The 144,179-nt window shown below is 40.9% G+C and overlaps 3 protein-coding genes across 9 annotated transcripts in view; 1 reads left to right on the plus strand and 2 right to left on the minus strand.

The window, feature by feature from the left end:
• Positions 1-7,734, plus strand: part of SLC9C1 (solute carrier family 9 member C1) — a 101,476-nt gene extending 93,742 nt beyond the window's left edge. The window contains exons 23-25 of the mRNA XM_082460239.1: positions 2,643-2,774; positions 2,908-3,093; positions 4,617-7,734. Of these exons, the coding sequence (XP_082316365.1) occupies positions 2,643-2,774; positions 2,908-3,093; positions 4,617-4,763 (465 nt within the window). The 3' untranslated portion in view covers positions 4,764-7,734. The remainder of the gene's footprint in view (positions 1-2,642; positions 2,775-2,907; positions 3,094-4,616) is intronic.
• Positions 7,735-35,499: 27,765 nt separating this feature from the next.
• On the minus strand, positions 35,500-84,870 carry LOC309659923 (TPA-induced transmembrane protein). Of its 6 annotated transcripts, XR_014263039.1 has the most exons (8): positions 82,560-84,870; positions 76,217-76,346; positions 66,642-66,769; positions 60,736-60,806; positions 57,221-57,402; positions 51,624-51,951; positions 48,503-48,603; positions 41,120-46,221 (listed from the first exon to the last, which is right to left on the minus strand). XR_014263039.1 is itself a non-coding variant. In XM_082460216.1 (6 exons), the coding sequence occupies exons 1-6, from the start codon at positions 83,052-83,054 to the stop codon at positions 51,947-51,949; spliced, it is 1,011 nt and encodes a 336-aa protein (XP_082316342.1). In that variant the 5' UTR covers positions 83,055-84,870; the 3' UTR covers positions 41,120-51,946. The 6 variants fall into 6 exon arrangements, 1 of the variants encoding a protein (XP_082316342.1); XR_014263038.1 differs by lacking the exon at positions 41,120-46,221 and adding an exon at positions 35,500-37,498 and having other exon boundaries at positions 48,503-51,951; XR_014263040.1 differs by having other exon boundaries at positions 41,120-48,603.
• Positions 84,871-89,159: 4,289 nt separating this feature from the next.
• On the minus strand, positions 89,160-131,892 carry TMPRSS7 (transmembrane serine protease 7). 2 transcript variants are annotated; one of them, XM_082460179.1, is made up of 18 exons: positions 131,482-131,892; positions 129,034-129,241; positions 126,451-126,581; positions 123,533-123,600; positions 121,856-122,049; positions 120,546-120,584; positions 119,581-119,809; positions 117,799-117,929; positions 115,750-115,862; positions 104,534-104,640; positions 101,572-101,708; positions 99,410-99,517; positions 97,206-97,316; positions 96,304-96,420; positions 94,836-95,007; positions 92,213-92,481; positions 90,513-90,649; positions 89,160-89,729 (listed from the first exon to the last, which is right to left on the minus strand). In XM_082460179.1, the coding sequence occupies exons 1-18, from the start codon at positions 131,527-131,529 to the stop codon at positions 89,559-89,561; spliced, it is 2,490 nt and encodes an 829-aa protein (XP_082316305.1). In that variant the 5' UTR covers positions 131,530-131,892; the 3' UTR covers positions 89,160-89,558. The 2 variants fall into 2 exon arrangements, 1 of the variants encoding a protein (XP_082316305.1); XR_014263037.1 differs by having other exon boundaries at positions 89,593-89,729; positions 90,513-90,623.
• Positions 131,893-144,179: the final 12,287 nt, after the last annotated feature.

The raw sequence follows: 144,179 nt of genomic DNA on the forward strand, positions 1-144,179 counted from the left end.
CAAATAATCCTAAAATTTATATGGAACTACCAAAGACACAAAATTGCCAAAGCAATCTTGAGAAAAAAGAGCAAAGCTGGAGATAGCATGCTCCCTGACTTCAGACTATGCTACAAAACTTCAGTAAGCAAAACAGTATGGTACTGGCACAGGAACAGACACAGATTAATGGAACAGAATAGAGAACCCAGAAATAAACCCATGTACTTATGGTCAACTAATCAACAACAAAGAAGGCAAAAATATGCAATGGAGAAAAGACAGGCTCTTCAGTAAGTGTTGCTGGGAAAACTGGACAGCTACATGTAAAAATGAAATTAGAACTTTTTCTCACACCATGTACAAAATAAACTCAAAATGAATTAAAGACCTAAATGTAAGACTGGATATTGTAAACTCCTAGAAAAGAGCATAGGCAGAACACTCTTTGATATAAATCGTAGCAATATTTTTTTGGATCTGTCTCCTAAGGCAAAGGAAACAAAAACAATCTTACAAGATTTTCCATGGCAAAGGAAACCATTGACAAAACAAAAAGACAACTTATTGATTGGGAGAAAATATTTGTAAATTACATGACTAATAACAGGTTAATATCAAAATATATAAACAGCTCATATAACTCAATATCAAAACAACTCAATTACATAATGCACAGAAGACCTGAACAGATATTTTCCAAAGAAGATATACAGAAGGCCAACAGGCACATGAAAAGATGCTCATCATTGTTAATTATCAGAGAAATGCAAATCAAAACCACAATGCAATATCAGCTCACCTCTGTCAGAATGGCTATCATCAAAAAGTCTACAAATAACAATGGGACTTCCCTGCCAGTCCAGTGTTTAAGACTCCGTGCTTCCACTGTAGGGGCCCCAGGTTTGATCCCTGGTTGGGGAACTAAGATCCCACATACTGCATGGTGCAGTCAAAAAGTGGAAAAAAAAAGTCTGCAAATTACAAATGTTGGTGAGGATGTGGATAAAGGGAGGCCTAGTACACTGTTTGTGGGAATGTAAATTTGTGCCACTATGGAAAACAGTATGGAGGTTCCTAAAAACTAAAAATAGAGCTACCATATAATCCAGGAATTCTGCTCTTGGATAGGTATATGAAGAAAATGAAAACATTAATTCGAAAAGATACATGTACCCCAATGTTCACAGTAGTATTATTTATAACAGCCAAGACATGGAAGCAACCTAAGTGGTAATATATATATATTATATACATATATATGGTAATATTACTAAGCCATAAAAAAAGAATGAAATTCTGACATTTGCAACAACATGGATGGACCTGGAGGGTATTATATTTAGTGAAATAAGTCAGACAGAGAAAGACAAATACTATAAGTTATCACTTATATGTGGAATTTAAAAAAAGAAAACAAACAAATTAATATGACAAAACAGAAATGGACTCACAGATACAGAAAACAAATTAGTGGTTACCAATAGGGAGAGGGAAGGGGGTGGGACAAAATAAGGGCAGAGGATTAAGAAGTACAAACTACTATGTGTAAAATAAATAAGCTACAAAAATATATCGTACAGTACAGAGAATAGAGTCAATACTTTGTAATAACTTTAAATGGAGTATAATATATAATAATACTGGATCACTCTGTTGTACACCTGAAACTAGTATAATATTATAAATCAACTATGCTTCAATTTTAAAAATTGGGCAAAGGATTTGAACAGATACTTCACAAAAGAATATACAAATGGCCCATAAACACATGAAGAAGATAATCAATATCATTAGTTCTCAGAGAAATGCAAATTAAAATCATGATAAGTTATCACTACACACCTACTACATTGGCTAAAAATAAAAAAAACTGAACACAAGGTATTAGCAAGGATGTGAAGCAACTTAAATTCTCATACATGGCTAGTAAAAGGGTAAAATGTTACAACTTCATCTGAAAACAGTTTGACAGTTTCTTATAAGGTTAAATACACACTTACCCTATTACCCAGCAACCCCGCTCATAGATACTTACTAAGAGAAATTAAAACCAACATACACAATGTCTTGTGTATTCATAGCAGCTTATTCCTAATAGCCAATAGTCTGTTCATTGTTAGTATCCGCATTTTATTACTGACCAAAACACTTGCTCCCCTCAAATAATATGTTTTTAGAAATACTTATGTCTTTAGAAAAGGTTAAATGATCTTTGATACTTGGTTTTCTATTTTCTTCAGAATCTATAAGAATAATAAAGAACCTCTCATTGGATCATGTAGTCTTTTAGTGCTTAGTGTATGACAAGATTGTACAAATATTTACTAAATAGATGCATTTTATTGGGTTTCCAGGCAATAACATGAATCTATATAATTTAAATTATTAGCTTTAATGTTACATATATAAATGAGAAAACCTCATTTCATTAAATCATGGGTGCACAGGATGAAATGTTAAACTGATATCCTCTGGGACTTCCCTGGCGGTCCAGTGGTTAAGACTTCGCCTTCCAATGCAGGGAGTGGGGGTTCCATCCCAGGTTGGGAAACTAAGATCCCACATGCCTCACGCCCAAAAAACCAAAACATAAAACAGAAGCAATATTGTAACAAATTCAATAAAAGACTTAAAAAAAATTGATATCCTCTTTTTTCCAGGCATACTTTATTCCCAAACATCACTTGTATGAAGCTTTTGAACAATTCTGTCCTCACATTGAATATAAAATGTGGCTAAAACTTGGACTTTCTATTACTGCCAAAAAAATCAGGGAGCATTTATCTTATGAGGTAAGAGGTGTTTATATAAAATTGTACTTCTCTCTGAGTGAAATTGCCCTAAAGTATTGTTAGAAATTAACTATTTAGGAATTTATATTAAACTTTATAAACAATAGACTATGAAATTGTGTTTTTCTTATAGGATTGGAATTACAAGATGCAGTTAAAACTCTGTAACATTTATGTAAAAGATATACCAAAGAACACCAAAACTGATATCTATGATGAAACTGTAATTTATGTCATCCTCATTCACGGAGCTGTGGAAGATTGTCAGTTACGAAAAGCTTATAAGGCTCCTTTCTTAATTCCTATAACATGCCATCAGGTAAAGAAATATTGATTCATATCTTCAGGTCAATATGCCGTTTGTCCAACAATGTGTTAATATTAGAAAAATTGTCACTTTTCCACCTTCCCATTCTCTCCCTTTCCCCCACCACCTCCGTGTACACACACACACACACACGCACACACACACACACACTCACACACCCCAAATTAATTGATTGCTTTGGCACTGGGTAGCCCAAACACCAAGCTATTCCTATTCACTGTCAATGAATTAGGCCAAGCTATACATTTTGACCACAGTTAGATTTTGGTGCAACTGTAAATAGCAAAAGAGGACGTATTAAGTTCATGTACATATTGCAGAAGGACTGCTCTCTCTGGACAGTAACAGCAGTGCTCTAAAAATGTTCTGTCAGTCCCATGCTGAAGTGAGTACCAGTGGTATTTCCCCAGTTACATTGAAAGTGAATGTAGAAATGAAGGACTTCTCATATTTAAGCTGTTGGGTTACCCTTCCAATTAAAATGAGAAGCTGTGCCATGAGAAGAAAGAAAGAAGTAAGACTGTATTATGTGTGTGTCTCTGTGTGTGTCTGTGTATGTGTGTGTGTGTGTATTGGGGTAGAGTAAGAGAGGCACATGTCAGGAGGAATCAGAGGACGCATAAAATACAGCTAAAGAAAGTAACTTGAAAGAGGGACCTAGAGTCAATTAAATCAGGCATTTTTTTAAAGCAACTATGACAGAAACAGTGCTAGATGCTAAAGTGGTCAAGACGAATGAGACTTTCAGCTTACCCTCAAGAGATCTCTCAACCAAGCGAAAAGAAACATATATAAATAGATGAATAAACATTTACAGCTATGGTAGAAGTGCTTAAAAGGTAGATTTGGGACACAAGAAAAAAACTGAGGTGGGAGTAAGAGGAATCCTAAGCTGAGAAACAGTCACAAGAAAATTTTCTACGTGGATGCCACTAGCACCAATTTGATGCCAAGTGAGAGGAAGTAAAACATTATTCTTAACTATGGTGCTCCCCAACTCTATTCTTGAATACATAATAATAGAGCTTAGTTGGGGGTGCTGATTGGGAATTTAGATGACCAAGTAAGAGATTCTCGAGGCAGACCAAACCTGCCCAACTCTGTCTACTCTCCTAGGCATAAAGCTCTGCTCACTGTGGATTTGGGCACCAATGTTATTCAAAGCATGTTGAAGACAGTCACAAGGTTGGAAGATTTCTTGAAATCCATTGATTTTCAAACTTTCTTCCTGCCACATAGAAAAACCTTCTGGGTGATATTTTAAAGGGTCATTGATGATTAACTCTTGATTATTTTTCTCAATTGTAATAAAAATGAGCAAAATAATTAAAACTCAGTGAAAGTATGTAGAATATTGACTCTCACAAGACTAACATATCCAGGTATTTAAAGATATCTAATATCTATTGATATTGTCAATTTTCAGGCCCAGATATTTAGAGAGGGTCTGAGATAGTAGCCTAACAGAGAAACATTCAACTGTATGATATAGCTTGTAATCTGTCAACTTTCAGATACAAGGCACTGAAGATTTCACAAAGGTAACAATTGTTCAAACTGCGATTGATTCAAATAAATTCAGGTGGAACACTAGAAAGTATATAGCTTCACGTAAACCAGCTCATCCTGCAGCATCAGGTATGTTAGATTTCTTTGAGTAATTGGGAACTTACTTTCCTTTTGTAAAATAGTCGTATATGTATTTGGAAACTTGTAGGCATTCTACCTAGAGTATTGAGGAATCCTTTTAACTGCTATATTTGATATCCACTGTGTGAATTAAAACTGAGAACATCTAAGTTATTAGAAATTTTAATATTTAATCTATAAAAACAAACACATATAATTATAATATGTATTATATATTATACACATTATTTGTGTATAAAAGTAATTAATGAGGGAATTTCTAACTCTTCCCAAAAGTTAAAATATTTTATATAGCAGTAATAATGAAAATATTGCTGCACTGTCTGGACAACAGAGATATAAATCATGTGACTAAATAAATAACCTTATTATTTTTAAAAAATTTTTTTGAATTTTATTTATTTTTTTATACAGCAGATTCTTATTAGTCATCGGTTTTATGCACATCAGTGTATACATGTCAATCCCAATCGCCCAATTCATCACACCACCACCCCCACCCCCCACCGCTTTCCCCCCTTGGTGTCCATACGTTTATTCTCTACATCGGTGTCTATTTCTGCCCTGCAAACCGGTTCATCTGTACCATTTTTCTAGGTTCCACATATATGCGTTAATATACGATATTTGTTTTTCTCTTTCTGACTTACTTCACTCTGTATGACAGTCTCTAGATCCATCCATGTCTCCACAAATGACCCAATTTCGTTCCTTTTTATGGCTGAGTAATATTCCATTGTATATATGTACCACACCTTCTTTATCCATTCGGCTATCGATGGGCATTTAGGTTGCTTCCATGACCTGGCTATTGTAAATAGTGCTGCAAGGAACATTGGGGTGCAGGTGTCTTTTTGAATTATGGTTTTCTCTGGGTATATGCCCAGTAGTGGGATTGATGGATCATATGGTAATTCTATTTTTAGTTTTTTAAGGAACCTCCATACTGTTCTCCATAGTGGCTGTATCAATTTACATTCCCACCAACAATGCAAGAGGGTTCCCTTTTCTCCACACCCTCTCCAGCATTTGTTGTTTGTAGATTTTCTGATGATGCCCATTCTAACTGGTGTGAGGTGATACCTCATTGTAGTTTTGATTTGCATTTCTCTAATAATTAATGATGTTGAGCAGCTTTTCATGTGCTTCTTGGTCATCTGTATGTCTTCATTGGAGAAATGTCTATTTAGGTCTTCTGCCCATTTTTGGATTGGGGTGTTTGTTTCTTTGATATTGAGCTGAATGAGCTGTTTATATATTTTTGAGATTAATCCTTTGTCCATTGATTCGTTTGCAAATATTTTCTCCCATTCTGAGGGTTGTCTTTTCGTCTTGTTTATGGTTTCCTTTGCTGTGCAAAAGCTTTGAAGTTTCATTAGGTCCCATTTGTTTATTTTTGTTTTTATTTCCATTACTCTAGGAGGTGGATCAAAAAAGATCTTGCTGTGATTTATGTCAAAGAGTGTTCTGCCTATGTTTTCCTCTAAGAGTTTTATAGTGTCCGGTCTTACATTTAGGTCTCTAATCCATTTTGAGTTTATTTTTGTGTATGGTGTTAGGGAGTGTTCTAATTTCATTCTTCTACATGTAGCTGTCCAGTTTCCCCAGCACCACTTATTGAAGAGACTGTCTTTTCTCCATTGTATATCCTTGCCTCCTTTGTCATAGACTAGTTGACCATAGGTGCGTGGGTTTATCTCTGGGCTTTCTATCTTGTTCCATTGATCTATGTTTCTGTTTTTGTGCCAGTACCATATTGTCTTGATTACTGTAGCTTTGTAGTATAGTCTGAAGTCAGGGAGTCTGATTCCTCCAGCTCTGTTTTTTTCCCTCAAGACTGCTTTGGCTATTCGGTGTCTTTTGTGCTCCATACAAATTTTAAGATTTTTTGTTCTAGTTCCATAAAAAATGCCATTGGTAATTTGATAGGGATTGCATTGAATCTGTAGATTGCTTTGGGTAGTATAGTCATTTTAACAATGTTGATTCTTCCAATCCAAGAACATGGTATATCTCTCCATCTGTTGGTATCATCTTTAATTTCTTTCTTCAGTGTCTTATACTTTTCTGCATACAGGCCTTTTGTCTCCCTAGGCAGGTTTATTCCTAGGTATTTTATTCTTTTTGTTGCAGTGGTAAATGGGAGTGTTTCCTTAATTTCTCTTTCAAATTTTCATCATTAGTGTATAGGAATGGAAGAGATTTCTGTGCATTAATTTTGTATCCTGCAACTTTACCAAATACATTGATTAGCTCTAGTAGTTTTCTGGTGGAATCTTTAGGATTCTCTATGTATAGATCATATCATCTGCACACAGTGACAGTTTTACTTCTTCTTTTCCAATTTGTATTCCTTTTATTTCTTTTTCTTCTCTGATTGCCGTGGCTAGGATTTCCAAAACTATGTTGAATAATAGTGGTGAGAGTGGACATCCTTGCCTTGTTTCTGATCTTAGAGGAAATGCTTTCAGTTTTTCACCATTGAGAATGATGTTTGCTGTGGGTTTGTCGTATATGGCCTTCTTTATGTTGAGGTAGGTTCCCTCGATGCCCACTTTCTGGAGAGTTTTTATCATAAATGGGTGTTGAATTTTGTCAAAAGCTTTTTCTGCATCTATTGAGATGATCATATGGTTTTTATTCTTTAATTTGTTAATATGGTGTATCACATTGATCGATTTGCATATATCGAAGAATCCTTGCATCCCTGGGATAAATCCCACTTGATCGTGGTGTATGATCCTTTTAATGTGTTGTTGGATTCTGTTTGCTAGTATTTTGTTGAGGATTTTTGCATCTATATTCATCAGTGACATTGGTCTGTAATTTTCTTTCTTTGTAGTATCTTTGTCTGGTTTTGGTATCAGGGTGATGGTGGCCTCATAGAATGAGTTTGGGAGTGTTCCTTCCTCTGCAATTTTTTGGAAGAGTTTGAGAAGGATGGGTGTTAGCTCTTCTCTAAATGTCTGATAGAATTCACCTGTGAAGCCATCTGCTCCTGGACTTTTGTTTTTTGGAGATTTTTAATCACAGTTTCAATTTCATTCCTTGTGATTGGTCTGTTCATATTTTCTATTTCTTCCTGGTTCAGTCTTGGAAGGTTATACCTCTCTAAGAATTTGTCCATTTCTTCCAGGTTGTCCATTTTATTGGCATAGAGTTGCTTGCAGTAGTCTCTTAGGATGCTTTGTATTTCTGCAGTGTCTGTTGTAACTTCTCCTTTTTCATTTCTAATTTTATTGATTTGAGTCCTCTCCCTCTTTTTCTTGATGAATCTGGCTAATGGTTTACAAATTTTGTTTGTCTTCTCAAAGAACCAACTTTTAGTTTTATTGATCTTTGCTATTGTTTTCTTTGTTTCTATTTCATTTATTTCTGCTCTGATCTTTATGATTTCTCTCCTTCTGTTAACTTTGGGTTTTGTTTGTTCTTCTTTCTCTAGTTCCTTTAGGTGTAAGGTTAGATTGTTTATTTGAGATTTTTCTTGTATCTTGAGGTAGGCTTATATAAATATAAACTTCCCTCTTAGAACTGCTTTTGCTGCATCCCATAGGTTTTGGATCATTGTGTTTTCATTGTCATTTGTCTCTAAGTATTTTTTGGTTTCCTCTTTGATGTCTTCAGTGACCTCTTGGTTATTTTGTAACGTATTGTTTAGCCTCCATGTATTTCTGTTTTTTACATTTTTTTCCATGTAATTGATTTCTAATCTCATAGTGATATGGTCAGAAAAGATGCTTGATATGATTTCAATTTTCTTAAATTTACTGAGGCTTGATTTGTGACGCAAGGTATGATCTATCCTGGAGAATGTTCCGTGTGCACTTGAGAAGAGAGTGTAATCTGCTGTTTTTGGATGGAATGTCCTATAAATATCAATTAAATCTATCTGGTCTTTTGTGTCATTTAAAGCTTGTGTTTCCATATTAATTTTCTGTTTGGCTGATCTGTCCATTGGTGTAAGTGAGGTGTTAAAGTCCCCCACTATTATTGTGTCACTGTCGATTTCCTCTTTTATAGCTGTTAGCAGTTGCCTTATGTATTGAGGTGCTCCTATATTGGGTGCATATATATTTATAATTGTTATATCTTCTTCTTGGATTGATCCCTTGATCATTATGTAGTGTCCTTCATTGTCTCTTGTAACATTCTTTATTTTAAATTCTATTTCATCTGATATGTGTATTGCTACTCCAGCTTTCTTTTGATTTCCATTTACATGGAATATCTTTTTCCATCCCCTCACTTTCAGTCTGTATGTGTCCCTAGGCCTGAAGTGGGTCTCTTGTAGACATAATATAGATGGATCTTGTTTTTGTATCCATTCAGGAAGCCTGTGTCTTTTGGTTGGAGCATTTAATCCATTCACGTTTAAGGTAACTATCGATATGTGTGTTCCTATGACCATTTTCTTAATTGTTTTGGGTTTGTTTTGTAGGTCCTTTTCTTCTCTTGTGTTTCCCACTTAGAGAAGTTCCTTTAGCATTTGTTGTAGAGCTGGTTTGGTGGTGCTGAATTCTCTTAGCTTTTGCTTGTCCGTAAAGCTTTTGATTTCTCCATCAAATCTGAATGAGATCCTTGCCGGGTAGAGTAATCTTGGTTGTAGGTTCTTCCCTTTCATCACTTTAAGTATATCATGCCACTCCCTTCTGGCTTGTAGAGTTTCTGCTGAGAAATCAGCTGTTAACCTTATGGGAGTTCCCTTGTATGTTATTTGTTGTTTTTCCCTTGCTGCTTTCAATAACTTTTCTTTGTCTTTGATTTTTTCCAATTTGATTACTATGTGTCTCGGTGTGTTTCTCCTTGGGTTTATCCTGTATGGGACTCGCTGCGCTTCCTGGACCTGGGTAGCTATTTCTTTTCCCATGTTAGGGAAGTTTTCGGCTATAATCTCTTCAAATATTTTCTCTGGTCCTTTCTCTCTCTCTTCTCCTTCTGGGACCCCTATAATGCGAATGTTGTTGCGTTTAATGTTGTCCCAGAGGTCTCTTAGGCTGTCTTCATTTCTTTCCATTCTTTTTTCTTTAGTCTGTTCCGCAGCAGTGAATTCCACCATTCTGTCTTCCAGGTCACTTATCCGTCCTTCTGCCTCCGTTATTCTGCTATTGATTCCTTCTAGTGTAGTTTTCATTTCAGTTATTGTATTGTTCATCTCTATTTGTTTGTTCTTTAATTCTTCTAGATCTTTGTTAAACATTTCTTGCATCTTCTCGATCTTTGCCTCCATTCTTTTTCCGAGGTCCTGGATCATCTTCACTATCATTATTCTGAATTCTTTTTCTGGAAGGTTGCCTATCTCCACTTCATTTAGTTGTTTTTCTGGGGTTTTATCTTGTTCCTTCATCTGGTACATAGCTCTCTGCCTTTTCATCTTGTCTATCTTTCTGTGAATGTGGTTTTTGTTCCACAGGCTGCAGGATTATGGTTCTTCTTGCTTCTGCTGTCTGCGCTCTGGTGGATGAGGCTATCCAAGAGGCTTGTGCAAGTTTCCTGATGGGAGGGACTGGTGGTGGGTAGAGCTGACTGTTGCTCTGGTGGGCAGAGCTCAGTAAAACTTTAATCCACTTGTCTGCTGATGGGTGGGGCTGGGTACCCTCCCTGTTGGTTGTTTGGCTTGAGGCAACCCAACACTGGAGCCTACCTGGGCTCTTTGTTGGGGTTAATGGCAGACTCTGGGAGGGCTCACGCCAAAGAGTACTTCCCAGAACTTCTGCTGCCAGTGTCCTTGTCCCTGCAGTGAGCCACAGCCACCCCTCGCTTCTGCAGGAGACCCTCCAACACTAGCAGGTAGGTCTGGTTCAGTCTCCTCTAAGGTCACTGCTCCTTCCCCTGGGTCCCGATGCACACGCTACTTTGTGTGTGCCCTCCAAGTGTGGAGTTTCTGTTTCCCCTACTCTTGTCGAAGTCCTGCAATGAAATCCCACTAGCCTTCAAAGTCTGATTCTCTAGGAATTCCTCCTCCTGTTGCCAGACCCCCAGGTTGGAAAGCCTGACTTGGGGCTCAGAACCTTCACTCCAGTGGGTGGACTTCTGTTGTATAAGTGTTCTCCAGTCTGTGAGTCACCCACCCAGCAGTTATGGGATTTTATTTTACTGTGATTGTGCCCCTCCTACCGTCTCATTGTGGCTTCTCCTTTGTCTTTGGATGTGGGGTATCTATTTTGGTGAGTTCCAATGTCTTCCTGTGGATGATTGTCCAGCAGCTAGTTGTGATTCTGGTGTTCTCGCAAGAGGGTGTGAGAGCACGTCCTTCTACTCCGTCATCTTGGTTCAGGGCCCCAATAAATAACCTTATTATAAAGCCTATTCTTCATACAAACTTTGCATGAATAAAGTTGAATCAGAACATAAATGATTATTTAATAAATACTATTAAGCCATTGATTAAAATTTGGAAAATGAGTTTGAGGTAGATTTTAAAATTAAATAGTAAATAATTAAATTATGGAATAAATAGTAATATAATTTAATATTTATCATTTCACTGAAAGGGACATAGTTCTAAATTTAGAAATATAGAAATTAATTTTAAAATTCTGTGTCAATAAAAATATTACCAATCAAGAGATCAGCAAAGGACAATTCATGGAAGAAAAGTTATATTGAAAACAACATGTAAAGAAGTTCAACACTACTACCATTTAAAGAAACAGAAGTTAAATATTGGTCTGTTTAATTAGTGAGATTTTTAAAGAATTATAATGCCTAATACTCAAAAAAAAAAATGTTGTGAATCTGATATACATTCTTACCTTGATACCAGTACTAACTGATAAAATAAATTTATCACAGGATTCCAAAAGCCATAAAAGTATTTATATCCTTTGCCTAAATAATATAATTTCTATATATGTCAATTATACCTCAATAAAAAATTAATTAATAGTATAATTTCTACACATTTATTGTAAAGAAAGCAGAAAAGTGAAAAAGGTAATTGAGCATTATTTATAAAACTAAAAAGTAGAAGTTATCAAAATGGCTAATGATAAATGAATGGTTAATTAAATTAACACATTAGTCAACATGATTAAATGCTAAATAACCATTAAACAATTAATTTCCCATGTAGTGACTTGGAAAAGACCAATGATACATGTCAAGTGAAAATACCAATGATACAACATTGTGTTGCTAATATTAAACAAATTTTATCTTTATTATGTTACAATTATATACCTTTGAATCCATGTGGACACACAATACTGTCATCACATGAGTCTCCTCTCATCTTTAGATTAAGCAGAAATGGGACATGGTATCGAAACCTTCACCATCTTCTCTTTCTTCAGCCATCTCCCCTCCCCACTCTCTAAAACATAGCCATACCAAATGGCTAATGGTTCACATAATCTGGGAGACCTCACATTTGCACATTCCTTCTTTTCCTTCTGCCTGGAACTTCTAAACATGCCTCTCCCCACATCTCTCCATTCCATGGAGCTAACTTCTTATTCTTCAAATCTCAGCATCACTGATACATTCCAAATTCACAACACTTCACTCTCCCATGTGCTCCCATAGCCCGCTATGCACACAGTCCTATTTTCCCTTTTTTTTTTTTTTTTGCTGGTCTGTCTGCTCCAAGAGGGCACAGATCATAACTCGTTTGTTTTCTTATGTATCTCCATTGCTTACCAATGGGCCTGGCATGCTCAATACATATTAATATAAAAGTATTTTGGGGATGGTGGGACAATAGATGATTTTGTCTCTCTACTTTCCAAACCGTCTGCACAATTGTTACACAATCTTTATAATAGAGGACTTTTAATCCCTTTTTTGAAAAGTGACCCCACTTGTTACCAATTGAAATTACCACCAATTTCAGATCACAGGTCCTGGGTGTAAGTGACTTGAACGTGGTTGACTTTGAGAGTCGGACTATTTGATACAGTCCTTTGTTTCAGTGCTTGAACTAACGCAGTCTTTTTTGAAGCAGCTGAAAGCAGAACCAATGAAGAACATTCTCAAGAAGAGACAAGTACTCAGGTAAATTGAGAAATAGAGTGAAAGTACAATCAGCCCTCCATATCCTAGAACACGGAACCCGTGGATACTGGGCGCCAACTGTACTATGCCACTTTATATAAGAGGCTTAAGCATCCATGGATTTTGGTCCTCGTGGGAAGAGGGAATGTGGTCCTGGGACCAATCCCCTGCCAATACCTAGGGACGACTCTACCTCACTAGATCTACACCAGCCTACCTGTAGACTGGATTTTAGGGAGTTCCAGGTGGGGTAGAGAGTTTATTTATTTATTTTTTTAATAAGTTTTCTTTTTTTAAATTGAGGCATATTTTTTAAATTTATTTATTTTATTTTTGGCTGTGTTGGGTCTTCGTTGCTGCATGTGGGCTTTTCTCTGGTTGCAGCGAGCGGGGGCTACTCTTCGTTGTGGCATGCAGGCTTCTCATTGTGGTGGCTTATCTTGTTGGGAGCACAGGCTCTAGGCATGTGGGCTTCAGTAGTTGTGGCACACAGGCTCAGTAGTTGTGGCAAATGGGCTCTAGAACACAGGCTCAGTAGTTGTGGCACACGAGCTTATTTGTTCTGTGGCATGTGGGATCTTCCCAGACCAGGGCTCGAACCCATGTCTCCTGCATTGGCAGGCAGATTCTTAACCACTGCGCCACCAGGGAAGCCCAGTTGAGGCATATTTGACATATTAGTTTCGGGGAGAATTTATTTTTAATTCTTGTCTTTTCCAAACTGGTTGTATTTTTCCAGGAGATGTTGATTATCATGACCAGAATCTGAGAAATATCTACTATAAATACATCAGAAAATTGTATATTTGATTGTTAAAAATGTTTTACATCAGTTAAGTCTATTTGCTCTATTAGCAGTAGGCATCTAACTCAAAACACATGCTCCCTTTCCCCCGAAACTCTCCTCATGAGTGTATGTTGAATGAAAGGTGATTATAGGTTCCATGGGGGAGGTTGAAGGTGTTTTTCTCATGTCTGTCTTAAACTCAAATGTGTCCAAGTTCTCAGGTCTTCAAGAGGCCAAAACCCTTCTTTAACACACATGTTCTCATTCTGCATAAAAGCAGGAAGTTCACTTTCTCCCTAAGTATTTTGGAGTCTTCCTGGGGAAGCTTTTCCTCAAACCCTCCCTGGTTGTTGCTTGTTACCTGGAACTCCTGACCCAATAGCTCTGGTTTGTCTCCTGGTTCCATCACATATTAGCCATGTGACCTTGGACAAGTTTCTCAACCTGCCTGAGCATCACTTTTTCCCTGTATATAAAACAAGGATGGGGCTTCTTTGGTGGCGCAGTGGTTGAGAATCTGCCTGCCAATGCAGGGGACACGGGTTCGAGCCCTGGTCTGGGAGGATCCCACATACCGCGGAGCAACTGGGCCCGTGAGCCACAATTGCTGAGCCTGCGCGTCTGGAGCCTGTGCTCCGCAACAGGAGAGGCCGCGATAGTGAGAGGCCCGCGCACCGCGATGAAGAGTGGCCCCCACTTGCCGCAACTGGAGAAAGCCCTCGCACAGAAACGAAGACCCAACGCAGCCAAAAATAAATAAATAAATAAATAAAATTTTAAAAAAAAAGAGTCAGTTTGTATTTGTAACCTAAAATATTTATAAAAAAAAAAAAAAACAAGGATAATAACGATGCCTATTTCATATAGTGCGACTACATGGGGATTAAAGAAATGGGAAGTACGCTGCATAGTATTTGACATATAACAAGCAATACATACACAAAATGTCTATTATTCTTTGTTAACCCCTTCTTAACATTGTAAGCTACTTCTCCAAACCTCTTTTGCTCTCCCCATATTAATTTTCTAAAAAAATATGGATACAGTCACCTCCTCTAATTCTCCCAAACACAGTTGCTGCTGAGGACTAGGAAATAACAAAGGGAAATTACAATTAAAAAACAAAAAAAGAGGAGGAAGGCACTTAAGATAAAATATTAGATGGCTTCGTCTAGCTTACCGATTAAGCCATCTTTCTCCTTAGCCCTGGCAGGCTGCCAAGCCTGTAGGAGTCATCTTAATAGCATATTTGAGGGGATGGAGGCAGGAGCCAGGGAAGCTAGTGCTCTCCTGGTACATTTTGCCCCGAAATGCTGCTTTTTCTTAATTAAGAAAAATGATTGCATGATGGTTGCTAATATGGAGGAAGTAGTGTTAAAGTGAGAGACAGTCCATTAAATGGTAGAAACATCAGCTAGTGAGACATACAGAGATCAACAAATTGTGTTATTTAGTAAATGCTTTTTTCTCCCTGATGTCAGATCTTGGCTATGTTTCTGAGCCAGCTCCCTTCCTACTCCCCTCAAACCATTGCCCTCCTACTACCACCCCAGAATTGTAGCTTTACCTTTATATAATCAAAAAGCCTGACACAACATAAAGTGACTCCTTACAAAATGTTTTGGTCCCCACACAGTGCTGTCACTGGCAGAAGTCCCAGTTCTAGGTGCCCTGATCTATAGACCAGATTTGACACCAGCTCTGCTTTATAAATCTGACCCTTATTAACAGTCTCAGACTTTGACTCCTACCTCCATTTTTAGAATCAACAGCCTACAGAATCAATTGTTAAGACCACGGAGGATAAGAACATCCATGAGGACGCCTATAATAAGCCTAAATGAAAGTCTGGTAAGCTGCCTCAGTTTCTCCAACATGATCAGGATCACACCTGCCCCCGGAGATGTAGAAGGAAGCCAGTTTATTTGCCTTTGTGTGATAGTATGATTATACCACCTTCCACTAGCCAGAATGCTGCTAATGGCACTAGCTCTAAATTCGAATTTGGAAAATTAATTTTAAAATAAGACTCCTTTATCTAGATTTCTGAAAACTTTATAGTCTCGTGGTTCCCTCTCTATATTCTGCTATTTAGTCTCACGTGTAACACTGGTTGCTCCCAATTTGGCAGGTCATTTTTCAGGCAGCCATGCACTGTGGAAGATGTAAACAGGCAATAAGCTATGACTTCATGTCCAAAAGTTTAGTTATGTTCTAGTTAAGGAGACAAAACATACCACACAGAAGGCAATTAAAATAACAATACGAGATACAACGTGGACAGCGTCAGCTGAAGCTAAATGAATTCAAAAGAGAAAAAGTAGTTACTGAGCAGAAACAAAGTCTTTGTAGAGAAATGAAGCGGACACTCAGAATAGAAGACACAAGAGAGCAAGACTTTGGGGGAACAATGGGTAGACCAGCCTGACTGTTGGCCATTCAAAATGTGGTGTCTCTGGGGAAATATGTGTTTATAAGTGCTTTATATGACTCTATGTTACATTAAGAATATCACTGGGTTAAAAATGACCTTCAGATAAATCTTATCTCCATTTAAAATACGTTAGCTCTTGCATACCACTTCCTATGGCAAAGATCATATTTAAAAATAGATTTAAAAGCTAGCAATACACCATCAAAAAGGTGTTTGCAAGAATTATTTGCAACACATGGGAAAAATGTATACAAAATGATGAGGAAAACACTATGATTCCAACAGGCAAACTTATGAACAGCCAGTTCAGGGAAAAAACAATACCCAGAATATAGAGAAAATTAAAAATGCAAAACTAAACAACAATGAAGTATTAACATTTGTTTTTTTAAATGAACAATTTTTATTCAATGGTAGAATTATTTCCTTTGAAATAACTTGAAAATAGAGTGATACTTGTTTTCTCATATTTAGCTGGTAGATAAGTAAAAGTAATTTGTTAACAAAAGTCATAAAAATGCTTACACACTTGGGCTCAGTGTTTTTTGAAAAAATCAATCTGAAAATTGAAATCCAAAGAGAGTAAAAATCAATCCAAAGAGAGTAATCCAAAGTATTCAAGTAGACATATGTACAACATGTCTAGTACACTAATATTTCTAGGGGCAAAAAATTTAAAAGAGCCTAAGTGTTCAACAATGAGAAAGTGTATAATTTCACTACAGAACATCCATACACGGAATATCATAAAACCATGAAAAAGACTGGTTGAGTAGTCCAATGTAAAATATAAAGGCTGAAGGCAAAACTGTACTTATATCTTGTTTAGCATAAAACAAGGCCAGAAAAGATAAATCCAAATGATGTAATTAAGTGGAAAGGTGAGAGTAGGGATGGGCTTATTTACCTCTCTTATTTTATGCAGTTTTATTACTCTTATAATGAAAAATATGACTGTAAAACTATCAAGCATTATTCAAATATAAATTACTTTAAAGTTGTCTTTTCTTTTTTACCACCCTTTACACTCAGCAATCCATAGTGTTAGGAAAGGGAGTGGTAATAGCCAGAGCTGAAACTCAGTGAGTGATAATGACTCCAGTGAGTTATTCCCACAATGGAAAACCCTCTTCCTGATAATGCATAAAATACCCCTGTCTGGTTCAGCAGACGCCAAGGGCTACTTGGATTCGGACTCCCAGTTTAAATCACGCTGCCACCCCTTTATGAGGATGAATGATTCACACTCACTTGCTCAACTTCCTTCTTTGGCCTCATCAATAATGACCAGATGTTTCTGGTGAGAATGAAAATGACACTCCAATACATCCTATCCCAGGTTGTGGGTCAATGTTGAAAGATTCCAAAGTTCTTTTGCCTTTGTTTTCTTTCCTTTCCATTTTTTTAGACATGGTTGACAAGGCTGTTTTGAAGACTGACACATGCATTGATTGGCACTTGCTGTCATGAGATGCCTCCTGTTTTTGAAATGCATTTCCCTACCTCAAGAGGGAGCAACTTCGAGTTGGATCCTGTGTGAATGTTCTTGGTGCCACAAGGAAAGAAGTTTGGACCTTGCAACTGTTCCGTTTAAAATACTTCTTTTGCAAAATTTCCTTGATTTAAAATATCTATTATTTAAAATATGTGAAACACCCCAGAAAATTTTAGAGTGAGTTTTAGTTTTAGAGCCAGAAAATGAGCTTATGCCGCCTCAATAATTTGCATATTACTCTTAGAGCAAAAATAGTTTGCTTCACTTTATGAAAATTAAATGCTATTAAAATGTATTTTAAATGTTGCTCTTGAACCAAATATTGATTTTTGTCACTCATTGCACTTCACTCATTTTGGAAGCACTCAGTGAATTAAAATAGCAAAGAATGGAAATGGATTTAGACTGAACCATGTAACTCAGTCCTAAGCGAAACTGCCAGTGTCCATTTTGTTCATCATTATATTTACAACAGTGACCACAACGCCCAGCACATAATTTTAAAAGGTAATCGTAACAGTGAAGAGATATTGTGTGCTTTCTGTATGCTGGTATATGACAAATGCTGTACAGTTATGAACTTACATAATCTTCACAACAATCATGTAGGGTAGGTACTATTATTTCCAATTTACAAATGAGTAAATTGAAAGAGTGAGTGTGAGTAATTTGCCGAAAACCTCCCAACTAGTAAGAGGCAGAGCAGAGATTTGAAAACAAGCCTGTGATTAGCTATTTTACCATATGGTAAGTCTCCAGTATGGTAAGTCTTAAATAAGTATCTGAAGAATTTATAAAAATTTAAATATATGTCTTTAGGATCATGCTTCCACCCAGGGGTTGGGAGATGTTATTCCAAACTTTTTTCTTGCTACAACTGGTGGGAGGCACAGCTTTCAGAAGCCAAGTGTAGAGACTCCATTCACAAAATGCGCTTGTGGAGAAGACAGTTTGGTTTGTTGCTGTTGGGAAAGTCAAATCAAACTGCTATCACTTCTCTCCAAAACTAAACTCAACCAGTTCTTTTCCAGTGATAGTTACATGACAGCTCTTTTAATGTCTGAAGAGACATTATTTTTTATTACTGAGATGTAGTTGATGTACAATACTATACAAGTTACAGGTGTACAACATAGTGATTCACAATTTTTAAGGTTATACTTCATTTTTAGTTATTATAAAATATTGGATATATTCCCCATATTGTACAATATATCCTTGTAGCATATTTATTTTACACATAACGGTTTGTACCTCTTAATCCCCTATCCCTATATTGCCCCCTCCCCCTCCCCACTGATAACTACTACTTTGTTCTCTATACCTGTGAGTCTGTTTCCTTTTTGTTATATTCATTAGCTTGTTTTATTTTTTAGATTCCACATGTAAGTGATATGTATTTGTCTTTCTCTGTCTGACTTATTTCACTTAGCATAATACCTGAGGGATCTTATTAATGAGTACCTTTCCTCTCCTGAGTTCTGAACCAAGTGAAAATTAAGACAGAGGATTAAGGCACTTAGAAACTAAAACACACACATCCCACTCTCCCCACACAGACACACACACCTTTATTAGTGACTGAGCTGACATGGAATACATGGTTGCCTTTTGACTCCCAGATTTGGATAGATTTACCACTGTAGGCATTTACCATTAAGCTTACTGCATAGCTGAGAACAGTAGAAAATAAGATTTCTAAGGGCAAGTTCGCCCCCAAAAGGAATCAGGAAGAAGGGGCTGGACAAAGAACATCCAGATTCTGCTTCCAAATTCATTAACCTGATAAGCCACTCCACCTCAGCAGAATGAATGAGGAGGTGGTGACAGGCCAGGAGTGTTAAGGCAATGGAGAGTGAAGCCCTCAATCTGGAACCAGAAATCAGGAGGGGGAAGAAGTGCTCTCCACCAGTAACCATCACTGACAGCGAGCTTAGTGTGCACCAGGCACTCTTCTGAGGGTCTTGCCCTCATTTCAGCTTGAGCCATCACTACATGAACTTTAGGTGGTAGGTACTATCATCATCCCATTTTAAAGAGAAAGTAATGGAGCTTAAAGAATCCAAAAAATTGCTCAAAGTCACAGCTAGACGTGATGACACTGGTACTCAAATCACCCAAATACATTCAGAATAATTTACAATGTTTTTAAGTTCTCTAGATTTGGGGGGGTGGTGGGGAGGAGGGGGGTGGAAATCTAAGCCAATGGAGAAGAGAAGGATACAGTCCAAAAAATATTAGTCATTGTCAGTGTCTGACTAGGTCCATGTCCTTGAGGGTAAACATTTCCACGTGGGGAAAGAAGCCTGAATAAGGCACTGAGATATGAAATAATTGCAGCACCTTGCAAGGTGTATACCCACCCTCCTCAGCAGGGTATGGTGATTGTGTGCCCAGGACTCCTCCTTCACCAGAAAGAATGTAATGCCAATTTTGGCCTGAGAAAGGTGCTTAGAGCTCATTTCTGCTTGACTCCTCAGAGGAAGCCCACTTATTTGCTTACAAGGCCCAGAATATTGTCTGCTTTTAATATTTTTAGATAAGGGCTTTACTTGGTCTTTCGACCCTTGGAATTTTATTTTTAACTTAGCTTTTAACTTTTACAGTGTTTAAACCTAGTTTGTATTTTTTTTTCCCTCCAGATACATAACTTAACTTTCTATATTCTATGTTAGTCTTACTAATGAAAAACAGGAAACTTTGCTGATGAAGGAATATTCTTCCCAAGGGTCATTCGTTCTGAAACAATAGTCCAAGAAATGACAGGGAAGAGTGCTATACCATCCACCTGCCTGGGTACATTGTAGGAGCCCTCTCAGTGAGCTGAACAAATTCCCATTTTGTTTCAAATAGTCCCCTTATCATTAAAAATAATCCTCTTGTTTTATTATTGCCCCCAGCAAGTCATATGCTAACATCCCTCCCCCAAAGCTCACTTAGAGAGGTATTGGAGCTGCGTTGCTACCTCCTTTTTGAAACCAAATACTCCTTATATAAACAAACGATCCCTTTTAAAATTGCATCAAAATAAATTAATTAATTAAATACTTAGGAACAAACCTCACCAAGGAGGTGAAAGACTTATATGCTGAGAACTACAAAACATTAATAAAGGAGACTGAAGATGATTCAAAGAAATGGAAAGATATTCCATGCTTCTGGATTAGGAGAATTAATATTGTTAAAATGGCCATACTGCCCAAAACAATCTACAGATTTAATGTGATCCCTATCAGATTACCCATGACATTTTTTACAGAACTAGAACAGATAATCTTAAAATTTATATGGAACCATAAAAGACCCAGAATTGCCAAAGAAATCCTGAGGAAAAAGAACAAAGCAGGAGGCATAACCCTCCCAGACTTCAGACAATACTGCAAAGCTACAGTAACCAAAACTGTGTGGTATTGGCACAAAAACAGACAGATCAATGGAACAGAATAGAGAGCCCAGAAATAAAACCACACACCTATGGACAATTAATCTTTGACAAAGGAAGCAATAATATACAATGGAGAAAAGACAGTCTCTTTAGCAAGTGGTGTTGGGAAAGTTGGATAGCCTCACATAAGTCAATGAAACTAGAACGCACCCTCACACCATACACAAAAATAAACTCAAAAAGGCTTAAAGGCTTAAACATAAGACAAGACACCATAAAACTCCTAGAAGAGAACATAGGCAAAACATTCTCTGACATAAATCATGCCAATGTTTTCTTAGGTCAGTCTCCCAAGGCAATAGAAATAAAACCAAAAATAAACAAATGGGACCTAATCAAGCTTATAAGCTTTTGCACAGCCAAGGAAACCATTAAAAAAATTAAAAGACAACCTACACACTGGAAGAAAATATTTGCAAATGATGCAACCAATAAGGGCTTAATTTCCAAAATATACAAACAGCTCACACAATTCAATAACAAAAAACCACAAACAATCCAATCAAAAAATGGGCAGAAGACCTAAATAGAAATTTCTCCAGAGAAGACATACAGATGGCCAAGAGGTACATGAAAAATGCTCTTCATCGCTAATTATTAGAGAAATGCAAATCAAAACTACAATGAGGTACCACCTCACACTGATCAGAATGGTCATCATTAAAAAGTCTACAAATAATAAATGCTGGCAGCTCTACCCACCACCAGAGCCTCCCATCAAGCCTCTTAGATAGCCTCAACCACCAGAGGGCAGACAGCAGAAGCAAGAAAAACTACAATCCTGCAGCCTGTGGACCAAAACCCACAGTTACAGAAAGATAGACAAGATGAAAAGGCAGAGGGCTATGTACCAGATGAAGGAACAAGAAAAAACCCCAGAAAAACAACTAAACGAAGTGGAGATAGGCAACCTTCCAGAAAAAGAATTCAGAATAATGATAGTGAAGATGATCCAAGACCTCGGAATAAGAATGGAGGCAAAGACTGAGAAGATGCAAGAAATGATTAACAAAGACCTAGAAGAATTAAAGAACAAACAAACAGAGATGACCAATACAATAACTGAAATGAAAACTACACTAGAAGGAATCAATAGCAGAATAACTGAGGCAGAAGAATGGATAAGTGACCTGGAAGAAAGAATGGTGGAATTCACTGCTGCGGAACAGACTAAAGAAAAAAGAATGGAAAGAAATGAAGACAGCCTAAGAGACCTCTGGGACAACATTAAACGCAACAACATTCGCATTATAGGGGTCCCAGAAGGAGAAGAGAGAGAGAAAGGACCAGAGAAAATATTTGAAGAGATTATAGTCAAAAACTTCTCTAACATGGGAAAGAAAATAGCCACCCAAGTCCAGGAAGCGCAGCGAGTCCCATACAGGATAAACCCAAGGAGAAACACACCGAGACACATAGTAATCAAAGTGGCAAAAATTAAAGACAAAGAAAAATTATTGAAAGCAGCAAGGGAAAAACGACAAATAACATACAAGGGAACTCCCATAAGGTTAACAGCTGATTTCTCAGCAGAAACTCTACAAGCCAGAAGGGAGTGGCATAATATACTTAAAGTGATGAAAGGGAAGAACCTACAACCAAGATTACTCTACCCGGCAAGGATCTCATTTAGATTTCATGGAGAAATCAAAAGCTTTATAGACAAGCAAAAGCTAAGAGAATTCAGCACCACCAAACCAGCTCTACAACAAATGCTAAAGGAACTTCTCTAAGTGGGAAACACAAGAGAAGAAAAGGACCTACAAAAACAAACCCAAAACAATTAAGAAAATGGTCATAGGAACATACATATCGATGATTACCTTAAACGTGAATGGATTAAATGCCCCAACCAAAAGACATAGACTGGCTGAATGGATACAAAAACAAGACCCATATATATGCTGTCTACAAGAGACCCACTTTAGACCTAGGGACACATACAGACTGAAAGTGAGGGGATGGAAAAAGATATTCCACGCAAATGGAAATCAAAAGAAAGCTGGAGTAGCTATACTCATATCAGATAAAATAGACTTTAAAATAAAGAATGTTACAAGAGACAAGGAAGGACACTACATAATGATCAAGGGATCAATCCAAGAAGAAGATATAACAATTATAAATATATATGCACCCAACATAGGAGCACCTCAATACATAAGGCAACTGCTAACAGCTATAAAAGAGGAAATCAACAGTAACACAATAATAGTGGGGGACTTTAACACCTCACTTACACCAATGGACAGATCATCCAAAATGAAAATAAATAAGGAAACAGAAGCTTTAAATGACACAATAGACCAGATAGATTTAATTGATATATATAGGACATTCCATCCAAAAACAACAGATTACATGTTCTTCTCAAGTGCGCAGGGAGCATTCTCCAGGATAGATCACATCTGGGTCACAAATCAAGCCTCAGTAAATTTAAGAAAATTGAAATCATATCAAGCATCTGTTGTGACCACAAAGCTATGAGATTAGAAATGAATTACAGGGAAAAAAACGTAAAAAAGACAAACACATGGAGGCTAAACAATACGTTACTAAATAACCAAGAGATCACTGAAGAAATCAAAGAGGAAATCAAAAAATACCTAGAGACAAATGACAATGAAAACACGACGACCCAAAACCTATGGGATGCAGCAAAAGCAGTTCTAAGAGGGAAGTTTATAGCTATACAAGCCTACCTAAAGAAACAAGAAAAATCTCAAGTAAACAGTGTAAACTTACACCTAAAGAAACTAGAGAAAGAAGAACAAACAAAACCCAAAGTTAGCAGAAGGAGAGAAATCATAAAGATCAGAGCAGAAATAAATGAAATAGAAACAAAGAAAACAATAGCAAAGATCAATAAAACTAAAAGTTGGTTCTTTGAGAAGACAAACAAAATTGATAAACCATTAGCCAGACTCATCAAGAAAAAGAGGGAGAGGACTCAAATCAATAAAATCAGAAATGAAAAAGGAGAAGTTACAACAGACACCGCAGAAATACAAAGCATCCTAAGAGACTACTACAAGCAACTTTATGCCAATAAAATGGACAACCTGGAAGAAATGGACAAATTTTTAGAAAGGTATAACCTTCCAAGACTGAACCAGGAAGAAATAGAAAATATGAACAGACCAATCACAAGTAATGAAATTGAAACTGTGATTAAAAATCTTCCAACAAACAAAAGTCCAGGACCAGATGGCTTCACAGGTAAATTCTATCAAACATTTAGAGAAGAGCTAACACCCATCCTTCTCAAACTCTTCCCAAAAATTGCAGAGGAAGGAACACTCCCAAACTCATTCTATGAGGCCACCATCACCCTGATACCAAAACCAGACAAAGATACTACAAAGAAAGAAAATTACAGACCAATATCACTGATGAATATAGATGCAAAAATCCTCAACAAAATACTAGCAAACAGAATCCAACAACACATTAAAAGGATCATACACCACGATCAAGTGGGATTTATCCCAGGGATGCAAGGATTCTTCAATATACGCAAATCAATCAATGTGATACACCATATTAACAAATTGAAGAATAAAAACCATATGATCATCTCAATAGATGCAGAAAAAGCTTTTGACAAAATTCAACACCCATTTATGATAAAAACTCTCCAGAATGTGGGCATAGAGGGAACCTACCTCAACATAATAAAGGCCATATACGACAAACCCACAGCAAACATCATTCTCAATGGTGAAAAACTGAAAGCATTTCCTCTAAGATCAGGAACGAGACAAGGATATCCACTCTCACCACTATTATTCAACATAGTTCTGGAAGTCCTAGCCACGGCAATCAGAGAAGAAAAAGAAATAAAAGGAATACAAATTGGAAAAGAAGAAGTAAAACTGTCACTGTTTGTGGATGACATGATACTATACATAGAGAATCCTAAAACTGCCACCAGAAAACTGCTAGAGCTAATTAATGAATATAGTAAAGTTGCAGGATACAAAATTAATGCACAGAAATCTCTTGCATTCCTATACACTAATGATGAAAAATCTGAAAGAGAAATTATGGAAATACTCGCATTTACCATTGCAACAAAAAGAATAAAATACCTAGGAATAAACCTACCTAGGGAGACAAAAGGCCTGTATGCAGAAAACTATAAGACACTGATGAAAGAAATTAAAGATGATACCAACAGATGGAGAGATATACCATGTTCTTGGATTGGAAGAATCAACATTGTGAAAATGAGTATACTACCCAAAGCAACCTACAGATTCAATGCAATCCCTATCAAATTACCAATGGCATTTTTTACGGAGCTAGAACAAATCATCTTAAAATTTGTATGGAGCACAAAAGACCCCGAATAGCCAAAGCAGTCTTGAGGGAAAAAAACAGAGCTGGAGGAATCAGACTCCCTGACTTCAGACTATACTACAAAGCTACAGTAATCAAGACAATATAGCACTGGCACAAAAACAGAAACATAGATCAATGGAACAAGATAGAAAGCCCAGAGATTAACCCACGCACCTATGGTCAACTAATCTATGACAAAGGAGGCAAAGATATACAATGGAGAAAAGACAGTCTCTTCAATAAGTGGTGCTGGGAAAACTGGACAGCTATATGTAAAAGAATGAAATTAGAATACTCCCTAACACCATACACAAAAATAAACTCAAAATGGATTAGAGACCTAAATATAAGACCGGACACTATAAAACTCTTAGAGGAAAACATAGGAAGAACACTCTTTGACATAAATCACAGCAAGATCTTTTTTGATCCACCTCTTAGAGTAATGGAAATAAAAACAAAAATAAACAAATGGGACCTAATGAAACTTAAAAACTTTTGCGCAGCAAAGGAAACCATAAACAAGACGAAAAGACAACCCTCAGAATAGGAGAAAATATTTGCAAATGAATCAACGGACAAAGGATTAATCTCCAAAATATATAAACAGTTCATGCAGCTCAATATTAAAGAAACAAACACCCCAATCCAAAAATGGGCAGAAGACCTAAATAGACATTTCTCCAAAGAAGACATACAGATAGCCAAGAAGCACATGAAAAGCTGCTCAACATCATTAATTATTAGAGAAATGCAAATCAAAACTACAATGAGGTATCACCTCACACCAGTTAGAATGGGCATCATCAGAAAATCTACAAACAACAAATGCTGGAGAGGGTGTGGAGAAAAGGGAACCCTCTTGCACTGTTGGTGGGAATGTAAATTAATGCAGCCACTATGGAGAACAGTACGGAGGTTCCTTAAAAAACTAAAAGTAGAATTACCATATGACCCAGCAATCCCACTGCTGGGTATATACCCAGAGAAAACCATAATTCAAAAAGACACATGCACCCCAATGTTCATTGCAGCACTATTTACAATAGCCAGGTTATGAAAGCAACCTAAATGCCCATCGACAGACGAATGGATAAAGAAGGTGTGGTACATATATACAATGGAATATTACTCAGCCATAAAAAGGAACGAAATTGAGTCATTTGTTGAGACGTGGGTGGATCTAGAGACTGTCATACAGAGTGAAGTAAGTCAGAAAGAGAAAAACAAATATCGTATATTAATGCATGGGTGTGGAAACTAGAAAAATGGTACAGATGAACCGGTTTGCAGGGCAGAAGTTGAGACACAGATGTAGAGAATGGACATATGGACACCAAGGGGGGAAAACTGCGGTGGGGTGGGGATGGTGGTGTGCTGAATTGGGCGATTGGGATTGACATGTATACACTGATGTGTATAAAATTGATGCCTAATAAGAACCTGCAGTATAAAAAAACAAACAAACAAAACAACTAATACTAAACTTTCACTGGGTTATTTGTATGGAAATATGTTAATATAAATGTTTCAGACATTACATGAAATTTCTAAAAATCTTATATTTGTATTTGTATGGAAATATGTTAATATAAATGTTTCAGACAATAAAAAATAATAATAATAATAAATGCTGGAGGGGCTTCCCTGGTGGCGCAGTGGTTGACAGTTTGCCTGCCGATGCAGGGGATGCGGGTTCGAGCCCTGATCCGGGAAGATCCCACATGCCGCGGAGCAATTGGGCCCGTGTGTCACAACTACTAAGCCAGCGCGTCTGGAACCTGTGCTCCGCAACAAGAGAGGCCGCGACAGTGAGAGGCCCACGCACAGTGATGAAGAGTGGCCCCCGCTCGCCACAACTGGAGAAAGCCCTCGCACAGAAACGAAGACCCAACACAGCCAAAAATAAATAAATAAATAAATAAATAAATAAATAAATAAATAAATAAATAAATAAATATGCTGGAAAGAGTGTGGAGAAAAGAGAACCCTCTTACACTGTTGGTGGGAATGTAAATTGGTGCAGCCACTATGGAAAACAGTATGGAGGCTCCTCATAAAACTAAAAATAGGATTGCCATATGATCCAGCAACTCCACTCTTGGGCATATACCCATACAAAACTGCAATTTGAAAAGATATATTCACCCCTATGTTCATAACAGCACTATTTATAATAACCAAGACATAGAAACAACCTAAATGTCCATCGACAGATGAATGGATAAAGAAGATGTGGTGTATATATACAATGGAATATTACTCAGCCATTAAAAAGAATGAAATAATGCCATTTGCAGCTACATGGATGGACCTAGAGATACTAAGCAAAGTAAATCAGAAAGAGAAAGACAAATACCATGTGATATTACTTATATGTGGAATGTAAAATATGACACAAATGAACATATCTATGAAACAGAAACAGACTCACAGACATAGAAGACAGACTTGTGGTTGCAGGGCAGGGGAGAAGTATTGGGAGTTTGGGATTAGCAGATGCAAACTATTATATATAGGATGGGTAAACAACAAAGTCTTACTATATAGCACAGGGAAATATATTCAATATCCTGTGATAAACCATAATGGAAAAGAATATGAAAAAGAATATATATGTGTATAACTGAGTCACTTTGCTGTACAGAAATTAACACAACACTTTAAATCAACTATATTTCAATACAATTTAAAAAAATAAAACCAAATACTCCTTAATAAGGAATATCAGCAATTAACAGTCATAGTTTTCAAGCACATAACTCTCTGACATTAGGCAGGATTCCTAATCAACTCATATTATGTACCAAAAAGTAAGTAGTTAGAAAATTATACTCAGGAAGACCTTTCAATATTACCCCATCATGCAGCCTTCACCCTCTCTATGAGACTTTTTGCAGGGAAGGCAGAATGGTGATGTCTTAACTAAGCCATTATATTCCTGACTCTATAAGAATTCTTAAATAAACCAGTTCTTTTCCTGTCATAAAATGCTCCAAAATGATTTTCCTTAGCATAAATAGCTCTCCCAGCTCCCATCTCTAATCACAAAAGTCTAAAAAGGACTACCTAGGGCTTGATTTATACCATCTGTTTTTTTTGAGACTGAAAAAGTTCAAAGAATCACTCTTATCCAAAAGACCTCTAACCGGCCTTGGCAGCTGAAGTCAGTCTGAAGTTGAAAGTGCCAACTAAATGTCACTCGCCATCTGGTTCTACAAGGATTGAGTCATTGGCCACTGCAGTCTCTGACTTTCAACACACCCTGAAAGGAGTTCAGGGTAGAGATAAGGAATGAGGCACTCTGTGCTCTGGGAAAATTGGCATATATTTTCAGGAGAAAACTTTATAAACCTAATTTCTTGTATCTTCCTGTACTTAGAAAAATCATTAACAGAGATATCTGTTCTTTGTGACTAGCAGCAACCTTCCACTGAGATGTGTGCTTGACTGCAAGTACCCTTTCTCCAAAAATCACATATGTACTGACCTCCCTCCTTACATCTTCAGAGCAGCTTCTCAGAGCTATCCCCAGGCTATAGTCCTCAATAAATCTCCAAATAAAACTGAACTCACAGCTCTCATGTTGTGCTTTGTTTTTTTTTTGTTTTTTTTTAGTCGACAAAAACCACACAAGAACTGAGAAGCCATAACACACTCCAGACATGTAAATATGTTTCAGCCTTTCTGGGCACATTGGAGTGATACAGACCTAAGTTCAAAGTCAAGGCCATCTTTCCACAAGTACTTATTGAATAGGAAAATGAATAAAGTGCACTCCCTGTTTGCACTTATATCCTAGATTACTATTGGGGTGTCTTGAGCAAGTCCCTTGACTTCTGTGAGCCTAGTGTCCTCATCCATAATATAGAGGAAATGGTATTTATCCCATAGAATTCTTGCATGAACTAATAAGAAATTATACCGAAAACATTTAACGCAGTACGTAGATTATAGAAAGCTCTCAACAAATGATTATTCTAATTATACTATCCTATGATCTTGGAGACATAGCAAAACAGGCTTTGCATTGGTAATTAATTCTCTTACAGTAATGCCTAAGGATAGGAAAGTTAATTTAAAGATTCCAACTCAACCTTCCTCTGATTTCACCATCATCTGCTTACAAACATCCAGGCTTTTATTTAGAATTTAATGCATATAATTTCTCATATGTATTAGGCACTGGAGTAAGCACCAAGAAGGACAGAGAATGTATGATTCGAAGATTTGTTACTTTGGCTTCTTTGTGTGGGTGTGAGTATTTCTGGACTTTCATTTGTGGAGCAGAGGTAGGTTATTTAGTCCAGAGTTGTTTTCACAGCAATAAATGTGCATATTATACGTGTCCTGCTCCTTCCTGCTACCTTACACAATCATAAGAAATTTTCATGATCAGTAGCTAACGCTTCCACAGCTCAGCTTCTCCATCTAATGTCCTGAGTAAAACTCAAAGTTGAAAGTTAGGGAGCCATCCCCAGCCTTTTCTTAAATTATAATGGAAGGTTGATTTCCAACACTCACCCCTATGGTGTTGACTCTCTGAACGCAAAGAAGGCTTTGCTCAACACTGGAACTAATGAAGCCACCCTTGGGGTAGAGTGCAGGCTGTTTGCTCAAGCTACCCTACCCAACGTCTAGGATATCTTAATTTATACTGGTGAGGAGTCAACAATTGCCCTACTCACTGGCTAACTCCCTTGTCCATTTTGTCTTTCCTCCATGATGCTGAAAAACTCTGGTTCCCTGCTTCTGACCTCTAGGTGGTCCAACACGTAGAGAGGCCACTGAGGAGAGGGACTTTAAAGTAAATTTTTAATTTTTTCCTGGAAGTAATAGGGAAGAGAAAGGTTAATTATAACAGTGTGTCAAGACACCTTCATACTCTCTCTCTCTCACACACACACACACACACACACACACACACACATACCACTTTCTTCACACACAAAATGGCAGACCATTGGCTGTTATCTCAGATTTCCTATATATGGTGTAAGGGAACAAAACTTGCCACCCTAGACTATCCCTTTAGCTTGAGAATTATTTGGGGCTGATTTTTTTTAAAAAGCAAAAGGCTCAAGAACTCTTTCTTTTTACCCACCCCCTCCTTAACTGCCTAAAAGAATTTAGACAAAGAGTCCGGTCCAGGAAGAGCACTACCACCAGAGAAACCTACAAAGAATTCGGGCTACGTGTGGTATGGGGAGTTCAGCAGAGCCTGGAGCCCAAAGTCCTGTCTGTGTCCCGTTGTCTCTGCATGGCCCAGCAAACATTTGTTATCCAACATTTACTTCTCCATCTCCATGTGAATTGCCTTCCTCCCTTTTGAAGTCTCAAGCCCCTACCCCCTTCTTCTTCTCTCAGAAGGCATATTAGCCTCAACTGCCTAACTTTCCTTGGGCCTCATATTCTTATGGAGCCCCTGTAAGTATATAATTAAATTTGTTTTTTTTCCTGTTAATCTGTCTCCTGTGGATTTAATTCTTAGACCAGCCAGAAGAACCTAGAAGGGTAGATGAAGTTTAGTTTACTTTTGTTTTGTTTCTCCCCACAACAGAATAGAAAGCTTTAGATAACTTGGAAGAAATTCCTTAAAATTTATTGTAATTATTCAACCTGGGAAAGGAAGTGGTTTTGACACAGGAGAATGGGAGAAACAGATTAGGGCAGCCCCAGATTTCTTAGATCTGTATGCAGTAGACATCCTTAATTTTTATATATGCTTTGTTAAGAATTTTCTTTCTTCACTGTTCAACTAACTTACTGAGCGGAGGGTTTCCTGAATTTCAGATATTCCCAAGATAAGAAAATTTGCTATCTTAATATCTTTCCTAGGATAGATTACCTGAGGGATTAATGAAAAATTGAATGGAGGTACTGTTGGAGAAATATAATTAAAAACACACAATCTCCTGCTGCCCCAGAAAATCTCTCCACAAAAGTAGAAGGAAGAGAAAGTTTTATTATTGAATAAGCATTAAACCAGAATGTAATGAGAATCATAGGCAATCCACTAAGGAGATTACAAAAACAAAGAAATCTTGCCCTTTTATGTAGCCAAACAGATACAATCCATTGTATACACTTTTTCAAGATAAACAATGTCTAGTCCTCAAATAAGAGGACTTGACTGCATTATTTTTCACACATTATTCACCCTAAATGCATTTGGTAATATGTTTGCTGATTGTCCTTAAAAGAGAAATTTTCCTCTTATCCTTTTGCCTGTAGGTAGGTTTGAAATTTGGAGCCAGGGGCCAGCTGAAGTTTGGTTCCTATTCTCCCAGGAAAACTGGGAGATAAGGGCCTTATCTTCCTTGTGATTGCATTTCAAAAAGATGGGCCCCAGGTCCCGGGGAAATGTTCCTGCATTGTTTATTCAATTTTTAAAAGATTTACATGTATCTTAAAGATGGAGAGAAAGAACTTACAAGTTTTCTAAAATAAATGCTCTAAAAAAAGGGAGGGGAAAAAGTCTCTGCCCTTATTTTCAACAGAGAGAATTAGGCTATTATCTTTCATTTGTATTTTCCCTTGCAGGACTAAAATGTTATAAATCATAATATATTTTACTTCATTCATTGAGCCCTCCTAGACTGGCATAACCCTCCTTCGCCTCTCACAAGCCCTACTCACTCCAGAATACTTTGTCCTCCTAGGCAAATGTTGTCCACCTCTCAGCCCATTTGTCATAAAGTGCTCCTGGAAACCCCCCACATAGACAGCCTGACGTCTGGAGAGCAGCAACGGGGGCAAGAGTGACGTGTGATGGGTCCGGTGTTGCACAACTAGTACCCCAGCTTCTCTAACATGGTTTCTTCTAAGCTGCTTCCCCAAGCTGCCCTGCCTGTTTCAGGTATGACCTCTCCATTACTCTAAGACAAGCAGTAAGGTCTTTTGCACTTTGTTTCATTTCATTTCAAGGAGCTCCACGAGGGCAGGCCTGTATCTGCTTCGTTCACCACTAAACCCACAGTGCCCAGCATACAGTAGGTGCTCAGCATATACTTGTTGAAGGAATGAAGGAACAAATGAGTGGCCAAACTTGAACCAACCATCAACTATAAGAATAATTTTAAAAATCTGTCCCCAAGTTAATTTCTTTCATTTTTTAACCTTTCTTTCTATTGAGATAATTTACATATAGTAGAATGCATGCTTTTTGGTATACAGCTCTATGAATTATGAGAAATGCATACAGTCATGTATGTCACCACCACCACAAGATACACAACAATAACAAAAAAGTTCCCTCCTGATCCTTGAAGATCAAACCTTCCCCTACCCCTTCTCTGGCCACCACTGATGTGTTTTCTGTCCCTACAGTTTTGCCTCATCCTGAATGTCACAAAAGGTAGGTATTAAATCTGGATTCTTCCACTCAGCATAATGCATTTGAGAATCATCTATGTTGTTGTATATATTAGTAGTCCATTCCTTTTTATTACTGGGCAGAATCCCACCGTGTGGATGTGACATAGTTTGTTTAGCCATTCACTACTTGAGATTATCTGGGTTATTTCCAGGGGTTTTTTTCTGTTTTGTTTTGGGTTTTTTTGGGCAATTATGAGTAAAGCAGCTATAAACATACACATACACGTTCTTAGAGATCTTAATTTTTTTATTTCTCTTGGGTAAATGTCTAAGAGTGGGGTTGCTAGGTTGTGTGGTAAGGCTATGTTTAACTTTATAAGAAACTGCCATACTCTTTTCCAAAGAGGCTAAACCATATTGCATTCCCATCAGCAGTATGTGAGAATTATAGATGCTCCGCTTCCCTTGTCAGCACTTGGTATTATCAGTTTTTGTTTTTGTTTTCAATGTTATCCATTCTAATAGATGTGCAAAAGTATTGCATTGTAGTTTTGATTTACATTATTACACCCCTAATGACTATGGTGTTGAGCATCTTTTCATGAATTCATTTGCCATCTGTATATTTTCTTTGATGAAATATCTGTTCAAATATTTTGCCTATCTTGTTATTTGATGTTTGTTCTATTCTTAGTAAGTTTTGAGAGTTCTTTAGACACTTTGGATTAAAATCTTTTTACCAGGCCTTTCTCACCTTCTGAGATGGCCCACACTCTTGTCTGTGGAGTGTTTCTCTCTAAATAAATCCACTTATTAAAAAAAAAAAAAAAAGTCTTTTTACCAGATGTATGTTTTGCTAATATTTTCTACTGGTCTATGGCTTGATTTTTAAGCTTTTTTGTTTTAAAACAAAGTCCCCCCCGTCTGATGTTTCTAGGACTACAAAGTGCTTTAATAAGTTTAGGCATCTGAGGTGAAAAACCCCCATGGCCTGTTTACAATTGCAGACGGGGCTTCCCCATTTGTTCAAAACTCTCATTGACTAACGACTTCTGGTTAAGGGCAATAACCCAGTTGGTTCAGCCTCTGACATTTTAGGAAGTTGTGCATGTGTGCACTTCTGAATCTCCTCCCCCCGGGCTCCTCCTCTCCTCTGCAAAGGGATACTCTCCTCTCAGCTCTCTCTGCCCTGGTGGCCGAGCAACGCAGCCCTGTCTCTAAGTCAGAAGCAGCCCTTGTCAGAACACAGGGCAAGCCGAGGGGAAGGCACCAAGAGGACTGAGAGGATGGGGAACTCTCTGCTGAGGGAAAACAGGTGAGCCCAGACTCCCTAATGGGGAGCAGAGGAGATGGGTCTGGGCAATGTAGCCAGAAAGAGAAAAAGAGGTCTACTCTTGGGGAGAAAGCAATTGGGTAAGGGACTGACAAGAATGAAGTGCCTACTACGTGCCAGAGAACACGTTCCATTCCTTATAGGTTGGCCTTCTCCCCCAGAATCACAGTGAGCATCTGGTGGAGGACAGCTGAAAGGCAAGACTTTATCGAGGAAGTTCTGTGCAATAGACTACCCCCTAAGAAATGGAACAACTTTCTGGGGGCCCGGAGGCTATGCTCTTCTAAGGTTAAACACACCACCACCCTTTTAGTCACTATTAAAGTTCGAAATAAACAGCAAGCTTCCTGATAGCATAAGACCTTACCTGGTGCACATTCCCTGCAACAGGTAAGCAGAGGTCATTGAAATTGGTAGAGAACTTGGCTTAACTTTTCAGTTTCCTCATGATAACTGGAAATAATAACACAATACCTATGCTGGAGGGTTCTAGTGTGTGTGATGTTAGCATAGTACCTGATACAGAGTAGGGTTCAATAATTAGAAGATATTCTTTTCTTGGACCATCATCTTCATTAATGTCAAAGCAGCCATTGTAAAAATTAGTACCACCCAAAACAAGGGAATCCCTATGGTACAAAGTGAGGTGGTTTGGAGAAAATGAGGTAGCTGGGAAGTTGGGGGGTGGTCTTTACAGGATTGTGTTTGGTGTCCCAGAGCTCAGTTCATCCCACTGAGAGCTAGAACATAGAATCCAAAAAGCCACCTGCCAAAAGGAGGCTTGGTGAGCCCGAGGAATGTCTCCCGGCCCTCCCTGAGGGTCAGTGTTGTCTGGGACTTCTCCTCAGATCCTCACAGCCCTAAGTCTGAAACTCTAGCATTCTTCTATCAGATTATAAGTCCCTATTTTTATGTCTAGATGTGAGGTCCGCAAAAGTAGAGACTGTTTCTTATTCATCTTTGAATTTCTGTTTCCTAACATTGTTTCTGGCATATAGTAGGCACTCAATAAACACTGAATGAATGATTGGAAACCTAAATAAATACTGTCTTGAAAAGAAAAATAAAACAAAATACAGATATGATGTGACTGAGAAAGTTATGATTGATGTTACATTTGTAATTTTGTATTTTAGAACTTTGATGAGGCAGTGAAGGATTGTGACATTAATACATGTTAGTTGTAAAAGAAATTGGAGAATAAATAAAGTATAAACAAGAAAATAAACTGGGAAGTCACGGTTATAACTACTTATAACATTAGAAGCATTATCTTTATTTTACTGTCTATATTTATCAGAGATGTGTATTTTTTCATCCGTGAAGAGCTAATATGCCTTTTGTCCGCTTTTGTTTTGGATTTCGGTCTACTTTGTTTTATTGATTGTAAAAGCTATTTTTACTTTGAAGAAATTAGCCCTTTCTCATATATATTACCAAAAATATTTTTGTCCAATCTGAGTGTCTTGTGCCATACAGAATTTTTATGTTTTTCTTATATATTTAAACATAATTGAATTAAATCTAGGAAGCTTTTTGGTTTCTACCAATTTATGCTTAAAATTATTTCCCCATCCCAAAATAAGACAAAGCCACAGTATAATTTGCATAGTTGTATTGCTTTACATTTAGCATCATACATTCATTATATGGTGTCAGATAGAAATACATATTTTTCTACATAGTTACTCAGTTGGCCCAGAGTCTTCATTTCTATGCTGACTTAAAATGTCTTCCTTAATATACTCAAAAGTCTTATATTTACTTGGATCTGATTTTCAACTTCACCCTTACCACCTGGTCATCATCCAGTCAGCAGACGCCACCATGTCTCTCCAGATCAAATTTGTTACAAAAAGCAGGGAAATTCCCACCATCAGGCAGAATGGCACCGATTCCCTTCATGAGAGGAGCTCAGAGTTTCAGAGGATGAATCTGCCAGAAGCAAACTCAGCTTCTCCCACTTATTCCCACTTGTCCTCAGACAAGTTGCATAAGTTTTTTAACCTCAATTTCTTCATGGGTAAGACATAGAATCATAATATCTACCTCATGGATTTATTCTGGGATTAAGTGAAATATAACATAGAAAATGTATTTGTTATTTACATTTAGGAAGTAGTATGTATAGTAAGTAATATATATATAATAGTAAGTAGCATTTATAGTGTGTGGGCATATATATATGTGTGTGTATATATATATATATATATAGTAAGCACATAGTAAATTGTGTTTAATTTTTAGTTTCTTTTTCTCTATACCCTAAACTCCCCACCAATAAAAAGATAGTTGTACAGAAACCCAACCCAAACAATGAGCCAATTTATTTTCTTTATTTAATTCTTTCCTTCCCTTTTATCCCATGTTCTCTGCCTTGGTGTTTTCTGTGAAAATTGCAATTTACATGAGACAAGGCCAGTGCCCTTCTCGGGCACTGATATTCTTGCATTTAGCTTATTGCTTTACATTTAGCATCATACATTCATTATATGGTGTCAGATAGAAATACATGTTTTTCTACATAGTTACTCAGTTCAGAAAGATGCCCAGACTTAGCCTCAATGTCTGACTGCAGAGAGACCCTGAGCCTTTCTGCCATTAAAGAGATAACAAGTCCTGTTTATATATCTATACCTTGAGGTCAATAAGGCAGATCTGATGATCTGAGCCAGTTAGAGTTGCTCTGTTCTTAGCCACTCCTTCATTTGTCAAATACTTATTGAAAATATATTTACTATGTGCCAGACACTGTGGCATATCCTGGTAATCTATACCATGATGAACAGACAAAATGGTTCCCAACCTTGTGAAATTCACCTTCTAGTGTAGGATATAGACAAGTGAGCAGAAAATTATAATAGAGTGTAAATAGGAGAAATTCAGAGTGCAGGGGGATCCTATGTAAACATTGCCTAATCGGTGCCTAGAAGAAATTTTTCAAATGTCCACACACTTTTACTTTGATTTCCTAGAGATAACTCTGTGTGTCCTTCATCACAAGAGGTCACATAAATCGCTGAAATTGGAGATAAGCAAGCCTTTTTTCCTTTGCTGGGAACACAGCAGAAAGTTCCTTCTCTGATTAGGAGTTGATAATGTCATATTTCCAAAGGTCCAGTTAATGTCCTAGGAGGATGAAGCCATTCTAGTATGACAGATGTGTCCAAGTCACCTAGAATGAATATTATCTTGGGGGAGAAAAAAAAAGAGTTTTCACAGAAATGACAGAGGGAAGAGAGTCACCCTAACAAAGCTGCAGAAACTAAACTTGTGATTTGTGTCATCTCTTGGGTATTTTAGATGCTGGGACTGCCACATCGCTGACGGGTGTTTCTGCCTTCCATGGTGAGTGGAGAACTGTTTTCAGGGGTTATTTCCCTATAAGTGTAGTTTCAATGTGGTATTTGCTGTAAGTTACCTGTGAATTACCCACTGTCCGTGGCCACAGTGGAAGCTGGGCACTAGCCCAGGCACCATCATCTGAGAGTCAGTCAGGGAAGTGACGCTTCGAGTTTGGTGAGAAACAGGAACAATAGTCTCAAGGGTGGTTACACACTCTTCAAACGGGAAACCCTCAGAAGCAAGGATGAAACTGGCTATCAATGTAGAGAAAGGCACCTTAATCACACTGCAAATCCCAGCGTCTACCTGGGACAGAAGCATGCATTTCCGTCCCTTGCACAGAGAACGTATAGCCAGGGTGACCATATAATTCATTGTCCAAACTGGGAAACTTTTGCGAGTGAAAAGGAGGTTAAAAATAGTTAAGTGTCACTAAATGATTGATAACAACATTAACTAAACTGTCTGTGTAAACCAGGACATATGGCCATTCTCCTTAGAGCAGATGTTGTCCTTGTCTCCTGTGATGATAATTGGCTGCCATTATATTTATACTGTGTTTTTCCGAGGGTCATCAGTACAGTGCAGTCACCTCTGTGCTCATATGGGAGGTGTTTGATTGCTTGCTTGCTTGCTTGTTTGTTTGGATAGCATAGATTGGGATTGAGGTTGGGACTGGATATAACAATGGCTCCTTGATATAAAAGAAATTGAAATTTTGTCAGAAAAAAACTCTCCAAAAAGTTATGTAGAGGGGACTTCCCTGGTGGCACAGTGGTTAAGAATCCACCTGCTGATGCAGGGGACACGGGTTCGAGCCCTGGTCCAGGAAGATCCCACATGCCGCGGAGCAACTAAGCCCGTGAGCCACAACTACTGAGCCTGCGCTCTAGAGCCCGTGCTCCGCAACAAGAGAAGCCATCGCAGTGAGAAGCCCGCACACCGCAACAAAGAGTGGCCCCCACTTGCCGCAACTAAAGCCCGCGCACAGCAACGAAGACCCAACACAGCCAATTAAAAAAAAAAAAAAAAAAAAAAGTTATGTATAACATAACCATAGTTCTCCATCTATAAATCAATTCCATACCAGCCTCAGAAAAAGGAGGAGGAAGGAGAAAAAGGGAGAGAGAGAAAAACACAAAGGAGTAGATTTCTATTCGGTCTTATCTTTAATTTTTCCTTTTTCCTATCCTCTTATTTCTCTGGCTGAAGGAGGTATTATAAGAGGCTTATAACTTTAACAAATGAGTTAAGCATAAGTTTTCATAGTTGAGTGTAACTCCCTTTGAGAGTTTCTGAATATTAAAACAACCGATTTCCTTTCCTTTTCTTTTATAGGAAAAAAATGCACATTTGTAAAGTGAGACAAGACTCCCCAAAGCAAAGTAAGTCATTGCTTTCACATCATTTTTACTTTTGACAGACTTAGGTTTCCAAGCTGCCCCTTCCCTCTGCTCCCAAAGCTCCTTGGGCATATTTCTAGTATAACACTCACACATTTGCTGCAATTTGTTCAATTGTGTGTCTCTTTTTCTCCACTAAATTGGGAGCTCATTGAGGCAAGAACGGGCTTATCCATAGCCTTCTGTCATTTCCCGAGGTCTGCAGGCTGAAGGCGTTAAATGGGAACAATAAAAGCAAAAGGTGGAGGTGTGAGGCACATGTAAGGAACTGCAAGGAGGCCAGTGTGGGCACAGAGAGCACAGAGGAGGGGCAGGGCCTTGGGGTCAAGTTTAGGGTTAGGGTTTTTGTCTTGAGAGCTACAGGAGGCACTGAAAGGCTTTAAACAAGGGCCAAGTATGACCACATTTGCATTAAAGACATCACCCAGTTTGCTGTGCAGAGAACAGATTGTAGGAGGGAGTGGCAAGAGCCGATGCTGGAAGACCACTTAGGAGGCTGATGCAACGGTCTCTGGTGACTGAACAGGGCTAAAGTTAAGGAAAGAAAAGCATTTGAAGGAGAGGGTGGTGAGGAGTGTCACGTGTAAGGGGGGAAGCAAAGGAAGTACAGGCCTGAGGACAGGCCACAACGTTTCTAAAGAAGAAAAACAAATGAGTTTTGCCTTTGCCTTCCTGGGTTTAAAGAGGAGAGCCTGGTTCATTCACTCTGATTCTGAAAAACAAGCCCTACTGGTGTGTAAAAAAAATCATACAGCCCTCCCACCCTTAGCCTTTTCACCCAGGGGAATTGTGGGTGCAGGAAACCCCAATCTCCATCACAGCGAAACAGAAATAGAAATAGACCTCTAATGGTAGAAATAAGGCCTCTAATGCTGAAACTCACAGACCCTTTTCTTTTTTTAAATTTTATTGAAGTTACTGACTTACAACGTTATACTAGTTTCAGGTGCACAACGTAGTGATTTGATATATATACCATATATATCAAATATATATAATATACCAACACCATACAAAATTATTATAGTACTATTCACAATATTCCCTATACTGCATATTATGTTCTCATGACTTATTTATTTTATAACTGGATGTTTGTACCTCTTAATCTCCGTCACCTATTAACTCATACCCCCGCCCCCTCCCCTCTGGTAACCACCAGTTTGTCCTCAGTATCTATGAGTCTGTTTCTATTTTGTTATGTTTGTTCGTTTGTTTTGTTTTTTAGATTCTACATATAAGTGAAATCATACGATATTTTTCTTTCTCTGTCTGACTTATTTCACTCAGCATAATACCCTCTAGATTCATCCATGTTGCTGCAAATGGCAAGATTTCCTTCTCTTTATGGCTGAGTAATATTTCATTGTATATACATATACCACATCTTCTTTATCCATTCATCTACTGAGGGACACTTAGGTTGCTTCCTTGTCTTGGTTGTTGTAAATAATGCTGCAATGAACATTGGGGTGCATGTATCTTTTCAAATTAGTTCTTTTGTTTTCTTCAGATCAATACTCAGAAGTGGAATTGCTGGATCGTATGGTAGTTGTATATTTAATTTTTTGAGGAAACTCCATATTGTTTTCCATAGAGGTTGCAGCAATTTACAATCCCACCAACAGTGCAAAAAATTCCCATTTCTCCGCATCCTTGACAACAGTTGTTATTTGTTGTCTTTTTAATAATATTCAGTATAGTAGTATGGTATTTGTACCATAGTACTACTATAGTAATAGCATACTACAGTAGTATAATATAGTTTGAAATCATCAAGCATGATACCTCCAGCTTTGCTTTTTTATTCTCAAGACTGCTCGGCTATTCTGCATCTTTTGAGGTTTCATACAAACTTTAGGATCATTTATTCAAGTTCTGTGAAAAACAGTATTGGTTTTTCCAATCCATGAGCACAGTATATCTTTCCATTTTTTGTGCGTGGTCTTCAATTTCTTTCATCTATGTCTTACAGTTTTCAGAGTACAAGTCTTTTACCTCCTGGGTTAGATTTATTCTAGGTATTTTATTCTTCTTGATACAATTGTAAATAGGATTGTTTTCTTAATTTCTCTTTCTGATAGTTTGTTACTAATGTATAGAAATGCAACAGATTTCGGTATGTTAATTTTGTATACTGCAACTTTACTGAATTTATTAGTTCTAATAGTTTTTTGGTGGCGTCTTTAGGGTTTTCTATATATAGTATTATATCATCTGCAAAAGAGAGATAGTTTTAATTTTTCCCTTCTAATTTGCATGCCCTTTATCTCTCTTTTTGGTCTGGTTGCTGGGGCTAGACTTCCAATATTACGTTGAATAAAAGTGGTGAGTGTTGGGCATACTTGTCTTGTTTCTGATCTTAAAGGAAAAGATTTCAGCTTCTCATCATTGAGCATGATGTTGCTGTGAGCTTGATGTATATGGCCTTTATGTTGAGGTATATTCCCTCTATATTCAGTTTGTTGAGAGTTTTTATCATAAATAGATGTTAAATTTTGTCAAATGCTTTGTCTGCATCTATTGAGGTGATCATATGATTTTTATCCTTCATTTTGTTAATGTGGTGTATTACATTGATTGATTTGTGGATATCGAATTATCCTTGCATCCCTGGAATAAATTCCACTTGACCACAGTGTATGATCCTTTTGATGTATTGTTGAATTTGGTTTGTTAATATTTTGTTGAGGATTTTTGCATCTAAGTTCATCAGGGATATTGGCCTGTACTTTTTTTTTTTCTGTCTGCTTTTGGTATCAGGGTAATGCAGGCTTTGTAAAATGAGCGTGGAAGCATTCCTTCATCTTCAATATTTTGAAAGAGTTTGAGAAGACTAGGTATTAACTCTTCTTTAAATGTTTGGTAGAATTCACCTGTGAAGCCGTCTCACCCTAAACTTTTGTTTGTTGGGGGTTTTTTGATTACTGATTTTACTGATACTAGTAATTGGTCTGTTCATTTTTTCTATTTCTTTCTGAATCAGTCTTGGAAGATTGGATGTTTCTAGGAATTATCCATCTCTTCTAGATTGTCCAGTTTGTTGGCTTACTTGTAGTTGTCTCTTGTGATTGTTTGTGTATGTGTGTGTGTGTGTGTGTGTGTGTATATGTTAGTTTTAAGCTGATAGTTACTTAAGTTTGAATGCATTCTAAAACCACTACATTTTTACTGCCCCCCACCTATGTTTATGTTATTGTCATCATATTTCACATTTTTATTCTCTGTATCCCTTAACTTCTTATTGTAGTTATAGTTGATTTTACTACTTTGGTCTTCTAACCTTCATACTAGCTTCTCAAGCAGCTGTTCCACTGGCTTTAATATATATTTGCCTTTACCAGTGAGATATTTTCTTTCATATAGTGTCTTATTTTTAGTTATAATCTTTCCTTTTCTGCTTAAAGAAGACCCTTAAACATTTCCTGTAAGGCCAGTCTAGTGGTGATAAACTCCTTTAGTTTTCGCTTGTCTGGGAAATTTTACCTCTCCTTCAATTCTGAATAATAACCTTGCTGGGTAGAGTTTTCTTAGGTTGTTAAGGTTTTTCCTTTCAGCACTTTAAATATATCATGCCACTCCCCTCTGGCCTGCAAAGTTTCTGCTAAAAAATCAGCTGATAGTCTTATAAGAGCTCCCTTGATGTGACTTGCTGTTTTTTTCTTGCTGTCTTTTCTCTCTTTAACTTTTGCCATTTTAATTATATGTCTTGGTGTGGATCTCTTTGGGTTCATCTTGTTGCTTCCTGGACCTGGATGTCTGTTTCCTTCCCCAGATTAGGGAAGTTTTCAGCCATTATTTCTTTAAATACATTTTCTGCCTCTTTCTCTCACTCTTCTCCTTCAGGGACCCCCACAATGTGCATGTTAGTTTGCCTGATGTTTTTTCCAGAGATTCCTTAAACTATCCTCATTTTAAAAAATTCTTTTTCCCTTTTGCTGTTCTGATTGGGTGATTTCCACTCTCCTGTCTTCCGATCACTGATCCTTTCCTCTGTATCATCTAATCTGTTGTTGATTCCCTCTAGTGTATTTTTCATTCCAGTCATGGTATTCTTCATCTCCGATTGGTTTTCTTTCTTACATTTTCTAATTCCCTGTGGAGGTTTTCACTGTGTTCCTCCATTCTTCTCCTGAGTTTGGTCAGCATCCTTATGATCATTATTTTGAACTCTATCAGGTAAATGACTTATCTTCATTTCATTAGGGTTTGTGTCTGGGGGGTGATTTTGTTCTTTCATTTGGAACATTCCTCTGTCTCCTCGTTTTGTTTGATTTCCTGTGTTTGTTTCTATGAATTAGTCAAAGACTCCCAGTCTTGCAGCCATGGCCTTGTGCAGGAGTAGCCTCTGTGTAGACTGTATGTGCTGAGCAGCTTTGGTGGGATGGCTGGAGCTGGGGTAGGAGTCAGGAGTGGGGAGCCAGAGTGCACCCCCCCCCCCGGTGTTGCTTTTGGGGGATGGCTGGAGCTTCTGTGGGCCTGGAGCATGCAGCGGTCATCTTGGCAGCCTGGCTGGAGCACCTGGACTATGGTGGCCTCCAGTGCCTTTGAACCTGAGGAGTGTTCCAGTAGTTCCCTGCCCATTTGGCAGATGCTCTAGGGGTAGTAAATGGATTTCTTCACATAGAGTCTAGGTGCCTTTTAAACCTCTATTTTTATTGCTGTGTCCCCCACCCCGGGGTGGGGGGAGGGAGGCGAATGTACGCATGGGCCCCTCAGTGATACCCCTCCCTCCTGCATGTTGCTGTATCAAGGACGGGGTTCCTGCCCATACCGTCTCTCCTACCCATCTCTATTTGGTCCTTCTGTCATTTATTGTGCAAAACTGTTCAGTCAGCCCTCAGTTCTTCTTCAGAAAGAATTGCTCTGTATGTAGGTGTAGATTTGGTGTGTCCACAGGAGGTGCTGACTGTAGGGTCTTCATACGCCACCATCTTGGATCCCCACAGACCCTTTTCTTGCAGCGATAGTCACGGAAGTCCTAGATAAGCAGGGGAATTTATAGAGATGTGAGAATCTGGAATGTCAGTACTGAGGGAATATAAATCTTTACACGGCAAGGTGGCCTGCATCGGCACAACCACCTCCCACGTAGGGTGATAGATATCATGAGTTTTCTTTGTGAATTCCCATGTTTGCTTATTGAGCTAGTGTGTTTGCCTCTTTGCTGAGCGGCCAGAGCCAGCTGGTTTTAAGTACATTGGCTTTTGAAAAATTGGTCTGCTTATGTTTGTTTCTGCGAGCAGTCTCAAAAATGGGAATGTTCAGTTTAAGAGTTTCCTTCTCTGTAAAGCTTTCCTTGAGCACCAGCTTCCACACTGCCATCGTCCCGTCACCTACAGTAGAAACGACAGCTTTCCTCTGCATTGTGGATCTCTCTTAGACCCCTGACTGCCTCCTATGCTTGCCTGTGAGCCCCCTGAGGGCAGGGACTGTCTGATTCTTCTTTGTCTCTCCAGTTCCTGGTACAGGGTAGACATGCAACAAATTTTAGGTAAGGAAGGACAGAGAAGGAAAGAGTGAGGAAGGGAGGGAAGTGTGATTTCCTATCCAAAGACCCACTGAATGTGTTTTCCTCCACTCAGCGTCTCAGCACAGCTCTGGCTGTTTTTTGGCTAGATAGCCCTGTCACTCCCCAGGAATGTGTTGAAGATCAGGATAGCTGGAGGAGGACTACCCCTTCTGTTCCTTGGCTCTCTGGTTGCTTATCTTTCAGTGCCCCTCTCCTCCCCTCCCAGAAACCTCCCCATGACCTGAAATTCATTAAGTGTATTTTCTTTCTCCAGATGAAGAAACATCACCTGCTCCCATCCAGGTAATGCAAACATTTCTGAGACTTTTTCTGAGATGACAGTAGAAATGCAGACACCTCAGATAGCAGAAGAAGACCTCCAAGACCCCTTCTGACCTTAATATTGAACTCTTTAGACACCAGTGCTTGTGAGCCCAGGGACATATGCAGAGCCTGACAGCAGAAGCAAGAGCCATCTCTGTTGCACAATTTATTGAAAGGAACTAATATTTATTGAGCACTTAGTTTATGCCATGCAGGGGGCTGAGCGCTTCACATGCATCATCTCATGTAACTGTCACAACAACCCTGTAAGATTTGTATTATTATTTTCCTACCCATTTTACAGATGAGAAAACTGAGACATTAAGTGATGTTCCCTCAAAGCCAGACAGCCGAAAAGATGGCAGGGGCATGATTCAAAAACAAGTCTCACTCCCAAATCCATGCTCTTTCTCCTGTACCTTGCTGTTTTGCTTTTTATCTCCTGAGATTTCACTGAATGAGACCTTCTCTTAAGTGGATTCTCTTTTTACTAATGCAGATATCTCTAGAATGGGTGGTTAAATATCATAACCCAAGCACTTTAAGGTGTCTTCAGATTGTTCTCTTATATAAGACTGAGCAGCCTCAGGGTCCTGAGACTTTGGGAATTACATAGTGTGGTCTGGGGTCACTCTGGGACGTGGGTCAGAGAATGCATGCCTGAGTAGGCTGAGTTCTCTGAGCAGCATGAGAACTCTGGCAGCATGGGCTAGTGGTTGGGCTGGGGCAGCCATGTAGGAAAACCAGACACAAGAGATGGAAGGGAAGCGGCCATGGAAGACAGACTTTGCCCAAGGCTGAACCTCTGTTGAGATGAAGTATAAAGGGAATGGCAAGAGGCCAGGTCTTGATGATGGCTGTCCTTTGACCAGCAGGAGAATGTTGACCAGGGCTCCTCGGAGGATCTGTGCTACACCCTCATCAATCACAGCGTCCTCGGGAAAAGGCCATCAGGGAACGCTGCTGAGGAGTGCTATGAGAACGTTCCCCTCAAGGCTGAGAGGCCCAGAGAGTCGCTGGGCGGAAACGGGACTGAGTATTTGCTTCTTCGTGTGCCTTCGGCCCCTAGGCATCCGTCCTCCCCAGAAGATGAATATGAACTTCTCATGCCCAGTAGAATCTTCTCTGACTCCCTGATATAGCCACATCCACTTATGCCCCCTTCTCAGGCTCAATCTTCTCATTTCTAATGAAGTGACTGGATCAGTACTTAATACCAGCAAATAAAAGCCAGGGATGGGGAGCTCTGGTTGAAGCAGGCATGGGGCACAAAGCCCTTTCAGCTTATCTCCCCCTCAACACACACACAACAGCCCTTTCTGTAGGGGTCACTGGAGAATGTAGTTTGCAAGCCTCAGGGCCTCCTAGATCCTTCTCAATGTCCAACATCCAAAGATCAACCAACTATCCCAAACACCCACTCTTTGAGAAGGAAGTGACCATCTTTGGTTCTAAGTGGCTTTAAGAAATGGGCCATTCTACTCAGTGGTGGGAAGAACTCCCTGATCCCCTGCTCCTCTGTTCAGGTTCTTCCTATAAAATGTCCACATGACTGTCCTCTGAAGTCACAGGGAAGCTTCACCCATCGTAGTAAGTGCACCCAAAGGGGAGTCCTCATTCCACACGTGTGTAGACCCAGCTCCTCACTCACAGCCTTCCGGGTGGGCACCTGTGGCGTTCCTCTTACTCCACACCTCTAAGCAGTGTCCTTCGCAGAGCGTCCTTTGACTCATTGGCTCTGGTGGTTGGTTGGTTACATGGGTTGAATTAGTAAGTTCCAGGCCAAGTTTTTATATATTTTTAATCCATATTTTTTAACTTTGTATTTCTCCCTAGAAATCTTAGGAAAATCATAGCATCAGAGAAGGATAGGGTAGATCATTGGAGATCCTTTAATCCCATTATCTTTTCTGGTTCAGAGGATAACTAGCTCAATGCAACATTTCAAGTGAGTGGCAGAACTTTACCTAGAGCCTGACTTCCTGGCTTCCAATTCAGTGCTCTTCCAATATACTACATAGAAGGGCCTCTACTACAGGGTATATGTATGTGTTAAATAATACGCCATGTATAAACTATGAATAGAGTCCACATTGGAAAAATCACACACACACACCCCTCTTCTCTAATGAGCATTTCTCCCTATGCCCCAATTATTTATTTTCCCTTATCTTTCTTTTAGTGTTTCTACAATTATGCCTATCCCCTAAAACAGGGGTCAGCACACTATGGCCCACAGGCCAAATCTGGCCGACTCGCGGTTTTGGTAAATAAAATGTCACTGGCCCACAGCCCACTCATTTGTCTATGTACTGTCTGTGGCTCCTCAACTTCAGGAGAGTTGAAAGGTTGTGATGCACACTGTAGGTCCTGCAAAGCCAAAAATATTTGTTTTGGGGCCCTTTTCAGAAAAACAGTTTGCAGACTCCTTCCTTAAATAATCATAACTATAGATAAACTAAACAAAAGTGCGTTTGGGTATCGGTGTAACCCGTAAGAGCTAGTACCAATAAAATGGTATGGAAATATTAAACCATAAATTAGGGTGAGAGCAAGTACAATTAGCAAATTAGACTATTTCTGTATGCACACCTGTGTTCTCAACTTCCTGTTTTATTTAACCCGTAGCTATTGCCCTAATTTTAGGGGTGTTAAAATAGTAAAAAGTTTGTTGAGATAAGCAGTAGATGCATTATGAGTTTAATTACTGTTTGTTCCCCAACCGAAACAAAGTTAAATCATTTTGCTATTTAAAGTGTGCTAGGGGGCCCAGCAGGGATAAATCCAGTGACTTAAGGTTGGATGTGTCAACACAGGTTTGCTGAGACTTCAGCCAGCTGATGGTCTTGATCTAAGAGCCAATCACATCTTAATATCTTCTACTCCACTAACTTCCTATTTTTAGCAAAATTCTTCCACACGGAATCCTAACTTTGACCTTTGGCCGGGATTCACTCAAGTTCAAAAGGAGACATGCATGAGAGCAGGGAATACAGTACAAGATGTAACATGGCTTAGGGCAAAGAATGTGGATACTGGAGTCAGATAATCAATGATTCGAATCCTGGTTCCCATTCTTCCTCCCTCTGAGAACCTGAGCATGTAGATTGGAGGCTCAGTTCCATCACCCATAAGCAGGAGCATTATATTCAATGTATGTACATCATCTGTCACAGATTCTGAACAAACGATATCAAAGAGTAAAGGGATACAAAACTCTTTATGATGTCTATAGAAAAACATGTGCTGATGTGCTTGGTGATGCAGGGCCAACTGGCACTCTTCCAGCGAGGCAGAAACACAAAACTGCTGGGGTTTACACTGGGATTTTTCACGTGGACGTTGGACCACTGTGGAAGTTAATTGCTTTAAATATTCTTAGTACCACATGATAAGTTGTAGTTGTTTGAGTGTTACCCCATGAAAGAATTACTTGTCCCAAATATGTTTTATAGGGAACATGTTAAGTATAAATGCTTAAACAAAGAAAATTGTTCTTATAATGAAATTTAGAGGGATTTTGAAAGGGAATTATTTTTGAGCAGGAGAACCCTTTGGGAGTGCTCTGAAATAACTACTAGGGCTGTATATAATGCTGATCTATTTTCCATAGATTTCAGGATTTCTGATGAAAGTAGGGTACCCTCTTTACAGAAAATGTACATTCACACACACACACATAAATATCTGTATACAATTTCAAGGGGTTGGGGATGCAACCCCTAAGTTAAAGAATTCCTGTCCTTGATAAGAAACTGAGGATTTAAATTGGTCCCTTAAGTCACACATATAATCAGAAAATTCCCCTCCCTGATGTTGATCTTAAAACTATACATTGCCAAAGTTCACAGAGGCATATTTTATGCAGTATCTGCAGGCTTTGTGGTTTCTGCTTTAAGTTCATACTAGTAGCTATAAATAATCTCTTAGTCTGTGAATAAATTTTTACATAAAACAGAAGAAGACAAAGATAGGTCAGGGAAACCTACCGTTGACAACAAATAAATTCAAATGCTCACGTTTTTAAGACAACCTTGGGTGACAGATGCTTCAAATATGCTCAGGAATGGAAAGGCATAGGTAGAACAGGAAAGTTGAGTCCCCAAGATTCCACAGGAGCCTTCAGAGAAAAAGGAGATTGTTTACATTTATCTGACTCTGTTCTTTTCCAAGCCAACCTACTGAGTTCAGAAAGCTACTTGAAAGCCACTTGATCAGAGTGTGTCTCGGTTCTGTCAACAGTTAAATGGATCTGTGTAAGTCTCTCCCGCTTTCTTAACAGAGGGATCCTTCGCGAGGCACTGGGTGAAGCGCTGAGTGGTCATTATCACCCCAGAGACTCTTGTACAGTCTGATAATCACAGCTCTCAACCCATCCCTTCCCCCTCACCACCTGTGCTCCTCATGGATTCCCAGATGGTAGCCAAGCCTGAACTGAGCATGACCCTGGGGTGCCCACCAGTTGGAGGCCATTGATCGTGTGTGGTTGCCCACTAGGCTGGACTTTGCACCCCAACGTTGTGGAATTCTGGGCTGGTCCTTCCACCTCTCCAGACCTTGGTTTCCTAACTATAAGATGAGAGGGCTGCCTTCTGTTGCTAAGAGGATAGTGAACTTTAATCATAAAGGAAAGATTGCTGCTAGCAATGCAGTAATAGTGTGAATTAGCTTATTTTAAAACAATGAAACAGTAATGGGAGCAGAGAAGGGAAGGCATAGAGATTTCTCCCATTTTTCTCAGCACTAATCAGACTCTGAATAGGGCAGAATCCATGTCCAGAGTCCACATCTAAAGGGGAAAGGAGAAAACATGCAGCTCATGCTAAGACACAAACATGTGTAAAGAGAAGCAAATCTGTTTATTCAAATCCCACCATTGCTTCAAGGTTCAGCTCCAGACCTACTTCCTAGGCAAAGCCTTCTCCCATTAAACTATACTTTTCACCCTTTTCTCTGATCATCACACAACCCTGCAGTTTGTCTTTATTTATTTTTAACACCTATTTTTTCCTGCTGTTTCCTGTTTCATCTGTGCAGAGCCTGACTCCCTAATAAGACCAGTGGCTTTTTTCCTTATTATCATCCTCTTCTTCATTGGTATATTCTGTAGCCTTTTGCAACACAGATCATTTAAAAAATCTGCAGAACAAAGTTAAATTGAAAGGGAGAAAAGAATAGGACACGTGGCTAGAATTTTTGTCAGTAATGGGAGGAGGGGCAGGTTCCCCTGATCTGGCTGTATCATTTCTGCCTGTACCTAAGTGACTCCCAGAAAAGACCAGTTTTTTTTCTCAAATCCTTCAGTGAGGGACTTCCCTGGTGGTCCAGTGGTTAAGACTCTGCTCTTCCACTGCTGAGGGCCTGGGTTAGATCCCTGGTCGAGGAACTAGGATCCCACAAGCCACGTGGCCAAAAAAACAAAACAAAACAAACAGAACAAAACAAAACAAAACAAAAAAAGCCTTTCAGTGATACCACAGATATTCTTGAAACCTTCTTATGTACCTTCATTATGCTCTTCATGAAGATGTGTGATGGCCAATCAATTCATCTCCTATAGCACAACAGTATGTAAGTGCCATTTTCCCCCAAACACCTCAAAACGGTCTAGTCACAAAGTTCAGCTCTTTCCACACCATTTGGGCAGAAGAGTCAAACTCACGGAAAATCCTCTCTATGACTTTCAAGTGGTCAGAACCCAAGGCAAGGTGCCTGCATCTTGGTGGTTTCCAAAAGAGAGGGGAAGATCAGAATCAAACCCGGTCCTGCCTCCAGACAGGAAACAGTCCTTCCTTCCAGCCCCAGGCTCTTCAGACACCTGGTCCTGCCTGCGGGGCCCCGGGGGGAAGTGGAGAGGAGAGACGGTTCCCCCCTGCTCCCCCGGCAACAGGAACAGGGAGAGGAAGACACAGGCCAGCCCAGTTCAATCTTACTCACTCAGAAGGGGAAGCTGCCCTTGGGGAAATGAAAAGGTCACTTCCAACACCATTTACTGCGAGAACATGCCAACCCAAATCCTGGCCCTGGAGAGTCAACCCCTATGAAGCAAAGGTCAACGTGGCAATGCGGAGGCAAAAATAAAGTTCTTCATTATTTTCTTAAAAGTACAAACACGAAGGTTTAGGTTTGACATATAAAATAAGGGGAAGAAGGGAAATTCACCTGTTTCACTAGTTGGAGGAACTATCCTCAAAATGAAACACAATGTTATCTTTTAGTTAAATAACAAAGCACATTCACATTATGCAGAGTCCTGGGTCATAAAGAGCCCCAGGCAAATCTAGCCGGTGACTCGTACTCCAACACGTACTCCAACACATCCCGGAAAGCAGCTGCCCCCAGCCTGACGTCCACCCAGGGCCAATTTAACTGAGATACTGAGGCTGAGGACCTCTCATTACATGACCACAAAACTCTCCTGGAAATTTCCAGCAAAGCCATTTTCCTAACAAGACACTTTGTTCCCTCATGACAGGTAATTCTATATCCGTAGACGACCAATAGAGTCGCTCTTGTTCACTCCACCCTCACCCCCCCCAAAAGGATCTGACGTTAAACTTCCAGCAGTTTATTTCTGAGCGCGGTTCTTCCTGTTTCACAACTATCTCCAAAAAGATACACAATCAGTGCCTGAAGACACTGAATCCTACAGGAAGGCTAGTGACTCTGGACAACAAAAACCAACATGTACTACCTAGAGCAGACGGTAAGCAGTCTTAATGATTCTCTGATGAACGTTGATGATAATATAAATGGAGAAACCATCCAAAATGAGAGTCGTGTGTTCAAAACTAACATGGACCCGTGTTTCCGTAAGAGGTGTTCAGGAGTCGCAGGAACTATACACAGAAGGGAAATGAGAAACACACACCTCATTTCTGTAGCTCTACATAACATTGGATGGAGTGCCAAGGCTAGTTTGCTGAGATATGGGCTATGGAAGGAGACACAGACCATGCTGCTTACGTCTGGTGAAATGCCTGCCTTTTCCTCACAGCCTTGCTTGGAGGTACATCAGACATCGGGGTGGGACGGAGGATTTCAGGGAGCGATTGGCTCAGCTCTCCCTCACCTCGCCTCTCCCCTTTCTCTCGCCACGGGCTCAGGCTGGCGGGATTCTGCCTCAAAGGCCACCCTTACCCTGAAGACAGCGTGTCCACGTGTGGGTGGAGGCAGAGAGTGCTTCAAGACCAGCAGCGACCTGGCCCTGCAGGTCCACCCGCCGCCTGGTCACCCCGCCCCATCTGGACCCAGCTGGGGCAGCCCTGGGTGCTGTTTTGCTGGACGTAGTGCCAGACTCTAACTGTGCAGAATCAGGAGAAAAAGGGCCGTCTCCAGCCCTGTAGTCACTGTGAGTCCTTCTACGTTAATTCACAGGATCTCTTCTGTAAAACGGAATGAATTCTCTTCATCCCAAAGTTCAGTGGAGTGCTGCTTTCAGACACAGATTGACCTCGACCACTTCATTCTGAAAAGAAAATACAAAGTCACCATTTTTTAAAAAGCATGGTTATTCTAAACATTTATGTTTTTATTTTATTTCATTGGGTTTGATTATAAACTCTAATGTAAAAGTGGAATATCTGTAAATTCCTAACAGAGGAGGTTTACTCTTCAGGCAACACACACACACGCATGCACACATGCGCACACGCAGAGGCACACATGAGCACACACGCAGGGGCACACATGCAGAGGCGCACACATGCACACACACACACGCACGCACGCACGCAGATGCACACAACTCTGAATTCCTTTCAGAAGGCAAATTACATTGTTTGCTTATTTGCTTCGGTATAATTCATGATAAATAACATTTTGACGAGGGCTTTTGGATGCAGAGGACATTTTAACAGTCTTTTTTTCATAATCTAACCATAAAAATACCTCTAAATTTTCATTTTTAATACAGCACAATATTCAGCGAGACATTTTGATGAGGGAAATGGCGCACAGCTGGCCTGACTAAAGCAGAGGTACCCAGACAATGACTCGGGACAGGACATAGGGGACCCACGTGCACCACAGCAGGGTTCTGGCAGTTGATGTTTGGGGCTGGATCATTCTTTGCCATCAGGAGCTGTCCTGTGCATTGTAAGAGGTTTAGAAAAATCTTTCTGGCCTCTTCCCACTAGATGCTAGTTTCCCACAAACACTCCCAATGGTGACAACTAAAATGTCTCTGGACTTTGCCAAATACCTTAGAGCGGGCAAAGTTGTCCTGGCTGAGAAGCAGTGCTCTTTGGCTATAAACTCTGTGTTTCCTGGGGAATCTATAAACAACCTAAATGTTTTCCCTCGACACCCCAGGCAGTCCTTTCGAGGGCAGAATGCATACACTGGCCTCTCTGCCAGCAGCCAGCCCATCCGTTTACCCCAAATCTGTGCAAACGAGATTCACTATTCTCATTGCCTAGAGCTTTTTCCTCTTCTCTCTCACATTAATCAGTTTTTGCTTTTGTTCCTTACTCAGTCTACTGGTTAACTCCCTCACATGTCAGACAACACAACAAAATAACTTACCCCACGTCCAAAATAACTCATGCAGCTGTTTTACATTGTAAAACAGATTCCCCTCCTTGTCCCTGGACCCCTCCCTCCACTAGGTGAAGAAGCTCAGAGGTAGAAGGGAGGTGGGGGCAGTGATCCAATAAAAAACTTCCCTTAACCTTGAGGACATTATGCCAAGTGAAATAAGTCAGACAGAGAGAGACACATACTGCAGGATCTCACTTATATGTGGAATCTTAAAAAACCAAACTCATACAAAAAGAGATCAGATTGGTGGTTGCCAGAGGTGGGGTGTGGAGGAGGGGGAATTGGATGAAGGTGGTCAAAAGGCACAAACTTCCTATTATTACAAGATAAATCAGTCCTGGGGATGCAATGTACAGCATGGTGACTATCATTAACACTGCTGCAGGGTACCTTTGAAAGCTGCTAAGAGAGTAGATCCACAAAGTTCTCCTAAGAAGGGAAAAGAAACTTTTGTAACTATACGAGGTGATGATGATGGCTGTTAACTACACTTATCACAGCAGTCATTTCCTAATACATGTGCCAAGCCATTATGCTGTACCCCTCAAACTAACACAGTGCTATTGGTTAATTATATCTCAATAAAGTTGGAAGAAAATATAAATTTACGGCTTCCCTGGTGGCGCAGTGGTTGAGAATCTACCTGCCGATGCAGGGGACACGGGTTCGAGCCCTGGTCTGGGAAGATCCCACATGCCGTGGAGCAACTAGGCCCGTGAGCCACAACTACTGAGCCTGCGTGTCTGGAGCCTGTGGTCCGCAACAAGAGAGGCCGCGATAGTGAGAGGCCCGCGCACCGTGATGAAGAGTGGCCCCCACTTGCCACTAGAGAAAGCCCTCACACAGAAACGAAGACCCAACACAGCCATAAATAAATAAATAAATAAATAAATAAATAAATAAATAAATAAATTTAAAAAAATTTAAAAAAAATCAGAAACGCTTTAAAAAATATATATATATAAATTTAAAAATTCACTTATGACTCAATATTAAGGGAAGTTTTTATTTGTAGAAGGCATCAACATGCCTGCAGTTAGGTCAAAGAGTTGTCGTATTTCCAAATTAGAGGATGAGAAATACACACAAAATCCCTTAGGAATCCAAATTACAAGCTAATTTAAGGTTCTGACTCTTCAGCACACACACAGGAACCCCAAAGGAACTGCAGCCCGGCTCCAGGGAATCCTTGGAATTCCTGAAATTGTAAAATTCAGGGGGAAGAGTGTGTGCATTTTTTCCCCAGGAGAAGTTACAAGGCTGTCTCCAAATTCTCTAAGGGGCATATGAGCCAAAGAATTTTAAGAACCTTTGCTCTTTGTAGAACAGAATTGTGGTTGCCAAGGGGGATGGGGGTGGTGGAGCGAAGGACAAGAAGGTCGGGATTAGCAGATGCAACTATTACATACGAGATGGATAAACAAGGCCCTACTGTACAGCACAGGGGACTATAGTCAATACCTTGTGATAAACCATAATGGAAAAGAATATGAGAAAGAATGTATATATATGTATAACTGAATCACTTTGCTGTTCAGCAGAAATTAAGACAACATTGTAAATCGACTATACATCAATAAAATAAATTTTTTTAAAAAGAGGAAAACGTTAAAAAAAAAAAAAAACAGGGCTTCCCTGGTGGCCCAGTGGTTGAGAGTCTGCCTGCCAATGCAGGGAACACGGGTTCGAGCCCTGGTCTGGGAAGATCCCACATGCCGCGGAGCAACTAGGCCCGTGAGCCACAACTACTGAGCCTGCGCATCTGGAGCCTGTGCTCCGCAACAAGAGAGGCCGCGACAGTGAGAGGCCCGCGCAACGCGATGAAGAGTGGCCCCCGCTCGCCGCAACTAGAGAAAGCTCTCGCACAGAAACGAAGACCCAACACAGCCAAAAAATTAATTAATTAATTAATTAATTTTTTTTAAAAAAAGAATCAGATTTATATTTAAAAACAAAAACAAAAACAAACTTTGCTCTTTGAAGAATCAGAATATCATCTTTGTGGGACAGCGCCTGCCTAGCTCCGCACAGGAGCGGGGGAATACCTCGCCAAGCCCACCGCGCCGACAAACACAGGTTGCTGGCGTCAGTACCCCGGGGCCTCACTGGTCCCTCCCAGAGGCCTCACACCCCTCTCTTCCCTCCCTCTGGACTTCGCTCTGAGCTGCCCCTCCCTCTGCCTCCCTGCCTTCTCTGCATCGCTCTTCTTCCTTCCTCACTTGCCAAATGGTCACTGTCTACCCTTCTACTTGAGAAGGGACTGATACTCATACTCCTGAAAATATCAAACACCGCCCATGCTCTGCAAGGTGGGCGGGGGGCCACAGAAACCCCCATCCCCAGGAAAAATGCCTGAGAGAAAGAGTAACGTCTCCTGAGGGGCAGAAACAGCGTCACTCGGGCCTGCATCCCCGATGCAGAGTCTGGGGTTCAGTTCCAGGTCTTGTGTCAGGCCTCATGAGCCACCTGCCCTCAGAACGCGGACCTGCCAGCCTCATAATCATCCTCAGCCTTGTCTCACCCTCCTCCCACCCCCTGGCCCTCATTTAGAAAGTGCTGGTGACCACAGCTTTAGAGGAGGCTCAGAAAGTCAAGGTCAGTCACCACGCAGCAGGCAGGGTGGGCCTCCCCTCTCTCTGCCGTACACAGGAGTGGGCTGAAAGGTCCTTCCTTCCTTCCTTCTCTCCCTCTCCCTCACCTCCTTCTTTCTTTCTAAAATTCCTGTACAGGGGGCAGAACCTCTTCACTCCACACAGTATGTTATGTGCCTGGCCCAGAGACACACTTCATTTATTTAGAGGCTCAGGGAAGAAACTATTCATTGATGTGACTTTCCCAGTGAGCTTAAGGTTGGCCCTCTGAACGTCATTCCTTTTATTCGTTTGGGAAAAAGAAAGCTTTAAGAACTGCTTTATAAAACTCTCTGCCTTCCCAGGCCAAGGTCAGTCCACTTCCACTTTCCGTTCCCAAGAATCAAGCGTCATCACAATAAATGCCTCTTCTCACACCGTGTGGTAACACGTGTGCTTTACAATCTGTTGCACTCTCCTGACCCTCGGCTGCTGGCCCCACGCCTGCCGCTCACCACACCTTCTTCTCGTTCACCTTTTTCATTCATTCAACTAGTATTTACCACTGCTGATGTGCAGAGTGGTTCTGATGGGTTGTGGGTGAAAAACCGTCCAAGACGGTTGGCATTAAACAAGAGCTAAAACCTCTCCAAGTGAGGAATCAGAAGTGGGAAATGAGAAGAAGAATGGGAAGTAAGGCCAAAGCTCAGTGCAGACAGACGTGAGGGACGGAGGTCTCGAAGGCCGGTGGTCATCTCACCTTTCCACCTTCCTTTCTGGCAGGTTTTGTACAACGTTCTCAGATTCTGACAAGTCGGGTATCTTCTATGCTTGTTAAAAAACATATCCATTTCCCCATCCTTTTTTTAGTTTTAAAAGTGGATGAGTAAATGTATTACAATCTTCTAGGGAAAGAGACGAACTTGCCTTTTTATGTCCCTCTATTAATATCTTAATGCAGCGGTCCCCAACTTTTTGGCACCAGGGACCGGCTTCATGGAAGACGACTTTTCCACAGACTGGAGGTGGAGGTGGGAGTCGGGGTGTTTCAGGTGGTAATGCGAGCAATGGGGAGCAATGAGGGAGCGATGGGGGAGCGCTGGGGGGCGGCAGATGAAGCTTCGCTCACTCGCCTGCCGCTCATCTCCTACTATGCAGCTCGCCACCTAACAGGCCACGGACCGGTACCGGTCGGCAGCCCGGGGGGTTGGGGATCCCTGTCTTAACGGACTCAGTGGCCTTCAATAGAAAAAGAGATAGATTCCCCATACTGAGATCATCTTTCAACAACTTAACTATATCGTTTACTTCAAACTCTTCAGCACTTGCTTCTCTTGTGAGACCACAGTGTTTCCATGAAGGTTTCTAATGATATTGTGATGTGGGATATGGGGCATAGAATGTGGGTGAACCACAGCAAGGGAACACGTAGCAACCCTCATGTTTATAGTTTAGCTGTTTCCATAACATTTTTTCCAGTTGCTCTGTCTGCTCACGGACGGCCGGGACTGGGTGACCTCCGCGGAGCGTGGAACATCACCTGCTTAGAAAACAAATCGAGCCATCTGCCCTGTCTGGTTCACTTGTTTATCATCACAGCTCTGCCTTCTGATGTGCTCGACTTACCAGAGAACCGGAGGGACGCTGGATCAAGCCCCAGAGTCTCACAACCAGACACGTTCTGATCATGGAAATCCTGCTGCAAAACGCCCAGCACCAACTCCTCACTCATCACGTACTTCATAAAGTTGTGGTCTTCCGACGGAAACCCAAAGTGCAGGTGGTAGGTTATGGTGGCGTTTTCACCACTGAAAGGCAAACCAAACAGAGACAGTTAAAAATATCAACAGAATCACACTGCAACTCAGGAAACTGATTTTAGGAAAAACATCTTTTTAGTTCTGCATTCCCTCCCAGGACAAAAGAGCAAAGAGTGTACTGCCCTAGAAGCCCCTCATCAATGCATCCATCACACAAAGTTGAGGTGATCCTAACCTCCTCCTTCCACCTAGAACCCATCCCCTAGGAGTCCGCCAGGAGAGGCCATGCAGGGGAGATACTGACTCAGCTATTGTCAACGAGGCTCCAAGAGCTGCCCAACACCAGCCTTTACCCCTGAGGCAGACCAGGGAACCCCTTTTTTCCTGTTCTCACACCACAGCCTCTCCCTGCCCCAACAAGTGAGTGTCAGAGCTACTCAGTTTAACCAGTTCATTACTTAACCTATAAAATGTTCAAGGTAGGGCCCAAAGCTCCCTGCCATCGGCTGGATGCAGACTCCTAAACTCTCACAGATGGGCCTGGGTATCAGCAGCAAATCATACCTCCCTGGTTTGTCCCCAAAGTGAGAAACTTTTTCTGTCCCATTTCCACTTCCTAAGGTTTTGCAAACTCTCAGTAAGGGGACCTAAGGAAAGGGAGTTTTCATCTTCTTAGAACATACTTCCCCATTTCTAAAATAAAAATAATCATGAGGCTATCCTCAGCTAATCAACAGTCTATACAGCTTGTTAAATGCTACCTTAACATTTAGATTTCTCAACAGATATCCTTTGGTTCAAGAAGGCCTAGATTTTTTTAAAAGGTCCAGATTAAGAGCCAGCAATAAAATATTTAAGAGTGGCCACATCTGAGACCCTCACCCAAGGGCAAGTTTGTTTTTGTTTTTTGTTTTAACATCTTTTGTTTGTTTGTTTGTTTTTATTATTTAAAAAAAAATTTTTTATTAACATCTTTATTGGAGTATAATTGCTTTACAATAATGTGTTAGTTTCTGCTTTATAACAAAGTGAATCAGTTATACATATACATATATCCCCATATCTCTTCCCTCTTGCGTCTCCCTCCCTCCCACCCTCCCTATCCCACCCCTCTAGGTGGTCACAAAGCACCGAGCTGATCTCCCTGTGCTATGCGGCTGCTTCCCACTAGCTATCTATTTTACATAAGGGCAAGTTTTGCAGACAAGCCAGTCCCAGGAGTGAATCAAGACACTGTCCCTGCCAACGACTGGCAAAGAGCTCCCTCTTGTGGCCAGAGGTCACATAGGCCAATACTCTTAGACTGACGAGCTGACAGTTGAGTTTATGAACTCCACTACAGCCAAGAGATGTGCCAAACCCTGAGTTTCATACAAATAACGTACACTCGGGACTCTAGAGAAATTCACAGTTTCAAGGATGCCTCTACAAACAGGTGAAAATGTGCTTTCAAACTCTAAGCCAGCTACTCTGGTTTGCAGGTGCCACTGCTTGTTCCCAGTGCTTCATCCTCTAATTACAGCTAATGATGGTCAACATCTTGACACGCAGCCACCCTGCACACCCACAGGCAAGGACTGGGGTTTGCTAGCAGAAAGGAGCAGAGGCTGACTTGCAGAAGACCAGGCCAGAAGCGGAATAAGAGGGTCATGCTGCCTAACCTGGCCTGGCCAGCCCCTCCTAGTCCGTCCAAGTCAGGTCACTGGAGGAACTGACATAAGGCTGAATTTTGAGGGGAGAGGAGGGATTTTTCAGGGAAGCAGAGAACCTTGTGGGCTTTGCCTCAGCTGCCCACCACTACAGTGGGCCCAGAAGCTGATGAACCAAAGGACATTTTCCCAGGTTCCTGCTGGTGGGTCCAGGACTGAGATGGGATCCACCGTGGATACAAGCCCGTCTGCCAGGGATTCAGCTGCTTCCTTCCTGCCCACGTGCGGCAGCAGGCTTTGGAGGCAATGCATTTGTTTCTCAGCTCCACACTATTGAAACTCTGTCTGGACTTTAAAAAATGAAAAAAAATGTTTCCCAGCAGAATTTCTTTACCCAAAAATCCTAAAACCCTTGGGTTTTTCTTTCAAATAACTTTTATAAATAGATTCTCTCACGTTACTCTTCAGATTTTGTTTTACTCAGTTTTCTGATGGGTTTTTCTCAGTGTTTATACCCCAACCCGTTATGCAATCCCATCTCCTCTAGACCCCGTAATATGGGCTGGATTCTTGGTAAGACCATTTACGCTCTGAATATCCTTCCTCTCTCACCTCTGTCTTTGAATTGTAAGTTAGGGCAAGCGCACAGAGGAAAGTTGGGTCTGATTATGCATTTCTCCCTTTTATATTGGCGTTTTAATACCAGTAATTTATGAATAAAATAGGCTAGGTCAAAAGTGTCACCATAAGGTAGCATGCACACTGGGGGTCCATAAAGAAGGATGAATAGTGTTGTTGACAAGGCAACCTGCCACTGTGTTTTCAGACTCCAGCTCCCTTTGGTCTCACCCCACTGTGCACCACTGCTTCATGTGCTTCCCCTCCCAGGTTTGGGAAATTTATGGTTTGAGAGGAGGGACCTCAATGTAAAATTGCCTTTGATGGTCACATTCCAGGGATATCTCAGGCACAGCAGGTAATAAAGCTTTGCCTTGTAAATCTTGTCCTAACAATATAAAAGGATAATCAAATGACCCTTCTACATACATACACACTTTTACCTAAGTGTCTATAGGCATATATAAAAACATTAGCGATTAGGAGGAAACTAAAAAGGAAGCAATATGTATGCGTGCGTATATGTTACACATGTATAATACACAAAGTATATATGGTAAATACATGCACAGAAGAAATCACACAGACCAGTGATTGTTGTTCATTTTGTAGAAGGGATTGGAATTCACTGCGGAATTGACTGGCACATGAAGTGTCCAGGGGTAGTGGGGCAGGGGAAGGCAGGCTGTGTACTTTTCCGGTAGCATGTATCTTTATTTTTTAATATTATACAAGGAGCATGAACTTGTATATGACTTGTGTTCCTCAAAAGCAAAAGCCAGTACATAGTCACATCACTATCTGAGATCTATTTCTATTTCTACTCTTAGCTTATTCGAGCATCTGCTGGGAAACAGAAATGGTTTGTCTGGGCTTTTCCTCTATTCCCTGTTACTGTGTTGAGTCATATAATTTATCTGGGTTTCATTTTTTTCCTTCGTAAAATAAGGGCATTGAGCTAGTTGACCTCCAAAGACCCTCCCGGCACTGACACTATGGTTCTGTCTTCCGTTGGTCCCCTCCGTGCTTTGAGATTAGGGCAGTCCTTTTTGGTAACTAGTGATGAGTGTCGATTTCCAGAGAGACACCAGCACGTAATGCTCCACATTCTTACCTGAAGTCTATGATTTCAACTGAAGTAAAGTAACGGCTCAGAGCTGGTGATGAACTGTACACATCTGTGAGCTAAAACAAACAGGGCCAAATTAACAACCACACACATTACTGCCAGATCGTACTGGATATCACCTGACGAAGCAAAACTACTCCTAAGCAAAGGAGATCCAACTCTAGGGAGGAATTAACTTACCTAGAGGCTCTGGATGAAGAAACAGGAAGGGGTGGGCCCCTCACCAACCAAAATTCAAGTTAGCATTCATTTCAAGGGATCTCACTTGTAAGGACCAAGTGACCAGGCTGGGATTTTCAACATCTCATATGTTGCTCTGAGACCTGTGGCCTAACTGGTCGGCAGCCTGGGCCCACACAGACCTGAAGCGCCATGGGCAGGAGCGAACCCCCGCGGGGCTAGGAAGACTGCAAACCAGGCCGCTCAGGGCCCCGTACATCACCGAACAAGGGCCTCTTCTCTCCTTTCTCCAGGGCTTCACTCCAAGGAGAAAGAGCCACGCTGTTTCTGGATAATGGGACCAAGTGGGGGAACAATGGCAAAGATACGGAGCTCTTATTTTATCCATGAAGTGTTGCAACCATAAAAAATAATGACATCTGTGTTCCCAACTACCCAGGTTTCAGGCCTTCACATTTTACCATATTTAGTTGAGCCCTTTACATGAAGAAACCCAACACAGCTAAAGCTACTCCTACACACTATTCTGTTTTTCCTCCTCCCTCCCCACTACTAACCACTGTCCTGAAGCTGGCATGTATCCTTTCCATGCATGTTTTTATAAATCTAACACTCCCCTGTGTAATCACAACTATACATAAATTTAATGCACATTTTTATTCAAATAAAACATACCATATTCTACATAATCTTCTCTGACTTGCTTTTTTTCACTCAAAATCACATTTGAGGTTTACCCATAATGGTACATCTAGATGGAGGTCATTCAATCCGACTCCTAACTCTGCAGAGATTCCATGAAATGACTTCTCCACCTCATTCCTTCCCCTCCTGGTGGCCATGGGCTTTGTTTCCGATTTTCTCCTGCTACAAACTATGCTGAGGTGATCATGCTTGAACCTCTCTGAGCCTCTCTTCTTATACGGGTAAGAGTTTCCCTGGGCCATATACCAAGAGATGGACTTGGGTCCAAGAGTTAGCACATCTCCACCTTAACTAAGTCTTTCTGAATTGCTCTCCATTTCACTCCCCTCCCAGCAATGTATAAATGCTCTATTTCCCACAGCCTTGACAGTATTTAATGTTACCAGATTTTTCCATTTTTGCCAATCTGATGAGTACAACATCGTGTTTTACATCGTTTTCGTTGGCAATGTCTCGCTTTCTAGTGAGGTTGAGTATCTTTTTGTTTGTTTATTAACTCTGTGGGATTTCTCGCCTTTGAATTGCCTATTAGGGCCCTGTCTTTCTCTTGGGTTGTCTTTTTCTTATCCAAACTGATTGGTGTTACATTCTGGACACTAGCTGTTGGGTTTGTGTCATAAATATCTTCTCCCAGTCTTTGATTAGTCTTTTCATCATGTTTCAGAGATGTGAATTCTCACCTATAGTACCCGAGAACTTGTGGCTGAATGTATTTACATTGCATCTCTTTAAAATTTACTTTGAAAGTTAAATGCCTTGTTCTTAGCAGGCAGGACGACAGTGCTGGGATCTGGGTACACCCCCCAGCATGCACCCAGCTCTGAGGCTGGAAGCAAGCCCACGGCCAGGCCTCTGCGAGCCCGGCCAGGCCCACTCCTGCCAGCCTGAAGCCTCAGCCCTGACGTTGTTCTAGAAATTCCACACCCACGGTTTCCCCCATGCTGAGCCTGGCACGCCCCGCGGCACCCATCACGGCTCGGTGCCTCACTGTTTTATCCAGCAGCAAACAGCAGAACTACCCCCGAGGAAAACTTGCCCACCTGTCTCCCACCCATTCCAAGCGGAATCTCACGGAGGCTGCATCCATATTTAGCTCCCACTTAACTCACTGGTGACAATTCATTCTCTCCAAGGTAGAGCAGAGGGGATTAGAGCACCTCCTCTAATCCTGTCACTATTGCTATGATCTGCATAAGAATCTGACACAAGAGGCATTGCTATCTCTGCTATCTCTCCCTTTCTCACTGATCAAAAAAGAAAAAAATTCCAGGCATTCGGGGAGGTTACAAAACATGGCCCAGGCCACTCTGCTAGTAAAGGGATTCAATCCTAGATGTTACAGACACTAAGGCCAGCTTCCTCATGATTTATCACACCACCCAGTGGAGATGAAGCAAGGAGGAAAGTGTCTCCTTCTGAATATCAAGGAGGAAGGTAGCATAAAGTGTTAAGAACTTTGGGGGAAAACGACTGGGTCATCTTATAGTTTTTGAGCCCCAAGAGAAAAGAATATTGCCAACAGGCCGACAGTCATTTAGAAAACCTGGGAGGTTGGAAAGTGGCTCTTCCAGGGCTGCTCAGAAGGACAGGGAAGAAGATGAGGATGCTATAGACGGGATTATTTTTCAAGAGCTGAAAACGATAACAACAATAATGCCACTCTCTTCCTTTTAGATTGAGCTTCTTATGTCAGGAATTATGTTTGTCCTTCCTTCTTTTTTCCCTCCCTCTCATCCTTCCTTTATTAATCCTTAGGGCCCTAATCACTGTGTTTTGCACATAGTAGGTACTCAGAAAAAATTTTAAGTTAAAATTTTATGTTAAGAGATGGAGTGGTATACTAGATCACTTTCAGTGTCCACTCTAACATTCTTTTTGGTGGCATGGTCCCCTGCTATAATTAGGACATATTGACATATTTAGGAGCTGTTAACCACACTACCCACTTTGGGACCAAAAAAGTGAAAAGAGGGGCTCCTCACCCCTTGCTCTGGTGTCTCTCACACTATGCCTATGAGGCTGGGTACAAACTGAGCTCAGAGCCCAGTGAGCTGATGATCACCAGAGTCAGGCACAGTGGCTCATCAAAAACCAGCTTCCAATTATTTACAATAGCCAAGATATGGAAGCAACCTAAGAGTCCATTAACAGATGAATGGATCAAGAAGATGTGGTATATACAGACAATGGAATATTACTCAGCCATAAAAAAGAATGAAATTTTGCCATCTGCAGCAACACGGATGGACTTTGAGGGCATTATGCTAAGTGAAATAAGTCAGACAGAGAAAGACAAATACTGTAAGATAACAATTATATGTGGAATGTAAAAAATAAAACAAACTAGTGAATATAACAAAAAAGAAACAGACTCACAGATACAGAGAACAAACTAGTGGTTACCAGTGGGGAGAAGGAAGCGGGGAGAGGCAAGATGGGGGTAGGGGATTAAGAGGTACAAACTACTATGTATAAAATAAATAAACTAAAAGGATATATTGTACAGCACAGGGAATATAGCCAATATTTTGTAATAACTATAATTGGAGTGTGACCTTAACAATTGTGAATCACTATGTTGTACACCTGAAACTTACAATACTGTATATCAACTATACCTCAACTTTTTAAAAAGTGATGTTAAAAAAACAAAAACAAAAACAAAAGAAAACAGATTCCAGAGGAAGAGGGATGCCTTCCCTGCATCATCAGAGGGGCCAACGCTAATTCTGCAACAAGCACGTGGGCTGAGCTATGACACCACAGAGCTAACGGGCTGGCTTAAGCAGAGTATCAGCCCCAATCCTAAGAGAAGGAAACTGGCAGTGAGATATGAGAGGGGCCAGGAAAACTGTGCTTAGAAAAGCAAGACAGTAAAGCAAAAGAGAGGGCACAGTGTTTCAATATCCACTCCCATTTACCTTCCATGTCCAGAAACTTCTGGAAACTGGCCTAAGTGGGAGAAACGGGTTCTTGACCTGATAATTAGATAGTAATATCTCTAAGTTCCTCATTTTTGTTCCTGAACGTATTTGATTGGGAAGCCAGGGGCAGGAGTCATTTCAGCTCACTGCACCTTACGTTTATCACCTGCAAATCAGAGAATTCTTTTTAAAAATGTTTTACAAAGTTCTTTATATGCACCTCATGTGCACCTGTGGGTATACAGGGAAAGTGCGGTGATTTCCCTTTATCAGAGCAGGAACAAGCTCAAAGAGGCCTGTGAACTTGCCCCAGAGATCTGCCAGCCCCTGTTCCTCAGCCACTACACGGTGATGAGTTAAAAACACGTGTAGAATCTGCTCACGCCTGCTTCTGTGCAAGAGATACGACTTTAAAGTGAGTGATTAATATCCAGTTCCCTTCGACATAGAGTGTCCTGTCTGTAACAGGTGACACATGTGGATGTTGACTCACTTGGTTTCTGCTCGGTCAGTGCAAAAGGCCTCAATCAAAACAGCACCCCAGGGACTTCCCTAGTGGTCCAGTGGTTAAGACTCCGAGCTTCCACTGCAGGGGGTGCAGGTTCGATACCCGGTAGGGGAACTAGGGTCCCGCATGCCACGTGGTGTGGCCAAACAATTTAAAAAAAAAAAAAAGGCAACCAAGAGGAAAGTAGCAACAGGCTATTCACTCAGCAACTTGCTCTGGAAGCAGGTGGCAGGAAAGGAGGAAAAGGGAACTGCAGATAAGACATAAACAAGGAAAAGAAGGAGGAAGAGAAACCTGGAATAATCCTCGCAAGGTACAAACTCCTGTGATCAAAGGGGCAATCAAACGGTATGCACCTGGCTGCCCAGAAACTGACTCCGGGGTGACCTAGATGGAATCAGATGGAAGCCAAATAAAGAGCTCTCACTCCATTCAAACTATCAACTGCAGGGAAGAGGGTAACGGACGGCAGGCTAGTCTCGCTTAGGTTTTCTTATCAAAAACTTTTCTGGGTCTGGCTGTGAACCATCCTGTCTTTGACAAGGTGACCAGGACTGCCCACCAACCCTGGGGGTCTGGCTGCAGAGACCCCCTATTGCACAGAGGCTCATTCTCGTGCATTTCCTGCTCCGTGAATGATGTCACCGTCCACCCACGTGGCCACCCAACCAGGAGCCTGGAGGCATGCTCTCCCTCAGACCCACATCCAACCAGCCATGAAGTCCTACTGAGGGAGAAGACCTCTGAAATCTCACTTGAACCTTAATTACTCCCCCTGACATTGCCCTAGTTCAAGGCTCTCTCATTTGTCACCCAAATTATTGCAACACCTTCTAACTAAGCGCTCTACTTCCAGTGTTTTTCCACCATCACACAGAACAACTAAAATCAGAAGCTGACCATGTCAGCCTGCAGATTAAAATCTTTCAGGGCCTCGCCAAAGAACACAGAAACCTTCATGATCTGACCTGTCCCCTCCTGTTCAGCCTCACCTCTGCCAAGTCCGCTACACAGTATGCAGGGGCCATAGCACACTGCTGGGCACATCCTCTAGTGTTCCCTGCTCTCTAATCTGGAACACCCCTACTTCATATTTCAAGATTCTTCCTGAGTGTCACCTCCTCCAGGAGGCCCTGCGCACCTCCATCCCCAGCTCCGTGGTTATACAAAACACACTGTACGTATCTCAGTGATGGAACATATCACACTGTTTATAACTATTCAACTGCTTCCTCTACTTGGACTGTGAGGTCCCACTGAGGGCACAGACCTTGTGGCCCTGGCACCGGGCATGCTGTCGAGCACATCGCAGACCCTCAATGAAACTTCAGGTTGAATCAAGTATAAAGACCAGAATGAGAAACAGAACACTATCCTCCAGGATGCACTTAGCTGGTGGCCAGGACGCCTCCCTCTGGCTTTGCACTACAGAAAATCCATTTCTAAGCACCGGGGTCTGCCACTATCCAGAATCCAAGCTTGAAGCTACTTACCGGCTAGCTCTAAGCCAAGTGTTCCAGGAGAATTCATACTTTAATGCTAAGAACCCAGTAACAATGCATAAGGTATCTTACCCTTTTCGTGAGCAGGTCAGGCAATTTCTCTTCAGTAACACAATCCTCTGGAATCTTTAGCATGACCAAGAATGTTTTATTAGACGACAATTCAAGTATTTCATTTTCATCCTCATCGACATAGGTTACTAAAGAGAATGGGGGGGTGGTATAAAAAGTAAAAGTAAACACACGCATAAAATAATAAACTTATTTACTCCATTGGCTGCTATACTTAAAAAACAAACAACGAATATTCATCAAGGATAAAGCCTGGACACAGTAAGCAAGAATAAGCAGAAATGCTTTCTCTTCTCAGTAAGGCTGAATAAAGACAAGGGCTCGTCTCTATCATGATATAAATTTTGTTTTATTTGACGCCACGGGGGGCTCAGATTCCACTGAACACAGACCGGGAGAAGGGCGGTGGGAGCAAGTGGGAAGAACATGAACGCCTTTGTTAAACTGACCCTGTAGCTTAGCTACATGCACAGGTGTCAAGGCAGGTGCTGGAGACGTTCTGGAGGGGCCAGAAAACAATGGGGGACGGGGGGCAAGGAGCAGGGCAAGGAACTTTGCTGAATCCCCTTCGGTTCTGTACACATGCTGAGGAAGTGACCATCATCGAGCAGAACAGCTTGGGGATTAGAATCTGAGAGCGTGAGCAAGAAGTCATCGCTCTCCAGGATGTCCCACGGGGGCGGGGGGGGGGGGGGGATGTTGACACACTCTGTTTGCACTCAGAGCCCCAGGGCTCATGGGACTTACATTCCTGGGACAACAGTTGGCTGCTTGTGTTCTAAGGACTCTGAGCTAATTGATTTTTTAAGCAGTTAGAACCAAAGGAGAAACACACAAAGTCAGAGCCAGGAGTTCAAAGCTGGCATGCTGGCACTAATTATGCTCCCCTGGCTTCCTGCCGGGGTCACTCGGGGACCACCTCTCCGGCCCCGAGAAAGGCGTGGGTGACTGGAACCAGGTGCTTGCCATGAATTTTTTTTCTGTAATCCCACACCTCAAATGTAACATTATCAGCCTCTTTTACTGGACTCTGAAAAGACCACAGTGGCATCAATTCTGGGTTTATGATGGAAGTAAGAGTCCTGGTCCTTATTCCCTGAGGAAGTCTGAAGTGTGAGGCATGAGGAGCAAGGGAATGTGCAGAAGAATTAACAGAGCGGACCAGAGGCTGCCAGCCTTAGCAAGGCCAGCGCAATGTTGGCCCCTGGCTGGAATCTGGAACTTGGATCTCTGGAGTGTTCTCACGTTTCCTGGTAAGAGTGGCTGGCTGTGCCTCAACTGTTTGCAGAAACAGTGTGTCTTGTGCTGAGCCTCTCCTTTCCTGCTGGGAGTCTGGAGTTTTGGTGGGTATCGGGCAGAGCCTGCCTATGCGACCAACTCCAATAAAAACTGAATCTCTAATGAGCTTCCCTGGTGGACAACATTTCACACGTGTTGTCACAACTCATTGCTGGAGGAATTAAGTGCACTCTGTGTGACTGCACTGGGCAAAGACTCTTGGGAGCTTGCACCTGGTTGCCTCCATATTTTCCTTTATATCCTTTAGCTGTAATAAATCAGTCATCTTTATGAGTATATGCTGAGTCCTATGAGTCTTACCAGCAAGTGAGTCTTCAGTCTCACTGAATCTGGGGGTGATCTTGGGGACCCCAACACAGGGAATTATCCCTGCATCCTTATTTGTTGTAAGTCATCATGTTATTTTTGTCTGAGAATAAAAGTTATGCCCTCAAAGCAGAAAACTTGCAAAGTATAGGAAATTGTAGCAAAGCAAGAAAAAAATTACTAATAATTCTTTAATCAAAAGGTCCCCCCATATTTTATATTATATATTTGAGGTCTTAATGAGAAGGTAACTTGTATACTGCTTTTTGTTGTTTGTTGTCATCATTTCTTATCTGTCTTGATTCTTTTGTTGCTGTTTACATATCAAAAGCCATTCCCCACATGTTTAAAATTCCTTGCAAAGATTATTTAATGGCTGCACTAATGTTCTAAAACCATTTAGTGTTTTTATCTTTCCAATTTATAAATGCTGCTGCAATGGGTATCTTTGAGCTCTACACCCACCACATACATTTCCAGAGTAGATATCATTGCCTCAGAAAGGAATAAGGATGCCAGAGAATGGATACAGGAGTCACAGAACTGCTGAACTCAACGGCACTAAGAAATGCCAGGTTTGCCATTGTATATTCTTGCCTCCTTTGCCACAGACTAATTGACCATAAGTGCATGGGTTTAATTCTGGGCTCTCTATCCTGTTCCATTGATCTGCATCTCTGTTTTTGTGCCAGTAACATACTGTTTTGATGACTGTAGCTTTGAAGTATAGTCTGAAGTCAGGGAGCCTGATTCCTCCAGCTCTGTTTCTCTTTCCCAAGATTGTTGTGGCTATTCAGGGTCTTTTGTGTTTCCATACAAATTTTAAGATTTTTTTGTTCTAGTTCTGTGAAAAATGTCATTGGTAATTTGATAGGTATTGCAGTGCATCTGTAGATTGCCTTGGGTAGTATGGTCATTTTGACAATATTGATTCTTCCAATCCAAGAACGCAGTATATCTTTCCATCTGTTTGTGTCTTCTTTGATTTCTTTCATCAGTGTCTTATAGTTTTCATAGTACAGGTCTTTTGCCTCCTTAGGTAGGTTATTCTTAGGTATTTTATTCTTTTTGATGTGATGGTAAATGAGAGTGTTTTAATTTCTCTTTTTGATCTTTCATTGTTAGTGTATAGGAAAGCAAGAGATTTCTGTGTATTAATTTTGTATCCTGCAACTTTACCAAATTCATTGATGAGCTCCAGTAGTTTTCTGGTAGTGTCTTTAAAATTTTCTATGTATAGTATCATGTCATCTCCAAACAGTGACAGTTTTACTTCTTTTCCAATTTGGATCCCTTTTATTAAGAAATGCCAAGTTCAGGACTTCCCTGGTGGTCCAGTGGTTAAGGCTCTGTGCTCCCAATGCAGGGGACCCGGGTTCGATCCCTGGTCAGGGAACTAGATCCCACATGCATGCTGCAACTAAGGAGCTTGCCTGCTGCAACTAAGGAGCCTGCGTGCCACAGCTAAGGAGCCAGCACAACCAAAATAAATAAATACATAAATGATAATTAAAAAAAAAAAAAGGAAGAAAGAAATGCCAAGTTCAAAAAGAGGTCTCCAATAATAGCTCTAATGACATATACTTAACTTGTATTATCTGAATGAATCTGTACATGACCTGGCTAAATAGTTGTGCTTGTTAAAATAACAACAACAGCAAAAAAAATAGGCTTACCCAGTTAGCAGAATTTTTATGTTTTTAACGGGATTTAACCTTGTCAGTATTTCCATGTAGAGAAAACGTCTTTAAAAAATTGTAGTACACGGGCTTCCCTGGTGGTGCAGTGGTTGAGAATCTGCCTGCCGATGCAGGGGACACGGGTTCAAGCCCTGGTCTGGGAAGATCCCACATGCCGCGGAGCAGCTAGGCCCGTGAGCCACAATTACTGAGCCTGTGCATCTGGAGCCTGTGCTCCGCAACAAGAGAGGTCGCGATAGTGAAAGGCCCGCGAACCGCGATGAAGAGTGGCCCCCACTTGCCGCAACTAGAGAAAGCCCTTGCACGGAAACGAAGACCCAACACAGCCAAAAATAAATAAATAAATAAATAAAATTTAAAAATTGTAGTACATACACAAAGGACACTGGAGGCACACAAAAACAGCTCTTAGGCGGGAATATAAGAAATGAGGCTGGAGAGGTAGGCCTTAAATGCCAGATGTCTTCAAGAGATAATGGAGGTTGTTAAATGCCTCCCAGGAAGGAGATGAGGGTAAATCTGCTGGTGACAGATGGGATGAAATGGAACTGGGGGAGATTGGAGGCAGAGAGGCCACTGGACAAGAATGGGAGAGACAGATTTCGATTGACAGCAGTGGGAAGAGGAAGGAAGGAAGGGAGGGAGAAGAAAGACCAGGATGGTGGAAACAGAGCTGGCTGTAAAGGCAGCCAGACTTAGTTTGAATTCCAGCTCGGTTAGTCATTAGCCATGTTACTTGAGCAAGTCACTTAAATCTCTGAAGCAGTTTCCTCAACAGAAATGCCTACACTGTAGGTGACAGTAAAGATAAGAACCACCATATATAAAGTATACAGCACAGAGCCTTGCAGTAGGCAGGTAGTCAATGTTGAAAGTTTCTATCAAGACACTACCAAGGAATGATTGATAAGACCTGGTCATTACCTAGCTATAGGAAAGAAGAAGAAATCAAAAATGTTCCAAAGTATCAAGCCTAGGTAACAGGAAGAATAACAGCTACTGTATTAAGCATTATGCACAGATACCCTGCTATGCGCTTGTAGTTTTTACCTCATGTAATCCTCAAATCAACCCTATTAATTAAATATTAATGTTTTTATTCTAAAATGAAGACATTGAGGCTTAGAAAAAATGCATAATTTGTTTAGGTCAGTCAATTGAGCTAGTAAGTAGGAGGGTCAAGGTACATTTATAGACACAGATTCAGAAATCATTTATATTTTGCAAATGTGGAAACTGAGGCCAAGAGCATTGAAGAATTTGCCTAAAGTTACACAATTGGATGAAATAAACCTGGCCTCATGACTCACCATGAAACTATAAAAGGTGAGCTCAGTGGAGAAGGGGATACACATGACTAGTAGTTTCACATGGATAATGATTAAGATGATAACAGTTATTTCCAGGTACAGAACTCCAGCAAAGTGCATGACTAAAACTCAGGAAAAGTGTTCCAGGGGGCACCTCCGAGAGGGGATGGCTGCTGCCTTGGGACTAAGTGAACTTCTCAAGGGAAAGAATGAAGAATGAGAAAAGTGAGAAGGCTGAAGACATGCTTCCTGCAGTCACAACACGGAGTCAAAGGCAGAAATAAAGTCCTGAAGTCCAGAGTTCTGAAGGCCTGGAAGAGTACAATACAGTGGACAGAGCTGAAGGCTGCAAACAGGGCAGGGGAAGGGAGAAAGGCCGTTGGGTTTTTTTTTTGGTTTTTGGTTTTTTTGTTTTTTTAAGCAGATATTCATTTTTAATTATTATTTTTATTTATTTATTTATTTTTGGCTGTGTTGGGTCTGCATTTCTGTGCAAGGGCTTTCTCCAGTTGCGGCAAGCGGGGGCCACTCTTCATCGCGGTGCGCGGGCCTCTCACTATCGCGGCCTCTCTTGTTGTGAAGCACAGGCTCCAGACGTGCAGGCTCAGTAGTTGTGGCTCACGGGCTCAGTTGCTCCGCGGCATGTGGGATATTCCCAGACCAGGGCTCGAACCCATGTCCCCTGCATCGGCAGGCAGATTCTCAACCACTGCACCACCAGGGAAGCCCAGGCCATTGGGTTTTATGATCAGACACTTGCTGTTGACCTTTGGAAGAACAATTTGGGACCAATGGATACAGTGGTTTAGGAGTGAGCAGGAGATAAGATCCAAATACAGACCTCTCTTTCTAGAAGTTTGCCAGTGAAAAAAGAGGGAGAGAGAAATATATAAATGAAGTAGCAAGATGCTGATGGAAGATTGCTCTGAAGGAGAGACTATGTGAGCACATTTGAAGAGACCCGAGAGGATGCTTAGAAAGAAAGGGCGCTATCTGAAGGTCCACGGGTCAGAAGAAGCTGGAGAGGATTCTATGGAGAGCACAGGTGAAGAGGTCAGTCTTGGGAAGGCAGGAGAACATATGAGATGTGAGGGAAAGAGAAGCAGGTGAAAATGCAAAGAAATTTCAAGATACTGGGCTTGCTGTCTGCCTAGGATTTTCCCATGAGTCACCCTATACCAGGGAGCAGCCTGTGCAACTTGCTTGTCTGCCAGGACCACGTGATGCCATAAGATGTGGTTTTTATTCCCAACTCAAGGCAAAACAAACCCATCCAATACAGCACCACGTAGGAAGTCCCTGCTTGCATCTCAGTACCAGAGCCTCCCCTACTCATAGAAAAGCCCGTATGGTAAGAGAGCTGGGGGACATCACATAAGGGTTCCTAGACTGTTAAAACTGGTCACCTTTAAATCATATTTCTAAGCATCCACCTACTTGTCACAGTTTGGTTTCTGTAACATTTAAAATATTTTGCCCAAACCAAGGAAAGGTTTCACCAGTTAAGGCATTCCTAGGGTCTCTCCCCTCACTGTTCGGACAAATTAGTAAAGAAAGCAGAATCCTTGAGGACGCTTATCTGACTCTCCAAATTATCCAGACAGGAAATGACTTTGAGAGACAGAAAAACTTTTTTTTTTTTCCTTTACCCTTCACACCAAGGAATTTATAATTCCTTAGGGAGAAAGAGAAAATCCATTAAATACTTTTTTCCTAAAGAGCTGGGACAAAACCAGGCCTCTAGATTTAACAGGAAGGATTCCCTGAGCTCTGCCCGTGCCCCTCCGCCAACCCCAAATTGTCCATTTTAAGAAGGTTTCATTGTCTCTTGTGAGCCTGGTGGAGTGCTAGCCTCTCCTCCACACTGTGGACACAGCCCAGGCTCAATGCCTTAAGCCGAGCCGTGATCCTGAATTTGCCATCACTTCAGTGGCGTACCATGGGCAGACTGGGGGGAGAGCCCCCTCCAGGTGCAGGCAAGAAGGGGTGCACATTCTGTAGAGAATTAATAATAATAAACCTGACCACAGGTTGGTCTGCTTGTATTATCACTATATCACGGCCATTCCTATCAATGTCAGTTACAAGATACAGCTCCCCACTGGGCACCTCATTCTGGGTACCCTACTGGCTCCTCCCCAAATTGGATATCTTTCCGTACTGGGATGTATTTAGTGTCCCCTCTGGGTCCACTCCAGCTCCCCATTTATCATCACCTCCACCTCTGAGCCTCAGTCTGGGGACTACAGAGCCCCGAGACAGGAGAGTAAGGAGTTGGGAGAAAGGGAAGGAGGAGGGGAATGGCAAAGGTAGGTCCTGAGAAACTTCACTTCTTAATGAACCAGACAGCATCACTTCTTAACGAATGTACATTCATTCTTTTCTTTTTAAATTGAAGTATAGTTACTGTACAATGTTAGACAAGTTGCAGGTGTACAATATAGTGATTCACAATTTTTAAAGGTTATACTCCATTTACAGTCATTATAAAATACTGGTCATATTCCCCGTGCTGTACAATATACCTAATAGTTTGGATTTCTTTCTCCCCTACCCACATATCGCCCCTCCCACATTCATTAACAAATGCACAGCCTTCGACTCTCCCACCTGCCCTTTTCCCAGACAGCAACATTTTCTACACAGCGCCCAGAAGTTCTACCAATATTCGATTCATATCAACGGGCTTGACAATTGGACAATGGCTGATTTTTGCAGACTGTCATCCCAGAAGTGCCCGCGGAGCTGCTCTGGGTGAGGCTGGGACTGTCATGGAGGGAGTCCTGTCCCTGCTCCTTTTTACCCATTACACACCCCACTGCCTACTATGACCCTCCCCACAAGCCCAAACTCTTGAAAGTTGAGATGCCAAGTAAAATAAAAGTATTTCCCTGATTTAAAAAAAGTAAAAGTTTGAAAATCTCTCTTACGGCATTAACATATTTTAAACACAATTTTATAACCAAATTGAAAACAAAGTTTGCACTGCAAGTGTTAAAAAACTCTTCCCTGAATCTGATCCTGTGAACTCTCACGTCCCCCTGAGAAACTGTGGAGGGAAATGGAATCCCTTCTTCTGCAGGTTGCTCTTCGTGATTTGAAGAGGTCAAATGACTTTCTGACAATGAGAATGGAAGTCAGCTCTTGGGTCTTGAGCTTTTTTTTTGGCCACTCGGCTTGCAGGATCTTAGTTCCCCAACCAGGGATTGAACCCGTGACCCCTGCAGTAGAAGCATGGAGTCTTAACCAATGGACTGCCAGGGAAATCCCTGGGTCTTGAGCTTTAGAATCCTAAATATCAAACCAACCAAATCTGTGGCATCATCCTTTGTTATAGGCCCCAGATGCCAGCAGATGGTTCAGCCAACTTTTAGGACAGCACTGGCTGGCTGTGATAGGACAAGGCTGTGTGACTCAAGTTCAGTTTCAATATCCACACGTGGGAGATGATGGGAAGAGGGAGTATCAACACCCATACCAAAGCCATTGTCCTCAGTGTGATGAAGGAGGGGCAGCACCTCTTACCAACTTCTCCCTACCTCAGGACCAGCCTCTGGCCTCAAAGACACAGCCATTCCACCTCAACACTGCCTTAAGTAACTAAGCAAACATGGTGCCTGCCTGGGAAGCTCACATGCTAGAGGTTGGCACACCTCATCAGAGTTTTCCTATTTCTTCAGGTACTATAAAACTTTGAGACAGCAGATAAAAGGGTGGGGACAAGGGGGAACAGGAGGTGAGTGACAAATGCAGTTCCTTAGGAGAATTCCCAGGGCCCCCTCTGGAGAAACTCAGGGGCTGCCATTCTTGCTCTCATCCTGTAACTTGGTTTGCTATGGAGATTCCGGCTCAACCTTTATCCTGTGGTGACCAGATCACCCTCACAAGTATCCCAGTTCCAGAAGAGCCCCCCTCACACCCCTGCACCCTACAATCACCCACACATAGAAATGAAAGCACATTTCTTCTTTCCTATTTTGAAATTGAAATATTGCCCACTGCGGGGGGGGGGGGGCGTTATATTTATGCATCATAAAAACCTTAATACTGATAATCATAAAAAAATTAGCAACTACCTAAAAGGTTTTAAAAAGATGTGGAAGAGTGCATCATGCAGTCTTAAAAAAAAAAATGTTCACAAATAATTTTTAATGAATTGGCAAAATGATCTCAATGTAACATTAAAATCCTGAAGGTAAGCCACAGGATGATAAAAAACAATCTGATCGCAAATTATTTTTAAAATGCAAGTAAGAAAAAGACTAGAGAAAAATATAACAAAATATTAATAATGTGGATGGGCTTTATGGGTAACTGAACATGTACTATGTTCATATTCATAATAAAAAATAAAATGAGATAATGCATGTAAAATATATATTCAGCACCATGTGAATTTTTGTTTTGTACCACATACAGCACAAATATAACAGTGATTTCTAAAATAAGTTAAAATAATGACAGCTTACAGATACATGGTTCTATAAAGTTTTTTAAATGCTTCCAAATACATTATTCATCATTTTACCATTACAATAATATACTAGGTACATCAGATAAAGTTATCGTTATACAATAATTACCTTTTTACAATAATTATCTTTATTAAACAAATTATTTAAAAAACTTTTCAAACACGCATGTGTAAGACACAATAAAACATGTGTTTATGGAAATTAAAAATTTAAGAAATCTTCAACATCTAATGGGTAGCGTTTAAAGTAAAACAATGACCCCCGTACTTTTTCCAGAGTTTATAAAACAAACAAAAAATAAAATAAAAAAGAAAAGCAAAAATCATGTATATCTCCCATCTATACAACATATCGCAAACCAGTTTTAAATTCATATTATAAACGATGGAGTAGCAGTGAGTACGTCTTTGATTTCAGCGTTTAAGTCATAAGCATTACATGAGTTTTCAAAATGCATCAATTTAGTCCTGTTTAAATGCTCTTACCTCCAGTCAGACATAAGCTTATGATGATGACTATAACGAGACCTAGGAAAACAGAGGCGAGGACCATCCACAGTTTGCACTTTCCAACCAAGTTCTTATTACAGGAGTTCCAAGGGCTTTCCTTGTCAGCCTGGAAAGCAGAGGGAGACTTAGAGGCAGTCATTTGGTTTCAACAAACATTTTTTTTTTTTTTAATAATTCTTTATTTATTTTTATTTTTGGCTATGTTGGGTCTTCGTTTCTGTGCGAGGGCTTTCTCTAGTTGCGGCGAGCGGGGGCCACTCTTCACCGCGGTGCGCGGGCCTCTCACTATCGCGGCCTCTCTTGTTGCGGAGCACAGGCTCCAGACGCGCAGGCTCAGTAATTGTGGCTCACGGGCCTAGTTGCTCCGCGGCATGTGGGATCTTCCCAGACCAGGGCTCGAACCCGTGTCCCCTGCATTGGCAGGCAGATTCTCAACCACTGCGCCGCCAGGGAAGCCCTCAACAAACATTTTTTAATACTCACTATGGGTCAGTGACACAGAAATGAAGGCAGCAGGATCCTGACCTCAAGGGGCTCCACCCTACGAGTCAAGTTTACAAAAGGACAGAATGGAACCTCACAAAGAAGTTAGCAAGAAAATGCTCTGGGGACTCTGAGGTGGGAAGGACAGGCAGGATTTTGAAGGATGGACAGAGAAAGGCATTCCAAACCCAGGAAAGAATATCCTCCGTGTCGACTCATAATGAAATTGGCCAAGAGATGCATCTGATAGGAATGTGGGTTTCAGAGGCAAGTAATGAGAGTTAAGATTAGAGGGAGTGAAAGGTTGGAGCATATCTGAGAGGGTCTTGAATGCTGCCAGAGCAGTTTGGACTTAAATTGGCATGTACTGGGAACCCATTGAAGGTTTTTGGCACACAAAAGCTGAGTAGAGGATTAAGAGAATGATGTATAGTTTAGACCAAGAAAAAGCTAAGAACCTTCTGCTGGGGCCCAGAGTCTATGTAATAAGGGCCTGGAAAGGGAATGAAAGGGAGGACAAGGACAGGAGAGATACCAGAAAACAAGTTGCAATGTGTGTAGTGAGGCAGAGGGTGGGGTCAAAGTAAATAATTTCAACCGCTCTGGTCTACTGAACACCAACCCCATTTCACTGCATCTGAACGGCCCTGTAAGGGAGGTATTAACCTGTTTCAAAGATGCAGTTGGGAGTGATTAGCCAGGACTAATCCCTGCTGCATGACACTGCCCCACTCACTCGCTCTCCCATTGGTCTACAGTGTCCCCCAGGCACTGTGTGGGGCTCCAGGTTATGAGTGCGCCCGGCCACCTCCACTCTCAGTACTGCCACCTGCCCCTAAAAGGTCCCATTCCTCTCCTCCTACTTCCTACATGGAGACCATGGGAAACAAGGGAATACGATGGGGAAAAAAATGTGTTTTCTGTATCAGGATCCCAATCCCAGCTATACCACTTAAAGGCAGGGTGACTATCAGCAAACTCCTTACTGAAACTCACCAGCCCCAAGGCCCTCACCTGTAAAACACGTAAGTAATAAATCTAGCTCATGGGGCGGTTATAAAAACTAGAGATCACGCACGTGAAGCACTTGCTAAACAAGGGTAGAGTGGAGGTCACACTTCGGAGCCCCTGAGCGCACTTGACACTGGCTCTCAACACACAGGAGGCAGTGGTTATGTGGAGTATTCACCTGCCTCACCAAGTGGCAGCAGGCACTTCCTGAATCTGTGCCTCCTTAACTTTCTCTCCCGTCGTGATTTTAGTGGCAGCCATCAGAAAAGGAAACTGTCCACGTAAGGACTACAGTTTAATCTTTCTCAATGAGAGGGTCCAAGCCTGCATATCAGAATCACGTGAAGGGGAATTTAAACAACAAACACCTAGGCCCTACCTGGACCCAGGGGATCAGATTGCAGGGAAGGCGGGAGCAGCCCCAGTTTGTCAATGTAGACTTCCCAAGGTAAATCAGCTGCTTTACGAGGTGTGGGCCCCTGGTCTGGAGCCTCGCTGCTCTTCAGGAACCAGGTCAAATCTCTCCTTTCGTGGAGGCCTCCCTACCAGCCCACCCGTGGAGAGATCTCCCAGTACACACAGCTAATCTGCCGCTGCCACTGCCTGCCTTGTCTGGTTTCAGGTCCGAATATAAACAGATACTGGCCTTATCTTCCTAGGGAAAGTGAAACCACATAGAAGGAAGGGTGGCTTTTAAAATTCCCCTCTCATATCCCATACCTCTGCCTCATACAAGTAACAGGCACTTAATAAATGTGTGTTGCTTAGTTATAGTGGACGCCCAAAGTTTTGAGAAGTTCTAGAGTGGTCACACTTTGGAGCCCCTGCATGCACTGGCCCTTCGGGTGGGGTATGAGGGGTGCAGTAAAGGCCCCGTCAATATCTGGACAGAGGGAAACCCTCCTGAGGTAAGCGTGTGTGGAGTCCAGGGATGGCACCACCGCTCACCCCTACCCACAGACTGAGCATTGCTCCAAGGTCACCAAAGCTAGAGGCTCAACAAGGCACACAAGCAAGAGGAGTCCCAGTACAAGAAGGCTTGAACTTCTCAGGGGACAGAAACATATCTTCCTATTTACAGAGCTCCTGAGACACATGCCATTTTCAGTCCCTGTACAAGACACAGCAGGAACCATAAAGATTAGTGCAAAATGAAATGGTTTGGAGTCTCAAATGAGCCCATGAATGAGGGTCAATGCACCCCTTTGGCCTTTTGTGCCTTCACCTATGCTATCCCTTAGAGACCACAAACTAGGACGCTGGTGGTGTGAGGAGACCAATATTCTGACTTCCTGCGGGAACTCAGCTCAGAATTACATAGCCCTCCTCTGTAGGAAATGCCTCTTCCGGTCCAGCCCATCAAGGCCATCCTACAGGCTGGCCCCCTTCTCCTGCCATCAGCCCGAAGGCAGAGACCACTATCCTTTGAATGACTAATCTTCACATATTTTAAGTCATCGTAAAATGGTCTGTCAGCCACACCCAACCCATCAACAGAGTACAGTGCTTCTCAGCGGTCTGCACACTAGAATCAACACAGGAATTCTATTTTTTCGAAGTGCCCCCAGGAGAGTCCACCCTGCCTTGAGGGTGGAGAGCCTCTGATCCAGCAGATGCATGCTACCCATGCACAGTGGGCCATGAAAACACAATGCCTCCTTCACTGCCTTCTTTAGCATTTCTTGCCCAAATTCTAGGTCATGAGGAGAGGCCACAGGCAGGTTCTTCTCCAGAGTGGCTTCTGAAGATTTTTGCAAACTGCATCTTACACCCTATGATTGCAGTATATGGCCCAAGAATTTTTGTGACTTTCCTCTAACTATTCCCCCAGATATATTCACATCCCTCTTCAAATAAGGTCCAAATACATGACATAAGGTCCTGAAACAATGGCAGGACTACATATCTCTTGGATACAAAAAGCTTTTCTTCTCTTTGGCTCAATTAGGAAAAGGTATTATATAGATCAGGGGAAATTTTTCTTAGCACACAGTAAAATCTATACTTTGTAATCTTCATTGTGGGATTTAATCCACTTGTTGACTCAAGCACGGAAGAGCCAGTTGATTCTTGTCCTAAATTCTGAACAACACATGTCAATGGGCTGATTTTTAGCTAGCCCATTCATATATGTCTTGCCTGCCTCAAAACTACCCAGGGATTATTATTGCTATTATTAAAATGATGCTGCCATCCCTTAAAATGCCTCTGGGACTTCTATCTGAAAACTGAGGTCAGAGTCTGTGAAATGAGCCATTAAAGAAAAGTAGTCTTATTCAATTATCCCTAATGCCTTTTCCAGTTTTGACCCAACTATATTGCCATGTTTACAGCGATGGCAGGCAGAGTGAAGTTCAATGGCTTACAATCGTTTTCCCTCAAGCCCCCAAACCCAAATTAAGAGACAGAAAGTTCTTTCTACTGCCTTTGAATACCCTCCCAGATTAGCCCTTCCAAGTAGGAAGATACCCATGATATGGGATGTCTTCTTCCCGATGGTCCCCAAACTGTTCCCTGCTCCTCACGCATCTACCCATCTGCTCACGTCTCCCTCATCATTCCAGATACGCTACTCAATTCCTCATATTTCACCTACGTTCCATAACTTACAGAAATTAGTAATAATATATAACAGGCAATTATACAGAAATAAATATAAGTTATATATAATTATATTTATATATTCAACTTATGTACATATATATAAACATATAAAATAAATCAACAAAAGCAGCACAGGTTTGAGAAACAGCCTGAGTTCAATTTCAGAGCCACCACTGGGTGAACTTGAGTATTTTGGTAACTCCTCTGAGTCTCAAGTTCTTCACTCAGTTTCTTCTTCTGTCAAATCAGAATGCCACCCACTTCCTCTGAAGTTTTTTGTGTTCATTAAACGCATTTATGTAGCAAAAGTGTTTGGCACATGATAGGTACAAAACATATGGTTAATAAAAACACATGGACTTACGCTACATTTCAAAATTGGAAATCTTAACATACAGTTTAAAGAGACCTACACACAGAAGTCTTAAGAGTCTGGATCTTGTGCTTGTGGCTACATTAGTTGACTTTTCAATTTAAAATACATTTCATCTGATTCTATGGAACCAAAGAGAATGATTAACACATTAGATGAGGATTTTTTTTTCCTCTTTTTAAAAATTTTTCCTCTTCAAGCATTTCTAGAATGTTCTCCAAGTGCTGACGTAACCCTTCATCTTCACGCCATTCTGTCCCTCACACAGCTTTCCTATTTCCTTCACAGCTTTGTATTTCCTACAAAGCTAGTTCACAAGGAAGTCTCAGATATCTGTATACACCTGGCTAACAAGGAAGTAATTAAAACATGAAAAAGCAATCTCTACCGGGTAGGTTAAATGATAATAAAATACTGACATCCTGTATGTGTCCTGCACCGTCTACTCCTCCATTGTATTCAATATGCGTTCCCAGGCCTCACAAAGAAGACTGTTGGCCACATTACATTACCACCAGTTGACAGCTGGGAAAACATAGACCTTAGTGCCTTGCCTTGGGACACACCTTTTAATGGGGAAGTTGTCACCAGAATTCATATCTCTGGATTCAGTCCCAAACCATGGAGTCCGTGGGGTGTCCTGGGTCTATCTGACATGAGGCAAGTACTCCCCATTCCCATTCCTAGACATTGCCTTGGAGGATACATACAGCAAGTCCACAGTTGCAGCCACTTGCACAGAGATCAAATCATCTTCCTCCAACTTTCATTTTTCTATGGTATTCATCTTTCATTCAAATATAAGGTACCAAATTACTCTCCAGGGTACCTATAAAAGCAGACTTTACAGTATTACTAGGAATCAAGGAGGAAGCAAAAGCAATGCTTTCAACTTCTGAATTTCCTGCTTATCCCCGAAATCAACAGTTGAGCTGCCAAAGGGATGGCAGTAGAGGAGAGGGCCCTAGAAAAGTCAGGTTGGAACCATATGTGTATATATGCGGAGTTCCATATACCAAGTAAACATCAAGCCAGTTAGAAGGGTTAATCAGAAGGTAGAATTCAAAGTCTCTGTTGTGTTACAAGCATTTGATCAGAATGAATAACTTTCCTGCCCCTGTTAGAGCTGAATCAGAAGAGTTCAGCCTAAACATCACTAGGCACTTACTTAGAAACTGAGATGAGGCCAAAGCAAACGAGGCATAGTCTTGTTCTTTGAGACAAGAACTTGGAAATTATTTCCCTTAGTTGAGCAGGGCAAGTTCACCCCCCAGGCCTTCTGTACTTGCTCTTTTCTCCCTTCTCCCCTACATCCTGTGAAATCAAATGGCCAGACTGAGAGAAGACAGAAAGTGTAGACCCAGGGGATGGCGAGCCGGGATGGGGGATGGTGGGCAGTGGGTGAAGGCTTGGGGAGGGTGGAGGGCGAGGGCAAGTAGTAAGGCAGTATAGGAAAGGAAGGCAAAGAATTCTCAAGAAAAGGAGACACCAGTTATCGCTGGTTCTCCCTACTGGAAAAAGAAAAACCAAGTTAAAGCACTTTTTAAAACCACCTCTACCTCTGGGGATTCTCTCTCTGAAGAGAGTAGCCGCACACCTCCCGGATAAGATTCCTCAAGTTCCTTGGAGCCGGAGGGATCCGGGGGCCCTCGGGCAGGCTCAAGGTGGAGGGCATTGTTGTGTCTGCTCCATTCAGAATATTCCAGCGCGCACCACCGGCGCTTGGGGTCTGCTGCGCCCAGAGAGCTGGCTGGAAACCGGAAACTGTGCGGTGCCAGGCCCGGGTCCTGGCCGGCAGCCTGGCTCAGAGCCCGTTGGAAAACGCCGCCAGAGCGAAGACGACCTTACCTGAACTGGGCAGGGCTCCTCCTCTAGAGCAAAGATGCCCTGGACGGCTCCATTGAGAGGCGCCTGCTCGTCTGGCTGCCCCTGGATCACCGAGAGCTCCAGCTCATCTCCTGGAGATGGGGGCCTGGCCCCCTCCATGGACGGGCAGAGGAGGATTAAACAGCCCGCCAGGAAGCAGGACGCATACACCCGAGGGTGCAAAGTGGCCTCGCGCGTGGCTCGCCCTACGCCCCCGGTGGGCGGGGCCGGGAGCCCTCGGGCGGTGGGCGGGGCCTGGTGGGGCGTGGGGAGCTGGAGGCTGGCTTTGACGCACGGGAAGCACCCGTAGCTCCCGCCAGGTGCCGCAGCCTTGCCCGGCTGTGAGCTCCCGAACACAGCGGAAGAGGGCTGTTTTTCTGGTTTGTTCAGGGCGCTGTCTGCTCTGCCCCTTGCTATTTGTACATATACAAAGCAGAAGCTGAGCCGAGGGCCTGATTGGGCGTCGGGCTGTGGCATGGATGGACATTCCAACCTCCTCGAGGAGCTGTCTGCTGCAAGGGCTTGCCCCAGTTTTCTCTGCCTAGCAAAATTTCATTCATTAATCAACATATAACTATGAACATATAACTATCTCCTGCGTGCCGAGCATCGTGCGAGGCTCTGAGCCAATGAAGGTGCATAATACGAATACACTCCTTCCTCTTACGAGTCCAGAGTCAGGCAAAGACACCGTAATGAGTGGTGGAGGAAACAGCAGGCTCAGGAACCAGGCTGCCCAGATTAATCCCCTCTCACAGGGTTCCTAACTGCGAGACCTTGGACTTTCATCTTTCCGTGCCCAGTTGCCTCATCTGGAAAGTTGACATAATGTTAGTACCCCCCCCCCCAAGGGAGTTGTTGCCCCGATTAAAAGAGTTGATGTCAGCAAAGCACTCAGACATATAGCAAACATTCATAAACGTTGGCTATTGTCTACCTTTGGGAAGAGGAGTCACAGATACCCCACCATCACCACCACGACACACACACACACACACACACACACACACACACACACACAACCTGAGGAAAAAGTATATGCACCCACTCACAATCCACAGTCTATAGTTCAGAACTTCTGGTCTTGAGAGCCTGAAATTATGTTTGCTATGCAGGGTGTGCTGATCCTCTCAAGCTTCTGCTCAGAGCTGGCTTGCTTCCCTACTTCTCATCCCTGCCCCCAACAAACATACGTATTGAGATGAGTTTGAGGCATGGACCTGGCACATGTAAGTCAGCTCCATTTCAGAAGATGTTGACATGCGTCCAAAAATCCAGCACCCTCGATGCCTACTGTTCAGACACTGCCTAGATATCCGGTCTCTAGTTGTCTCTTGCCTGCTGCCAGCTCATCTGGACTCTGGACTCCATCTGCCTGCTGGATGGGGTTGTGCTAACTGCAGCCACTCAGCTGCTGGCCGGCACTGACTTCTGCTTTCTCTGCCCTAAAAGGCAGGACTCAGTCTGCATTCTCAGCTGGGATTTTGTAAGAGGGTTTCTAATGAAGGAGCAAGGGTTAAGGGAACTAAGAAGGGGCACCAAGGCACCCAAGGACTAGCAACAGCAGAAAGCCCTCCATACCCTGAGGCTTAAAAGGGACTAGAGCTTGATTAAAAACTAGAACCATCAGTTGGGCCCTCTTGATAGGATCTGTAGTCACAAAAATTTGCAGCCACTGCCAGGACTACGGTCCAGCAGAGAGGAAAAATACTCTGATCTTTCTCTCCACCTGCCAGGGTTTTGCCCGTTAAATCCCACTGGAAACTGGTGTTGGAGGTTGGGGGTCAGCCTCCCAGGCTAAGAGCAGAGAATGAATCAGAGGTGAAAAGAGAGAGGAACCTGCATGTATACCTTTCCCTGCAATAATTAACTTCTAGTCTTCCTTCTCGGACATTCAGTAGTCAGTAGACTCCTCTGGTCTGACCAGATTCCTCTTCCTGGCTGGCCCTTCCCTCCCCCATTCTGTTGCCACTCCCCACATCTTTGTATATGATGCTCCCTCTGCTTGAAATGTTTTTCCTTCCACTCCAGCCCGCTTTCTGTGTGGACAACGCCCCTTCATCTTTAAATCCAAGCTGAAACACACTTTTCCCGATAAACCTTCTCTGATTCCCTTCCTCCACCAAAAGTTATCCACACTCTTCTCTGCTACCAATACACGTTGTTCCTGTGCTAACCATGTCACATATTCAGTCTAATTTAATTCAACAAGTAGTACTGAATGCTTGCTATGTGTCAGGCATTCTTCTTGGTGCTTGAGATGTATCTGAAGAGATAGCTAAATAAAACAGAATCACTGGGGCTTCCCTGGTGGCGCAGTGGTTGAGAATCTGCCTGCCAATGCAGGGGACACGGGTTCGAGCCCTGGTCTGGGAAGATCCCACATGCCGCGGAGCAACTGGGCCCGTGAGCCACAACTACTGAGCCTGAGCGTCTGGAGCCTGTGCTCCGCAGCAAGAGAGGCCGCGATAGTGACAGGCCCGCGCACCGCGATGAAGAGTGGCCCCCACTTGCCGCAACTGGAGAAAGCCCTCACACAGAAACGAAGACCCAACACAGCCAAAAATAAACATAATAAATAAATAATAAATAAAAATTAAAAAACAAAACAAAACAAAACAAAAAAAACAGAATCACTGCCATTGTGAAACTAATATTTATTAAGGGGGAGCAAACTTAAATAACGTTTTTAGAATATTAGGAGGTGGTGCATGCTATGGGAAAAAAAAAATAAGGTAAAGAAGAGTATGGGAGGTTGGAGAGCAGTGCAGTTGGGAGTTGCAATTACAAATAAGTTGACCAACTTAGACCTCATTAGGAAAGTGAAATTTGAGCAAAGAGTTGAAGATGATAAGGAATTAGCTCTGCAGATTTCTGAAAGAAGGAACTCCAGGACAAAGGACCTGAGACTGGAGCCTGTCTGACTTTTACTGTCTGAGAATCAGTAAAGAGGCCAGAATGGCTAAAATGGAATATGAGCAGGAATTTCTCTTTCCTTGTCTGCCTCCAGCATTTGTTTAATCTCCTCGAGGTATCTATGTTCCCAGTACTCCGCTCTGTATCCAGCACAGTGCCCTCTGTAAATGTTGATTAACTTGAATATTCTCGGTAATGACAGCTTGCTAGACCCAGGGCCTTAGACCCTGACTAGAACCATTAAAACCTCTCTAACCCTGACTCCTATCCTTACCCAGCCCCAGACCATCTTTCCCATAATTTCCTCATTTGACTGCAGGAGCTTATTCTCAGTGGGAGATTCCCTCTGTTGTGTGGGTTGGATTGTAGCTATCTTCCAAGCCTGGTTTCTCCATGAACAGATGTCTAAAATCTCCTTCACTCTCCCAGAGAACCAGAAAGCTACTGTTTCCTGTCACAAGCATATTCTACACCACATCTCTCAATGCCTTCTGAGTACCACGAGGCGAGGTTTATTTATTCTCTTATCTAGACTCGAATGCATTTCCAGAATTCCATAAGACTAGCCCTTGTACACTGTTGACATCCCTATGGTAGTATAGGTTTTGAAGGCAAGAAGAGTTAGGATCAAATTTAGACCCTCACTATCTGTGTGTTCTTAGGCAAGTTGTTTACAGTCTACGAGCTTCTTTCCTCTTTATAAAATGATTCCTACCCAGTAGAGTTAGGAGGATTAAATGAGGTAATTAAAGTAAAGCATTTATTCCTGTGCCTGGCAAAAGCAGAATTGCAGTAAATATTCCTTTCCTTTCCATAACTATGAGTATCTCTGTAACTAATACCCACCTACCCCAAACTCTTTGCACCCAGCAATAACCTTTGATTCAATATACTTTCTTTTGATATTGATTTGTGTTCCTGTCTTGTCACATTTTCTGGATTGCTGACTCTTGCTCACACCTCCCCATATTGCCTGAACTACTTAAATTCTTACTTGCAACCTGTTCCTGATTTCTGATAACTGCAAATTTCTTCATCTCCAGACAGCTGATCTGGAATGTAGGTGAATGTACCAACTTCTACTTGAGGACTTTTTTTATCCTTCCAGTCTGACTCTAAACTGAAGATTCAGATGAGTTAGAAAGAAGTGTTTCTCCCTGGAAGTAGAACCAGGTGTAGATTAAATAATTCTTGTTGAAGTTTAGGATTTGTGAATGAGGAATCAAATTCTATCTAGATTTCTTTTTGCATTTTCTTCAAAACAGACTTCTATAGGGGTAGCTTTTTAAAGGATATTGTTCTTTCATAAATAGTTCTTTAAATGTGCTTTTTTAAAGTATACTGTTCTTGCACAAATAGTTCTTTTTAATGTAATCTAAAAATTATTATTGACTCAAGTACTTTAGTTCGTTCAAGGGGGTCAAATGTAAATAACATTAAAAAATTCAAACATACTTCTTGCCAAGACTTGCTGACCAGTATAAGATTTTCAATTTTGCTTTTCTTGTCATAGTACTTGCTCTTCTTTCTTCATCTCCTTTAAGAGCAAATAATTTCCTAAATGGTTATCATATAAAGCAAAAAATAAAGTAACATCATTAAAGTGAGGTCACCAAAGCATCTCATTAGCTTCAAATAAGTCTATGCCTCTTCAAAACACCACATTTTTAAAAATTTATTTATTTATTTATTTATTTATTTATTTATTTATTTATTTTTGGCTGTGTTGGGTCTGCATTTCTGTGCGAGGGCTTTCTTTAGTTGTGGCGAGCAGGGGCCACTCTTCATCGCAGTGCGTGGGCCTCTCACTGTTGTGGCCTCTCTTGTTGCAAAGCACAAGCTGCAGACGCGCAGGCTCAGTAGTTGTGGCTCACGGGCCTAGTTGCTCCACGGCATGTGGGATCTTCCCAGACCAGGGCTCGAACCTGTGTCCCCTACATTAGCAGGCAGATTCTCAACCACTGCACCACCAGGGAAGCCCCCAAAACACCACATTTTGTACCCATATGTTGACAGATGGCAAGCAGTACTATGCTGAACATCAGCAATTAGAGCAATTGGATCAGCCACTCAGGATAATCAAGCAGAAAACAAATGAGAAATAGTTGGTTGGCTTGTGGTATTTCATTTTGCAGTTTTCCAGGCACTGTGAAGGGTGAGTCCCTACAAATTCTCCCCAATAGTCTAGCATATGAAAATGCTCCTGTCTTTGTTTTTGGAGACCATTCCACTCTGTTAACTAAACCAGTCTTGGAATTTGCCTCTACTCACACCTTTGCAAAAATAAAGTCAATATTCCTACATCATTCAGGTTCTAAAAGCATCTTGGCCTGAAGTAGCCAAGTAAGTTAAACTGGTGTTTCTCAACCTTTTCCCCATATCTGCACTGATGAGGAACAAGGTACACTCACATTAGCACCAGCAAGTGCTTAGAATGGTAGCATGTATGCGTGGTTTGAAAACTCCCTCTGATGAATCTGATAGATCATGCTAGCCATCCTCCATCTCCTAACTGAGATCACAAACTTATGCAAAGTTGTGAGGTATTTTGTTGAATAGCAAATCTCCTTAGAAATCACCATAAGTAAAAAGTACAATTCACCGTGTACCTAGGTCACAGAAATATCAGGCAAAATAAACCTAGGTTTTAAGAACTGTCAGCCTAATTTGTTGTTCTATGCCATGGGTTCAGTAGCTAAATCTCCCTTTGTGGATTAAGGAGAACACTTGGCCCTCTGAATTGCGCTATGCCACAGCCAGTTTACTGAATCCTCAGGGACCTATTCAGAGGTGTATCATTAAAACATTTTTCCTTTATCTGAAGGAAACAGTCTTTTAGCAAATCAAAATATGTTTTGTGAAATGGAAAACATTCACTATCTCAGGGAAATCATATCCAGGTTTCAGTCTTACTATCTGATCTGGGTTATGACACCTTTTACTCTCTCTTCTTTTGCTGTTACATTAAGTTTTTCCGAGGTCCTATGAAATCCAGTTTCATTATTTTGGACCCTACTTAAAAATAGCATTGCTATTACTTTCTTTGACTTTGTCCCAGGGAAAAAAATAATATCATTCTTCTCCTTTCTGCTGTTTTTACCTACTTGGTGATATTGTTAAGTACGGCCTCTATTAATGAAAAGATTATTCTGAGATTATGTGTGAAACACTCTAAATCAAAACAAATCAGTAACTATGATGTATTGAGCATGTACTATAGGTTTACAACTATGCTAGGTATTACACAGCTCTGATAATAAAAGAAAGTCTTGGCCATTGGAGTTTTATAAAGGGATCAGAAGTCAGATGATAATATTCTGAAAATTTTCACTTTCCAAAAATTCCTTTGTCTTTCAACTGCTGACCAGCATTGCCACAATTTTCGTAAATCCCCTGTAAGTGCTTTCAATCCAACTACCACAATGCTTCATTCTATCGTTTTAGTGAAGATTACTAATTAGTAATTGACAAATAAGTTTTGTTAGTTGTTTGATGGTTTCTCTGTACACAATGTTACCGCTGAAGAAAAGTCCTGTGATATGGTTAGACAAATTGGATTGGAAAATAACAATATAGGTACTTCCTCTGTCAATAACTGAGTTTAGCTTTATTTGCAATTGTGAAGGAGTCATTTTTATGCATTTAATTTCATTAGAACACTGAAGATCTGGCATGGTTTTTTTAATGGAACTTATTTCAATAAATCAGTTTTGCCTGGATCCTTATAAATATCTGCCCTTGAATAGGAACATAAAGTAAGGTATGGATTCTTGAGCATCTCACCCACTTTTTATCTTATTTTAGAGGTTTGGTTCATGACATTACTTTAGTTTTCTTCCATTCCTGAATCAATGGCCCTTTGATGCTTAAGAATGAATACAGCTCTATCCTTGAGACAGTTTTTCAGGGAATAAAATACATATTAATCTTTCTGACTTTCAATACCAAATGTATGCAATCTGAGAGTTCCAGCAGAAAAAAAATATCTCATTTTACTGATAATTACTGCATTCTTTTTTAAAGAATCTATCACATAAAACACAGTCAAAAATCAAACTTGCACAATTACAAAAGAGAAGGGACATATTTATGAATCCAGGGAACAAAGTTTGACACCCTTGTGTAAACACCAGGAAAGTTTGGTCTTCCACATCCATGTCCCCAGCTAACAATGCCAGTCAAAATCCATTTTCCATCACTTTTTCTTCGACAGGACAAAGGTCCACCCGAATCTCCCTACACAAGAAGATAATGTAAGTAAAAAGCACATTTGTCCCATGATCATCAATTTTGCATTAAGGTGTCTAATGAATTGTGAGCAAACTCCTACTCTGACAGGTTCTTGCTTGGCTAACTACTATGCAGTTTGGGGAAGTAACAAGAAATAATGTGAAACTTCTAATGTCATTTTAGAATTATTTTTCCTATAATCCAAAAGGTGAATTCATCATAAGAAACTAGATTCTTTAGGCCAAGAGTGACATTAGAAGATTCTTGCAGAGGAAACAATTCTCACATACCTCCAAAAAAATAACAAACCTCAATAGTAATAATAATGACAATAATAATAATAGCTAACATTTATTTAGTGCTGGTATGTGCTAAGCACTGTTTTGGGTCATTTAATCCTTACAATAACCTTTTGAGGCATGGTTATCTTGGAAGGTAGGTTGACTTCTACCTCTGGGCCATGCATATAGGTAGTGATCCTAAAACACTGCGTGTGTGCGTTCTGCTTTGTTTTTTAGTTTTTGGTTATAAGAAAATCATGGCAGAATGATAAATGCTGACTTCATTCCCTAATTGTTGGAGGAAAATACATGGAGACTAGAAAGTGAGTTTTACAAATCCAATTACTATTTAATCACCTTTCCCTGATCTCAGACAATTGGATTATAATTAATATATGAATGAAGGTAGGCCCCTGCCCGAGTTATTGCCCAGTGTTGTATAGATTAAACATGAAAGCATTTATGGAAAGTACAACATGTTAGGCAAGGGAAACGTAGGATGACTTACCCTGCAAGCATCTTTCTTGCCTGACATGACACCTGCACAGAGCATCCTCGAAGTGACGATCCCATAGGTGGAAGCACAGAGGGTTTGGTCAATGAGCTCTACCTCTGCTTGCTGCAAAACAGGGGAGCCTTTATTGTCTGGAAAACACATAGAAGTAGAAATCACAGTAATGATTACATTTACTTTATTAGACAATTTACTCATTTTCTCCTTTTACCCTCATAACAATTTTTTTAGGTAAATTCTATTATGATAACCATTTTTCTGATGAAGAAATGGAGGCTTAGGAGGATAAAGGATTTAACCAGTGGCACACGAAGAGCGAGTAACAGAGCAGGATTCAGACCCAAGGTCTGACTCGACCATCTGAGCTACCGTGCCATACTCCTTCACCAAGTACCTCCTGCCTTCAGGACTGTGAATCAGTAACAATTACCAATATTCACTGGTCAGGAAGGCCCCTTAAGTGGAGCATTATAACTGCCATATGGGAGTATCATAGGAACCATAAAAACATAACACTGTGGATATAGCCCTTTCACTTCCTTTTCTAACCTCTGTGGCTAAGATGATTCAGAAAAATAAACACTCACACACTCATGCTTGTAAAGAAAATGTCCCATGATATGGTGGTTGAATAGACTCTTTCCTCTTGTGATATATGATGATGTAATTAAAGTCCTGAGCACAGACCTGATAGGTTATAGGTGTTCGAGCAGTGATCTGCCTTCCCTCAGCAGGGCCAAACAGGTGGTGAATTTCATGATTTCAATAACTAAATGTAGGCAGTTAGCACTGGAGAAGCTGCCCATAGCGAACCTTTAGAGAGTGTCAAAGCAAGGCCAAGATAAGGTTCAAGACTTACAGAAAATATATCTGTCCTAAGCCCTTGGAAATGACTGCAAGGGAATCCAAGATGACTGGGAGATCAAGGGAAAGCATTAGCTCTAACCTTTGGATTAAAACTTTGGATTCTTCTCCTTACTGTGTATTTAGAATCCTAGGCCATAAAAACCTTGGCAGGACAGATGTAGGGACTTCCCTACCATAAAGTCTGACCTTTGTGCATATGAAAAAAGATGCCCCCTCTGGGTGGAAGAATTGTAAAAAAGCATCCCCTCTGGGTGGATCAATTCTAGGCTGATTTAACCTCCTATGCCTGAATCTGCAGTCTGGGAAGCTAAGGGCAGGCTGGATTTCAGTCCTCACTCTCATTCACTTGGCCAGTTAGTTGCCCTTGTGAAGGACATACTCGCATCACCTTCCAGACAACTGTCTATGAGTTGACACAGTAAGGTGTGTGTGTGTGTGTGTGTGTGTGTGTGTGTGTGTGTGTGTGTGTGTGTGTGTGTGTGTGTGTGTGACAGAGTATCCTTCTCTTCTTTATGAAAATGAGTCATTTTTTTGGATGAAAGGGAACTAGCAAACCCCTCTGAGTTTGCAAAGGGCCCATACTATCTATCCAGTCCTGCCTTGCTCAGAGACCTTCCCTTAAGAAGTAGGTCCTGCTTCTCTTGGGGGCAAGAGGAAAACATCATAAAACAAGAATTATAATACTCTCCTCCATTCCACCTCTCAGAGTTTTTAGAAGGCTCAATGAGATCATATACAAAAATCCTCTCCATGAACCCTAAAGCACTACATCAACACGAGTTACTATGATCTGGAGGGGAGGGCATGGCATTCACTGACACACACACCTGCTTCGTGCCTTCGCCCCCAGCCGGTCACCCAGCACTTCTCTCCACCGCGCACTTTCTGGCCAGCAGGAGGAATGCATATTGGCTGAATGAGCTGTTTCAGGGTCTCAGGCCAGGCGACACTGAGCTGTAGCAAGGCAATATCATAGTCAAAGGTCTGGCTGTTATAGTACTCGTGGACCACAATTCTTCTCACTGGGGAGACGAACTTGGCATTCCCCTGCACGTACATGCCAAGGTGAGCAGTCCATGGTGTGGGGTCGGAGAGTCTGGTACAAAAGGAATGAAGCACGGAGTCAGAGGCCTGAAGAACCAGACACGGTTTGGAAAAGAGCACTCCACAGGGGGAGGAGGGCTGCAGGAAGGGGGTTCTGACTTTCAGTCCGTATCCTGGTCGTTGCCTCTGTCCATGGACATGGCAAGAAGCACAACTTCTCTTAGCCTCCCTTGTCTCCTTAGTAAAACCAAAGATGAAGTAAGGTAGAGCAGGGCTGGTGAATGATAGCCAAGTTCCAGAAAATTTCCTCAACGACACTCTAAGGACATGCTGGCAATTTTCTTGCCACCAGTATTTCAGGAATCACACACAGGTCAAGATTGTTAGTGACTGGAATTCATTTGTTACCTTCTCCCTATTCATGCTGACAGTGGTATTCGATGGAGACAGAGACAGGGCCAGTAAGACAGTGGTCTGGGGATCCTTTTACCAAATTCAAATGATATGAATACCAAAATAGATTAGAAATCAAAGTATTCCAAGCAGGAATGTAAGGAAATTCCTTCTTGAAAACTACCAGAAGCCTTAAAGATCACTGCTCTAACTGTTCAAACTTGACTATTCACAGGGTCCCACTCCCTATAAGCCCTTCCAGAATTCTAATCCTGACCCCAGTAGCCTGGCATGAAGTCATCGAGGGTCTTGTAACCTCCACCTGAGGTTTCTGTCTCCATGGGTGCAGCAGCCTTGCTCTGGTGGGGTGAAGAGAATGTGGAAGCCTTGGAAGAAAAATCAGGACAGATCCCAAAGAGTGTGGCCCTTTATCTGCTTAGCTGACATCTCACAGGCAGCACTGGGGACCCAGGGGAGTATTGAGGGTCACATATTACTTGGAACAGTTTCTTAGGATAAAAGACTAATGGTGGAACAGAAGTGTAGCCATTTTAATCATTAACATGAATCCTGTAATTTCCAGGAGAAACAAATACTCTAATTGTATAAATTCATTGAAATACTCCACTTTAAAAAATTCTGAATGAGAAATGAATGGCATATTTTTGTACCTAAGATCCAATAGATTCCAAATAAGGTTACTTTTTAGTGAAGTTGTTTTCTGAGCTTTCCTTTCACCCTTAGCTGGGAGAGTGTCTGCCCCATAATAATCCCATTGATAAAGGCAGACAGAGCCCTTCGGACGACAAGCCTAATGGACTTTTTCATGATCCCCCCATGATATTGTGATTTATAATAAGAAATATATACTTGGTTTTCCTTCCATTTCTGGCACAGAGCTCCTAAAACCCTTGGAATTTCCTAAGTGATGAAGGGACAAATGTGTCTTTTGTTATGTTAATGAGGTTACTTTGGGACTGCAACTCAGGCTGGGGGCTGGTCACCAGGAGAACCAACTATGTGATTGGAGGGTTAGAACTTTCAGTTCCACTCCCGACCTCCAGGGAGGAATGAGGGGCTAGAGGTTGAATCCACGGCCAATGACCAATGATTTAATTAATCATGCCTCTGTAAGGAAGCTTCCATAAAATTCTAAAAGGACGGGGTTTGGAGAGCTTCCATGTTGGTGAACGCGTGGAGATTCGGAGAGAATGATGCACACCAGGAAGGCATGGAAAATTCTGTACCATTTCTCATACCTCGCCCTATGCATGCCTTCCATCAGACTGTTCCTGAGTTATATCTTACTATAATCAACTAGTAAGCCAGCAAGTAAAATGTTTCTCTGAGTTCTGTGAGCTGCTCTAGCAAATTAATAAAATCCAAGGAGGCGGTCATTAGAACCTCCACTCTATAACCGGTCAGTCAGAAGCTCAGGTGGCAACCTAGGCTTTGGATTGGCATCTGAATTAGGGGGAGAGGGGTAGTTTTGTAGGACTGAGCCCCTAAACTGTTTAATCTGAGTGTCTTTCTGGGTAGACAAAGTCAGAATTGAGTTGAATTGTAGGACACCCAGCTAATGTCAGAGAATTGCTTGGGACTGTGGGAATCCTCCCCACCTCTACACTGGAAATTGGATGCAGAATCGCTACCCCCACGCTCTAAACAGGGATTCCTGTACTCCAGTGATCCTTTAATACCCGTTCTCCACACATTCCCATACTCCATAGTCTTCACACGTTCCCACAGAATTCCTTCTGACTTGAAAGCCCTATCCTATTTGCTCAGTCTGGTAAAAGCCTATTCATTCTTGATATTCCTTTGTGTTCTTCTCTTTATATCAATAATACCTAAAAAGAATGTTCGGCATACAATTGATGTCACAAAAACAAAACAAAATAAAAAACCACCAATTGAATTGATTGAATGTGTCCAACAGGGAGCTTCTTCCCACAACGTGGGGGCAGGTGTATGGTCTGTGGTCACTTCAGGGTAAGAATTGCGATGCCCTACCTGTTTCCATGGAAACAGTGGGCGGCCGAGAGAAGCCACTCCCTGGAGATGACTGAGGCTCCACAGTAGGCAGATCCAACAAAGTGGAGGCTGACTTGCCATGGCCAACCCCCTTCCTGGGTGTCAGTGCCCCCGATGATGCGGTGGAGGGTAGAGGGACTCCTGCTGCAGCCTTTAGGAGAGGAAGGGTCACATGAGTTAAAGGCAGACTTGGAAGAAAACCTGGAAATCCAGTCAAGTTTTGAGCTGGGTTGGGAACTGACTAACCAGATAAGCAATTTGAAATCCCCTGCTTATCTAGAGAGGCGAGATGGGGGTCTGTCTGAAACCAGCACCAACAAACCACTACCTCCCTCCTGAAAATAGGCCTTGACACAGAGTCTCTGTACAATAACACACATGAAGGGAGGAGGGGACCTATTAGTAACAGCTGTACTGATAAGAACAGGAGCCGTGGAGTTCAGGTTGTTAGGTAGAGAAAAAAGATTAGTTCCAAATGCAACAGAATTGAGAGTGTCCTTGAAGTTGTGCTGATTTGGGAGAGAATTTGTAAGTCCCAAACAAATGAAAACCTGGTTGGACTTACCTGGTGGCACAGTGATTAAGAATCTGCCTGCCAATGCAGGGGAAATGGGTTCGAGCCCTGGTCCGGGAGGATCCCACATGCCGTGGAGCAACTAAGCCCGTGAGCCACAACTACTGAGCCTGTGCTCTAGAGCCCGCGAGCCACAACTACTGAGCCTGCGTGCTGCAACTACTGAAGCCCACACGCCTAGAGCCCATGCTCTGCAACAAGAGAAGCCACCGCAATGAGAAGACCACACACCGCAACGAAGAGTAGCCCCCGTTAGCCACAACCAGAGGAAGCCCACGCACAGCAACAAAGACCCAATGCAGCCAAAAGTAAAATAATTAATTAATTAATTTAAAAAAAAAACCTAGTTAAGAAAAACTAGTTATCAGAGCAATTATTTTCCAGTGTAAATAGTATTGATAAGGATACATAATTAACATGTTGGCACATGGCCAATTAGAAACCACACAACTAATAATAACATATGGTGGATTATAGTTCTCAGGTCATAGCTAAGGAACGAACCAGCACTTGACATTGATCACAACATAAGGCATAATTAACAAAGTCATCCATGGCATTCCAGTACCTATTTCCTTTCTCATAGTTTTTTTATTTAAGAGCTTATCCCTTGATTAGAGTTATTAGAAAGGGAAAGTTCTCAATATAAACATCTAGTGCATGAATGCTTATTATCAAGAAAGAAGACAGAATCCACTCTAGAATTTTTAATTCTGAGAAACCATTTCAGATTCAGTTCACCAATGTTTACTATTCTTCCCTGGCCAGTGGCAACTTCTGCCTGGGGCATTACACCAAGAAAGGACTAAAAATGAAAAACAGATCAACTGAGGAACAAATACAAAGGATCAGAAAGAACACGTTTCTACTCACTGCAGCCTTCCTCATCACTTCCATCTGGACAGTCCACAGTGCCATCACATTTTGCATTTTGTTTCCTAATGCAAATATCATTGCCACACTTAAAAGTTCTGTTGTTGCACGGAATACCTAAAAATGAGCAAAGAAGAAAGAATTTTTCCTACTCAGAGACAGATTTGAGTGAATGACACTGAATTCCATCCACAAAGGATGGCTTAGCCACAGGATCGGTATTTGCTGCTCTGGGAAACATGGCAGAGGGAAATGAAACAACCCCACACTGCCCAGTCCCTGCATCTCAGCAGAGCCACTGAAAGGAAGGCAGGCAGGTGCACTGGTTGAGAATCAACCCAATAGTCTCTCCTTTCTTCCACTGTAGGGGAGATGCCAAGCAGTTGCCCATATCAGTGGCTTAAGCCATGACTTCTTTGCCATTACTTTGCCTTGTTCTCCAAGAAAATTTTTGAGCAAAAATCAACACCATACTCAGTCCTTTTATACCATTGGGGGTGGGAGGGAATGGACAGATTTTGTGAATTACTGCACATTTGTTCACAACTCTGGCAGTGTGTGTTTTTGCAGGGGCTAGAATAGACCATACCCTATCACAGTATCTGGCAAATCTCTCTATATCCGATCCTCAGTTTCCTTGAGTCGTGAACAGCATTAAAAGCAAGTCAGCAAGGAAAATCTTCCAGACTTCACACACACACACACACACACACACACACTCCACCCCAGTTAGAGTGACCAACTCTTCCACTTTGTCTGGGCCCAGGAGGATTCCCGGGACCTGGGATTTTCCGTGGGGAAACTGGGACAAGTCGATTGCCCTAACCCAAGAGAGAGATTTTGATTTGGGCTTAGAAGAGTCTGATTAGAAGAACAGCAAAGTGCAGAGGGCTCCTCCTCACTTTGAGTGCAATTCTGCTCATCCTGGCCGTCCTCACAGTCGCTGAAGCCGTCGCAGAACAGAGGGCCGTGCTGCCTGAAGGAGCTAGAGTTGCAGGCAGGTTTAAGAGGCACTGGAAGGATAACAGCAGAAAGCTCGTGAGCCTGAGACATCAGTGGGACTCCCTGATGACCAGCAGTGCCCCTCAAAATGTGCAAATGGTTAAGATGACTTAAACAAAACAAAACATGTGTTTTCTCAAAACTGACACCTCCATGAGGAAAAGCACGTGTTTAAATTTTGGTGTAATTCTTAGCACTTTGAGTTTGCCAGATATGACTTTTGCTTGTGGAGAAATACATTAAACTCTGGTGGTTTGTTTCTTTAATTACAATTAAATGCATCATAAGATTCTAAGGAAAATAAAAATCATAAGCTGTTATCTAAATTGAACTTGTCTACCTTCCTAAACAAAGTGGAGTGTCCTGAGATTGGGGATTTTGTTTTACCCATCTCTGTTCTTCAGGCACCTGATCAAATAGTAGGTGCTCACTAAAAGTTTGTTGACTAGATTAACGAATGTGAGATCTTAAAGAACAACAGACTTGTAGTCTATTGGTAAGGAAAACTCTCTTTAAAATTATTTTACCCTGAGACATTCATTCCCTGAACTAGGAATACCAGTGTAAATCTGTTACAATTTTTCTTCTTTGGAATATTTTCGGGAATTGCATTTAGACCAGTGACAGGCACAATATAGTAGCAAGCACTCTTAGAAGGTATAATTCCTTAGACTTTTCTGGTTTTTTGAAAAGTTATCATTTTTGTTATCTGCTCCTGTTTTTTCAGAGGTATGTCTTGTGAGGAGCAGGCGGAGGACGTTGCTGCCCTGAAATAGTTCATTTATTTACTCTGAGAGTATCTAGTACCCAGTCAACTCCTAGAGAATAGCTCCCAACATGGCATGATGAGAAATGATAATTACTAAAACACAGTCCTTGTTACGAAGTAACAATAATCACTTTCATTTGGAGCATAATAGTAGGGAATAATAATAACATAAAAAACAAAAGCAACCTCAATCACTATATAATGGTATTTATTTTCTTAAGAAACAGAAGACCCTATAGATTTAAATTGTTAATGAAGCCTAAGTTAAGAGGGTTTTATTTTGTTTTGTCAATAAAAAAAAAAGGTGTAGAGTTACAGGTTATTTTTTTATGAACATAATTTTTCAGTTAGTTATATTAACTTCAATATTTCTCCAAAATATGAAAAAGATTAAATAGCTTCACCATTGCAATTGTATTGGAATTAAACTCTGGATCTTTAGGAGAAAGTGTTGCCAGGGGTGTCATATGGTCCGGTGACCTATTCTCCCCATATTGCTCCCTGAAACTGGAGAGAGATTCAGGAATGATGTGCAAATAGTAATGAAAAACCAATACAGAGACTCTCTGCCCAAAATAAGAATATCCAATACCCCACCACTTAGTTATTACCAACGTGATGTTGATGCAAACTATACAGGTAAAAAAGAAAAAAATCAATTCTTTTATTCTCAACACCTGTGCTCCATAAATGAGCACGCTGAAAGTGTTTACTTCTCTGCAGATTCTGAACTTCTTTCTACAGGAAAGATCCGTGCTTTAAAACAGGATTATGTTTAAGATTGTGGTTGATTGACTTACTAACCATAGATCCTCATTCTCTATGATACTATTATGCATCCCCACCCTTGCCATGGCCCCAAAGTGTGCAGAATAAACTTCCCTGCCCCTTGACTATGGTCTCAGCTATTTGACTGATGGAATATGACACAAGTGATGGTGTGCCAGCTCCAAGCCCAGGACTTAAGGGGAACCTTATATTTTTGGTCACCCCTCCTTTGCTTCTACCACTGCCAGGGCCAGGCCACTAGCTCAACAAGGAAAAGAACCACGAGGAGTAGAACCAACCCCGACCTGAGACGAACCAAGCTCAGGAGGATCCACAGCTTAAAGCAGTGCCACCCAGCTGAGCCCAGCCTAGATTGGTCATACCTGAGACAACACACAGATGAATGATCCAGAACAAATGACTGTCGTAAGCCACTGAGTTTGGGGGCTGGTTTATTACGTGGCAATAGAAACAGCTACAAAGACCCAGGATATGCATCAGCAGCAACAGCGATCCTGACAAGCTATTTATTCCTAAGAAAGTCATAGTAGAAGCTTAAATACCCACCACAGAAGAGTTCATCACTTTCATCAAAGCAGTCATTTACTCCATCACAGCGCTGGGCCTGAGGGACACATAAACCGGAGGAGCATCTAAAAGATCCAACAGGACAGGCTAGAGACAATAAGACATAGGAAATCTGTGTGGGTCCCTAAAAGTCACCAGACCACATTAACAAAGAGATGTGAATTGTTAAGTGGCTGAGTGGCAACATAGCGGTAGTAATTATACAATTTCTCCATCAAAACGAAGCTATAGCTGGTAATTGAAAGGCCAAAAAGGAGTATTTAAGAGAGCAAAGAAATCAAACTAATCCACCAGAAGCTCTGAGTCGACATTGCAGCCAGGTCACATGTACAAATTCCTACACCTCCATCCTCGACTCAGCAACCTGGCTTTATCACAGACTTGAAGAAAGAGAAAGCTGGAAGATGCCTTTGGGTCCAGTATGCTCAGCGTGCGGTCTTTAGAATCTCTGGGGAATTTAAATGGCCTTCTGGTGTTTCTGAATCCCTTATGACCAGATGCATCATTCTGAGGGTCTGTGCCTTTAATTACATTTTCAAGGGATCTCTATGGCAAAATGTATTAGTAACCACTGATCTTAGAAGCTGGACCTAGAGAGATTAATGACTGGTCTCAAAACTCAGGACTCCTAGGGCACTTCAACCAGGCTACTCATCAAAGATCCATTCCCTGGAATGGAATCTTTAATCCTGGGCTTATAGCTAAACATGATAGTACTAATAAATCCTTCCTCTCTGCCGTGGTCTGAATATTTGTGTTCCCCAGCCCCCAAATTCATATGTTGAAATCCTAATGCCCAGGGTGATGGTAGGGGGAAGTGGGGCCTTCAGGAGGTGATAAGTGACGGAGGCAGAGCCCTCGTGAATGGGATGAGTGCCGGCCTTTATAAAAGAGGCCACACAGAGCGCTCTCACCCCTTCTACCATGAGAGGGTACAACGAGAAATCTGAGACCAGAAGACGGCCCTCACTCGACCATGCCGGCACCCTGATCTTGGACTTCCAGACGCTAGAACAGTGAGAAATAAATTTCTGTTCTTTATAAGCTACCTAGCCTGTGCTTTGTGCAAAAGAATGGGGAGGGTGCACGGTCAGGTCAAGCACTAACTCAACGGCACACGATGGAGAGCATGAGCTCCTAGGAAATATTCACAGTTTGAAATAAGAGTTGAAAATAAGATAGCTTACTAGTTACCCGTATCATTGATGGGAATTGTAATATTCTGATGTTCAGAAGTGTAATATTCTGAATCCAGAAGCAGGTATATTAGCATTGGCAAAGAAGGAAGGGTCTAACTGAGCTATCTCTCAGGACTTAACCTCATGGATTCCTAAGTGGTTAACTCTTACTTTCCGCCTTTTAAAATGGGTTGAGACCCAATCACTGTTTCTCCAAGCACAGAGTGGCATCCCAGTGGCAGGAGAAGTGACTGTAGGTGGAATACAGACGAAAGTCTCCTATTTGAATTGTCATATATTTTAATTTCTACTACAAAAAAATACAATTAGATTATTAAACCTCAGAGACTACTGTTTAAGACAAAAAAAAAAAAAAAAAACGGGTTGAGAATTTCCTTGGTCAGTATCTACTCTCTCCAGCACTGATGACTTCCCTCAGACATTGCCTTTTCTGCTGACCACTTCCTGGCCACTGTTCCAGCAGTTCTCAGTGTGAAGTTCAACACTCTGCAGGCTGATATTTGCATTCTCCTTGAAAGACCAGTCCTTCTATGCATCAGAAGCCACAGTGAGTTGCAACTGCCGCCCTCCAATCCATCAAATGTTGGCGTAAACCTCATATTTACAAAAAATTATGGCTAGCAAGAAGAACAATGAATCAAGAAATTGTCCTATATTTCAGGAATAATGTAGGAAACTATTTTCCAATTGTAACAAACAACAATATTATTTCTTCTATAATTTAAACTTCAGCATAATAAATACATAACTGTATGTAATATTTATCATATATTTTGTTCCTACTATATAGTTATTTAAATATTATTATAAAAGTATACTAGTCAATAGCAGAAATAAAGAAGCAGTTTTCATTCCTGAAATTCTCAACGTTTAGAGTCATAAAGTATTAGCCTCTGTTTAACCCTTCATTACGGTTTTCTAAGGGGCTGATCCCCGGCTTACGTTGACTGATGTTGTAACTGCCATATTCCACCAAAAGTGGCTTGTCCGAAAGCCTTGAACTGCACTGAAGCTGAACATGAACCAAGGAGTTGGGCACTCGGAAAATCGTCTGGTGATCCATGTAGGAGCCGCAGTACCTGAGGAGTAAGGGTAGGGGGACACAGAGCATGAGGGCCTGTCAACTGCATTCCTGTCTCCTGTCAACAACGAATTCACTGATACTTTGGTCATTTGAGCTTCATAAACAGAGATGCTTATGGTAGAGCTGATGGTAGTTATCCATCCTATGCTAAGTGATTGTCATTGAGTCACTTCTGTCCCCTTGATTTTCTCCTCTGCTAAATAAAATAGCAGTACTACCAACTATCTGTTACCTGTTGCTTTCCTCACCAATACTTATAATTAGAAGAAATACGGGTTTAATTCTCTTAGTCCTCTCTCTTCTTTGAACATAAATAACTGCCTAACAAAAAAAGAATTGCCTACTCTGGCCACAAGTGGAGGCCTGTCTTGTGGGTTGGCTGAAATTCTCAAAGGGAAACAATAGACACTAGGCTTGAAGGGGGACATCCTCCACTGGAATCTGTGAATGCCCATCACTCCAGGTCCCCAAAGCATTTGGGAACCACACATGTTCCATGGATCAGATGCTGGCATTCAGTGTGAAGAACACAGGGGTAACCTATCATTTTACAGTTCAAATCATTCACGTATATTTCAGGATGAATCTTTTGCAATTGGCTGAAGTTCAGGAGCTGATGGGCGGATAGACCAGCTCCTGGGATACGAGGAAGAGACAGCAGCTGCAGGTGGCCACCTGGCTAAGCGGAAGCCAGCATCTGAGAGGTGCCTGAAAGCTTAGTCAAGCTGTTGGGGCCAGAGTCTACTCTAGTTGGTCATCTTGGGATCAGAAGCCTGCATTTCAAAATCATGATGATTGTTATCTGTATCTCATAGTTTTTATTGGAATTCTCCATTAATATTTACTAGAGTTTTCTTGCAAAGATTAGCCTCACTTCGACATTAAAGAGGAGTCAAGAGGAAAGGGGTCTTTGAAACCATGCTTGGGCTGGAGTTTACAGGGGGACAGTATGTAATGGGGCATAGTGGTGGTTTATGAAATGAAAATAAAATAAAGCGAGAGAGTGGAGAAACCCAGCAAGTGTTAGTGTACGTGGGCAGACACGTGACAGGTAAGAAAACTGAGACATAAAGAGGTGAAGTAATTTGTTAAAGCTCAAATAGCAAGTAAGCAGAGGCAGCATTAGGACACAGTTCACCGGATACTAAACCCTAGCACTTTCTAACGCACCAACAGCCTTCCCCTCCGGAACTTTGCTGGACAAAAGCTTTGTAGGAAGGCTGTTCATTTCTTCAGGTTTGTATACTGCATTCTAGTTGCCCTGAGCACTCAAACCCCACCCTATGTTCTCTGAATTCAGGATCACTAGGCTTCCTGGTGTCAACATTACTTTTTCTTCCTTCTCCATGACAGACCCAAAGCCTTTAGGCTAACCTTAGCAGCAAGGTGCCAGGAATTAGTTCAATTAGAGCCTTTCTAATGAAAAGGACTGATAATGGGAAGGGCTGGCATTTTAAATCCCATGGGTACAACTAGTATCAAAAGAATCTGATAGAATTTCAGCCAACCCACAAGACAAAGTGAAGAGGTGGCCCTTCAGGGAATGTATTTAGGGCAGAGAGCTTTCCTGGTATTTGCAGGAGGAAACTATTCATATTTTAGCAGCAATACATCATGGGTGGCAGGGGTTGTTACTTAGGGGGAAAAAGCATCTCATTTTCAAAGCACTGCTTTATTTTAAGCATACAAACTTACAATAGATTTGTAAAGATTTGTTTTCTGGACCTCTAATTAAATACCAAAATGCAGTATCTTTAAAGCCTTGGGGCACATTCCATAGTACTTATGCATCCAATGTCATTTCCTTAGCAATCCTATTAATCCTATTAATCATAGCTAAGATGTTCTGGTGTGTGGTAAGCATCATTTCATTGAATGCTTGCCGAAAAACCCCACCTCATTACCTCATTTTGCAGACTGACAATCAAAGTGATTAAATAATTTGTCCTAGTTAACGTAGCTACTAAATAACAAGGCTGCAATTTGAACCTAGGTCTTCTGCCTCTTACTTAATAGACCCTTGATTCAAAAATACTGCCAAAAGAAGTACAGGCCACATGTTAATAATGGATCCAAGAAAGCCATTAAAGCAGGGAGATTCTATTCCAAAAGAATCAATGACTATTTAGCAAGTCATCTAAGAGTCTAAATGAAATCAAAGAAGGTTGTTCAGGAAAATCATTTAGAAAGGGAAGGTTTCATTCACGGAATAGCAGTGAGCAAAGAATTAGCAGACAAGTCCCTCAGGCTAGCTTCACAAGTTTCCTTAAAGTAAACTGAGAAGCTATTTGGCAAAGGCAGGGCATCCTGTATTTTTTTTTTTAATACAAGACTTATTATAACTTTAGAAGCAAGTAAACAATAACAACAACTAAAGGATGAATGAAGGGAGAGAGTAAGGACTTTCTAGATCAGTTCGGGAAGCCCAGGCGCCTAAATTTCTCTCAGCTTCTTTCTCCTACTGCACAGAATTGGCTAATGGTTTCTAGCTTTTGTAATCATCAGGACTATTTACTATTTTCCTCCATGGCTGCAATGGTTTTTCTGCCAATTATTTTTGTAAAGTATGAAGCATGTACATCCATAGCCCAGCAGCACAGAGCAGTGATGGAAACAGGGACTTGGGAGCCATAAAGACTTGAATCCTGGGTTAATCTCTTATGAGCTGAGTGACCTTCAGCAAGTTATTTAACTCCTGTAGTCCTCAGTTCCCCTGTCTGTAAATAGTAAAGTGCCAGCTCTCTGGGGGAAAGGAATCCAAGGCTTTGAACTCCTGGGCGAGGCTTTTCATTAGATTCTTCACATATGGAAACCACTTACATGTGCTCATTAATTTCCCACCATCCGTGGTCACAGCCTTTCATACTCTTCTTGGTTATTGAATAGTTATGGAATTTCAGTGCTATGCCGAGAGTTGATAGGGGAGTCTATGAAAAACAAACGTAAGTCAGAAAAATGACAATTGAAGAATATGTTTCAGACTAAGATTTTATTACTCAGAACTCATTTCTTGGGCTTGCTATTTTAAGGGCATTTTATTCTTTGTGCCCTGTGGCCCTTGGTCGGGTAGACCAGTTCCCCTGAACAAACTGACCTGAAGAGGAGAGCACGATAGAGAGGGAAGTGAGCTGCCCCCCCAGCCCACCCCGTGCTCAAGGAGCAGCTGTGACGCCCCAGTGTGATGAGCTGAGATAGATACATTAGATCACCTCTAGGTTTCAGTTTCCTCCTAGTAAGTGAGCTTAACTTTGAAAACACCCACTTGTTAGCAAGTTTACACACTTTCCTCCTTAGATGACAATAATGACAGTTTATTTAAGGCGCTATTCTGATTCTTTAGATAAAGGAGGAATGAATCAGCATCCTCTTCATAGTAAACCTTGGTATTTCAGAAGTTTCTGAGTCATCCCTACGTCTTCTCTGAAGAGATCAAACAAGGGAAGCAGTTACTTATGTGGTACGTGCACAAGTAAGCGCGTACACACACACACACACACACACACTCACACGTACACACACGCAATGCAACTGGCCTTGTTGTGGCATTGTATGACATGCACATACATCACATCTGATATGCCATAATTTTTGTTTTAATTTTCACTTTAGCCCAGGAATTATTTAAGAGAGAGTCCTTACATTTCCAGGGAGCAGAATTTTGGCTTCCCTATTTTCAAGGTTTTAAATTCTATCTGAGTTAGGTAAGAGATTATTTATTGCAGTATAGCTTTTAATTTTTTAATTTACTAACAGTTTTGTCGGGATCAAATTTATGAAGGCCCCAAGGTCATTTTTTTAAAAGGGTAATCTCTGTTTATATATATTACCAAACTCATTATTTGTATGATTTAATACTCTTCCTAGCCTTATTTATTGTCCCCCACTGTCTCTGTCATGAGCCAAGAGAAAGGAAAATCTCTTATTGAAGCACTCTCCATTTCTCTTTGTGCTTCATATAGGTTTTATGAGTATTAACGCTATATCCTTTGGTGCATAAATAATTGTAATTAGATCGTTATGTGGATCGCCCTCTTTATCACTGCAGATTGCCTTTCTTTTCCCACTGAATGCCATAATTTCAGCATTGTCTGGCATTAAGGTTGTGATCCCTGCTTTCTGATTGTTTACATATGCCTAGTATGATATTGCCCATCCTTTTATTTTCAACTTTACTAAATCACTTTTTAAATTCATTTTGTCTTTTAAAAACAACATACAGTTAAGTTTTAGGTAATACTTTGCAATTCAATCCTACTGTCTTATTCCTTTAATAGATGAATTTTGTCCATTGACTTTTATTGCTCTGACAGACATTTGGTTTTTCAGTTATGTCATCATATTTTATGCTATAGTTTCTTTGCTGTATGGTGTGCTTCTTTCTAACTTGTGTTTCAATATAGTTCCCCTCCCGCCTTAGTCTACCTTTGAGAGGAAATGGATTGGGCACTTTATGACTCTGATTTAAACATAACAACATGGTTAGGCAGGTAGTATGATTCCCATCTTATAGAAGAAGAAACCTAGACTAACCAAAGACAAGCAACTTTCCCAATGCAGACCAGAAACTCAAACCAGTCCTGCATTTCTCTGAAGGCCTCCCTTTTCTCAGCACTGCCTGGAAACCCATGTCGGGAACCCCAGAGGAAGAGAATTGTCTTTCATTCACCATAAGACTCACAAGGCTCATGAGAACACATATCACATTTTTTTCACTCTTGTCATCTGGTTATTTCTTCACATTAAAAAAAATATATATGTGAACTGAAAGATAGTAAATATATTTAAGGAATCAATTAAATTTTATAGCATGAGAACATATTCCAATGCAATCCTCCACCAAGAAGCTTGCTTAGGCATTTTCACTGAGTTCCAGAGCGCTGAAACAAAATGGATTTATAGGCACCCCAAGCACAAACCCTCTCCACAGTGAAAGGAAATATGTCCCCTTGCACACTGATTCTGCTGACACAGAATCATACACAATTCTACTTTCGTGTTCAGATTGGCCAAGAGACTCTACTGATATTACTGTGCTTGATAAATTGATGGATGAGGTGCAGTTTCACAAAGTATTGCAAGCTGTTTCAACTAATGAACGAGAAACGTGAAGCTACTAAGTACGCTATTTCCCTCTATGTTCCGTACTCTCTGTTCCCACTGCCCAACGCTTACCTTTGTTTTGGAAACTTTAACCAAGTAAGGAGAGGAATTTTTCTGATCTGGACCTGCTGTATTTAAATATTTCTCTAGTCAATGATGGTAACAGAATGCAGGACATGCCTTACTTTCAGTCACCCCTAACTTGCCAGTGGTTGTGTACATGTGTACACACAACACAAGAACCCACCTCAGATGAGCACTGGTAAATTCTTTGGCAAATATGCTTGCCACAGAAGCATGGAAGAGAGGCTTCCTTCTGGGGAATCCCATCTATTTCCTGTGTGATATAAGAAGGTGAACTTGCATGGCCCACAGTGATCCCTGTTTATGTCTGGTGGGCCTAACTGGATGGTGCTGGGCTGATGACATCTGTGATAAAACAACTCAAGGGACTGCTTTACTTTTTCTTCTAAGGCTCTAAAACAAAACTGATTATTTGGAAAACAAAAAGAAGGAAGAGAGAGGGAGATGAATGTTCAGATAAGTGAATGTTATGACAGATAGGGAAGCTGAACATCTTCAGGAGCCCAGAAAAGGAGAGGCTGCTGAATTTATTTATGGAGGGGCCATGATTCCTTTTAATCCTACCTGGGTCACTTACTACTGGAGTGGCCTCTGGCAAATGCTTTGTCCCCATTTCTGTTTCCTTATCTATAAAACGACAAGAATATCTCTCCTACATCAGAGGTATGCTTTGAAGAGCAAATAAAATTATGTGTGCTGAAAACACTGAAGTACTAAACAAATGTAGACAACATATTATAACCTCAAAGTCCTTTTTTGGTTTTATTGATTTAATATCTCCTTCCTGCCCTGTAGTCTGTTAGCTTTGTGAGAGAAGGACTTTGGTAACCTTGCTACTAGGCATCCCTGTAAGGTGACTGACATGCAGCAGACATTCAACAAACATTTGTTGAACAGACAGGAGAGCTTGGGAGAAGAATCAGATGAGCTTTAAGTGGGAGCAAGAATTAATCCTTCTCAGATAAATAAGACCTTAAAATCTCAGCTGGAAGTGAGTTTGAGAAGGGAATTGATTGCTCTTCAGTAGATTTGGAAATCAAACCAGTCACTAAGAAGGATTGAGGATGATAGAATTAACTCTTGTGTAGAAAAGGTTTTATCATGACTTGAGTCAATATTTTTGTTGCTTAAGTCATCCAGTTCTTCGTCATTTTTATTAAATGCAAAGATATTTTACAGGTCACAAAATATTTTTTACATGATTTCCATTTAGAAACATGATCTCAAAAGACAAAGGAGAAGCCACAATGAGACAGTAGGAGGGGCGCAATCACAGTAAAATCAAATTTCATAACTGCTGGGTGGGTGACTCACAAAATGGAGAACACTTATACCACAGAAGTCCACCCATTGGAGTGAAGGTTCTGAGCCCCACATCAGGATTCCCAACCTGGGGGTCCGGCAACGGGAGGAGGAATTCCTAGAGAATCAGACTTTGAAGACTAGAGGGATTTCATTGCAGGACTTTGACAGGAGACTGGGAGAAACAGAGACTCCACTCTTGGAGGGCACACACAAAGTAGTGTGGGCACTGGGAGCTAGGGGAAGGAGAGTGACCCCATAGGAGACAGAACCAGACCTACATGCTAGTGTTGGAGGGTCTCCTGCAGAGGCGAGGGGTGGCTGTGGCACACTGTGGGGATAAGGACACTGGCAGCAGAAGTTCTGGGAGGTGAGACTTCCCAGAGTCCACCATTAGCCCCACCAAAGAGCCCAGGTAGGCTCCAGTGTTGGGTAACCTCAGGCCAAAGAAGCAACAGGGAGGGAACCCAGCCCCACCCATTAGCAGACAAGTGGATTAAAGTTTTACTGAGCTCTGCCCAACAGAGCAACAGCCAGCTCTACCCACCACTAGTCCCTCTGATCAAGAAGCTTGCACAAGCCTCTTAGATAGCCTCATCCACCAGAGGGCAGACAGCAGAAGCAAGAAGAACTACAATCCTGCAGCCTGTGGAACAAAAACCACATTCACAGAAAGATAGACAAGATGAAAAGGCAGAGGGCTATGTACCAGATAAAGGAACAAGATAAAACCCCAGAAAAACAACTAAATGAAGTGGAGATAGGCAACCTTCCAGAAAAAGAATTCAGAATAATGATAGTGAAGACGATCCAGGACCTCGGAAAAAGAATGGAGGCAAAGATCGAGAAGATGCAAGAAATGTTTAACAAAGATCTAGAAGAATTAAAGAACAGACAGAAGTGAACAATACAATAACTGAAATGAAAACTACACTAGAAGGAATCAATAGCAGAAGATTGATTGAGGCAGAAGAACGGATAAGTGACCTGGAAGACAGAATGGTGGAATTCACTGCTGCAGAACAGAATAAAGAAAAAAGAATGAAAAGAAATGAGGACAGCCTAAGAGACCTCTGGGACACCATTGAACACAACAGCATTCACATTATAGGGTTCCCAGAAGGAGAAGAGAGAGAGAAAGGACCAGAGAAAATATTTGAAGAGATTATAGAAGAAAACCTCCCTAACATGGGAAAGGAAATAGCCACCCAAGTCCAGGAAGCACAGAGAGTCCCATACAGGATAAACCCAAGGAGAAACATGCCAAGACACATAGTAATCAAAGTGGCAAAAATTAAAGACAAAGAAAAATTATTGAAAGCAGCAAGGGAAAAATGACAACATACAAGGGAACTCCCATAAGGTTAACAGCTGATTTCTCAGGAGAAACTCTACAAGCCAGAAGGGAGTGACATGATATACTTAAAGTGATGAAAGGGAAGAAGCTACAACCAAGATTACTCTACCCGGCAAGAATCTCATTCAGATTCGATGGAGAAATCAAAAGCTTTACAGACAAGCGAAAGCTAAGGGAATTCAGCACCACCAAACCAGCTCTACAACAAATGCTAAAGGAACTTCTCTAAGTGGGAAACACAAAAGAAGAAAAGGACCTACAAAACCAAACCCAAAACAATTAAGAAAATGGTCATAGGAACATACATAACGATAATTACCTTAAACGTGAATGGATTAAATGCTCCAACCAAAAGACACAGGCTCGTTGAATGGATACAAAAACAAGACCCATATATATGCTGTCTACAAGAGACCCACTTCAGACCTAGGGACACATACAGTCTGAAAGTGAGGGGATGGAAAAGGATATTCCATGTAAATGGAAACCAAAAGAAAGCTGGAGTAGCAATACACATATCAGATAAAATAGACTTTAAAATAAAGAATGTTACAAGAGACAAGGAAGGACACTACATAATGATCAAGGGATCAATCCAAGAAGAAGATATAACAATTATAAATATATATGCACCCAACATAGGAGCACCTCAATACATAAGGCAACTGCTAACAGCTATAAAAGAGGAAATCGACAGTAACACAATAATAGTGGGGGACTTTAACACCTCACTTACACCAATGGACAGATCAACCAAACAGAAAATTAATAAGGAAACTGAAGCTTTAAATGACACAATAAACAAGATAGATTTAATTGATATTTATAGGACATTCCATCCAAAAACAGCAGATTACACGTTCTTCGCAAGTGCGCACGGAACATTCTCCAGGATAGAGCATACCTTGGGTCACAAATCAAGCCTCAGTAAATTTAAGAAAATTGAAATCATATCAAGCATCTTTTCTGACCACAACACTATGAGACTAGAAATCAATTACAGGGAAAAAAATGTAAAAAACACAAACACATGGAGGCTAAACAATACGTTACTAAATAACCAAGAGATCACTGAAGACATCAAAGAGGAAATGAAAAAATACCTAGAGACAAATGACAATGAAAGCACAATGATCCAAAACCTATGGGACGTAGCAAAAGCAGTTCTAAGAGAGAAGTTTATAGCTATACAAGCCTACCTCAAGAAACAAGAAAAATCTCAAATAAACAATCTAACCTTACACCTAAAGGAACTAGAGAAAGAAGAACAAACAAAACCCAAAGTTAGCAGAAGGAGAGAAATCATAAAGATCAGAGAAGAAATAAATGAAATAGAAACAAAAAAACAATAGCAAAGATCAATAAAACTAAAAGTTGGTTCTTTGAGAAGATAAACAAAATTTGTAAACCAGTAGCCAGACTCATTCAGAAAAAGAGGGAGAGGACTCAAATCAATAAAATTAGAAATGAAAAAGGAGAAGTTACAACAGACACTGCAGAAATACAAAGCATCCTAAGAGACTACTACAAGCAACTCTATGCCAATAAAATGGACAACCTGGAAGAAATGGACAAATTCTTAGAGAGGTATAACCTTCCAAGACTGAACCAGGAAGAAATAGAAAATATGAACACACCAATCACAAGGAATGAAATAGAAACTGTGATTAAAAATCTTCCAACAAACAAAAGTCCAGGACCAGAAGGCTTCACAGGTGAATTCTATCAGATATTTAGAGAAGAGCTAACACCCAACCTTCTCAAACTCTTCCAAAAAATTGCAGAGGAAGGAACACTCCCAAACTCATTCTATGAGACCACCATCACCCTGATACCAAAACCAGACAAAGATACTACAAAAAAAGAAAATTACAGACCAATATCCCTGATGAATATAGATGCAAAAATCCTCAACAAAATACTAGCAAACAAAATCCAACAGCACATTAAAAGGATCATACTCCATGATCAAGTGGGATTTATCCCAGGGATGCAAGGATTCTTCAATATACACAAATCAAGCAATGGGATACACCATATTAACAAATTGAAGAATAAAAACCATATGATCATCTCAATAGATGCAGAAAAAGCTTTTGACAAAATTCAACACCCATTTATGATAAAAACTCTCCAGAAAGTGGGCATAGAGGGAAACTACCTCAACATAATAAAGGCCATATATGACAAACCCACAGCAAACATCACTCTCAATGGTGAAAAACTGAAAGCATTTCCTCTAAGATCAGGAATGAAACAAGGATGTCCAGTCTCACCACCATTATTCAACATAGTTCTGGAAGTCCTAGCCATGGCAATCAGAGAAGAAAAAGAAATAAAAGTAATACAAATTGGAAAAGAAGAAGTAAAACTGTCACTGTTTGCAGATGACGTGATACTATACATAGAGAATCCTAAAAATGCCACCAGAAAACTACTAGAGCTAATCAATGAATTTGGTAAAGTTGCAGGATACAAAATTAATGCACAGAAATCTCTTGTATTCCTATACACTAATGATGAAAAATCTGAAAGAGAAATTAGGGAAACACTCCCATTTACCATTGCAACAAAAAGAATAAAATACCTAGAAATAAACCTAGGAGAGACAAAAGACCTCTATGCAGAAAACTGTAAGACACTGATGAAAGAAATTAAAGATGATACCAACAGATGGAGAGATATACCATGCTCTTGGATTGGAAGAATCAATATTGTGAAAATGACTATACTACCCAAAGCAATCTACAGATTCAATGCAATCCTTATCAAACTCCCAATGGCATTTTTCACAGAACTAGAACAAAAAATTTCACAATTTGTATGGAAACACAAAAGGACCCGAATAGCCAAAGCAATTTTGAGAAAGAAAAATGAAACTGGAGATCTCAGGCTCCCTGACTTCAGACAATACTACAAAGCTACAGTAATCAAGACAGTATGGTACTGGCACAACGACAGAAATATAGATCGATGGAACAGGATAGAAAACCCAGAGATAAACCCACACACATATGGTCACCTTATCTTTGATAAAGGAGGCAAGAATATGCAATGGAGAAAAGACAGTCTCTTCAATAAATGGTGCTGGGAAAACTGGACAGCTACATGTAAAAGAATGAAATTAGAACACTCCCTAACACCATACACAAAAATAAACTCAAAATGGATTAAAGACCTAAATGTAAGACCAGACACTATAAAACTCTTAGAGGAAAACATAGGAAGAACACTCTTTGACATAAATCTTTTTGATTTATGATTTTTGATCCTAAATCTTTTTTGATCCACCTCCTAGAGTAATGGAAATAAAAACAAAAATAAACAAATGGGACCTAATGAAACTTAAAAGCTTTTGCACAGCAAAGGAAACCATAAACAAGACGAAAAGACAACCCTCAGAATGGGAGAAAATATTTGCAAACGAATCAACGGACAAAGGATTAATCTCTAAAATATATAAACAGCTCATGCAGCTTAATATTAAAGAAACAAACAACCCAATCCAAAAATGGGCAGAAGACCTAAATAGACATTTCTCCAAAGAAAATATACAGATGGCCAAGAAGCTCATGAAAAGCTGCTCAACATCACTAATTATTAGAGAAATGCAAATTGAAATTACAATGAGGTATCACCTCACACCGGTTAGAATGGGTATCATCAGAAAATCTACAAACAACTAATGCTGGAGAGGGTATGGAGTAAAGGGAACCCTTTTGCACTGTTGGTGGGAATGTAAATTGAAACAGCCACTATGGAGAACAGTATGGAAGTTCCTTAAAAAACTAAAAATAGAACTACCATATGACCCAGCAATCCCACTACTGGGCATATACCCTGAAAAAACTAATTCAAAAGGATACATGTACCTCAAAGTTCATTGCAGCACTATTTACAATAGCCAGGACATGGAAACAACCTACATGCCCATCGACAGACGAATGGATAAAGAAGTTGTGGTACATATATACAATGGAATATTACTCAGCCATAAAAAGGAACAAAATTGGGTCATTTTTAGAGATGTGGATGAATCTAGAGACAATCATACAGAGTGAAGTAAGTCAGAAAGAGAGAAACAAATATTGTATATTAACGCATATATGGGGAACCTAGAAAAATGGTACAGATGAACTGGTTTGCAGGGCAGAAATTGAGACTCAGATGTAGAGAACAAACGTATGGACATCAAGGGGGGAAAGCGGTGGGGGAGAGGGATGGTGGTGTGATGATTTGGGAGATTGGGATTGACATGTATACACGAATATGTTTTAAATGGATAACTAATAAGAACCTGGTCTATAAAAAAATAAATAAAATAAAATTAAAAATTAAAAAAAAAAAAAAAGAAACGTGGTCTCACACAGCTATGGGTGGCTGCTCAAAGCCTTCCAACAAAGCAACAGCTTTATTTAACCTCCTCACTGAGAACAACCAACCTTGACCTCTGGGAAATGGTGTCATCACACAAGTCTGTCCCCAATGTTTCCTGTCTCCCCTTTCCCATCTCCCACCCCATGCTCTTTTCCTTATAAAGATTTCCTATTGTTCTGCATTTCTAACCCTTGACCCAGTGAAACAGAAAGTGATCTGATATTTTTGTTTGTACCCTGACTAAAACTTAATCACAGCAACGTTTAGGGATTTTCCTTTTAAATCTTATGAGTTCCCATGGGATCAACATTTGTTTTATCTCAAAGGACTTTCAAACACCTGATGGAGCTTCTGGGAATGGGGTCTTTCTTGTTCTAGATATTGTAAAGAAGATAACTCTGCTTATTGGGGAGTTGAAGAGACAGAGGTTTGATGTCTTTCCCTCCTCTTTCCCCACCGCTTCTTTTCTTCTCTTTCCATCTACCCCTCTCCCCCACCTTCAGACTTGCTAGTCACCTGAGGCTCTGACCTTCTGCTGCCCTAAGGCACCAAGAATCTGGCAGTGAGCAAGAATCCAGAACCTTTATGTCTTAATTATATTTTAAATATTTGGGATAATGATAAAAAAAATTTAAGGATGCCTACTAGTAGGTAGAGATTTGGGTATAATAAAATTATTTCAATATTTAACTGTTAGGACCGTGCACGAACCCTACATGCAGCAAGCACTCTCCTGCCTCCTCGGGGCCTTTGCCTCAGCTCTTCCCTTTGCCCGCAACACTCTTACCCTCAGCGTGCACCAGGTTAGTTCCCTCGTGTCTCAAGGTTCTATGCAAATGTCCCCTTGTCAGTGAGGCTTTCCCTGACCATCCTACCTAAGACAACAAATCCCAGACTTCCTACCTTTCACACCACCACCCCCCCACTCAGCTACAGAGCCCCTCCCCAGCTGTATTCTCCATAGCATTGTACCATCATGGAACACACTGCATGTATTTTACTTGTTTATTTGTTTGTCACCTGTCTTCCCCTACTTTATAGAGAACTCCATGACAGCAGAGCTTGGGGGGGTGTGTGTGTGTGTGTGTGTGTGTGTGTGTGTGTGAGAGAGAGATCTCATGCATCCCAGTGTTCAGAATACTGCCTGACACGGAGCAGGCATTTAATAATAATATGTTGAATGAATACAAACTAGACACTGCTTGTCACTTGCATCTAACTGCTATGCCGCACAAAAATGATTTCATATGTATATGCTGAAAGAGCAAAGGCGACCTCCCTCCACATTAATATAACAGCTGGAGAAAGAAAAATAGGTTACACACTGAGATTTTGAAAAACAAACCAAAACCAGGGACTCCCTGTCTAGCGCCAGAGGGAGACATATGTATTTCATATAAATTTACACTCCAATTTGCTTATACAGCTGAAATATATGTTGCCTAATTCAATTTATTATTTCTTTATTATTCTCATTATAATGCTGATGAAGTAATTAAAAATTAATAAATGAGCTCTACCATAATAAAATAAATTGTTTGATCCTGTAACAATGTCTTTGCTCTTTTTAATACAGAGTAAGAAACTGGACAAATAAGCCCCAGTCTGCAAAAAGCAGTTAATTTGTGAGCAGCGGCTTGAAATTACAACAAACTTTCATGTTCTAGATAATATATTTTAATAAGGTTTAAATATTATAAAATTAACTGACATTCTTTTTGTAATTTAAAAAATAAGTATAATTAAATTCAAAAATAAATAGCTACTAAAAATAGGATAACAATATTTTTCTAAGATATTGTTAAAGCTAGGCTACCTGAAATTTCCAGGTACACTTGCATTTCGGAGGGTAGTAGCTTGGGTAATATGGACTTGAAATTTTCCCTTCAAAGCCAGTGATTTCTTTGACCAACACTGTGTTTTCGCATTCTGAAAAAAATATCCAGTAACACACAATGATTTGCAGTTGTGAGATTATGGGAAATAGACAGCATACATTTCTTTAACTACAAATGCACATTTTCTTGGCCAATAAGCTTATATATTTTTGAAATTAAACTATTTTTTAAAAAAAAATAGTACCCTACGGATATATAGCTAATATACTGTTCGAAGTCTATACTTGTTTTCAAATCATTTATTTTGGTTACAGATCTATAGGATGCTATTCCTTTCTTTAAAAAACATGGTTTAAATATATTTTTTCTTCTAGTTTTATTGAGATACAATTAACATGTTAACACTGTATGTATATTTTGACATACAGCACTGTAAATATATATTTTTAAAGCTTCTGAGTTAATTTTGTTCAAATTAGTGTGTATTTGTTGTTCAAGAGATATCCAGTTTTCATACTGTGTTATACTATTTAAATAAGACAATCTACATGTCTATTCTTACTGTTATGGTCATCCTTCTGCTAGAATATAAGCGGCCCAAGAGCACTGATTTTCTTTCTATTTTGTTTACTATTTCCCTAACACCTACAGTCATTTCTGGCATACAACAGATGTTCAGTAAATATTTGTTGAGTGAATAGACAAATTCCACTATAATATTTCTGATATAATTCTATTTTTAACCTTTGGAGTTACAGATAATTTTCAACCTAACACTATCTCAAATATCTAGTTCAATAAATCAATTTTACATTTTGTTTTGTAATAATCTGACAGAGAAAAACCTATCAAAATGAGCCACTGCCCTAAAATAGTGATGAACCTGTAGCTCTCACCGTCTACTTAAGCCTAATTCTCTTCCCTCCTCACCCCCATCTCCCATTCTGACCCCTTTAGCTTTGTTGATGCTCATAAAGAAGTTACCAAGACATGACCTGTAAGATCTGACCAGTTTCCAAGGCAACAAATATTACAAAAACATTAGAGTTTCAGTGAAGGCTCTTTTTATTTTGTTTTGTTTGACTTCGTCAACCCAAGTCAAAAAGAGAAGAATAAAGAGGAGGTCACTTTTTGCTGACTAGAAAAACCCATTAAATCCTCTGGGTTTTGCATCATGAGCACTTTCTAGGATGGCACTTATGTGCATTACTATAAATGAGAATTCTGGAAAGAATGTGCTAGTTACTGAGCTATTGTCCCTCAGCTCCAAACCCACCCCTCTCTACTCTTCTGCAAGGCTGGTCTGGACTATACAAACCACTTCTGTCCTTCACTACCTGATAGGCTCTGCCAGTAGGGGGTGGTAAAGGGAGACTAGAAGGCTGGAGAGGGAAGAACAGGACTTCAGTCTGTTTCTTATTCCTGGGAGTGTCAACCCAGCAATGCTGCTTCACCCTCGCAGCTACTCTTCCTTCCTGTAACAGAGTTGAATCTGTTAGCAGTTTTTCCAACTTCTGCTTTATTGTGTCTCCCTAAAAGATGCCAGCTCAGCTGTCTGGCACCCTCTCCTCAAAGGTCTGGGTCCCAGGTTCATGAACACCTGCCTCCGAATTTATAGACACCAACACCAGCTGGGCAGAGGTTTGAGTTCCATTACACAGACCACCCCCCCTCCTCCAAGCCCTAAATTGTAATCATTCCAATTCCTTTCCTTTGTTCCTCTAGATCTACAGTGCTAGTTGCTTCCTACATGTTTTACATCCATGATAGCTTACAGTTTTTTTGTGTTTTGTTTTTGTTTTTTTGCCTTTTGAGTTACCCAGTTAACACCTCTGTACTGAGTTAACAGTTCTTTACATTAAATTCTCTGTTAGAGTAACTAATACCATCTCCCTCTTTGAACCAGACCCTGACTCAGGGTCCTGACTAATGCAACTAGTATTACAACACAGCCTTGGGAGAGAGAAGACTGGAGTATCTATCATAACAAGTATTTCTCATGACTTTTTTCAATTGGGGAAGCTTACCTTGTTCTGGAACGACCTCAAAATATGCCCGGATTCCTGAGAGTCTTGGTATCTGAGGAGACTTAAACGTCACCAACATGAGATTATTTGTCGAAACAAATGACATTAATGTTCTTGTGGGTTCACAAATTCTGAAACCAGGTAACAAAACAAAAGCACATAAATAATAGGTTATTGAGAATCGGACCTCCATCCACCACTAATTCCACATTTTTTGGGGCCATCCACACATTTCCTGTGAATCAGACTCTGCCAGCCAGGTCTTCATCAATTAGTGGCCAGAGGGCACTATAGGTGGAGCGGAGCTGATATAGCTGCAGAAATTTTTGTCCAGTGACTAATGAAGAATCCTCTTGGATGGCTGTCACTGGACACTCCTTGAGAGCAAACAAGGTATACAGGCAGGGTATTTAATAGCTAAAGTCATGGGCTCTTCACCAGGGAAAATTGGGTTCAAAACTCAGCTCTAGGGCTTCCCTGGTGACGCAGTGGTTGAGAATCTGCCTGCCAATGCAGGGAACACGGGTTTGAGCCCTGGTCTGGGAAGATCCCACATGCCGCAGAGCAACTAGGCCCGTGAGCCACAGCTACTGAGCCTGCGTGTCTGGAGCCTGTGCTCCGCAACAAGAGAGGCCGCGATAGTGAGAGGCCCGCTCACCACGATAAAGAGTGGCCCCCGCTTGCCACAACTAGAGAAAGCCCTCGCACAGAAACAAAGACCCAACACAGCCAAAAATAAATAAATAAATAAATTTAAAACAAACAAACAAACAAACAAACAAAAACTCAGCTCTATCACTTAATTGGGCAATGAAGTAACTAGTTCTTCATAAATGCCAGTTTCCCAACTCTGAAATGGTAGTAATAATAATAGTATACTCCTCATAGCATTGTGGTGAGGATTAAATGAGATAATAACTAAATATGTCTGGGAATAGTGAAAAGAAACCAATAACAGTGATTGAGGGGTGAGAGTCAGTGACAAACTTACTTTTCACTACAAATCTTTAGACACTGTTTGAATTTTTAACATGTTCATTCACCACCAAAATATAAATAATACTTACATAAAATACTATTATATACATACATAAACACTATTTAAAATGATAAGATAATTCATATGCCTTTTAGCACAACGAGCAAAAATAGCAAATTCTTAATAAAGCCTAACTGACATTACTAGGTTACCAAAATATTAAGCACTCATAAAAAGATGTCTACTAGTGAGTAAGAAATACTAGGATATGTATATGTATGTGTGTGTAATTATGTACACGTATGAATGAAAAAATGTATGCAAAAATATAACAGACATTTATTCTGGGTAATGGGAATGTAAGATAATTGACATTGTTTTCTCTGATTGACCTCACTTTCACAATAAACATTGTGTTATCTTTATAAGGAAAAAAATTTGTTTTACTAATGCTATGCAATCATAATGAATATTTATTCTCACATTCTATTGAAACAGTAACTTTCACGGTGATTGCAATGAAAGTAAAATTAAACCAAAAAAAAAAATCTGAAATATATGTCAGAACTATTGACTGAAGCTCCCAATGATTTTGACTGTTGTATGCTACAAGTGAGAAGCAAACACTGTGTCTGATAGGCTCTGGCTAATACAGGGGGCACTAAATAGGGCACGGGTCAATCTTTGACCTCACGAGTATACACAAAAATGGTTTAAAAGAATCAAAGGGCAAGCCAGATACTGCAAAAGAGAGACATTGCAAAAATTATTTTCACTTGCCAACCAGAGTGCCTGCATAATACCTATACAAGATGGTGCTCCGGATTGGCAAGAGGGAGTCGTAAATGGTCAGGGAGTCGGTGACACAGTTGTCGGCTTCAATCCGGACGGACTCTATCGAGAGACGGATCAGGTGGCCCACTATGGCCACCAGCTTGAAGTGGCACATCAGCCTCCCCGAGGTTGCCGAGATCTCCAGAGGGTAGCGGAGAGACAGGTGATCTGCGTAGAAGTACTGAGAGCAGCCTTTGTCTGTGGAGACAGCACTTTATTTTGCTTTGTTTTGTTTTAGGAATGATTTTTCTAGAAATCTTTATAGAAGAGTAAAGAGCAAAAGAGCTCACATGGAGAATATCTGCTGTCTTTGCCAGCCTGGAATCCACTCTCATCTCTTCTGATAACAGCACCTAGATTTTACTTTGAGAAACTACTCCTACCCTGTCCATGTGGCTGGGTTGGGGTTAAACTCACCCTAGGTCCAGAAGTGAGCACACGACCCAGACTGACCAATCAGAGCCAAAGCAGCTGTTTCAGGAGTGGGCACGTCAGCCAATTTGAGACAATGAAACTCAGCCCAAGGACTTCTCAAAATACAGGTGAGGTTTTTCCCACCATGGTAGCTAAACTGATAAATCATAAGCTTGGATCTGCTGGTGGCCATTTATGCCACCATATTGGAAGAACCCACTTGATGAAGTCTCAGCAGAAGAAAACATAAATGCAGAGTCCTGACGATATTTTATCTTAGAACCTGGACCCAACCATGCCTGCAGCCAGCGTATTCCACATATGTCCCAGTTATATGAGGCAATCACGTTTCTTTTGTGCTTAAGCTAGTTTGAATATTATATCTGTCACTTGCAACGGAAAGAACACTAACAAACACCATCATGTGAACAGGAAAACTACAGCCAAAAAGGATACTGATTTGGAGGCAGTGGGGGTGGGGAGGTTGGAGGGTGGGGGAGAAACCACAGACATAATTTACCAGATCCTATGGTTGAAGAGTAATCTGACCGAAGCCCAGCTGCATTGAAAAAGCACATAGAAAAAACACTATCAGTCCCAGCATTTCATTTTGTTAGAATTTTGCTTAGTAAAAATATCTTGGCCTTTAAAAGCAATCCAACATATCTGGGATTTGCTTTAAAATAATCCTGTGAGGGTAAAAGGGAGGTTATTTAGGTATTTAGAGATCAAATAGGACAGCTATGAGTTGATAGTTGTTGAAGCTGAGTAAAGTGTGTAAGAGTTCATTAAATGATTCTCTTTACTTTTGTGCTTGAAATCATCTGTTGTAACAACTTTTAAACATTTTTTGAAGATAAAAAAGCAACTAAACATGATAATAATTGGTTCTATATCTGAAGTAGTATATGTGGTACAGAATTTTCCACTAGAGATTTTTTTTATTGATTCATTACTTATTACAAATACTTATCAACTACCTACTATATGCCTAACATATATATATAATTTAAATCAAAATAGAAAACTGCATAAATTTTGGGTTAAACAATAATTAAACCACTTTACTGTCAAGACAAATGATGGAATTTGCATTCTGACTGTGTTTTGGGCAGGCCATTTTGGAGCATTGGGGCACACTATAGAACATAGGCGCAGTTCTGTCTGAACAAGGGAAGAAACAAGGAAGGTAAACCTCAGCAAAATTTTCCTTCTCCAGGACTTTGTCCCTTGGAGCCTTAGTTTGAAGATGCATGAAGCCAAATTAAATATAGAGAAGGGTACGCTTTAATAAATTCATTTTCATGTATATTCTGACCCCAATTCTATTGTCTAATCACTGTATATAACATTTAGCAACTTCCTTTATCAATGTAGCTCCAATGTCTTCAGCTAATCCTGTTCCACTGGGATTGTGGAGAAGAATACAGTCATTCCTCAGTATCCACAGGGAATTGGCTCCAGGACCCCCAAGGATACCAAAATTCATGAATGCTCAAGTCCCTTATGTAAAATGGCATAGTATTTGCATAAAACCTATGCACATCCTCCTGTATACTTTAAATCATCTCTAGATTACTTCTAATACCTAATACAGTGTAAATGCTGTGTAAGTAGTCACCAGCCTGTGGCAAATTCAAGTTTTGCTTTTTGGAACTTTCTGGAATTTTTTTTCCAAATATTTTTTATCCATGGTTGGTTGAATCCATGAATGCAAAGTCCGTGGATATAGAGGGAAGACTGTACTTCACGGCAACATTGACTACAATAATGACAGTATCAAGAGTGCTGCAGGAAGGAGTGCTTGAGGGAGAATTACCCAACAATCACCATTTAGTACCACAGAGTCCATGTCCACAGCCAGACCCTGCAGGCTCCCCACGGATGTCCGGTTTATGATGCTTGTCTGGATGGAGTCCTTCAAGATGGCAGCCACACAGTCCTCACAGAAGATATGGCCCTTGGCATGTGGCATGACAAACACAAGCCAAAAGTGGACAAGGAGGCCACCTTTGTTGTTACTGCTGTAGTGAAAAGAGAAAGAAGTTCAGGGATACCTCTTAGGAAGTAGACTTTCATAAGGAGCCAGTGACCCAAGTGATAAATTCAAGGTGAGGCCAATGAACACATGGGAATTTGGAAAGGAAAGCATCATGGTATGTGTATTCTTGTGCTGTGTTCAAATCTAGAACCATTAGTATATTTTGCATCTCCATGGAGAATATACTGTTTCTATGGATGTCAATCAGCATTCACTGCTATTACAAATAACAACAGTTAGAATGTTTGATACCTCACCATGTCCAGACACAGTGCTAAATCTGCTTTATCCCATTTAATCTTTTGAGGAAGGTCCTGTTAACGCTTCCAGTTTTACAGATGAGGAAATTAAGGTCATCTACAACTCAAAACACACAGCTACTGAGTAGCAAATCAGGAATCAAGTCTAATTTGGTTTTCAATCTGACCCTGGAGTAGGAGCTCTTACCTGCACAAATATTGTCATATTTATGACAATTATGAAAAAAAATAAGACAGTGTTCTACAGCACATAATTTGGGAAATGGAAGGTGAAGGAGAGGAAACAAATTGCTTTACTCCAAGACTTCTCAGTGCCTTTAATCTGCCCAAATGGATTGTGACTCTCTGCAGATATATTAGGGGTGAGGGGAGGATACAGTACAAGGCACACAAATTTTCCTAAAAATTATTTGACCATGGGATCCTTTTTTTCTCAGAAGATCTCTACTGACCAGTTTTTTACTGAACATATTTTGAGAGACATTGACTGGTCTGTGTCTTCTGTTTGCCCTCACCCAATATAGTGGACGTGTTTATGGTCATTTTGCCCAGTGGCATTAATACAAAGGTCTAGGATCCCACTTCTGGAAAGAGGGCAGGCTTTGGTAAATGAAGAAAAAAACTCAGCATGTAGCGTGACAAAGAGTTCGGCTGCAGGTTTCCCTGGTGGCTCAGTGGTTAAGAATCCGCCTGCCAATGCAGGGCACATGGGTTCGAGTCCTGGTCCGGGAAGATCCCACATGCCTCGGAGCAACTAAGCCGGTGCGCCACAACTACTGAGCCTGAGCTCTAGGGCACCCGAGCCACAACTGCTGAGTCTCATGTACCACAACTACTGAAGCCCACGCACCTAGAGCTGGTGCTCCGCAACAAGAGAAGCCACCGCAATGAGAAGCCTGCGCACCACAATGAAGAGTAGCCCCTGCTCGCCGCAACTAGAGAAAGCCCGTGCACAGCAACGAAGACCCAACGCAGCCAAAAATAAATAAATACATACATACATACATACATACATAAAGTCTTTAAAATAAATAAATAAATAAAGGGGGGGAAAAAGAGTTGGGTTGTTATTGTGCTAGAAGGGTATTAATCCACAACTGCCCCCAAGAGGTTACTTGAGAATGGCGCTCTTTCAGCCCTTCCACAGCCTTTTGAGGTATTTACAGCAGTGAACGTAGAAGTCCCAAAGCAAGGGACATTCATTACCTGACATCTGCAACGACCGACTGCTTGTAAAATTTGGAGAAGGCAGATGTTGTATAAACCAGGTTTACCTGCAAAAGAAGAACCAAGATGTCTGAAGTCTTTCAAATTGGCTTCCTCTCATGATACCCAGTGTGCCGTAGGTCCAAGCTCTGACAGTTAGCAAGGAGAAAAGTAAGGCTCAAACTAAAGGCCTCTAAGGCCAAACCCAGACATTATTCCTTGAATTCAAATAAATTCTTACTTCCTGTATCAGGGTTACTTACTATCATTCTGCTGTCTGTGAAGATTAATCAGCTACCTTTATTCATTTATTGCTGTCTTTAGACACCCTAACCAAACTTAACTGCTGCATTCTGCCTACTCCAAAAGTTAATTTTCTACACAATGAATGAGTGAAACTCCTTTAAGCGTATTTTCAAGGTATTCAGCCCAACCTCTTTTCTACCAATGCACCCATGGAAAATGTATATTAGCCGCTAGAGGGCGCGTGGTGCCCACAGTCCAACTTCCACATCCCCCTGCAGAACTCTGCAATTTCCAGGGACACACCCAGATCTTTTAAAACACCATAAATGGATCTCAAAAGAGAGCTATTTCAGTCAATTGACTGTTTGCCCTTACTTAGCATTTCTAAAACCAATTTCTTCTGCCAAATCTTCTCCTCCTGTAGTCCCCTTTTTACATAATAGCAAAATCACCTACCTAATTGCCCAGGAGAAAAAAACAAAAAACGAAAAACCTTAGAAATAATATAGCATTGTGGAAAAAAATGGGCCATGGAGTTTAAATTCACTATGCAACACAGAACACATTACCGAGGCCTGCTGAGCTTCTTTTTTTTTTTAACATCTTTATTGGAGTATAATTGCTTTACAATGGTGTGTCAGTTTCTGCTTTATAACAAAGTGAATCAGTTATAAATATACATATGTCCCCATATCTCTTCCCTCTTGCATCTCCCTCCCTCCCACCCTCCCTATCCCACCCCTCTAGGTGGTCACAAATCACCGAGCTGATCTCCCCGTGCTATGTGGCTGCTTCCCACTAGCTATCTATTTCACGTTTGGTAGTGTATATATGTCCATGCCACTCTCTCACTTTGTCACAGCTTACCCTTCCCCCTTTGATATCCTCAAGTCCATTCTCTAGGTCTGTGTCTTTATTCCCCTCTTGCCCCTAGGTTCATCATGACCTTTTTTTTTTTTTCCTTAGATTCCATATATATGTGTTAGCATACGGTATTTGTTTTGCTCTTTCTGTCTCTCTCTCTTTTAATCTGTAAAGTGGTGATCAAAATGCCTACCTCATTGGGTGGGATGTTAAATAACTATAATAAAATGCATTAAGTGCAATACTAACTATACAAACAGGGTCTACACAAAGCCAGCATTGACTCTGCAGGAGGCCGGGGAGGATTTCACAGAGAAGGAGGCTTTTTGATGGGTCATGAATGACGGGTGGAATTTCACTCCATAGAAATTGGATAGACGGCTTTAGGTCCTGAGTGAATAGCAGCAGAAACCAGGGCTGCCAGACATGTAAATGCAATGATTATTCATAACACAAGTAATGACTGCCTTAGATCACAAGGTTTCTGTTGGGAGAAAGTGGTAAGGAATGAGACTGGGACAATCAGGGGACAGATTTAGAAAAAAGTGCTTGCCTGCTATTCTTAAGAATCAGTATTTTATCCTTAAGCCAAAGGAGAAATGTTATTTTTGAAGGATAACTTCAGCAGTAGAGAGGAATGGCTTTGGGTGTTGAAGGAAGAATACTGCCTGGGATTGGAAAAAATGGTAAAGAGATTTTAAAAGAATGCCCATTTCCTTGGGCTAATTTGAGGGATAATTGATATATTGAAATGGCAAAGGGTTTTGCAATTTACCCAGTATATAGGAGGCCTTCAATCAATAAGAGCCACTACGCCTGCTACCGTCTTTGCTCGCTTGCTCTCTCTCAGCCCTTCTTCATCTTACACTGCAGAGTGCCTGTCACTGCAAGAGAGTCGCCACTGCTAGGCGACTCTATTACTGTGCTTCTCTATTACTGTGCAGGTGCAGACTGGCAGAAACTTTCTATTGGCAATAGGTACCAAGAGCCATGATAAATATTCTCCTATGTGACCAATTATACTTTTAGGAAATCAGCTAAGGAAGTAATCAGAGATACACACAATTTACGTGGTGGTTTCGTTATAGTGTTATCTGTTAATAGCAAGAATTGGAAACAACTTAAATATCCAATAAAAAGGGACTTGCCAACTTGAAGCTATCAAAACTTATGCTTTTTAAAGAATATGAACTTGCATAGAAACATGCAATCTTATGTTAAGAGGAAAAAGTCAGATTATAAAACTGAATATCTACTAATACTCCAATATGGCCCTATGTCCTGTGTCTACGTGGTCCAGAATCAAAAGGGGCTCTATCTCTGGAGACGACGTTAAAGGAGATTATATTTTTTAAGTACTTTTGTAAATTTTATAAATTTTTACAATAAATACGTATCAGTTCTACAATAGGAAAGGTTTTTTGTTTGTTTGTTTGTTTTTAAGTGAAGAGATGCCAGTGCATCAAGGTTGAAATAAATCTGTATGGATCACAGAATTAATCAGTATGCATGTAATTTCTGTACTGGAAGGCATTTAAAATATCACCTGATCCAATTCTTTTATTTTATAGGTAAGAAAAACTGAAGCTCAGAGAGCCATTTCTTTTTACTTTCAGGAGAAAAAAAAAAGTAAGCAATTCTATCAAATAAGCAATTTTATCTTACAACCAAGATGAGCTAAATCCCATGTTTCCCTGAGTTCTTCCTTCATCCACCCTGCTCACCTATGACACTGTAACCCCAACCCCCCATCCCTTACCCCCTGACCTCACCTTCCCCAGCCTTTCAAGCTCCCCCCATCACCTCACCACTTGCTGCACGGTCCGGGCCACTGACAGAAATTCCCTGGACTCCTTCTGTCGGTATTCAGGAAGAAACTCAATGTTGGTGATGCGAAACATCCCAGCAAAGTAAAAAGCATCTCTGCTTTCTGTCTTACCTGTAAGAGAGGAGGGAAGGTGGTTAGGAGGCTTTCCATCTGTGTGACAGTGAGGCATTGTCTGATCTATGTCACTATCGGGCTCCTAAAATGATTTTATTTTAGACAGCTTCTTTAAGCTGTTTTTTTTTTTTTAATTTGTTTGTATTTAATTTATTTATTTGTGGCTGTATTGGGTCTTCGTTGCTGCGCGCAGGCTTTCTCTAGTTGCTGTGAGCGGGGGCTACTCTTCATTGCGATGCGTGGGCTTCTCGTTGCGGTGGCTTCTCTTGTTGTGGAGCACAGGCTCTAGGTGTCCGGGCTTCAATAGTTGTGGCTCGCGGGCTCTAGAGTGCAGGCTCAGTAGTTGTGGCGCACGGGCTTAGTTCTTCCGCGGCATGTGGCATCTTCCCGGACCAGGGCTCGAACCCGTGTCCCCTGCATTGGCAGGCATTAGCAGGCAGATTCTTAACCACTGTGCCACTAGGGAAGTCCTAGACAGCTTCATATTTTACAGACTGTGAAGCTCTAAATGTGGTTAATAACATCTCCTTGGATCAGAGAAAGGTTTATTGCAGGGCCAAGCAAGGAGAACCTTTCTCTGATCCAAGCTCCGTTTTGGTTCGTTTGGTCCCATTGTGTGTTGAGCACACAAACTTACGTTCAGTAACACATGGTCTTCCTGATGAGCTGTCCACCTCATTTCTATTAAAAAAAAAAAAATCACAAGCCCCAAATGGAGTCCTTTGCTCCCAAGGCTGCAAACCAAGACTTAATTACAGTTTCACATTCTCTCAGGAATGTGACCTTTAAACAGAAATTTCCTGATCAACACTAGTGTGGTAATCTGCATGATAAAGACCACTGCTGTTCCCTTCCCCCAAAATTTGATGGCCTGGCCTGAAACAGTCCTTTCTTTTCTTTTGCTAATAGCTTCCTTGCCCCACCCTCCTTCTGCCTGTAAAAACCTTCCATTTTGTACACCCCCTCAGAGAGCCCTTTTATTTACTAGAAGAGATGCTGCCAGATTCATGACCCATTGAATAAAGCCAATTAGATCATCAGATTTACTTGGTTGAATTTTTGTTTTTTAACATTTCTCAAGGCCACCCTCCATGCCCAAATTTCATGTATCAAAACTAACCCCTGTTGTTTGTTGAACAATTCTCACTTATTTATACCAGTTCTCCTCTGCTTGTTCTGGTCTGTTTTTCTGAAATGCCCTTCTCTGATTTTCACACAACCAACAAATTAACTCTTCACAATGATGTCCCAAAACCTTGTACAAAAATGCAAGGGCAATGCAAATATATCAGTTCAGGGCTGGCAGAGAACTGAAAGGAAATAAACTGGTTTGCTCTGGATTGGGGTTGTGTGTCTTTTGTGTTTTTCTTAATTGCTCATTGACTTGACTGCCCCCACTAGTCTGTAAAGAGATTCTTTCCTGTCTACCACTCTGTTCCATGCTTATCACAGGCCCCAGCTCATAGTGGGCACTCCCAAGATGTGTCAAATGAATTTTCAAGAACCAGTTCATGAAGCCTTATCTAGACTCTATCCCTGGGCAGGTTGTTGGATGTCTCCCTTCTGTGATTGCAAAGTAATTGCTTGAGAAAAAAAAAAAAAATCAACTCACACTCCCTCTCTAGTACTGAACTGTGAGATTTTTTGAAAGTAGAAAAATGTATCTGTGAACTTTTTGAAGGTAGGAGATGTATCTTGGTGTGCCTGATATCTTACATTGTGCCACACAAATTATAGGTGGTCAATTTCTATATGTAAATGAACTGAACTGTTCAAGACAATATTCATTCATTCTTTGCCTATAAATCTAGCTTTCCAACCAAATTTTAATATCCTTGAGAGTACACATATCTTGTATCAAGTATATTAATATGCGTAGGGTGGGAAGTCCAACATAAATCAATAAATGCTATAGTTACTGAGCTGCTTGGGTAAGTACTCTCTAAGGAAGAACTTAGTTATGACTCCTATCCAAAAGGATCAATAAGACTGACAAAAACAATCAGTTGGGTAAACAAAAACATAAAAACAGAGGAGAGAAAGACGCACGAGTAAAATGAAGCTCAGGGAGCTAGAAATATAAGGTTGCCTAGAAACAGGCAGTGGGTGGATGAGGAAATAAAACAGCTTAGCATTCCATTCATTTTTTAAAGCTAAAAATGCGTTACATTTCTGAACCAGTCAGAAGCTCCTGAGTATTCTCCTCAGCTCTTCTCCTCCTATCCCCCCATCTCTGCTCCTCTGGGAAGAAAGCAGTGATGGTAAAAGAAGAAATGGGAAAGACAATTCTGGCTTCTTCCTTAAAACCTCAACAGTTTTGAAAATGACTGTCAGTCTGAGAAATAAGAAGATTCTATCAGAAACCCCCAAGGTCAGATCGGGCCTGCATCGCTGATGCAGAACTCACAGGGCAAGCCTTAACCCCAAAGGTACACAGATTTCAACTCACTGATATAGAGCCACAGCAGCGTCCAGGCTACGACCGCTAGGATGAACAAAAATACTGTGAAGAGAATGATTTTGTTTTGGACGTTCCAAAAGGGAGCTTTCTTCTTGAGTTGCTTCTTGGGTTTGGCTTTGTTGATGGATTTTCTCGGTGGTCGTCTCCCTGGCAGCTTCCCTTGGACACTGACCACCTGAACCGAGATATTGGATATCTTCAAAAGAATGAAAGATGTGTTAACAGTTAGACGTAGTCTAGAGCTTAAATGCAACCACCTAGTCAGGAGAATCTTGGTGCTAAAAGGCCTAAATACGTCAAATTATTTACATAAGCATTGACTTGCATTGAATCACACAGTTAAGACCAATCAGAAAAAAACAGATGGTATATGAACTCTAGTGAAATGGTCCCAGGCCCTCAACTGGTCCCCTCAACTCTCCAACTCTGCTAAACTGACACTGTAGAGGATAGGCCTGAATTTTATGTAGTGTAGACTAGAGGACCTGAAGGTCAGACAGGATTCTATGGGGGTTGATTCATCTGTCCACCACTCTGGGGATGTGTGTGTTTGTACGATATAGCTTTTCTCCCACAATCAGTGTCTTCTGGGCTGAGGCAGATTGAAAGTAGGAATAGAAGTGAGTTCCTCAGAGAAACTAATTGATTTCCTAATTATGGCTTGGAGACCTGGTGGTAATGATACCGAGCAGGACCCTGTGGGACTCCTGGGCACAAAAGCCTTTCTGTGTCCCCCATTTCTTGATTACAGGAAATAGGCTTCATTCAACCTCCATGACCTTCCCTGAGTTCCAACAAGCTGGTTCAAACAGTTGCTAATTAGGGAAGGGAGGGGATGCGGAGACAAGGGAAGAAAAGTCAAAAGAAACAATAGTGTAGCCTTGGGGCAGGGTCCTGGTTCCCCATCAAGGGATATACATAACAGTATCTGTGAGCTGTTTTTCAGATACTGAAACCCCCATCAGGTAGGAGAAATTAACAGTATGCTGCCCACAAACGCGTAGACCGCAGATGGGTTGGAACCAGAAGTTACCTCACCACCAACCAGTCAGAAGATTGTCCACGAGCTGATCATGCCCTCTTTGAATCATTACTATGAAACTCCTCACTACCCCCTCCAGGTTGAGACACACAGTTCTGAGGGCATTAGCCCACTGTGGCCCCCTTTGCCTGGCAAAGCAATAAAGCTATTCTTTTCTACTTCACCCAAAACTCTGTCTCCAAAAATTAATTCAGTGTTGGGGTACAGAGGCCGGATTCAGCTTCAGTAGGAAGAAAGATTTGAGGATGATCTCTCGTTTGTGTAGGGATGCAGGACAAGGATCAGACTGATTGTTTTACCACTGCCTCACAAGCATGCACTTCGAAGCCAGCCACTGAACTGGTCAGTGACTCAGTTTTTCAATACAAATGAAAGGATGATTAAAAAATAAAGAATGAAATAGGGGACTCATGTTAGATTAGAAAATTACCGGGTTTAGTGCAAGGTGTTATGTGCAACAGGAAAAAATACATTATTTGACTCTTTCCCCTCCTCTTTTTCTCCTCTCTCCTCTGTCATTTGATGCTGTGAATTCTTTAATAATGTAAGTGAGAGTTTAACTTCTTTGAAGGAGAGATTTATACATGTCAGGGTAACTAAACTTCAGTGACAAAATAACTTTCAACCACACATTCTTTTAAAGGCAAGAATATGGAACACCAGTTCCAAAGAAATAATCTCTCTTTCGAGCTCTCCTCTAAGAATGCTCTCATTCTCTCTTACTCTCTCTCTCACTGTTCCCTACAAAGTACATGTCTTCCAGTCTTTAATCCTACCAATTAATGGGATAATATGTGGCCAAGAACATTCTAAATTATTCATGGCTCCCTCATTCTTTTTGCCAGACACTCCTGTCAACCCCTGGAGTGAAATGTAGCTTATATGCCTCCTGTTGAAATTGAACTAGACCAGATCTCATCTAATGTGATGTCCTGCAGGACTGAGGATGGTGTTTCTAAAGAGAAAAACATTCTGTTGTTGGATGACTTGACTATGGTGTCAAGCTACTTTCAAATATTCCCCCCAAGAAGTAAAAAAGGAAAACACACAGAAATGCTAGCCCATGTAGAACTGACAAGGTCAACGTTTGGTCTTTAAGTGCGGGAACACATTATAGGCAGTCTCAGTTAGCCCTGATTAAATTTTAAAGTGGAATTTGTGTAGAGATCAGTACCATTTCCCTGGAGTTTTAGAAAAACAGCTGCAAATCAATTGCCAAGTACAGCACTTTAAAACAAGCTCAAATTTGTAAAATCCATTAAGTTCCAAAGGAAGGCTAAGTATTTTATTATTGTTTCCTTTATTTTTGTAAAGTAACTCAGTCTCATTTTACTAAAAGGGTCATCAGTAAATGGCATTCGAGTAACAGAGAAGGCTTCTCTCAATGTACTTACATTCACATCAGCAGGTTTGGATGAAACATCACTGTTTTCTTTGTCCATTTTTAGTTGTTCTGCAGGTGAACATCCAGAGGTACCTCCAAGCCAGTTTTCAGCCCCTTACATTCCCACTTGAGAAGAATTGGTTGCCACATTCAAGCTAGCTTTCAGAGGAAAGGAATCAATTTACCTCCACCAGCTCCAGTTCAGAAACTGAAGCTGCCTCATTACAGCAGCTAATGTTAAAGGGACCTAGCAGAGAGCCTTGCAAACCTAAACTAAAGGTTTTTTAATGTTACCCTAATATGAGTCAGGCCTCTCAGAGCCCAGCCTCAAGGCAAAGTTTCCTCACAAGGATACAGTCCAACAACGCCCAAATATTTACAAGTCATTTATATTTTTGTCTGCATCTACTAAAGTAATTATGAGATCTAATGTATAACCCACAGCATTGCTTCTTAGAAATCCCCATACTGCCCAGGGGAGGGTGAAATGTGTGACGGGGGTTAACTGTATAGTGATGGATGGTGATTAGACGTAGGGTGATGATCACATTGCAGTGTATATAAATATCAGTTTATAATGTTGTACACCTGAAATTATATAATGTTTCATACCAATTTTACCTCAATAAGAAAAACAGAAAAGAAATCCCCACACACACACACCCGTTTCTCTTGCTGGCATCTCAAGCCAACTCCAGAAGCCTCACCGTCCAATTCTGCTCTTAGCTTTCCAGCTACACTCTCTGAAAATCCCTATCCAAGAGGTTGTTTTTATTCCCCCCCCCCTTTTTTCTCCCCCTTCTCTTGCAGTCCTCAGTAAACCCAGGCCCTCCCTGATGAAACTCCTCTTTTCCCATCTCTCCCATTCGTCCCCATGTCAATCTGAATTAGGTTCAAGGGTAGGAAGCGGAGAGTAATCGTGAGGTGCACCGTCAGGGGTTTCCTCAGCGCACAGGTGGAACAAGGCTCACACATTGCACCCCTTGCGCCTGTGACACAGACATGCTTCCCTCTGGGCACTGAGAATCATTGGAAAGCCGATCAATTGCCCTTTAAAGGGGAAGCACTGCTCTGCTGATTAGGACAGAAACTCTGCATCATTCAGGGGATGGTCATAAAGAAGCAAGTGAGAAACTGCCTACTGAAAGTAGTGGGAAATTACTAGTTAAAGCTTGACAAAAATTATGCCATGTTGTACAAATCTGCTTCCTGGCTTTGTTATTTATTTATTTATTTTTTAGAATGACTTCTTCTTTTTTTTTTTTTAAACGAAGAGTCTTATTTTATTTATGTATTTATTTATTTATTTATTTATTTATTTATTTTTGGCTGTGTTGGGTCTTCGTTTCTGTGCGAGGCCTTTCTCCAGTTGTGGCGAGTGGGGGCCACTCTTCATCGCGATGCGCGGGCCTCTCACTATTGCGGCCTCTCTTGTTGCGGAGCACAGGCTCCAGATGTGCAGGTTCAGTAGCTGTGGCTCACGGGCCTAGTTGCTCTGCGGCATGTGGGATCTTCCCAGACCAGGGCTCGAACCCGTGTCCCCTGCATTGGCAGGCAGATTCTTAACCACTGCGCCACCAGGGAAGCCCCTGTTGTTTATTAACAACAGTGATGAAATGACTAATAATGCTTTAGGCTTCATAATGATAAGATTGGGAAATTTAAAAATTTCTTTAATTGCCCATCCTTTTTGTATTATTTCCCTTATTTCTAGAATTACTCATTTCACCAATATAAGTAAAATATATGTCCTGGGCAGTGGCACTGAAAAGACTTTCGTCTTGAGAGTCAAACTTTAGACAGGCTCCTCTGAGCCCTCTTTGTGATCAGGCCTCATTCTTGGGTTCTGACGGCATCTGCCTACCCAGTTGTAATAAGAATCTTGCTATCAGCTTAGTGAGAATCCCCCCTACCTTGATATCTGATTATCCTTGATATCTGATCAAGTTCTTCATCCTCAATTCTTTTTTTTTTTTTTTTTCGGGCGGCTCTGTGCAGGGAGGACTCCGGCTCCGGGACGCACCGCGGGCTGAGGCTCCCCCGCGCGCCGGTACACTATGCCCGTCACCTCCGCCCCTTCCCTTTTCTTCCTCCCTCCGGCCCGCGGGGCTCCACTTTCCTCCTCTCCTTACTCCTCCCCTTCTCTCCCCGTCCCGGCCCCCGCCCGGCTGCCACATCCTCAATTCTTGATGTATAAATCCTTGGCCTGCCTTTAGCAAGAATCCATCTACACTTGGTGTTTCCTCTTAGTAATCTCCCATCCACTGACCTCCTCACTCTGCTCATTTGCCATAAATGACCAGCTGTCTTTACTGTTTTCGGAATTGAGCTAAGTTCTATTCTGAAGACTCTTTCCCCTATTACACTAGTACTGAACAAAATCTGTCTTTACAGCTTTTCACTAGTGTGCATCTGTTTCTCTTTGACACCAAGAATGGGAAAGGGGCAGCAAATCATAGGAGGCTGAACTACATATACAGAATTTTAAAACAATCATAAAACCAACTACAGGCTAATTTTTTTTAAATCTCCATTTGCCAGCAATTCTAAATAATTTCAGTGATAAAATACTCCTCTCTGAAAAAAATCTTTGGTATAAGTTCTAAACAATTGCTTCCATTACAACTGAGTTTTAATAATATATACATAAGCTTCAAAATGAGCACATTTTTATAACTCATTGTTTAATAAATGAGAACTATTATATAGAAGTTAATCTGAAAAACTCCCATTTGTACAGTTGGTCTCAAACACAAGAGGACTCTATGACACATGCTCATTTGCGAGTAAGTTTCTAACAGTTTTTGGAATCATTTAAGTTTACTTGGAGCAGAATCCTTATCTCCTGTGGTACTGCATATTCCTGCACTTAAACAGAATATTCAACATAAGCAATAATAGTACAATGATTGTAAAGATGAAGAAACAGAATGGCAATAATTTCATATCTGTTACTCCATGTGACCATTCGAAATTAATTAATATTTAAAATGTAAAACAAGTATACAGAATATGAACTGCAAGGTATAATATTTTATATATAATATTTTGTCTGTAATATTTATTTTGTTAACTATTTTTTCTAGCAAAATTATGCAAAGTCGAATAAAACTTTTTACTGTGTTTTGTTATTGTTTTTTCACTTTATTCCATGATTATTACTGAAAATGTGTTCATTGTATCAACTCAAGGATTGTTTAAAAATGATCCCCTCCAGATGGATAGATATATGATAAAGTAAGTCTAGCAAATGTTAATGGTAGAATCTAGGTGTGGATATATGCATTTACACTACAGAATTTTTTCAAGTATATGTTTGAAATTTTTCGTGATAAAATGTTAGAGAGAAAATTATCATCTCCAGGAGTCAAAACTCTAGGTAAGCCACTGGATTTGAGAAGCAATAGCAAAGGCAGCTGGGGTACAGGAAAGTCTTGGTGAATGAGCTTGTGTTCATCTCCTTTTGCTGGCATGGATGTTCTGGTGCAAAAATCCCTTCAATTCCCAGAACACATGGCCAAAGACAATCACAATGGCCAGATGTAGGCTGGTGCTTCCCATCACAAAGATCTTGAAAGACAGTGAAGAGGTTTCTGTTCCTTTCCCAGGAACAAAGGTCCCTGTGCTGAGGGAAGGGAGGCAGGTGTCTGCCCACTGGCTGGTGAGCAAATAGTGTGCAGTGACCTGGGTCAGAGGAGAAATATCTCCCCATTGGATTCAGCAGTGATCGCTGAGAGCACATAACCTACCCAATACATCAATTCATTGCATGAAAGTATTTAAAATGCTTCAACCTTCTGCCTCACAGATGAGCCCAGCATATCTGAAGGCCTGGAGGTAGGGCCAAGTCATCCATCTAACATGAGCAAGGTTCTGAGCCTCTGGCACAGAAGGCACTTAGCAATGGGGGGTGGTGGGGGAGTGACACTTCCATCCTTGCCTAACCAGAGGAGAAGCCAGCTCTCCCGCAACAGATAAAGTTCTTTTCTGCTATTTAGGATCCACTTCTCTCTGTTATGACAAATAGCCATGTGCAAAGTTGCCACCTGATCACCACTCACCACCAAGCTCTCTGCAGAGGGGAGTGAATCCTGAGGAAACACAAGGTTACACAGGAGCCTGGGAAGCCAGCCAGCCACTTAACACTATCACCCTTGGGGTCCTGTAATAAAAGGACACAACAGTGATCCTAGCTTCTCTTTTCCTGCTGACTCACAGGGAGCTTGATCCTAATCTTTACATCATATCACATGGATTATTTTTAAAAAATGAAATGATGTGGAGCGTCTTAGAGAACCCCTAGATCTGGACTGTTGTAATATCCCCTTAACAGGTTTTCCTCGTCTAGGCTCATCCTTCCCATGTACACATCACTACTAAATACATCTTCCTAAGATAACTCTCCAGTGTCACCTCCGTCCTTGACAATGGCAGCCCAGTCTCCTTTTGTTTAGCTCCCTAGCCTGACATTAAAGGTCTTCCTCAGTATGGTACCAGGCTACCTTTCTGTGTCCTCCCATCACATCAGTTAAACCTGCTCTGTCAAATCATGCAGTTTCAATCTATATTCATCCATTTGTTCACCTACCCTTCTATTTACTCAATACGTATTGCATGCCCACTATGAGACAGACGCCAAATATTTTTTAACTGAATAAACTATATCTCTGCCCTTAAAAAGCTCTCAATAAAGGAGGCAGACAGGCAAACCAATGATTACAACATTATGTAATAAGTGCTATCAAAGAGGTGTCAACAAAATGCCACAGAATCATAGAGGAGGCTGATACTAGCAGCCCTCTCCTCTGACTCTTGTGCCCCCAGTCTACATTACCTTATTCAAATCCTAACCACTTTCAACAGCCTACTTTCCTGCCAGCTATTCCACCCCAGACCACAGCACTCTCTTCTTCCCCCAACTCAAAGTCTTAATTGTACATATCAGTACTTGAGACTTAAATAAAGTTATAATAATCCATCAAACATTACTTTGCAGCATCTCTCACGTTGTCTTGTCAGTTATTTAGCTTGTCATCTAAATATTCTATCTCCAAGCTCCTTGACCTCATATTAACCAATTATAACTGCCATGAGTCTATTTCCAAATAAGGTCACATTCTGAGATAGTGGGAGTTTAAACTTCAGCTTGTCTTTGGAACAAATGACACAAGTCCATAACACCCTCAATTTCTGTAGGAGTGGGAGGGACTCTTGGAGAGTAGTCACTCTCAACAGAGTAAACCTGCTTTTAATGGACAGTATTGCAAAAATTCTAAAGCCTGGTCAAAATCTGGAGCAGCTGCAGGTGGCATTCTAGCCATATTATCTGGATGTTATCCTGAAACCTCACCATGCTCTTCTGACTCCTTTTCCCTCCCTGGTGAGGAGAGGGAAGGATGGTGCGGAATGACTGAGTCATGGTCCAGGAGGAGCCGTTAGTACATCATCCATGATCAGCCATATCAATACCAAGGGATGAATGTTCAGATGAGATTGTCTTACATTAGACCAGTAATGGGAGAATAAGGGGGTGGATGGCTACTGCATCTTCTCTTTCTGGTTCAATGGACACATTAAAAAGACCTCTTGGACTTCCCTGGTGGTGCAGTGGTTAAGAATCCTCCTGCCAATGCAGGGGACACGGGTTCGAGCTCTGGTCTGGGAAGACCCCACATGCCACGGAGCAACTAAGCCTGTGTGCCATAACTACTGAGCCTGAGCTCTAGAGTCCGTGCTCTGCAAAAAGAGAAGCCACCGCAATGAGAAGCCCACACACCGCAATGAGAAGGCCACACACCACAACGAAGAGTAGTCCCCACTGGCCGCAACTAGAGAAAGCCCGCATGCAGCAACAAAGACACAATGTGGTCAAAAGTAAATAAATAAATAAAATTCTATTAAATAAATAAATTGTGACCTTTTTCTCGAGTCACGCAGAATGTATCTTTAAAAAAAAAAAATAGACCTCTTTCCCCTTTTTAAGTGTGTAATATAAAGAGTACTCAATTCAGAAAAAGCATGTGGTCAGGCTAAGGAGTACTTGAGTAAACTAATCCAGAAGTCATTCTACAACACATCCCTTACCAGACAAACCTTAGAGGGTCAGATTGACCCGAGTTGGTAAACAGCACTGTCACAGAGAGATATGTATATATAGAGCTGGAAAAGTTCTGGCTCACTGTAGGTGCTGAATCAACTCAATGTTTGATGAAGGAATGAATCTGCTTCACTAAAAAGTATTGATTTTGGAAATTATGCAAAGGTCACTAGAATACAAAGGAATACTTTTTTAAAGTCAACTTTAGAAACCAGATGAGATCTAGGGTTCAAGATGGTGGAGTAGAAGGGCATGCACTCAATCCCTCTTGCGAGAGCACCAGAATCACAACTAACTGCTGAACAATCATCGACAGGAAGACACTGGAACTCACCAAGGAAGATACCCCACATCCAAAGACAAAGGAGAAGCCGCAATGAGATGGTAGGAGGGGCGCAATCACAACAAAATCAAATCCCATACTTCTGGGTGGGTGACTCATGAACTGGAGAACACTTATACCACAGAAGTCCACCCACTGGAGTGAAGGTTCTGAGTCCCACATCAAGCTTCCCAACCTGGGGTTCTGGCAATGGGAGGAGGAATTCCTAGAAAATCAGACTTTGAAGTCTAGTGGGATTTGATTGCAGGGCTTTGGCAGGACTGGGGGAAACAGAGACTCCACTCTTGGAGGGCACACACAGAGTAGTGTGCCCATTGGGACCCAGGGGAAGGAGCAGTGACCCCATAGGGGACTGAGCCAGACCCACCTGCTGTTGTTGGAGGGTCTCCTGGAGAGGTGGGACAGAGGTGGCTGTGGCTCACCATGGGGACAAGGACACTGGCAGCAGAAGTTCTGGGAAGTACTACTTGGGGTGAGCCCCCCCAGAGTCCACTATTAACCCCACCAAAGAGCCAGGTAGGCTCCAGTGCTGGAGTGCCTCAGGCCAAACAACCAACAGGGAGGGGACCCAGGCCCACCCATCAGCAGACAAGTGGATTAAAGTTTTACTGAGCTTCGCCCATCAGAGCAACACCCATCTCTACCCACCACCAGTCTCTCTGATCAGGAAGCTTGCACAAGCCTCTTAGATGGCCTCATCCACCAGAGGGCAGACAGCAGAAGCAAGAAGAACTACAATTCTGCAGCTTGTCGAAGGAAAACCACATTCACAGAAAGATAGACAAAATGAAAAGACAGAGGACTTTGTACCAGATGAAGGAACAAGATAAAACCCCAGTAAAACAACTAAATGGAGATAGGCAACCTTCCAGAAAAAGAATTCAGAATAATGATAGTGAAGATAATCCAGGACCTTGGAAACAGAATGGAGGCAAAGATCGAGAAGATGCAAGAAATGTTTAACAAAGACCTAGAAGAATTAAAGAACAAACACCTAGAAGAATTAAAGAACAAACAAACAGAGATCAACAACACAATAACTGAAATGAAAAATACACTAGAAGGAATCAATAGCAGAATAATGGAGGCAGAAGAACGGGTAAGTGACCTGGAAGACAGAATGGTGGAATTCACTGTCATGGAACAGAAAAAAGAAAAAGAATGAAAAGAAATGAAGTCAGACTAAGAGACCTCTGGGACAACATTAAAGGCAACAACATTCACATTATAGGGATCCCAGAAGGAGAAGAGAGAGAATAAGGACCTGAGAAAATATTTGAAGAGACTATAGTCTAAAACGTCCTAACATGGGAAAGGAAATAGCCACCCAACTCTGGGGGTGCAGAGAGTCCCAGGCAGGAAAACCCAAGGAGAAACATGCCGAGACACATAGTAATCAAATTGACAAAAATGAAAGACAAAGAAAAATTATTGAAAACAACAAGGGAAAAATGACAAATAATATACAAGGGAACTCCCATAAGGTTAACAGCTGATTTCTCAGTAGAGACTCTACAAACCAGAAGGCAGTGGCACGGTATGTTTAAAGTAATGAAAGGGAAGAACAACCAAGATTACTATACCCGGCAAAGATCTCATTCAGATTCGATGGAGAAATCAAAAGCTTTACAAACAAGCAAAACCTAAGGGAATTCAGCACCACCAAACCAACTCTACAAAAAAATGCTAAAGCAACTTCTCTAAGTGGGAAACATAAGAGAAGAAAATGACCTACAAAAACAAACCCATAACAATTAAGAAAATGGTAATAGGAACATACATATGGATAATTACCTTAAATGTGAATGGATTAAATGCTACAACCAAAAGACACAGGCTCACTGAGTGGATACAAAAACAAGACCCATATATATGATGTCTACAAGAGACCCACTTCAGACCTAGGGACACATTCAGACTGAAAGTGAGGGGATGGAAAAAGATATACCATGCAAATGGAAATCAAAAGAAAGCTGGAGTAGCAATACTCATATCAGATAAAAGAGACTTTAAAATAAAGAATGTTACAAGAGACAAGGAAGGACACTACATAATGATCAAGGGATCAATCCAAGAAGAAGATATAACAATTATAAACATATATGCATCCAACATAGGAGTACCTCAATCCATAAGGCAAATGCTAACACCTATAAAAGAGGAAATCGACAGTAACACAATAATAGTGGGGGATTTTAACACCTCACTTACCAATGGACAGATCATCCAAACAGAAAATTAATAAGGAAACACAAGCTTTAAATAACACAATAGACCAGATAGATTTAATTGATATTTATAGCACATTCTGTCAAAAAACAGCAGATTACACTTTCTTCTCAAGCGCACACGGAACATGCTCCAGGATAGATCACATCTTGGGTCACAAGTCAAGCCTTGGTAAATTTAAGAAAATTGAAATCATATCAAACATCTTTTCCGACCACAATGCTATGAGATTAGAAATCCATTACAGGGAAAAACACGTAAAAAACACAAACACATGGAGGCTAAGCAATACGTTACTAAAGGACCAAGAAATCACTGAAGACATCAAAGAGGAATTCAAAAAATACCTAGAGACAAATTACAATGAAAACACGATGATCCAAAACCTATGGGATGCAGCAAAAGCAGTTCTAAGAGGGAAGATTATAGCAATACAAGCTTACCTCAAGAAACAAGAAAAATCTCAAATAAACAATCTAAACTTACACCTAAAGGAATTAGAGAAAGAAGAACAAACAAAACCCAAAGTTAGTAGAAGGAAAGAAATCATAAAGATCAGAGCAGAAATAAATGGAATAAAAACAAAGAAAACAATAGCAAAGATCAATAAAACAAAAACTGGTTCTTTGAGAAGATAAACAAAATCGATAAACCTGTAGCCAGACTTATCAAGAAAAAGAGGGAGAGGACTCATATCAATAAAATTAGAAATGAAAAAGGAGAAGTTACAACGGACAATGCAGAAATACAAAGCAACAAAGATGTCCACTCTCGCCACTATTATTCAACATAGTTTTGGAAGTACTAGCCATGGCAATCAGAGAAGAAAAAGAAATAAAAGGAATACAAATTGGAAAAGAAGAAGTAAAACTGTGACTGTTTGCAGATGACATGATACTATACATGCAGAATCCTAAAGATGCCGCCAGAAAACTACCAGAGCTAATCAGTGAATTTGGTAAAGTTGCAGGATACAAAATTGATGCACAAAAATCTCTTGCATTCCAATACACTAACAATGAAAGATCAGAAAGAGAAATTAAGGAAACACTCCCATTTACCATTGCAACAAAAAGAATAAAATACCTAGGAATAAACCTACCTAAGGAGGTAAAAGACCTGTACTCAAAAAACTATAAGACACTGGGGCTTCCCTGGTGGCACAGCAGTTAAGAATCTGCCTGCCAATGCAAGGGACATAGGTTCGAGCCCTGGTCTGGGAAAATCCCACATGCTGTGGAGCAAGTAAGCCTGTGCACCACAACAACTGATCCTGCGCTCTAGAGCCCGCGAGCCACAACTACTGGACCCACAGGCTTAGAGCCCCTGATCCACAACAAGAGAAGCCACCGCAATGAGAAGACCACACACTGCAACAAAGAGTAGCCCCCACTCGCCACAACTAGAGAAGAGCCTGCGCACAGCAACAAAGACCCAACACAGAGAAAAATAAAATAAATAAATTTAAAAAAACAATTTGCAAGTATTATATAAAAATATATTTTATAAAACCAAAACTATAAGACACTGATGAAAGAAATCAAAGGTGACACAAACAGATGGAGAGATATACCATGTTCTTGGATTGGAAGACTCAATATTGTGAAAACGGCTATACTACCCAAAGCAATCTACAGATTCAGTGCAATCCCTTTCAAATTACCAGTGGCGTTTTTTACAGAACTAGAACAAAAAATCTTTAAATTTGTATGGAGACACAAAAGACCCCAAATAGCCAAAACAGTCTTGAGGGAAAAAAACGGAGCTGGAGGAATCAGACTCCCTGACTTCAGACTATACTACAAAGCTATGGTGATCAAGACAATATGGTACTGGCACAAAAAGAGAAATGTAGATCAATGGAACAGGATAGAAAGCTCAGAGATAAACCACGCACCTATGGTCAACTAATCTATGACAAAGGGGGCAAGGATATACAATGGAGAAAAGACAGTCTCTTCAATAAATGGTGCTGAGAAAACTAGACAGCTACAAGTAAAAGAATGAAATGAGAACACTCCCTAACACCATACACAAAAATAAACTCAAAATGGATTAGAAATCTAAATGTAAGACTGGACACTATAAAACTCTTAGAGGAAAACATAGGAAGAACACTCTTTTACCTAAATCACAGCAAGATCTTTTATGACCCACCTCCTGTAGTAATGGAAATAAAAACAAAAAAAACAAATGGGACCTAATGAAACTTAAAAGCTTTTGCACAGCAAAGGAAAAACTACAAACAAGACGAAAAGACAACCCTCAGAATGGGAGAAAATATTTGCAAACGAATCAATGGACAAAGGATTAATCTCAAAAATATATAAACAGCTCATGCAGCTCAATATTAGAAAATAAACAACCCAATCCAAAAATGGGCAGAAGACCTAAACAGACATTTCTCCAAAGAAGACATACAGATGGCCAAGAAGCTCATGAAAAGCTGCTCAACGTCACTAATTATTAGAGAAATGCAAATCAAAACTACAATGAGATATCACCTCACACCAGTTAGAATGGGCACCATCAGAAAATCTACAAACAACAAGTGCTGGAGAGAGTGTGGAGAAAAGGGAACCCTCTTGCACTGTTGGTGGGAATGTAAATTGATAGAGCCACTATGGAGAACAATATGGAGGTTCCTTAAAAATCTAAAAATAGAACTACTATACGACCCAGCAATCCCACTACTGGGCATATACCCTGAGAAAACCATAATTCAGAAAGACACATGCACCCCAATGTTCATTGCAGCACTATTTACAGTAGCCAGGTCATGGAAGCAACCTAAATGCCCATAGACAGCTGAATGGATAAAGAAGATGTGGTACATATATAGAATGGAATATTACTCAGCCATAAAAAGGAACGAAACTGGGTCGTTTGTGGAGATGTGGATGGATCTAGAGACTGTCATACAGAGTGAAGTAAGTCAGAAAGAGAAAACCAAATATCGTATATTAACGCATACATGTGGAACCTAAACCTTGGTGCAGATGAACCAGTTTGCAGGGCAGAAATAGAGACACAGATGTAGAGAACAAACGTATGGACACCAAGAGGGGAAAGTGGCAGGGGGGGTGGTGGTGGTGGGATGAAATGGGCGATTGGGATTGACATATATACACTAAAATGTATAAAATAGATGACTAATAAGAAGCTGCTGTTTAAAAAAGTAAATAAAATAAAATTCAAAAAATCAAAAAAAAAAAAGATGGCATCTAAAAAAAAAAAAACAGGTAAATTAGGACTTCCCTCGTGGTGCAGTGGTTAAGAATCTGCCTGCCAATGCAGGAGACACAGGTTCGAGCCCTGGTCCGGGAAGATCCCACACGCCTTGGAGCAACTAAGCCCGTGTGCCACAACTACTGAGCCCACGTGCCACAACTACTGAAGCCTGTGTGCCTAGAACCCGTGCTCTGGAACAAGAGAAGCCTCTGCAATGAGAAGCCTGCGCACAGCAATGAAGAGGAGCCCTGGCTTGCTGCAACTAGAGAAAGGCTGCACAGCAAGGAAGACCCAACTCAGCCAAAAATAAATAAATAAATAAATTTATATTTTAAAAAATGATGAGATGAATCAGATTGAAAGGATAATATTGGGGAAATGACAGAATGGTGAAAAATGAGAACAGTTAGGATAGAAAGAATGAAATAAAACAGATGAATCAAAAATGGACATGGCATAGGGCAGCATGGAGGAAAAGGAGGAATAAAAACAAGAGGAGAAGGAAACAAAGGGACAGGAGCAACTAACTCATTTTAAGTGTATATTCCATGCCATAATTTGGCCTGGAGAGCATCCCCCTTCATAGCAGAGCCAAGTCCTACACTGATTTCTGCAGAGTTAACTTCTCCACCAATTTCCTCTCTCTCATGCTGTATGATGCTCCAAGCTTCTTTGGAGTTTAGCCCCTTGTCATTCCAACTTCCCCATAGGCTGTGTACATATTTTGAAATCTGAAATAAATATTGTTCAACTATTTGCTCATTGTCCTAAATCATTTGCAATTACAGACTCCAACGGCCTTGATGTA

This window comes from Balaenoptera physalus (genome assembly GCF_965194825.1).
Source record: "Balaenoptera physalus genome assembly, chromosome: 4".
Lineage (NCBI taxonomy): Eukaryota > Metazoa > Chordata > Mammalia > Artiodactyla > Balaenopteridae > Balaenoptera > Balaenoptera physalus.

Bases quoted from the DNA above. Each gene is read 5' to 3' on its own strand.
- LOC309659923 (XM_082460216.1), bottom strand. From the start codon at position 83,054: ATGCCACAGCCCGACGCCCAATCAGGCCCTCGGCTCAGCTTCTGCTTT. The intron at 66,770-76,216 runs GTAAGAGCATTT...CATTCTCTTTAG, and splicing joins AAGCTTATGTCTGACTGGAG to TAACCTATGTCGATGAGGAT. The intron at 57,403-60,735 runs GTAAGAATGTGG...TTTGCCTTTCAG, and splicing joins GTTGAAATCATAGACTTCAG to TGGTGAAAACGCCACCATAA.
- TMPRSS7 (XM_082460179.1), bottom strand. From the start codon at position 131,529: ATGGACAAAGAAAACAGTGATGTTTCATCCAAACCTGCTGATGTGAAT. The intron at 123,601-126,450 runs GTGAGGTGATGG...CTTCTTTTGCAG, and splicing joins CCCGGACCGTGCAGCAAGTG to GTAAACCTGGTTTATACAAC. The intron at 115,863-117,798 runs GTAAGCTTCCCC...TATTTTTTTCAG, and splicing joins TGAGGTCGTTCCAGAACAAG to AATGCGAAAACACAGTGTTG.